This window comes from Ruditapes philippinarum, unplaced genomic scaffold, assembly GCF_026571515.1.
Source record: "Ruditapes philippinarum isolate M1 unplaced genomic scaffold, ASM2657151v2 ctg7774_1_1_1_1, whole genome shotgun sequence".
Taxonomy (NCBI): Eukaryota; Metazoa; Mollusca; class Bivalvia; order Venerida; family Veneridae; genus Ruditapes; species Ruditapes philippinarum.
This window is the reverse complement of record NW_026861090.1, coordinates 45,178-176,692: the sequence shown is the minus strand read 5'-3', so window position 1 is coordinate 176,692 and position 131,515 is coordinate 45,178. Positions and strand designations below refer to the sequence as shown.

General features: G+C 31.7%; 3 protein-coding genes and 2 long non-coding RNA genes across 5 annotated transcripts; 2 read left to right on the top strand and 3 right to left on the bottom strand.

The window, feature by feature from the left end:
- Nucleotides 1-566: 566 nt before the first annotated feature.
- On the top strand, nt 567-8,942 carry LOC132714492 (acyl-protein thioesterase 2-like). The gene is made up of 8 exons (XM_060697384.1): nt 567-612; nt 735-766; nt 2,890-2,955; nt 3,735-3,782; nt 4,960-5,030; nt 5,592-5,767; nt 6,411-6,575; nt 7,192-8,942. The coding sequence occupies exons 1-8, from the start codon at nt 610-612 to the stop codon at nt 7,237-7,239; spliced, it is 609 nt and encodes a 202-aa protein (XP_060553367.1). The 5' UTR covers nt 567-609; the 3' UTR covers nt 7,240-8,942.
- A 19,980-nt stretch (nt 8,943-28,922) lies between these two features.
- On the bottom strand, nt 28,923-31,520 carry LOC132714494 (beta-1,3-galactosyltransferase 1-like). The gene has a single exon (XM_060697386.1). The coding sequence runs from the start codon at nt 30,482-30,484 to the stop codon at nt 29,324-29,326; it is 1,161 nt and encodes a 386-aa protein (XP_060553369.1). The 5' UTR covers nt 30,485-31,520; the 3' UTR covers nt 28,923-29,323.
- A 13,118-nt stretch (nt 31,521-44,638) lies between these two features.
- On the bottom strand, nt 44,639-122,527 carry LOC132714490 (putative leucine-rich repeat-containing protein DDB_G0290503). The gene is made up of 14 exons (XM_060697383.1): nt 122,477-122,527; nt 116,052-116,164; nt 111,080-111,664; nt 110,754-110,894; nt 109,872-110,057; nt 108,333-108,359; nt 98,536-98,577; nt 97,949-97,990; nt 97,345-97,386; nt 96,754-96,795; nt 79,628-79,669; nt 49,852-49,893; nt 49,261-49,302; nt 44,639-48,865 (listed from the first exon to the last, which is right to left on the bottom strand). Exons 2-14 carry the CDS (start codon nt 116,070-116,072, stop codon nt 48,794-48,796), a joined length of 1,326 nt encoding a protein of 441 aa, XP_060553366.1. The 5' UTR covers nt 116,073-116,164; nt 122,477-122,527; the 3' UTR covers nt 44,639-48,793.
- LOC132714489 (uncharacterized) lies at nt 65,153-73,457 on the top strand. Its single transcript, XR_009623560.1, has 3 exons — nt 65,153-66,395; nt 70,739-70,835; nt 73,183-73,457. It is a non-coding gene; the product is annotated as an uncharacterized LOC132714489 (long non-coding RNA).
- Nucleotides 90,911-96,358, bottom strand: LOC132714488 (uncharacterized). The gene is made up of 3 exons (XR_009623559.1): nt 95,712-96,358; nt 94,395-94,507; nt 90,911-91,700 (listed from the first exon to the last, which is right to left on the bottom strand). It is a non-coding gene; the product is annotated as an uncharacterized LOC132714488 (long non-coding RNA).
- Nucleotides 122,528-131,515: the final 8,988 nt, after the last annotated feature.

Below are 131,515 nucleotides of genomic sequence, written 5' to 3'. Positions count from 1 at the left end.
ATTCTATCAAATAATCAATATTAATTATAATATCCAAATATACCCCCTATATACTATAAATTTTTTTATAGTATATAGGGGGTATATTTGGATATTATAATTAATATTGGTTATTTGATAGAATTTCAAGTTCCTGTGTTTGTGTTTTTTTATAGTATATAGGGGGTATATTTGGATATTATAATTAATATTGGTTATTTGATAGAATTTCAAGTTCCTGTTATTTTTGATAAGGAACCGTCAGTTGTAAAAATGTTATTGTTATCTGATAATGAACAGTCGTCATACTTGCTGGTATGTCATTTATTATTGACAGTTTAGGTTTTTCAAAATTTGTATGATTAACAGTCCGAATGTAGACCTTAATGAAATGTTCTGGAATATTAACAAAATGAATAGTCAACCACATTAACCATATATATGAATGGTTGAACACAACAGTAAGGATAAATAGCGCAATGTGCATATCTTTTTATTTTTGTAGCATATTTTAAGCAAAAAGAAAAGACACTATAAGTCTGAAACATTCTCTCATAGCCTCCCCATCAGTACATTCAGTGCTTTGATTGTTATATATTAGTTAACAAATATGTAAAACTATTATAGAAAATGGTTAGAACTGACTGAAATAGTCATATTTTTTAACTGGGTCATGCTATTAAAGCATATGTTAGATAATAGAATTAATATTTTAAACAATATAAAGTAAAATGTATTTACTTTATTTCTTTCAGTTGATCTTCCTTCATGGACTAGGAGATACTGGGTAAGAATTTAAGATCTGGTTTTTCTATGTTGTATTTTACTTGTATGTATGGTTATTATAATGGCTTGTTCTGTATCTCGAAAAATGTAACATGGTTCACACTGCTGTTAACCCTGACATGTTGCTTTAAGTTTGTAACACACAAGGTTAGTCAAAATTCACGGCTTGTTGATGCACCTTTAAACAAAACAAAACAAACAAAACCCTGACATGAAGCATATATTATTTTAGAGACTAGCTTACTAAAGATTGGTTGTTCTACTCAGAATTTTGCCTGCTTGGGCTTCTGATGCATCGGGGAGGGGCCTCTGATGCTGCAGGGAGGGGGCTTCTGATGCTTCAGGGAGGTAATTCTGATGCCTCAGGGAGGGGGCTTCTGATGCCTCAGGGAGGGGCTTCTGGTGCTGCAGGGAGGGGGCTTCTGATGCCTCAGGGAGGGGGCTTCTGATGCTGCAGGGAGGGGCCTTCTAATGCTGCAGGGAGGGGGCTTCTAATGCTTCAGGGGGGTGATTCTGATGCCTCAGGGAGGGGGCTTCTGATGCCTCAGGGAGGGGGCTTCTGATGCTGCAGGGAGGGGGCTTCTGATGCCTCAGGGAGGGGGCATCTGATGCTGCAGGGAGGGGGCTTCTGATGCTTCAGGGAGGTGATTCTGATGCCTCAGGGAGGGGGCTTCTGAGGCTTCAAGGAGGGACATCTGATGCTTAAGGGAATTGCTTCTGATGCTACAGGGGGTGCTTTTGATCCCTTCCTGCTTATAAAGATGGAAAGTCACCATATTACCTCACATTACAGTTTAATGCTGTGTTGTGAATAATGATTTATAAAGTTATAGTAAAACATGATTATAGTATGCCTTACCTTTCCAATTTGGTTTGAACTGTTTTGTTATTTAGGATGTCATACATATGTATTCTGCTCATATACAAGTACTAGCAAATAGCAATGGGATTTAACCTTAACATATACTCATTATCATATGACTCCTTGTTTTAAGTGAGACAAAACATGTAGACTACATGTATAATTTGTATTTAATGGCAGTAACTTAAACCACTGTTAAAATAACACCTTGTAAACACAAGTGTATACGATATGTTTCAAAAATACAAAGGAGAAAGAAGCTTGCATATCTTTTGATATTGCAAGGTTATTATTATTCATGAATTGGGAAGCATGTTTATTTTAAGAAAGTGTCTATAAAGAAAACTAAATACAAGGCAGTCATTACATGGAATAAATAATGTACAGTCCTAAACCAATATTTGATCTGTCCCAGACTGTACTATCAATTACTACAATTCATTGCCTCATTCCGCTGTCTCACTGTGCGACTATTGTCTCTGACTTAAATTCATCTGTTGTTACATAGTTTCAGAATATCTGGTCTTTTTTTGTGGAAAATTGTATCAAATTAGGGGAAAAAAAAGATTGTAGGAAGGTAAATGAATATTGTAGTACAACTTTTGGGAGAAAAAAGATTTTATCTCTGTCTTAGAATTTGACAGAATTATATCCCTTTGTGTAGTTAGTTAATTCCTGGTCAAAGTTTCCCATGCATTGCAATACCGATCTTCAAAACTATTGAAGGTATTCAGTTGAATCTTAAGACATGTCTGTGAAATTATAATTCGAAACCCACAACTCTGACATGGATTTTTACTGAATTATGACCTTTTGTGAACTTTGAAAATTACAAGTTTAAGTTTTGTAACATCAATCTTCAGAACTACTGAAGATTCTAAAGTGATACTTCATTAAGACATATCTGTGGGATCATAATTGGAATTTCCAAGGCCTATAACTCTGGCATAAACTTAGACTGCATTATGGTGTGTAGTGGTATCATGCCTGACCTGTGTTAGTTCCAGTTTTGAATAAATTCCTACATTATCCGGGCTATTGTTTTACTATCAAGTATTGTGAATAGTCATGTGTGCTGTCTGCAGCTGTCATTATCATTGTCATCATCATCATTATTGTTATTATGTACATGTAATTTAAGTAATAAAATTTTGAGAATATGTGGAAGAAGTTTTTATATTTATATAAGATTAAAACAACCATGATTATTTTATGAGATTAACAGTATTATACAGAACTTTATCATTTGGTTTTCTTTTCAGACAAGCCTGGTCAGATGCATTTAAACAGTTGAAATTAAAGAATATAAAATGTGTATGCCCTACAGCGTAAGTAAAATATCTTGTATATTTGATCACACATGAGTTTTATCATTGCTTAAAATTTTGTCATGATACAAAATGTTGAATAAATTAACATAATTAATGTTGAATATATATACAAAAAGTGCATCTGGGATGTAGCAAGTGATTTACTGGTAGTAAAATCATTGATTTCTTATGTTTAAAGTCAAGATTAAGATTTTGTTCACTTCACATATCTCTCTTGAAAAAAAAATATACAGAAGATAATTATGAATGTATTTAATCGTGAAATTGCACTTTAATATGTGGCTTCAAATTATTCATTGAATTCATGAGATAGATTTACAGTTAATGAAAATATTGCATTGTAACAGACTATTCCACTCATTATTCTTTTAAAGCCCAACACAAATATTTTAGACTTCGAATTTGAAAATACAAAATGTTCAATAAAACTGTTATTAAAGGAAACAGACGTAAATTCAGTTAAATTGTTAATTTACTGAATTAAATTGAATTTGTTTACTTTAAAATAAAATGATACCATAGGTTTTTGATTTTGTATAACCTGCCTTCTGAAAGAAAATATAGTTAACTATAGAATAGTTACTCTACTGAATTCATGTGTTAAAATTTAACTGTTTTTGAATTTGGATTAGCTTTTTCTGTTTTCTGTTAACTTGAATTGTTACCAGATTTTTAAAATATTTTGAAAATTGACTATTGTTTAGTTTGAAAGATTTTAGATTTTACATGGTAGATAATGGTTGATTGTACTTATTTGACCATCTTTTCTTCTCTAGACCTGTGATGCCAGTTACTTTGAATGGTGGTTTCATGATGCCCTCATGGTAAGTAAGAATACATGTATGATAAAATTAGGGACTAAATGTGCCCTCTTAATTAAGTTAAAATTTTGAGTTAGCATACAGGTTTGTTTTGCTATGTTGTAATTGGATATATTTTGCTTTGAAACGATTTCAGTTACTATTATGGTGGAAAATGACAAATTCTTTGAAATATTCCATAACTATTTCTCTTTAACTATGTCTTATGTAGTTCATTTTGTATAAATTATATATGATATATTAACCTGGTTGTCATTGAAACTTGAAGCCAATTTGAAGCAGTCTCTCCCGAATTGAGAAGTACTAGTATCATAATATAAGAGAACATGGCTATTATCCCAGTAGGGCTCAAAGTTGTCATCCTTGCGTCATGAGACATAACTAAATTGCTAGGCCACTGCTGCTCCCCTTTTGTTCAGCTTTGAAATGTGCTTTACTATGTGCCAATTTCATGCCTTATTAGATATGCAGCCTTGCATATACTAACCTTTGAAGCCAGAAGTTTTATCAGTCTTCTTTAATTGTATACTACTGAATTAATTTTCAACTAGATTTCAAAGATTGCATAGATAAAATGCTATGCATTTTGAACCTTGCACATTTTGTTGCCCTTAATAAGAAAAAAAAACACACTAAACAACCTGCAGTTAAAATTCATTGCAAAAAATGATTCATCTGTTAATTTTAATGGGAAATGGTTTTTGAGCAATCACATAATTTAGAAAAATTCGGGGGAAATTTTTTTTTTGAAATAAATGTAGTCTCAAGATGGCAATTTTAAATTAGAAAATAAGATAGGACTTTGGTTAATCTTGGTGAATTGACAGTTCTTAACATTTTTATGTAACAGTAATTTGCAACCCAGCTACTCATCCTTACCAATTCCCAGGGCAGTGTTGGGGGTTTTAGCAAAGTTTTAACAATTCATTAAGGGCTTCTGTGTCTTAGTCCTTCCCTACAAACCACTTGCCCCGCATGCAGTGGGTTTGAATCTTGCCACAGAGACCTGGATTCTTTTGTAGAGGAAGCTATCCCGCAAGCTTAAAGCTGTATGTATTTTAATCATTTAAAAAAGAATAAATTCCTTATTAAAAAGGAAATTATGCCAACTTTTTAAAGAATTAATATTTTTGATCACATACTCTATGAATAGTTCATTATATTTGATAATGCTTTGTAGGTTTGACATTGTATCATTGAACCCTGATGGACAACAAGATGTGGCTGGCATAAACAAAGCTGTATCATCCTGTAAGTTTTCCAAATATATGAGATTTAAAAAAACAAAGCTTTTAACCTAGTAATACTGTTGTTTTTTGCCATTGTTAAGTTCTGGTATTTAGTAATTTATAAGTTTTTCACTCAATACTCTTTTCTTAAGGGTTTAAACCTATATGTGGTGATAACAAAGAGTTGAAAGGCCAAATCTGTATCAGAATGAAATCTAAAATCTTATTTAAGATGGCTATATTGTTTACCAGGCCACCAGAGAATATTAATTAGATTTGCAAACCAGTATACATGTTGAGCCTGTGCACATCAATGCATGCTCTATATTGTAGGCTTACTTGCTTTAAAGTTTCATCTTGATATACCAAGAATTGATAATGGACAGTTCCAAAAATGGAAACTAGACAAGTCTAAGAAATTCAGCAGGTGAAGAAGTATAAAAGCTACCATTAGTAAAATATTTTGTAAAAATATGAAAACTGCACTGTCACTATCTGTCATCGGATATTGATATATCATAATATGCTTTGCACTGAATAAATGACAGCTGTACATGACTTGAAATTCTCATGTATATTTCAGTACGTGAATTAATAGAAGAGGAGGAGAAGAAAGGGATATCGTCAGAGAACATAATTTTAGGTGGATTTTCTCAAGGTGGCGCCGTTGCTCTATATACAGCATTTACTCATGATAAACCTTTGGCAGGAATTGTTGGACTTAGTACATGGCTGCCAATACATTCAGAATTTCCAGCAGTATGTATATTGAGTTCTTTTTTAATAACAGGTTCTTTTTTGGCATGACCCTGCAGAATTTCATTTGATGACTGATAAAGTTTACTTGCTTTTACTGCTTTACCGCATAGCAAAGTGAATTTGGATTCTAATTGTAAAGCTGGAAATCTGCCATTTGACCTTTACGGTATTGGTGCGATTTACCCAAACCCGCAAAAAAATCCCCAAACTTTTGTATAGTACATAGTAGGGAACTATTTAGTTTACTTTATTTAATTTTAGTAGACTGATGGTTACGGTCTCTCCTGTATTGTTATATCTTCAGCCATTGAAAACACGGATAATTCCAATAGCTTGAAATCTTGAGTTTGACTTAAAGCCAAAGTTAAATAATTATTTAGATATAAGTATTTAATGAAGATTGAAGGTACCTTTAATTAAGACAGAAATGTTGATCAATTGTTATTGTTCTCTATTTTTTGCATTTTTACCAAAAATCAAACTCAATTCAAGTACATTGTTCACAAGTTATGATTTGAAAAAACATAGCATCTCGAAACCATTTAGTAACTTGTATTTCATTTCAGTTATTGTTTTTGACAAAGCATTTTACGATTATATTTTAGTCTCAATTATTATTATTATGATTTTTTATTACTTCCAGGGCCTTAAAGAAGCAAACAGAAACATTCCAGTGTTTCAAGGTCATGGTCGAATCGATCCTCTTGTGCCATTCAAGTGGGGAGAAATGACCAGAGATGTACTTCAGAAAATGACGACAAAAATTGATTTTAAAGATTATCCCATACAACACTCATCATGTCCTGAGGTTAGGATCTGTTATTGTTTTTGTTTAAATCTTTGTAGGCCATTGTTTTTGTTTGTATCTTTGAAGGCCATGAAACATTTGTAGCTACACTTTAAAAAGAAAAAGGGGAGCTAGTGACGATTGTTGTGACCTGCTCATCGTCAGCGTGTTTGTTAATCTTATCTGTTAAGTTTTATATTTTATGGCCATTTACTTCAATACAACATGTAATAGCCAATCAAATGACGTTGGTACTATGTATGTAGATGCATTTTGTCAAGTCCTACAGTATGACATACCAATAATTGGCCTAAGTCGAACACAAAAAAATTTGATTTTTATTGGACCAGTTTCCTTGTGTCTGATATAGTAGCAATGATTAAGGTGTTAGTTACATAGTGCTTTCTTTATTAAGCCCTTCCTAAAGTGATAGGGGTCAAAATATTGGATATGTGAAGGAGCAAAATTTTTGAGGTTGTCCGCAAAATCATAATCCGAAAAAGTAAAACAGTGGGAGAAATATTGTTGTTTGATTGTTGAATGGAGTAGGCATCAAGTGAATGCTTAAATGCAGTTCCATGCAATGAAAAATTCCTAATAAACTATACCTTAAATTTTTTCTATTTTTACCTTACAGGAGATGGATGACGTGAAAAACTTTCTCACCTCGTTAGCGAAGGATTGACCTTCTGTAAAACTGTAGATTATTTTGAATGTAAACATATTTAAAGCATGAACCAAATGTAATACGCACAGATCATTTTAATTTTTGAACATTGTTTACAGAATGAAGACTTGTTTTGTTTGTAAATAGGTTTAAAACAAAGGTTTTACTTGCTGCAATAGCTAAAGATTGGTTTTTTTCATTGGTTACTACCACATAAGATGGAAAAGATGTAGTTTGTTATTTATAAATGAACAGTAGAATTTGAATATTTTATTTTGTTATTTAGATGATTGTTTTATGGTGTATGATTGCTGATTTTATGAGTGGATTTTTTCAGTTGTTTTAGAGAGACAAAGGCTTTCAGTATGGGAACAGTTATAAGGGTCTTTTTCATATCACTTTGCTCAAAGTATGGTTGGAAAATGTCGACTGTTAGATTTTCAGTTAGACATCTGGACATATTTTGGTTGGTTATTCTCAAATTTACATATGAATACACCATGGACATTCACATGAAATTTCATACATATCTTTATATATATTGAGACAATATGTTAGAAATATTAAAGTTATTGTGGGGAATATTTTGAGTTTTTGATTTTCAGATGTGCTTACATTAAAATTAGTGAAGAAGAAAAAATGTGTATGAATATATGTGTAGTTTCCTTATAAAATTATATTTGTGTCTATAGAAATCTTGTAACAATTATATACATATTTTTATGATGTATATATTTGTGGAGATGTTCAGAAGAGAACCATTTTGATTTTTTTCATTAAGTTATATTTTTATATCTTTTGGTACTCGTCAAGCCACTCTTTATATTTTTTATGAAAACTAGAAGAAGAAAAAAAAGAGTACAATAAAACAGTATTGCTACTAAGTTGTAAAATAAACTTTCATCACCATTCAATATAGATACTTATAATATTAATGTGAAGTGAAACAGTTTAGTTATCGTAGAAAATAGTGTTTTTTCATGCAAGATGTGTGCAGTATGAATGAACATATTCCTTTGGAGTAGCTATCATATATAACACACTAGGATTATTACCAAAATTGATAAAGAGTTATCGACACGTTCTACTTATAATTTATGACTGTTCATTTCTTAAATAGAGGAAAAATGCAGCCCCTAAGTTATTGAACCTGGCCGTACTGAATAAAAGTGACGGCTGACAAAGTTTTACACTGGCTTCATAGATCTGTTATTATCAGGGCTCAAAGGGTTAAGATGTCAATTGCAATAATAGAAAGTGATCTTGTAGATGTAAAAATACACAATTCTCTACCTGCACATAATCTTTCTTACTGAAATATTTGGAATAAGTTGTCTCCCTTTTGTTGAAGCTATTTATGTAATGAAACAGAAAGATGTTATACTATTTTTAAAGTCTTTTTGTATTTTAACATGCTTAGACTGTGCTTATTAAAAAAATGCTTCATTGCTTTAAATGTTTGGTAAAATAAGTTTTAGTCATAAGTTTGTATAGGAATCAAAAAAGTTAATTGATATACTTTGAAAAGATGTTGCAGTAAAGAAATCTTGCAAATTTTACCTGATTTAGATATAAACATTTTTGGTGAAATTTGTCCGAGCAAATGTTTTCACAAAAACTTTTTGTAAGCCACAGATTTCAAACAATTTGGAACGCACAGTGTATCAGAATTTGAACTTTAGTTTTGTTTTGGATGCTGTGAAATTGTTGTTGTTGTTTTTTTTTTTAATAAAAAGAGACATCTTTTTTTAGAATGGATGAAAAGTTACTGGTAATGTTGAGAAAGGTACACCAAGATTAGTTGATTGTTATATTTTGTGATATTTGTTTGATATGTTATGTTGTAAACTGGTAGTTGTTCTATCCACTGAATTATTTTGGTAATTTATTTGTGATGTTAACCAAGGAAGATACCAGTAGGTAAATACATGTTGTTAGTAAGACAAACAAACTTATTCAAGGTATAACTTGTAAACTTATCTTAAGGCTTTGATAATGAAAGTTTGGCCAAAGCATTTTAATTCAGCTACTTTTTTTTTAGTTATATGTATGACCATGTAGATTCTAGGATAGCCTAAGATAGTTTTTCACTTAGAATATCCCAAGATATTTTTGTTCACTTTCCCTACAAGGCAATTTGATGGAAGGGTCATAATGTCAGTTTTCACAAGAACACGGTTAAATTCTTTACAGTGATCAGTATTTATCTTAAAGGCACATTATGCCTCAAAAATCTATGTTTGTTTAATTCTTTAGGAATGTTAAACATTTGTTTAATAATGTTTAAATAATGGGAAATGTGCATGTAAGATGTTTTACAACTGAAAAAGTAATGCCAAACATGCAGTTATGTGTTATTAAGGTAGAAAAATGTAAACAAAGTGGTATTAACACCTCCATACAAACTACTTATTCACTATAATTATACCAATTGCCAAAAATGCAAAAGATAGTTCATGTATATAGCAAATGCTTTATACTTTTGGAAACTGTAACAACATACCAACATTAAACAGTTTTATTTAGAAATAAAAGTGATAGTATTTCTGGGGCAATATGGGCCTTTAAATGTTCTTGTTTGTCATATGGACACAACTTAAAGATATGTCTTAACAATATTAATGTTTTTTGGTAAGTGGGACAGTGAAAGAACAGATATGTTACAGTGCATGACAGTCTCAGAATTTTAGTTCAGTTAAATATATTTATTATTGTAAGAAAAGTGTGAACATTTTGATGATTGACTTTTGATCAGTGTCAAGGAAGTTATTTTATTAATAACGGGCAAGGTATCAACATGTTAGTAAGTGTTTGAATTGTTTACACATTTATGAATATTTATTTTTTTAGCAACAGAACAATAGTAATGAAGAAATTTAAGACTGATGTCATGATTGGTCACAGTTCAAAGTACATGTTTGAATTTGATTGCTCATGATGTTTTTTTATTTGTTTTTTGGTTAAACTTTTATATAAGAAAATTACAATAAAATAATTTGACTTAGGTTTTACTTCAAAAACAGTTTCTAGTTTGTTGTGATTGCTACTTATTGTTGAAAATGAACATGAAATTAACCTATTGAATAATTAAGATGACTATGTAAAACAAATCTTAACATCATGGTAACAACAGAGACATTGCAATAGATATAGGAGCCCGCGTCATGACAAAACCAACATAATGCGTTTGCGACCAGCATGGATCCAGACCAGCCTGCGCATCCGTGCAGTCTGATCAGGATCCATGCTGTTCGCTATCAGTTTCTCTACTTGTAATAGGGTTTGTAAGCGAAAGGCATAGATGCTGATCAGACTGCGCGGATGCCGGGCTGTTCTGGATCCATGCTGGTTGCAAACCCATTATGTTGGTTTTGTCATGATGCGGCTCATAGATTGATTGACCCTTGATACCCTGCTGGAACCTTTGCCACCAGTATAGTGCAGGTTGACTTGACTTGATACTGTTGGGTAGCTCATGTTTTTTTGTATTTTGTTATTGAAATCCATTAAACATTGAGCTGTTTTGAATCCAAAGCAGACCAAAATCCATAACGCAATTTCAATAGGCCAAGGGTTAAAGGGACTCAACTGAGGTTTTTTTGACATGAATGGATAACTGTATGTAGGACACCATTTGCTCACCTCGCTTCCTAAATATTACAAATTTTTTGTGCAAATTGACTCCAAAATGAAAAGCGTTGCCATGCTTTTATACCAAAATTGTATAAAAAATTGAGTATCAATTTAGTATCTACTATCTTGTATGTTTAATATTTACCTATTGCGTAGTTTTTTCCTTTTTAAGTGCACCAGCTGATTAATTTTTTGAAAAAAATTCACACATATTATCTATTTTAGGCTATTAGACCTCAGTGGAGTTCCCCTTTAATTAGTGATTATTTCCAAAATAGAATCTCCAAAGACAGTTTCATAGAAAATTTCAAAAGATAATGCTCCATTGTGAAAGATACAGACGTGACATGTTATAAAGGGCTGTTATTGTTATATTTGGATTTTTTTAACTCTTAAAGAGTTTTAATGAATTTATAAAGAAATAGTATATGCAAATGTATTATCACCTTAATGCAGTAACTGGGTATCTATTATTAAATTTAGAAGACTTAACCCGTTACTGCACTAAGGTGACGGTATATGACAGGCTAACAATATCTAGTCAGGCAAAGTTATATGAATTGTTTATAGATGTAATAACAATTACTGGAAAGTTTTATGTTCTGAACATAAAACTTTCCAGTTATTCATATACATCTTCAGATACTGCAATATACATGTATTCAAGATCCACTGTCATATGTTATAATTGATAATTGCAATTTATGCACCATATTATATAATAATTGACGATTTATTTCCTGTCCTAAAATATATCATCTAGTTGCCCAGTGTAGTCATTATTTAAGTCAAAGGGTTATTTTTGTGATGTATGTTTAAATCCTTTTTTCAAGGGGGACAACCTGTGGCCGAGTGGTTAAGTTTGCCATCTTTTTTTAAAAAACTTTTTCCTTCCCCTCCCGGTTTTTAAATCCCGCAGAACTTAAAAAAATAATGAGGGGAAAACTTTTCAAGCTTGCTTTAAAAAAGGTTTTGGTTAAAAACTTTGGCAACCCCGCCGCCCCAAAAAAATGAAATGGTCCTCCCCTCAAGTAAACAAAAAAAAACCTTTTTCATTTTAAAAAATTTTTGTAAATTAGGCTTTAAATTATAACTTCTTTTTTCGGTTTGGTACAATAAAAATTTTTATCAAGGCTGGGCTTTAAATTGAATTTTTGGGGAAAAAAAAAAAACTTTTATAAATCTTAATTCCCTTTAACTTATTTATGTGAAAAATTAAAAAACTTTGTGTCCCTTATTTCCAATTTACCCCTTTTGTTATTATCAATTATTGTCATTTAAAAAGGGGACCCGTGTATTAGAAATTTTTTAAAAATTAGTTTTTGCTATCACAAGTTTGCTGAAAACAATTGTTACATATATAACATGTATAAGACACTAGTTAATCTAATATGACAAATTTACATCTGTTTTATCTGAGTATATTTACATGTATATCTGATAAGAATGCACTCTCTAGCACATCAGGTTTTGGTAATTTTTACTAGTATTTAGATGCTCAAACTTGCTTATTTGACATAAGCAAAGTGTTGTGTCAAATTAAACAAAACCATAACAAGATTGCTAAGATACTAAGATTTCATGTATTGGATTTCTATTATTATTAGAATATACTTTCAGTATACTTTCAGCACTGTAGTCTGATCATTTGTTTTTGTATATGTTAAAGTAAGTTGCCATGTTTAACAAAAGTTAGTCATTTCTGTTTATATTTAAGGCTGAATGCTATTTGTTTATTGGATTATTACCATTAAGTGTAGATGATCATCTATGAATAATAAATGTGAAAAAAATTCATTGTGTTCTTTATAATTGCTTGATGGTTGACTTTCTTACTTTAAAGCTGAATTATCAATAGAACAAAAAAGATATAATATGTATACATATATGATACATAAAGGATAAAATTAGCAATGAATAGAAAATGGGTAGATCTAGCCATGAATAGATCAAATAAAATCTACCCATGAATATAACAAAATATGAAGCCATTTTGAGCCATGAACAAAGTGGATCTAGCCATCAATTTCGCATTTATTTAAGAAATGATATATCCCAAACTATGATTTTATCGCTCAATAACATCACTGTTTGGAGTTCGGATTGAGGAATTATATAACGAGGGCGTAGCCCGAGTGATATAATGATGCGCATCCGAACGACAAACAGTGATGTTATCCAGCGATAAAATCACCGATTTGGATATATTATTTCGATTCTAACACGACATTAACAAATAAATGCTGCCATACCTGATATTAAGCAAAATTGCGCCTGATTTGTTTCCGTACTTATTGTCAGCGCGTCGGATTTTATAGTGGTTACGTCACATGTATAATGATTATGTCACATGTCTAAATATAGAACGTCAAACAGTGACTTTATAGCCATACATGCCATAACGTCCCGGATGCCCGGGATTGTCCCGGAAATCGGATGTCTGTCCCGGAGATGTCCCGGGCATCGATTTGATCCCGGAAAAAAAAATCATGATATTTTGCAAAATTTTCATAAATTTTCTTAAATCAAATCTCGCACATTTCACCTCTCGATCGTAAAACATATTCTGACCTGGTACACATAATACACAGGAACGTTGACACTTACAAGTTTACAATATACAGCCCCCAATTATTGACTGTCGATTCCCCTCGGCAATAGCTTTCTTCATGCATCGGCAATTAACATTCTCTGTTGAATTTGGCAGCGTTTAATGGTCGGGTTAATTAATGGTTTACGGCCCTTAACAATTATCGTTAATCCCGATTATCATTTATTTTTAGATCAATCGCTAACTTGCCGAAAGTCTAATTATTACAAACAATGTAAATATATCTATCAAATAAAAAATTAAAGGTGTCAAATAAATCACCTGGCTGTGTTTGTTTTTATGACTGGAAGAATTGCATTACGTGACATGCAGTAATTATCACGACTTTAAGATATAACGGGTGAACAACATGGCTGCGCCCATTCACAGTGTTTATAATAAATAATAACTTACAACTTACTTGCTTTATGAAATAAAGAAATAATACTATAAAATGATAATTATGTCGACCTAAAAGGCTACTAATAAAACTAGTAAGTTAACTGTTTATCATTAAAATTCAGGAGAAAGTCGTCCTAATTAATAACGTTATACGATTGACACCCCCCCCCCTTTTCCACAACTGCCTACACATCCATTATTGCCGCGATGAAAAGTGTCCCGGAAAGCTGTCCAAAAATTATGGCATGTATGTTATAGCATAATAACACACACTTTCGGTTCTTCTATGTTCAATAGGGAAAATGCAGGTCGTGTGAGAATTGTACACAATACATGTACATGGAAAAATTGAGACTTCAAATTCTGCAAAACTCATTGAAGTTATACATTCCCTTTTCCAATTTCAGAACTCCTCAATATTTGGCTTAAAGCGATCCCTCAGAAGCATTAAAAACAGCAAAATTACATGAAAATTGCCGACTGTTTGATTTAGTCTGACCATGAGGAATAATGAAACAGTGCAGTATCTCTTACGTCCTTTAGAAACGGTTTGAACGGTACTCAATTCTCAACATCTTAAAGTGCTGGACTCAATAATCCCAAAGGAACAGCAAAATATAACAACACTGATGTGAAGTACGGGGCAACTTTTTACGGCTACCACTAACCTAACGCGCATCATATGCAGTAGTTTTATCTTTTGTACAAACATAAATTTTAGTGTAAAAAATAACATCAGTGTGAATATAACTTACATTTATTATTTATTATGTTATACCCCCTGGCGTCCATCCATCTGTCTGTCTGTCTGTCTGTCTATCCATCCGTCTGACCGTTTGTTAGCAATTTGGTTTCCGGAGCATAACTTAAGTTCCACTTGGCCCACAATATTCAAACTTCATAGGATGATTGTCCATATTGGGTAGAAGACCCCTATTGATTTTGGGGTCACAAGGTCAAAGGTCAAGGTCACTATCACCTTAAAACTGAAAACAGTTTCCGGAGCATAACTTAAGTACCGTTTGGCCCACAGTGTTCAATCTTCATAGTATGATTGTCCATTTTGGGAAGAAGACCCCTATTGATTTTTGGGTTACAAGGTCAAAGGTCAAGGTAATTATTACTTTAAAACTGAAAACAGTTTCCGGAGCATAACTTAAGTCTATGTGACCCACGATATTCAAACTTCATAGGATGATTGTCCATATTAGGTAGAAGACCACTATTGATTTTGAGGTCACAAGGTCAAAGGTCAAGGTCACTATTTCCTTAAAACTGAAAACAGTTTCCAGAACATAACTTAATTTCTATTTGGCCCATAGTGTTGAAACTTCATAGGATGATTGTCCATATTGGGTAGAACACCCCTATTGATTTTGGGGTCACACGGTCAACGTTCAAGGTCGCTATTACCTCAAAATTGAAAACAGTTTCCAGAGCATAACTTAAGTTCCATTTGGCCCACAATATTCAAACTTTATAGGAGGATTGCTATTTGAAGGAGGTAATACTTTATTTAATTTATGCAATGTCTTACAAATGCTTCATCCTTACTAAAAAAAAAAAAACCCCTTTTGGGCATATAATGCTCCGCCTAGCGGTGCTCTTGTTTTTAAATATCTGAGTTTAGGCCTACGCTTTCAGGATAAGTATTAAAACAAACAGTAAATAGAAACGTAAAGTTAATAGGCGGAAAAATGTACATTAAAAAATTTATAAGAACCTTGACCAAGGTATTGTTTTTTGGATATATGTTAGCCGGGTCAAATTGAAGATATGATACGAAGATATGATTCGGGAGTCTAAAAAGAAAAGAATATGTTCTTAATTCATTGCCTTTATTCTTTCTAATTAAAACATGGCGGAGACTGCCGTTGCATAACAACATGTGGCATAATAACATTTAACTAATTGTTCACAACTAAAAATAACAATGTTTTAACTTTACTCATGTCTAGGGGTACATGCAAAGAGTATTAAAATATAAATCATTATTATGATAATACTGCAATGTAAAATGTTTGGAATGAATAATAATAATCTGATTAACGACACAACCTTAATTATTCATATATCTGATTGAAATAAAAACATATTAAACTGATGATTACTAAACTGCTACTATAGATACTTAACTTAAGAATTAAGTATTATGCATAAAACAATAACAATCTAAATCATTGGCACAAATGATAATACTGACAATCAATTTATTTGGCACTTATAACTGTATATACTTAACAAAGATGAAAGATAATAAATGAATTTTTAAATGTTCGGTTAGACAAATAGCATATAAACAACGTTCAAAACAATATTTTATATGTTCGACTTTATGTCGTTTATTTAGTAATGTTCAAACCAATATATTATATGTTCCACCTCTAGTCGTTTATTTAGTAATGTTCAAAACAATATATTATATGTTCGACTTTATGTCGTTTAATCGCTCTTTCCAAATATGGCATAATACATGCTTTTCTAAATAATTGTCTTAACAATTATTAAACTGTATTCTACTTATAAAAAGTTCATAATTATCATGTAAAATGCGTATTAACAATAAACAGTAAAATATGATGATATAAAGATGAATCTCAAAATACGTATGTAAAACGTTTATTCGCGAAAACATATGACTCTACACTTTAAACATGTTTGCAAACAAAACAATACAATGTCATTGATAACAGTTACGATAAACGAAAAATACAATGAATAAACCTATCGAGGAAAGTCTTTTTCTTTCTCTAACTTGTAAATACTTACCTAAAAAGAAAAGAATATGTTCTTAATTCATTGCCAAGATTCAAGATTCAAGATTTATTCAAAACCAAGGCATATAATATGCATAAGGTTATGATATATCAACAATATAATGAACAGTTATTCAAATGTAATTAACAAAACATGTAAACATAAAATTATATAATAAGGAAATCAATTTGACTAACATATTACATATGACTAGACTCTAATTTTGGACATGATTTGTCTTATACAGAAGTTATCTAAATTGTTTCTATGTAAATACATTCATAAAGTTGAAAAATTAATGACTTACGGGAGAATGAGTTATTTTAAAATTTTGAAAATAATTTTTGCAGAATAATGCAAGTTTTAATAAAATTGAATGGTCAAAGCTATTCATTAAAGATTCTAATTTATAAATATTAGGATGATTTGAGAATTTCGAATCAAAAAAACTTTTTACGAAAGAGTTAAAAAAGTGACATTCAAAATAAGTAATGGAATTCATCCCCAAAGAGATTGTTTTGGGACATAAAATGACATATTCTTTGATTTTTCTTTCAATATGTAAATGTCTACCTTTCTCTATAGGTAAAAAGGTGGTTCATAGTTCTGAATTTACAAAGTATTCTAAAAGATTGAAAGTAAATATCAAAGTATTTCTCAAAAACAAAAATCTTTCTTATACACACGATAAATTAAAACATTTAGAAAAGATTCATTTACGGTTCATTTCCAGTTCTGTAAGAACTGGTCTTTCAATCTCTGTTTCACAATAGTTTTAAAAACTATTCAAGTTACCAACATATTGATTCACAAAAATAGTTTGATAAGCCAAGCTCATCAAGAGTATTTTTAACAAATGAGATGCCTAAGGAAAGTCATGACATTATTAACATGTAAAGAAAGAACTGTATTATACAATATTTTTACATATTTTATCAATTTTTTGAGGTTATCAACTTACTCCAATAACACAATATTCTTGTTTTAACCTGCAGTACTAGGGGACAAAGTCCTGTTTCCCCCATATATCATACAATTGGGCGTAGACCTTTTTAAATTAAGTATGAGTTACAGAAGCGTAACTGTAGTTGCTGCAAATAATTTGTACATTCTCTATACCCCAAAACCTCACAACCATATAATAAAATAGTACATAAATGCAATTGAACAGATATGGGTAAAAACAGTTTTCTCGCTTTTTTTAATAACAGAAAACATAGCTCGTCTAGCCTGGTCAACAAGTTTTTTTCTTGGCTTTTACCAAATTTGCCATTGAAATTAAATAATACACCTAAGTATGCGAAAACTTTCTACATTTTCTAACTGTTTACCATTTGTACGTAAAGTTAAGGTTCGAGTTTCTAGGCTTACGTGAACTAAAAACCACTATTTTCGTCTTATCCTCATTCACATTCAGATCCCATAATTTACAATAATCATATATGGCATTAAGACCATTCTGTAGATCTAATTTGTTTTCAGCTAATAAAATGGTATCATCAGCATATAATAGCAGGTATAATTTTAGGTAAACATCAACAGTATCATCACTAAGACAATTAACAGTTGCACTAGATATAGTAGACAACCCTTGCATACTGGAAGACAGAAACTGGGTTAAGTCATTTAAGTATAAAGAAAACAAAATTGGAGACAAATTTTCTCCTTGGCGTACACCAGTGTTACTACTAAAAAAATCTGACAATTCATTATTAACTTTAACACATGACTTTGCTTTATCATACATATTATAGATAATCTTTAAACATTTACCGTCAATATTATGCGACAATAGTTTGTGCCATAGATGTGTTCTATTTATAGAATCAAACGCTTTTTTATAGTCAACAAAAGCACAATACAGTTTTTTTCTTAGAATTCAAGTAATAATCAATCAATAGTTTCAAAGAAAATACATGATCAATAGTTCCATATTGTTTACGAAAGCCTGCTTGTTCCTCATTAAGTAGATCGTGGCTTTCTAAGTAAGCATTGAGTCGCTCATTTAAAATATTAGTAAATAGCTTTCCTAAGCAACTAAGTATAGTAATACCTCTATAGTTTATTGGGATCACATATATCCCTTTATTTTTATATATAGGAAAGATAATACCCTGACTCCAAATATCTGGAAATATACCAGCATCAAGAATAACATTAAACAAATGACACAGCAAAAAGTAGAAAAGATTCGTCTTTAGCATACTTTAAATACTCATTAAGAACACTATCAAAAGACGAGGGCTTTTATTATTTTTTAGTTTCACAATAATCTTTTTAATTTCACTCACAGTAAAGGGTGCATTCAATGCAGTATTATTAACAGTTTAAATTGTCAAAATCTATACTGGTATGCAAATTGTCATCTTCAACAATGTTTGCCTCGTTTAATTTCATAAAATGCTCATAGAAAGTTTCCTTAGATATCTTAGAAACAGCATCTTTGCCATCATTGCTATATTTATTCAAATAGACTCCAATAGGCCCTTGGGATCAGAGGACCTTAGATTACACAATTTTTTATTGATATCATTTTTATAATCTCTAAACTTCTTATTAAGAGTCTTTTTGTAGGATTTACTACTTGCTACCATAGTAACAAAACTATTTTGGGTTCGAACCCGTCTATGATACTTCTTGTTTGACAGATAATTTTTTCTTGCCCTTGAACATTCATCATTAAACCATTTCTTCTTACCATGATTTTTATTATTAACACTCTTTGATTGCTTATTCTTAACTTCCAATAATAAATTGCATTTATCGGCAGCTTTATATAATATTTGTGAGACTTTTTCAGTTACATTATTAATACAAGCATCACTATAGTTTTTAACACTATATATATCAACAAGCTCATTGTTAAGCTCTAATATACTAACAGGATCTAAACTGTCTACAAATTGTTGTCTAACAGAGTTATCCCATACAGGACGTATATAGCAATTATCATTGTTATCAACAACAACATCATTCATAATAATTTTGTTTTCAAGCAAAACTTGACAAACACTAAAATCTACAATTATACAATTGTGAACATCTGAAAATATAGGATCAAAGTCAGAGACCTCAAAGAATTTAATATTTGGAAAATTACATGGTGATAATAGCAAATAGTCATAATTATTGACATTGTTACAATCTTCAGAAAAACGTTCCAATGGAATACCAAAATCACTTAAATTACCTATAGACATACACTGATCTATATTATTATCAAAGTTCTGTTCAGCAACATATTTATCAAATATAACATAATCAGACAATTTGCTAGTCTTAGCATTAAAGTCCCCAAATAAAGTAAAAGGGGGATTATCAAATTGTACATTTAAATCTAAAATATCACTTTCTAATTTATCAAATAATTCTAAAGAGCTATATCTAGAACCCTCGGGAGGTAAGTATATTACAGCAAATATATTATTAGAATCTTTAGTTTGTACCAAAAACAATTTTTCATTACTTAAATCCAAGATTTGTAAATTATTCACAAGAGAATTTTTAACAAAGATACCAACACCACCAGATCTATTTGTATAAATATCTCGGGTCTTTCCCATAAAAGCATACCCATCAACAATAGGGTCATCAAAACAATCTAATTTTGTTTCAGCAAAGTGAACAATATCATACTCATGAATAAAAGAAATAAAGTCTCGATTACGCAACTTTGAAGTAATACCACATACATTTACATAAACTAGTTTTAGTACTGAATTTTCACTAGAAAAATGATAAGCATGATCAAATAATACATTGTGAGGAGAAATACTATCAGAAATACATTCGTGAAGAACACTTGAGGTACAGTTCTGTGAATCGTCATTAAAGTTCGCTTCCTCTACACTATTCTGGTCGAAATTTGACCCATTCCCCACGACATCCTATAGATAGTTCTCCAGGTCGAGTTCTCGGAGCATATCTTCGGATACATTTACCTTTAGCTTATTAAAGATATCATCAGGAGATGTTAAAACAAAGTTATTGTCTTTAAAGCGACAGTGAATATTTCCATCACACGTCTTCTCAACTCCGGGTATTTTAGCAACGACGGACTTCAAACGTAGTCTAAACGGTGTGATGTCATCTGTGATGTATACCCCTTTAATTACAGGATCGGATGATAACTTCAGATTCTTTTTGTACTTGTACACCAATTTAACTGACTGGCGAGATACAAATCCTTTATTCTTTCTAATTAAAACATGGCGGAGACTGCGCCAAATTACCGCAAAGAATAACTAACGCAAAGAATGCTCAACATTTTTTATAGGGGTGCCTTCATCAACCTCACACACTCCCCCCGTAAACCAAATGTCGTCCCGACATTTGCTTTCAAAAGAACCATTATCACTAACAAGTAAACACAAACAATTTACAAAATATATAACTATCATAAAATGAAGACTAGAAACCAAGTAAACAAAAAAATTAAAAAATACCACAAAATTTACTTATTTTAAACATAAGCTTTAAAATATTTCTCCAGATCTTAAATGAGACACTATTGACTAACATTCTTTTCAACCTCTAAGATCACAAGTATTTATACAAAGACACTTCATTCTTTATTGATTCTTATCTTAAGCGCTTCCCCAGGAAACCCAACGCCATTACACTTAACAATTTGACCACGCCAAAAACCCCATGAAATGAACAGATGGCCAGTCTGTTCAAGTCATACCCTTTTGGTTATACATGTAGAAGTTTTGACCCATTGCCAACCTGTTCTCTTTAATGACGAACCCTTTGTTCCTGAGCATCATGCCTTATTTCTATAATCAATAAATGTCTTTAAGTGACTGTATATTCTTAACAAATTGCTTAGAAAAAATTTCCGAATGGTGACAACCAACACAGTGAATTAACCACTTTTTGGTAAGATGGCTGTCCCAATTTATCATATGTTAATAACCTAGGTGCCACTTGCTGCCTTACTGATCGTCTTAGGCCAACTTGCGGTAAACTTACCTCAATCTCGTCATCTGAGGTTACAGGTGTTCCATTACTATCTGCTTCAATTTCAGAATCCGAATCACTAGTTTCTACACATTCTTGATCCTCAACAAAGTAAAAATCTTCAGAACTTACCTCACTAAAATTGTCTTCTCTATTGGTACATTATCGACATCATTGTCTGACTTGCGGTAAGGTCTAGGAACAAAATCTTTAGCCTTTGGATTTAATTTACTCACATTTTGTTGTAGTATCTCGTTGTTTGCAACAAAATCACATGGAAGTAGTAAATTTCTATGAAGTGCGCCCCTTCCCAACTTCAGGTTTAATTTTATAAACAGGCGACTCGTCAGCCATACGTTTCTCAACTACATGAATAGTATCCTCCCAATAGGATCTCAACTTACCTGGTCCACCTTTCTCGTTCAAATTTCTTACTAAAACTCTGTAACCAGGTTGCAACACTGAACACTGTTTTCCCTTATCATAGTTTCTCTTTGCTCCTTCATTTGCTTTTTCCACATTTTTCCTTGCAATCTCGAAAGCTTCTTGTAAACCTTCCTTCCATTTTGCAACATAACCTCTGTGAGAAAGCTGATCATCTGTTTCACCCAATCCAAAAACTAGGTCAACTGGTAATCGTGGTGATCTACCAAATAATAAGTAGAAGGGAGCAAAGCCAGTGGTATCATGCTTGGTGCAATTATAAGCATGGACAACCTTATTTAGGTGATTCTTCCAATCAGATCTTTGGTCTCTGTCTAAGGTTTTTAACATAGCCAGTAAGGTTCGATTGAAGCGTTCCACATGGCCATTTCCTTCAGGGTGGTAAGGAGTTGTGCGAGAATGCTTTATTTTTCGCAAAATTTCTCCAGGTGAAAGAACAACTGATTTTCGAATTCTCTGCCCTGATCATGATGTAAACGATGTGGAAACCCAAACCTCATAAAATACTCATTGAACATCTTTTCTGCAGCTGTCTTCCCAGATTTGTTTCTTGTTGGATAAGCTTGTGCAAAACGTGTGAAATGATCCATTACTACCGGACTCGGGCACCAACCGAAAACATAACACGAAAAACGTGCGTTAACCCTATATTGTATAAAATTTTCAAGAATGTAACACTATACTATCTAAATATTATATCTACATCTTCTTATCTCAAATGCTTTGTATACATATACAGATAAATTTCTTATTACTTTAACATTTTCTGATGAAAACAAATCTATGGTTTTAAACATGCTTGGTCGAACTCTGTAGTATCTATTTATATATTTATCTCTAATTGTGTCATACATTTTACACTAAAAGAGGAAATGAAATTCGTCTTCTATTTTATTACATGATATGCATAGTCTATTTTCTCTTACAGTTCTATTCCATCGGCCACATTCTATATTTAATCGATGTGAGGATACTCTCAATCTACATAATGCATTTCTATATTTATTAACATTAAGTATTTTAAGGTATGGTTGAAAACCAAAACTACATATAGATTTATAAAAAGTAGCTCTTGTTGAGATATCAATCCTACTTTGCCATCCTTGTACAAAGACATCCTTTATTCTTTGCTTAATAATTTGTACAAATATGTTAATATCTCCTACTCCTTGCGCTAGCCAAACATGATAAAAACCTAGTCTGGATAAAATATTCTTAACACATGAAGCCCAATTTGATTTTTGAGGTTGATTTTCAATGTCATTTAACATCATTTTATATATATAATTTATATATTTATTTTCAGGGCTGCTTGTTACTTTCAACCAATATTTTATAATGTACACAATTCTAAGACTATATAGATCCGTTCTTCCAAGATCGCCGTATATAAAATCATTTTGTGTGCTTACTTTTACACCTAATGTTCGTTTGCAAAACATTGTATGCACCCTTTCAATTTGGTTTGCTTGTAAAAAAAACCCACACCTCAGCACCATAAAATAGGACTGGCTTAATTAGTTTATCAAACAGGTCTAAGACATGATCTGAAGACAAATTAACAAACCTAGACATATAACTTTTTAACTTAAAAATTGCCTTTAATGCTTGTCCTGATAACGTGTTACAGGCTTCCTTAAAGGAGCCACCTGACGTAAAAACAATTCCTAGGTACGTATATTTATTAACGATTTCTAAAGTATTTCCATCATAATAAAAAGCCAAGTTATTTGGTAAACGCCCCCCTTTTCGAAATATTATCACTTTTGTTTTATCTTTATTTAAGCTTAATTTCCATCTGGAACAATATTCATGTAAAATATTAAGACTAGTCTATAGTTCTTCAGCAGAGTTTGCTAAAAGAACAATATCATCAGCATACATCAATAAAAATAGTTTCAATGATCCTATATCTACACCCTCTGCACCCTTAATGAACAATTCTTCTTCTAAATCGTTTAAATACATGGCAAACAGAAAAGGACTCAAAGATTCACCTTGTCTTACTCCCAGATAACTATCAAAAATAGAACCTGTCTCACCATATAATTTTACTCTTGAACGTACGTGTGCATACATTGATTGAATAATATTAAATAACTTACCCCTTACACCCAATTTGAATAATTTATACCATATATTCGGTCTTACTAAGTAGTCAAACGCTTTCGAAAAATCAACAAAGACACAAAATAATTTCTTATTTTGATTAAGAACATGATTAATAAGACTGTTAAGAACAAAAATATTATCAACAGTCCCCATTTTCGCTCTAAAACCTGCTTGAGCTTCAACATATATATAGTAATTTTCAGCCCATAAAGTAAGTCGTTTGTTAATAATACTTGTAAATAATTTTCCAACGACACTTAAAAGAGTAATTCCTCTAAAATTTGAGGCATTATCTAGACTACCCTTTTTATGTATAGGGATGATATATCCTTCACTCCATGAGGTTGGAAAATAACCTTTATCAAGAATTTTATTAAATAATTTCAAAATATGTAAAGCTAAGATATCCTTTCCATAGACTAAGAATTCGTTTATAATACCGTCTGGGCCTGCACTACGACCTATAGATTAAGTAGTAAAAGTTATATTTTAGAACTATTGTAGACAAGGAATTAAAAATCATTCCATTGACCTGATGGTTTGGTTTGTTTGTAGAAATATGTCATGTATATGTTCATTTTTTTTCTTCCGTATTTTAACCATTTTTGTTTATTTTACCATAATTGTCTGTTTACAATAAAAGTTGCAGGCTGAGACGGGTTTTGTTGTCTTTAACAAGAAATCATATCAACCGGGTAAACATGTTTATATTACCCAAAAAAAAAAAAAAACCAAAACATTTTCATTTGATACTTCCATGTAACAATATTTTATCTCAACTTATACGAGGGATGGTTTTAATTTCGTGAAAATCGCTGTGAATGAACACACATTTATCTCGAATCAATATATGAGCGCGTAACTGCAGTAGCTTATAAAACATAAATAGGGACTGATCAACCCTTGATCTGAAAATAAGAAATCAAACTTAGCAAAATGATGTCTTCATACCACAAATAATATCAGAAACAAACAGTCCCTTGCCCGCCCTGTAAACATACAACTGCATGTAAAAAAGTTTATTTGACAAGAAGACTTTTGAAACAGCAAAGCTTAAATAGATCTTGTATTGTTCCGCCGGTAAGATGTGAATTTTATAAGTTATTATTTTTTTCATCTACATTGGTTGGGATTAGTACAATAAGTGGTCGTTTAAAATGGCAAAGTTATGATTATATTGATCATTTTTTTATCTTTTCACTCAAATGTACATATTAACTATAACATTCCACAAAACAATGATGTTTATAATATTAAGTACTTACTGCATTTTTATGTAACAACATTATTGTCAGAAAACTGAAACGCACGTTACCAATATTATAAAAGTTTACGACAGTATGGGGTAAAATCTTTAAGTAAAAGGGTGATTCGCACAAAAAAGTTTACTTTTTACGCCAATAAAATACATTTTATCTCTGTGTATGAATACTCTGCGGATGTTGTTATAATCGCTTATTTTAAGTGGAATGGTGATCTGATTTGAAATTTTGAAGAATAGGGTTCTGTTTTCAATTTCTCCTACATTATAAAAACTTCAATACTAAAGTCATAAAGTAGCCTAGCGGATTGTGCCTTGGGTTTGTGATTTATTTAAATCCAACGAGGGCATGGTTTTGTGACAAGATCATGTTACTTGCTATTTGCATAACACTTGTGACAACTTGTCAAGAAAGTAGATCATCTTATACATGTGTACGTGTGTATAAATTAAGATATGAAATAGTTATTACATTATATGCTAGATAGAAACATATTTACACATACATTACATATATTACTAATTTGTAAGTATTATAATTATATTAATTTAATCTTTTCATATATTGTCATACACATACAGTTATGTATTTTAATGAAGAACTTGTCTTCAGATATATCCTAATATAGTGTTTAACGAGGTTGTGTAAATCACTTATACAGTCATATATACAGTCATACACTGTTCCCCTCACAAACCTATTAATATATAATTTATTAAATAGCTTTACGTTATTAGTCCTATAAAAAGCACCTGTCAAGTTCAATAACACGATGGCCTGCCTTATTAAAACATACAGTGCCAATACCTATATCACTTTTTCGGCCCCGGGCCGAAAAGTGATATAGATATAAAGCCCGCATTTGAAGTAATTTGACTGGCTAATAACGCAGGGCCAAAAAATGATATAGATTTCTGCAAGAATCTGGGAAATGGCAGCCATTTGTTTTACCTCGGTCTATGTGTAGACACCGACAGGTTGCATTAAATGAAACAAACTATCCTCAGCGTCTTAACATTCACGTCATGATTTAATTGTGTTTAACCGATTGTGTTATAAATTAACAACGTGTAGATTTCATGAAAACACAAACACACATTTACCAGAGAGTCTGACATTTTGTTATACAAGTACAATATAAGTTACAAAATGTAGGTTTTCCAAACAAACTGATAAAATGTAGTTATTTTTACAGTTGTTCTTTGTTATAATTAAAATATGTTAGAATTAAAATAAGAAGAAATATCCGAGGATCAAATATGAATGATAATTAGTACATGTAGTTAAATTGTCAATAAATAAGTGATTTGATATTGGCCATGTTATTTGTCCGAGGGTCAGTCGTATTGGACCTCGGCCTTCGGTTTTGGGACAATACGACTGCCCTCGGAGAAATAACAGGACCAATATCAAATCACTTATTTAGTTTCATATAAAAATGCTTGAGGATACGTACATTGAAAGCATTATGATATGGTTATATTTCACTTTACAGTATCAAATATGTATGACAGTTCCATCAACCCAATGCCTTTTTGAACTAAACATAATAAAGACAATAATGGTACACTAACTTAACTTTTAAATGTTTCTCGTTCATATGTTTAAAGCCTTAATCTAAAATAACATTTGCTTGCTAGATATTTTATTTATACTATACATGGCTTGTATTGTTCAAAATATCTTAATATAAATATATTTTACCTATTGGCATGAAGTTATGAATTATTAATCATATACATTTATATTGTGTAATGAGGGAGAAAATTACATTAACCTGTTTTAAATTAATAGAATCCCCTTTTATCAAACTACGGATAAATCGTACTGTACAGTTCAACTTAAAATGAAAAAACATGTTATTGCCCTTTAATGACAATGTAAGCTGTTCAATGTGATACTTTTTAGCAATGTAGATTTTTATGGTTTCTCAGACTAAATGTTTAGCATAAATCAATATAAAATATCATGTTCAGTTCAATGAAGTAAACGTTGATGTGTTTTAGTTAAAGCGCTTTGAAATAAAACCGATTGTTACAAAATTGAACGTTAAGAAAAGTAATTAAGTTTAATGTATGTTCTTTGATTGACATTGAATTGCATTGTTGTAGTTAAACTGGTGTAAGACAAGCTATTCGTATGTATGTTGTAAAATATCTACATATGTTTGATGAGTTATTTTAAGTCAGAACGTGCAGACATTTATAAAACAAAGATGTTAGTGTTAATAAGTGCATGCACTGCATATTTTGCGAAATAAAGCTGCCAACTGATCATTTTTACTCTAAAATGAAATAATGTGTCATAACTTTAAAATGACTAAAAAAAAATGATATAACTGTGAGTTGAACATAAAACCTATATACTTTTTCAGAATAATGATCATCGATAAAAATTCCCGCATTAAAACTAAATTTTATTTGTTAGTCGCATATTCATTGTAAACTAACATTGATGGCAGACGGTAAGTTAGTATAATTAATTTATAAAATAAATATAGTTATTGTTACAATGATTCGTATACAAAGATTTTTAACAATCTTTACAAAATCGGACTATAATACTAAATTTGAAATTTATAGATTTAACTCGTATAAATGTTGAACGACATTAGGTTCTGTCAAATGACTAAATATCATTCCAACACATACCATCGAAATTTTCAGGCACTGCTGGAAGATAACTTTAAAATAATTAAGTATTCCACTTAGTGACTACATTGACTGTATTTGTGATCAGACACTGTCATAAGAAGGCAATAAATTGTCATTAATTGTCTAACTACGTATTGTAAATGTAGAAACTGCCCATTAAAGTTAGCATTGTTATCAATTAAGATAACGTTGTGATGTAGTACATGTAATGTAATTTTTAAAGACAAACTTGACAAAGGTTATATGCGTCAAATATTAATATCACAATTAAATATCGAATTTAACAACATGATTGTGTTTTTCTGGTTTTATTTATAATAAAATTGTTATTTTGTTACCTCTATTCTACCTTTGTTTATATATAAGCAATGAATCTCCGGAAACTCGAAAACATTTTTCAAGCGAGAGAAACAACATGTAGAAATCAAATTTATTAACTTATTCAAAATTGATGTATTTTGTCTAGCAATGTCAAAATTATTCATAATTGCCTGAGGTGTTTGTCATCTTCTTTATAAATTATTGTCTGACACATAACTATTGATATTTTGTTATTTGTTCACTTATTTCAGCACAAATTAATCACAACAAAATTACAAGAGAATTGCAGACTCGGTTGATTGAGTCTGTATGTAAGGATAATGAATACGTGCAACATCCCTCACGCCCCCTAGCACCGACTTTAGCGGTACTCATGATCAATTCTCAACACTTTTCATTCTCAAGTTATATAACACTTACAAAACTTGTATTTCTTAAAAAGTTATATACAAATAAAGCTAAGATATTGTCTTTAGAACGATTTAATTATTAAAAGAATGGAATAATTACAACTGAAAATACAAGTTTCATACACGGTACATATTAATATTTTCAATGAACAACAAAAAGTTTCGTCGAATAATTTTGCGTTTGATATGTTCTATAATTATCAACTGTACAACATATTACAAATGTAGTATAATTGATATAATCAAAATTATTGCTATTCAAATGTGTCAATCTTAACTCATTTCTCTTACACTCATAAACATATATAAATAGAACACATTTAGAATTACACCATCATTTATAATAACCAATCATTTTTCTATGGTAAAGAAGGTAATGAATGCCAGCCCGTATAAAAACGTTGTGTTTTTTTTTTTTCATAAAATAAAAATGACATAAACCTGACAGAAAAAACTACAAATGATAAAGGTTTTGTGTTGGGTATAACACTCAACACCTGATTAAACATTTCGTTTTCTTATAATGAATGATATCGAAGACGAATTAAATTCGTTTTACTTTTTGAAATACTTTAGCACTGTAGACCAAGTTTCTGACATTTCATGTATTCCACTCGCTTGCATTATTACCAATTGGCATTTGTCCTTTAATGTTTCGAAGCATTTTATAGCATTTCCATTGTCTTCCTGCATTTCATTCCAAGCAAGAGTTTCGTATTTCAAACTCGGGATGTTATGCATGACATATCCATATAAAAGTACGTCATCCAATTTGAAGAAAGGTGTTTTGGAAGCAGACAGGTATAACGATGGAATAATGTCATTTGTCATACTAACAAACTTGCCCCGACAGAAGTTGAGATAATATTTTACACCTCTAAAATGATTGTCACTTATATACCACTTGATTGACTGTTTTCTAACAACAGGACTGGTGCCGTAGTGACAGTACACGTTAGCGTGCCGAACCTTCGGAGTATTTTGAATATGTTCAAAGTATAGGAACATATTTACAAGAATGTCATCATCAACTTTGAGAATATGCTTTGGATTTCGGCAGTTTTCTTGGATCCATTTGAAGGACATGACTCCTTTATGTGTTAGATTGAAGTATGTATCGACAAAATCTCCTTGTAAAATATCAGCATATGCTTCAGATTCTCTTTTTATCATTTCCTGTATAATGCTGTTCAGAGGTTTACCGAGCAGGAACATAACCTTAATCTTGCCTAAGTGGTGATAATAGGAATCATTAGTCCAAGTAGCTCTTATCGCTTGTCTTCTTTCAAAGTTGTCTGTTGCTGAATTGACGATAACTAGAACTGAAAAGTTAAGGGCACGTTTGCACAAGTTTGGATTCTCTATAAGGTATGAACTATTTATAGTTAATGCATACTTTGGATTAGTTGCATTTATAAGTTTTGATAAGTATGATATCATTTTAAGAGGAAATTTTTCTCTCATGGATTTTATATATGGATCATTATCAATATTTCCCGGATAAACATGCAGCCTATGATTTTGTGACAAAGAATTACTTGTTTTAATATCTTGTATGATACTATCTGAAAACAAGTAATAACCAACATATGACACGGCAATTGTTAATGATCCAATGAGTAAAAAACGCCTAAGACAATTCGTTTTCAGACAAAGTTTTACAAACTTCGTTGACAATGATAACGAGTAGACTTTTATAACAGAGCTGTACGTCATGTTGATATTTTCCGAGGGCACTCTATAATTTTATATCTGAAAAATAAAAAAAACGATAAGAAGAGTGATAAGACATTGTTAATGATACAAAACAATAGTAGTAAATGTTTTGTCAAAAAAGATAGCCCATGCAATAAGACAGAAGAAAATAGTAGTAAATCTATTGTCAAAAAGATAACACATGTAATAAGATAAAAATTGATAACAAATGCAAGTTTACGTCATACTAGACAAAAATATCCTTATGGTATTGATTTAGTCAAACTGTCAATACTTCGTGTCTAAAACATGCATTTTCTTTAGTTTAACCTTTTTATAAAATGCTTCGCTTGATATGAAAAAAAACACCATGAAAATAGACAATACATTGTAACAGTATATGTATATAAATAACGTAATACTATCTATCGCCTGAGGCGCAATAGAAAATTTACATTTTAGTAAGGCTGTGTGAATTTAGGATGTGGATTATGCAGACAGTTCATTTTAAATGAAGATTAACTCTATTTTATTGTTAATTTAACAAAGAGGAATACTTCGTCTATTACTTATTAATATCTTTTTGAAAAGTTTAAGGTCGTTTACAATCATTCAAAAGATTCGAATCAATCAAATGATGTTACACAAATGTACAGTTATTAACTTAATTTTTTTTGACAGGTCAATTTTATCAATTTACGCCTACGTAAACGTTGCTAAATTTAGTGTCCGTAAAATGATATATTATTCTGCGATATTATATACATGTATTACTTTAGGTATTTGACTGTAATTTTTTTAATGAATCATTTAATTAAGATATGTTAAACACAAAATATGTATAAATTGGTTTATACCTTTTGATAAAACTTAATAAAATGAAAACAAAAACATATTTAAAATTACTTGCGTTTATTTGTGTTTTCTTTTTGATTCAAAAACAATTACATTGTAATAATAAACTTTATATCAGTCAAAAGTAAATGATTATAATTAATAAAGAAATGATAAACATACCAATTATAATTAATCCATTTATCATTGTAGGTTTTAACTTGAACGTAATAATTACGATCTACATTTTGCAGCGAACCTTATTATAGCGTTGCAATAGTGCATAAATTACTCTTTCGATTAACATGCATGCATAATTATATTCTAAAATATACGCGAAATGTAATGTTTAATGTATGCGTTTACAATGAAAATAGTTGATTATAATCGGAATTAATGCGAATTTATATGTTTGATCCAGTACCTAGCGAACAACTGGGAAAGAAATCAAAGCACAGAAGACGCTGAATTTGTTTGCGTCTCAGAATGTCAGAAAGGTGAAGGTTGCGAGATTATAAACCAATTTTTTTTGTATAGTGCCACCAACCACCAATGAGTAAACTGGCTAAAAGACTAATTACAACACTGATATTTAATTCAATGTTTATTTGGCTTAAACAATTAAAAAAAAACAAAAAAACAAACAAAAAACAACAACAACAACAAAAAACACAACAACATGAGTTGCCTTAACTGGCATTTGAATTCCAGACCCCTCGCTTCCTAAGCGAGCGTGTAAAGCCCTCCAACAACGGGGAAGTTATCAGATAACAGACTGGAGAAAACTAAATGATTATAAATTAGGGTTTGAAACCATAATTTATAATTTCGTTATATTCTGTTCACGGTAAACTTGTTGTTAACTTGTTAACGCTGATGTAAATAACCATGGAGCTTATGAATCAGCACATAGTCTATATAAACTAGCAGTGACATTTCTGCAATACAATTTTCTTATTTTGTTTCGTACATATTCACGAAACAAAGACACAATTTTTTGCCAATTTTCCTCTTTTCTTTTTTGTATATACTATTGTTGGAAATTTCACCGGTTTTTTTCCTCATACATTGTTTATCGTACAAAATACATTTCAAACATTACAAAATGTTCACTTTTAAGGTTACGATCAACAACCGAAGGCTAGGTCTAGGTAAACTGCATAATCTTTGTATAAATTCGGTTTTCAGCCATTCCAATTACAACTTTCTTGTATTACAAATGAAAAAAGTTTAACAAACATAAAACAAAACTAAGAATGGTTTCATGCTTCCTTTCTAGCACTTTTTTTAATCAAGCTATGTTTTATTTGGTTATTTGATTCCCGTATGACAAATGATTAAATGTTTTTTCAAATGTTTGCAGCTGCATCGTGTACATCGATACTTTTTATCAAATGTTAAAGATTTCATAGTTTGTCTTAGGCGTCAGAAAGTTAGTTTGCTATATTAGCATGAGTGTCGATTATGTTACAAACGTGAATTAACTTAATTACAACAGACTGGAATTATGTTACATGCACACAAGCTCGTAAGCATGCAAATGACGAACATTTTGTTATCAGTTTTGAAGTAATTATCATTTGGATAGTTGCATTTAACATGTTTCTTTTTTATCATCTTAAAGTACTATATTCGCCTTTTAATTAGAGGAAAATATGACATAATTATTTAAAGAGATAGCAATATTGCTCGTTCCATTAATTTTGAATTCAGAAATAGAAAAAATGCCATAAAATAAAATAATAATTAATTTTCTAAATGTTTTGTACATTATGTTCAGCTTGTGCAACAATGAATATAAATTTTTATAAGTAAGTTTTCGCAGCAGAATCATACTGTTACCTGTGAAAGCCAAATGAATATCGTTCCCCACAATTTAATTCTAACGGTATTTGAAACGATTCGGTAATAACCAAAATGTTTTTTTGAATGCTTCAAAATACTGCAAAGTTAGGCATTGTTCGCGCAAAGTCTTAATGCTGACAAAACAACGTTAGGCATTTAACATAGTTAAATGTATTTACCGCGAGGAGTATTCAGTGATAAAATAAAGACTTTATCTTAGCACTTTGATGACAAACCTGTGTACAGTTCGCAGACAATCTTTTGATGCATCAATTTTACCATGTGTTGTTAGTTATGAAAAGCAGTATGATTAAATATTTGCATGAAAGATTTAATATTTTCCATTGTCGTAACATAAATTCTGAGTTATTATTATTGACATCGATTGGCGAGAACCAAATATATTTTACGGTATCGGGAGGTGGGTAATGATTATGCATTCATGTAAAAAATACACTCGGAATAACAAGAAAAAGAAGTAGAAGTACATTTGAGTTATTTCGAATTGTTTTATACCAAAGTCTCTGGTGGAATCCTAACACTCAATAGTGAGGGGCACGTGGTTTGAATTCAAATACCGTAACCACTCGGACAGCGACACCCCTGTCATGTATGTTTACATCCGAGAGTTGACAAAAAAGGTCAGATATTATCAAAATTATTTACAATTAGATGATCTTAGGTCCATGAGTAAAACTAGAATTGAGAGATAATTTGGTTAACCCTTATGATTTTAAATAAATATCACAGATATTACTATTCACCATGATATATCAATAGTGTTAAAACCATATTATGCTAGACATACAATTTCTTCAAAACGAGTATCATCAACTGATGAAAATTAGAAACTAGAAGATGGTTGATTTACAAAACAATTTATGTAGAGACATTGAAGACGAATATCATTTTTAAAATGTCGTTCTAAATTCAATGCTTCCTTCTGTTACATTATTATATAAGAAATCTCAGAATGTAGCCATCACTTAAGGTGTAAGCATATGATAGTAGTTTAGTAGTTTAGTAGTTTATTCTTTTATTCCATAAGGCAATATGCCCATGATGGCATTACAAGCATGTTATAAATGGCGAACAATGACAAGTAAAATAAACATCAATAATTGGAGAAGTTCGAACATGAATATTACAAACATAAGAACATACACACACACGCGCGCACGCATTCACGCTCGCACACACACACACACACACACACACACACACACACACACACACACACACACACACACACACACACACACACACACACACACACACACACACTCACGCGCATATATATATATATATATATATATATATATATATATATATATATATATATATATATATATATATATATATATATATATATATATTATATATATATATATATATATATATATATATATATATATATATATATATATATATATATATATATATATATACATGTACATACATATAAGTCTTACGGATGTAATGCGCAGATCATATTGATATACATGTATTCATAAATTATATTTGATACATTAAACCGATCTCAGTCATTATGTCTAGAACGACCTCCATATCGAGCTATTGGTCTTGACGAGACGAAATTCAAGACCAATATTAAGGAGATATCGTAAGTATTTCATAAGTATTTCACTTTAATATTTTCATTAAAGTAATAATACTTAACATTTAATAAGGATGTAATCTTAAAATGCATCGAGAGTTGGAGAAAAAAAAAATAATAATAATAATTGTATCTACGCATTACTTCCGTACAACACATTATTTCAATAATAATAATAATAATTGTATTATGTATTACTTCCGTACAACACATTATTTCGTTTTTCAAAAGCTTTAGATACATAAATTCCAAGTTTCCTAACAATTTTTACATTTTCTATTGTTAACAATTCAATAAATTTAATCATGTTTGGATGCTTCCAATATCTTTTATGTATATATATTTTCCTTAAATCAGTGTACAATGAACATTCAAGAATAAAATGATATTCGTCTTCTAACATATTACATATAGTACATTTTCTTTCATCAATTGGTGTTCTTAATGGTCTAGTCCATCTACCTGCCTCTATTTGCAATCTGTGAGAAGACACTCTTAATCTTATCAATGAAAAACAAAACTTATTAACTGTAATGTGATCTAGATATTCTTGAAACTTGAAAACTGCTATATTTCTATAAAATAATGCTCGTGGTGAACTTTGTATCCTATCATGCCAGTTTTGAACAAAATTATCTTTCAATCTTTGTTTTACTAATTCTAGAAATATGTCTGCATTTCCTACATTTTGCTGTAACCAAACTTCATAAAAACCTAAAACACATAATACATTTTTCAATCGTGAACACCAATTAACTTTAGTTGGATTATTTTCAAAATCGTTCTTAAGCAATTGATATATCTTATAAATGTACCTATTCTCGTTACTTCTTAAAATTTTTATCCAGTATTTAATGATATTAAACAAATGTCTACACTGAAAATATATTCTTCCAAGTTCACCGTAAATAAAGTCATTTTGGGTTGTTTTCTTAACACCTAAAATTTGTTTACAAAACTGCAAATGTGTTCTTTCAATTGACTGGCTTAAACTAAAACCCATAACTTCACTACCATAATTTAATATAGGTGCAATTAAAACATCAAATAACACTAACTTATGTCTAGGTTTAATGTATGTAAACTTATATAAATATTTATTTAATTTAAAAATGGCTTTCTGGGCCTGATCGGATAATTTAGTTTGTGCAGTAGTAAAAGAACCGCCACACGTAAAAACAATACCTAGATATGTAAACTTATTCACAACTTCAATTAAATTTTCATTATAATAAAACATAAGGTTATCAGGAAGTTTTCCACCTTTCTTGAAAATCATTATTTTTGTTTTCTCTACATTAACTTTTAACTTCCAAGTGTCACAATAATCACTTAATAAATTGATACAAGTCTGTAATTCAACTGCTGAGTTAGCAAAAATAACAATATCATCAGCATATAAGAGCAAAAATAATTTAAACATGCTTATATCAAGGCCTTCAACATCACTATGTATAAAACTATCTTCAATGTCATTTAACAACATAGAAAAAAGGAAAGGTGATAAACATTCTTCTTGTCTTACACCAAGAGCACATGTGAATTCAACACTTAATTTGTTTAAATATTTAACCCTTGATTTCACATTTTCATACATTGACTGAATAATATTCAAAATGTTACCACGTAATCCTAGTTTTATAAGCTTATACCACATATTTTCTCTGACTACATAATCGAATGCTTTGCTAAAATCAACAAATAAACAGAATAATTGTTTTCCTTGATTAATGAAATGCGAAATTAAACCATTTAATACAAAAACATTATCTATAGTGCTCATTTCAGACCTAAAACCAGCTTGCGCTTCAAATATATACATTATAATATTCAGCCCAACATTTCAGCCTATTATTTATTACACTTGTAAATAATTTTCCCAAGTTACTTAATAATGTTATCCCCTGTAGTTTTCAACATCATCTAATTTGCCCTTTTTATGTAAAGGAATTACGTAACCTTCGGACCAGCGCTCCGGAAAATATCTTAAATCAAAACTTTTATTAAATAACAAACAAATATATGGTGCGAGCACGTCTCTGCCAGCAATAAAAAATTCATTAAGTAATAAATCCGGTCCGGCTGAGCGATTATATTTTAATTTTCTTAATTGCTGCTATTACCTCGTCCGAAGAAAGTTCAATATTTAGCTCCTCAAACATGACCTTAAACTCATTGTTTTTATATTTTGTTATTAAAGTCTAAAATATCCTCGTCTGGTACAAAAAATCTATTTTCCGGATTATTTACAGCTTTAAAATATCTCTCAAAAACTGACAGCGGAATATTTGCATTTCTTATACCGGAAGCTTCCTTAAGCATGTTCCAATAAAGTCGTGCATTTTTTAGCCTGCAATTTTCGAATTCATTTGTTTTCTGCTTATCATAATCATACCTACATTTTCTCAATAAAAGTTTATAATCTGATCTTGCTTTTACCATATTTATTCTATTAACATCACATGGATTATTACGGAAATTATTCAAACAACTTAAAAACACATTTCTTTTGTCGTGACATTCCTCTGTATACCAGGGATTATCACTTTTAGTTGTAACATTACATTTTGTATTTACAATCGGTTTAACACTCTTTTTAAACAACGGTGACGCAACACTATCTATTATACTTTCAAAATCACACAAGCACGCGTCAATATTGCTATTATCAGTGCATAACACTATATTTTTCAGCTATGCTAATTAATTCATTATGTACATCGTCACTGTTTAAACGACTTACAAATTCTTCACTTAATTCATGATTCCAAGTATATTTAGCATTTAAACTCTCAAAACTATCATTTTCACAAATATCAGCTTCTGTGGGTAACATTTTATCAAACAATAACGAAAATTCAATTAAACAATGGTCAGATAAGATATTTGGTTCATTTACATGAAAATAATCTACATGCTCAAAAAGTTCAGGCTTACATAAAACGTAATCTTATCACGCTCGAGCCTCGATTATTAACAAAAGTATACTGACCAACATTCGAGTCATTCCCTAATCTTCCATTCATTATCCTGTAACCGGTTTGTTTACAAAAATCAATCAAGTGTAGACCGTTATTGTTAACATGACCTTGATCTTTTGACCTTCTAGGTAAATCAATATCACAAAAATAATCATCTGGTAACATTTCAAGATGCGAGATATCATCATCAGAGACAAAATCTTTCAAAATAGATGTGCGTGCATTATAGTCACCACAAAGAATAAAATGTGCATTACCATTACAATGATTTTCTACATTAATACAAGAATCTAATAAACGATCAAAAATATTATCTTCAACCAACGACTGCCTACTGCTATCATCGGGTAAAACATAGCAAAGTCCCACATAAATATCTTTTGAAATGTTCAATACTTCTGAGCTTAATTTCACCCATAATATGTCATCCTTACTTTTAAAAAACAAAGTATCTGTACCAACCAAATGACTTTTAATATAGATAATCATACCTCCCGAATTTCGTTTACACGTCTTTTCACAGAAGTTCTATTTAAAACAAAATATCCATAGCCATTCTCATCTATATCAGAATAATTGTCTGTCCATGTTTCAGTTAATAATATAATATCGTGTTCATCAAATATCTGTTTTAGATCTTTTAATTTCAATTTATTTGTTCTTATTGAAACTTCTCCGTGTTGTCCTAGTTGTTGAAATGTGCACAAGCACGTGGGTCATTGCAACTCTGTTTACCTGTTGTGCTATTTTTAGTACTGGGTGAAATCCCATTACATTTCTACTGCACGGATAAGCCGACTGACCGTGAAATGTGTGTCACACCTTTGTTGATGGATTTTTCGCTAGATACATGTTTTTTTGGTAAAGTTTTCGATTTGGAATTATTTTCAGGAATAAGTTCACTTGGATTTTTTACAAGTATCATTAACGGTATGTTGATTTTCTTTGTTTATACCAATTTGTATCATATTTGCTTCTGTTTTGTCATGCACGTGCGATTGCTCGATCGTTTGACTTAAACACGCCTCCTCATTCGACACGTTACGTATGAAATTTGTAGGTTGTGATGGCGATGGAATTTTAATATTTTGTGGGAACAAAAGCGTCATTGTAGCATTTGTGATTGGGTATTGCTCGACGGGCATGTGGGCGGGGGCATTGTCGACTGTGGGTTTATTGCCTGCTGTTGTAATTGGTTCATTAGCTTATTGTTTGTGACTATATTAGGTGTCAAACTTGGGAAGTGATCACTGGACATCGTGTCAATATGAGTCGGCTGGCATTGGGTAGGAGGCTGTGATGTGAACATTTCTGCAGGTGAAATACCGTTACAACCGTTGTTTACTCCATAACTATGCATTGCATTGGTTTTAATCGATCCATGATCGGGCTTTTGCATTTGGGAAACTGAATGCAAAGCTTCGGAGTACTTTGGTAACTGTGGTATGCGCCTATCTACTGACCTGTAGTTTTCGAAATGTTCTTCTTGAGGTGGTGTTTGCTTGAAACATGATTGTACACCAGGCACCGAGGTATTCTGTTCGGGTTGGTTTAATTGTTCAATATTTTCCAGGCGATTCCTCTGAATAAACTGGTTCCATTCTGGTAGTTCATCATAAATAACTTTTCCATCGACAATCAATTTAGCTGGATATATTATTTTTACTTTTGATCTTGGATTTAACCCTTTTTGTACGTTGTATTTTGGCCATAGTCGAGAGCGTGCCATTTGTATCTCTTTCGGAAAATCGTAATCGACAGAAATGCCATGTACTCCTTTCAGCATGTAGGCTCTACTCATGATAAGTTCGACATGTTATATGTTATATGATATATAATATAAGATATATTTAGATAAACTATTTATAAAGAGTTAAAAATAAGATATATTTCTTTGTATCACAGTTATTCTTCATATATATTGTTTATTTTCATATAGTTTGATTTTCAATAAACTTTCTGATATCTCTAGACCTGTTTATCAGTTACTTTGAAAATAAGACAATATGTTTATTGTAAATTTTGCATCCAAATCAGAAGAACATCTATTCTAACATATATTTGGTCATGGTTTTCAGCCTGATGCAGTCAAGCAACGGATTGGATATCCCAATGACATTTTAATACCAGAGAAAATAAACAAACTCTATGTAAACGTAACGTATTTGTATTCCATTTGTCTGTTCCAGATTTTTGGTGCTGTATGTACAGTTTTCTAACGCTGAGCTAAACGTTCTTAAAAAAGATTTGTAAGACATCAATCAGTGAAAATTTACTACCACGTTATGCAAATTAACCTGGACATGTTGTATTGCATTGGATATGTATTATCCTATCTCGTCAAAATATGTCTTGTCTAGTATATTGATAATAAAGTTTCAGTTAGTGTTACGGATCTATAGCGGCAGTATAAAAATGTTTTTAAAATTCAAAATTTCACTATTTTCACTGTTGAATTCTGCTTCAACCGGTGCTGGGAGCGTAGGCGGTAACTTGCACTCTCCAGCACCGTCCTTGCACAGACTCAAACAAAACCCGGAGAAAGAGTGCCAGCAATATTTTTCAATTTTGTCGTTTTTGGGCGTTCTTTAAGGATTACGTTTTTTCTTTTCTGTGTAAATGTGATTTACAAGTTTGGATGAATGTAATGTTTCTACTGCCTTTTCAAAATAACTATAAAAATTGGTTATGACCCTACTTTTAAAGACAAGTTGCATGCTTACTGGTCGACCCTTTTACAATTGAACACTACGCTTTCCTGTTTTTGATTACATCCAACGGACCAAGTGGTAGACTCTGTGTCCTGTCCTTTATTTGTTTGGTGTCCTGCTGAGTACATTACCGCTTGTCCTGTGTTGCTGGAAGTGTCTGGTGAGACGATTATTGAACGTCAGGACAGGGCACAAGGAAAAAGCACTGAGGTGGTGTTAATTTAGATAATTCAGAATATGAAATCATAGAAACCGACAAGGAAATTAAAGTATACGGAAAATCAATAAAAAAAGCGAAAAACGGAATCATTTAAGAACGCTCAAAACGACAAAATTGAAAATGTTGCAGGCTCGATTTATTCAGGAAAAGGCGCAATGAAACAGAGCCTGAAACATTTTCAATTTTGTCGTTTTGGGCGTGCTTCAGAGACTCTGTCTTGATTTGATTTATTGTCACATAAGTGTTATTTGTGTCGTTTGGAGGCTGTAAAATGTCGATTCGTATATCTAATCAAATATGTTATAACTTTGATTCTTGGTAATTGTTCAGCATGCACTATTGCTGTGTGTACATATTTGTGGTATTTTTAGTTTCTTCTATTCGCTTCCGAACATGTTATTCTGTTTACGTACATAAGTCATGTATATATAATGATATTCTATGTTTGAAATATTTCACAAAATGATATTATGAAAACAAATTATTTTTACCTTTTTAAAAGTTTTACAAAAAAAATAGCCATAAAAAAATTTTAAAAAACACAGTTTAAATGGTTAAAACTAAAAATTTACCCATTGGCCAAAATTCAAAAATAAAAATATAATGTTTCAGAGATTCCCTTGGGTTTGAGGGTGCTACATTTTGTAATGTGTGTGCACATTGTGTCGATTTTGCATAACTTTGATGGCCGGCGTTATTTTAACACAAAATGAAAAATATAATTCTTGCAACCAGTATTGGTAATAGATGAATTCTTAGCGTATAATCAGGTCAATCCTGACAGAAATATCACAAAATTCACCATCAAGCTAGATATAAGTCTTTATTCGAAGCGTATTATACAGCAGGTTACAAAAAGAAAACTTAATTTTCATCATTTTGTCAGATACATAGTAAATATATACAAATATATACTCAATACAATAATAATTGAAAAGGGCAAATTTGAATATCCATACATAGAACGTATAAACACAAATGCACGCACGTGCGGGAATGCACGTGCGCAAGCGTATCACTTCTCTAAGCAAAATATTCCAATAGATATGTGAAATGCCAAATTTATTTTTTTTCGTTTTTCGTGACCTCCTCCGACAACTTTCGCGAACAGACTCACAGAAGTCACCCGAGGGCGTTCCTTGTGTTAAAGCTAACAATTTATAATTTAAAATTTTAGTATAATTTTTAAGACATGAGTAAAGTCACTTGCATGTGTCAAAAATTACTAATTCTGCCTAAGAATACCGCATAATGGCTACTTAAAAATGTACGTGATAACTTGGATTGAATGAAAAAATCAAAATGCATTGCCATGAGAAGATATACATCAAGCTTTGGCGTCACTACTGAAGAACAATAACAAAAGTCACATGTAGTAATAAAAATTAAAAACCCAATGCTATGACATTAGCTAATTAATTCATACAAAGCTTAAACTATAATAAATTAAACCTTTTTTCGTGTATTTTTGCCTGAATAGTTTTTAAAAATTGTCTTCTTATGATCTAAACCACAACACTTTTTGCTAGGCTATTCCAATGATAGGTACATTTATAAATTTGAACTTTCTTTGCTCATTCGTGTAGCACACATGTTCCAGTATTTTGTCCATGAGTACAATATGACTGTGTTCAATATCTAAAGATATGGTTACGTTATAGATGCGTTGTTTAAATGATTCTCTCAAGCAATCACTCGGTATTGTACTGTGATCTTCATTTAAAATTATTTGTTTCAAAATGACAATAATAACGTCATAGATTTAAAACATCATGCGAACGATCATACAGCCACCTACACTCGCAAACAGACTTACAAAACCAAAATTATTTATATATAATCAACATTAAATTAAAGTTTTTCCACCTTAAGCTAACAGAAGACAATGAAAATCTGAAAATGTTACAAACATTATAGCATTAATAATTTAGTAATTTAACATCAGTAAAAATAAAAAAAACAACCCCAAACCATCAAAGAAAAACATCATTCATATTGTTTAAAATAAAACAGAACAACGTAAAAATAAACAAATAGATAGATAGGAATGAAAAGAAAGTACACATTTACTTTATTGGTATATCAATCCTGTTAATTTATTATCAAGTTAACGTTAAAAATGATGCTGATACACGAAAACAAGTATATACATATATAAACAATAGCTCAGAATTACACATTTTTTTAGAGCATGGATTTTTTTTCAAAAACAAGAAAAGCAACAGCAAAAAAAAAACACAAAAAACAACAAAAAAAAACACAACAACAACAAAACAATCCATCCGAAACAATAACAACAACAAAAAAAAAATTACAGGATTCAAAATCAATTTCATTTATTATATTATTAATTTACATGATGAATGAAGGAAAACAAAATTGAAGTTGCATTATGCCCATCCATAGTGTAAATATTGAGAGTACACTCAGGTAAAAGTAAAAATAAATATGTTTGTCTCCTAATTCCATTTTATGGTTTCAATGAATGTTCAGTAACCTACATGACACGACGATAATTCTGTAAATATGCTTTAGAAAGTATCGTTAACGTTCAGTTCATACAGAGTTTGGGAATCTTTTTAAATTTAATGTAGTTTTATTTTTTATTCTTAATTGTATTATTATTGGTAAATCTTCACTAAAATTGCCAATCTTTTTAAATATTTATATAATTTAGCTCAACATGACAATGATAAAACATGAGCATGGTGTCACTTAAGCAATGACAATCCCTGTGATAAAACAGTCTGTTACCAACATGCTGCCTTTTATTATAGTCCGAGAGAAATTGGTCCTAATAAAAATTAATTGTCATACAACACACAAATAATAAGAATATTCATTTCATCCTCAAAATGTTACACTGATATTAATATTATATGTTATTTTGGTTTTGGAGTGATATATGTGGATATATTACCTGTTAAGATTTTATATCACCCGAGCCGTTAGGCGAGCACAAATATCACTCCAAAACCAAAATGATAATTTTATTGCCCTTCCCCTGCCGAGTTTAGACGATTTTTCAAAAAAAAACATTGCTGTTTCAAATGAAACGTCGAAATAAGATTCCCTTTAGGATACCTCTTCGTCACAACATGACGTCACATAAATACATGACGTATTTTCCCCGTACCTAACGAATGTAAACAAGAGAAAAGGAGTAGTCTATTGAACGCACTTTTTTGTAATTAATATCAAGCTTCCACAAGGTCATATTTCTTTTCGATACTGATGGTAATATGTATCATTACTCTACTTTGGTAAATATTTATCATTTGACAGTTAAAAAGTGCTTTTAAATCGGAATTTACACCGCGTAAAATCGAACCGTACGCGCATCACCTTAGCGCATGTTGTTTACAACGTTGGGTACCCAACGGGGAAATTTAGTGCGTATATTACCCGTCTGGCTCGGTTATATCAATTTCTTTCGGGTGATCAATATCCAATCAAAAAGGCGGAAAAAAATCTGGAAGGGTAATATATATATATATATATATATATATATATATATATATATATATATATATATATATATATATATATATATATATTATATATATATATATATATATATATATATATATATATATAGTTAAAGTAGCTCCACTGATATTTAAAAACCTTAAGAATTAAAAATTGAATTTCTTACTAAAACGACAAGTTATGCAAAAATATTCAATACACTTTTCCATTGAACAAAATGAAAGTGTATCCAAGTTTCATTTTGATATCGAGCACATAGTCATAAAACCTTTCTACTTACTAGATCAACTGTAAACAAGTAAACCTGATGAACACATTTATTTATTAATTTATTTATTTGTTTATTTATTTATTTATTTATTTATTCATTTATTTATTTATTTATTTATTTATTTATTTATTAAATAAAACAATTTTAAATTGAAAATGGAGAACTTAAATTTTTCATAGACAAAAGTTCTATGTAAAAAGGGGCAATACCCCGAAAATGTAAAGCTTTCAGATAATGCTGTTCCTTGTCTTAATTACAACTGTTTCGTGTAGTTATAAGTAAATAATCCAGGTTTCGTGTTGAATTATGATTACATCAACATTTTTGCACAACGACAACAACAAAGAGGACAACAGTGACGACGCAGCAATTTGAAATTTTGCACAAAAGCTATTGGTCTTGATTTACAGCAAATGGTTCGCAAGGACTCGTTTTTAGAAGTACCGGAGGCATTTTCCATCTGGAAGAAATTGCACCTACAATGCCGTAAATGTATTTTGGAATGTTTCTAGCAATACCGTACGTTTTTCTTCCAGGTTAATACGACGAAACGAAAGTACAATATACATGTAGCTATAAAATAACTAACAATGTGTGTTTGTTTTTGTTTTGTTTTTTATTCATAATAAGTTCACTCAAAGGTTGTTTTTATTTGTCATTTTCTATAGTACCAATATATATTATCTATAATATAATTATCAGAAAGTAAGTCGTAAAATTTTAAATGATAATTTGGCCTTTTTTTCACGGTTAAATTTTGTAGATAATGTAAATTACGTATATAGCATTGTTTCAACATCATACAAAAATGAAACATCTTGTCTTTAAAAAAAAGTCATGTTTCACACGAAGTATAAGGAGAGCATCAGATTTGTAATACATTTGTAATACATCTGGTTAAATCCTTGGTAAATGCGAAATTTCTCCGTGTCTGTAGAATCGAAGCGTTGAAAATTCGCGTGTGTTTGAAATGATATGTAAAAGTCAGTGATTATCACTAAAATCTTGGGAAAAAACACATATTAACCCTTGCGCCGTATAACTATGGAGGCTATTCGCTGCCAAAAATCCGGTTTTGTTGATCTGAGTTGAACAGTTTGTTAACGGACAAAATACAATTGTATTTCTTTGTATGTAAACTCCAATGTTACATTATTGGATTGAGTTTGCCGATTTAACATTGTAAACATGAATTTCAAGAAAACACATTTTGTTAAACGACAAAACATTAACTGTTTTGCTGATAGTAGCAATACCAAGTGTTCGAATACTCATTGTTCGTGTATACGCCGACAAAACAGAAGTTACATTCTTAGCTTTACATTGTCGAATCATCATGATTCGGATCAGCATTATCCAGCTTTACACGTTTTTCAAAAGGAGATCAAATAAGCTCCGCCCATTTTCCCGCCCATTACATCGTCGTAAATAAACGTATCTATCCGCTCATTAACCAGCCCGCATAGCTCAATCGGTTAGAGCGCGAGACTTGTAATCTCGACATTGTGGGTTCGATTCCCGGGCTGGCCAACTAAAATCACTAATCAGTCTTTCGGATGAGACTTTAAATCGAGGTCCCGTGTATGGGTGCTTAAACACTTGGCACGCTAAAGAACCAGGAGAAGCTTCTGGAATTGGGGCATCTGTCTGTATCTGCACTATCCTCCAAAAATCTAAAATGACTAATACTCTTCTGGGGGACTCGCCCATATGGGCAACCGGTGGCGAGTATAAATAAACGCAAATAAACACAAACTCATTTTCGGTATTCACCGTCGGCGACAAGAAGCGGCGCAGTTTCCGTTTACCGCACCTTTTAGGTGTTTAGTTATTCACCAAACATAATTCACTTGCATGATTGCCATTCTATGCCTTCATACAATCAACATCAGCGGACTTTAAAGGATTATAGGCATATAAGTTTTAAAACGTTGTATATACCACATTTCCTAGAAAAAGAAACTAAACTAATAATATAAAAAATCTCACCAGGCTTACTTACTGCCTGAGGTTAAATATTTTTCAGGAGTAAAAATAATTGATAAGACCATGGAGCTAAAATTATTTATATATTTGTGACAAGACTATATTCAACGACAAATCAATTTTACTGAGGGTGGTCCAATTTGCATAGGAATGAGTAACATTTACAGTTAAGCTGCTACGTTACCACTTTCAAATTTTCAAGTCAACATCTGATAGAGATTTTGATACGACTAATTACTAATACAGACCAAATTCTAGCTGCTGTCTTTCCTAGTAGTAGCATTTACTATTACATTAGTAACCTTAATTCTAGCGTATGACTTGACAAGAAAAAACTTTTAACAATAGTAAAATTAAAACCAAAGTTGTATGTACCCTTTCGTACATAACTTTTTATTTTTACCATACTGTATAGATATATTTTCCCATTTTTACCATTTTTTTTTCAATAATAATATTTAAATGAGTCCAAAGGTATGTATGTTGATTATCAATTTATGTATACCTTGTTTATTTTATCTCTAAGAAAGCCATCACTTACAAAACTTAATAAATATTCTGTGTAGTATTTCATGTACATAAAAATAGTTCTCTGCTTTTGATCAGATAGACAGCAAGTCTAGGTAACAGCTATTGACAGCATGTATACACAGATTTTAGAGTTGCTATTGATTCAGTACAATGCATGAAAGACCTTAACCTACGCCAGCTTACAAATCACATCCTATGACTCAAAATACCTCCCAATGGAGGTAAACACAGATATGCTAAGATACACTTAATATTGATTTGGGACAAATTCACAAGATTTTGGTTATACAACGGAATTATCGATAGTAAACTTTGAATTGTTTCGTGGTTTAATATACACTTGGTCAAAAATATGGGTTTTTCTACAACCCAACATAGTCCTTTAAAGAAAGAAGGCACAGGCTTACTGTTCAGTTCTCTTTATTCGTGTTGTCAAAAGTGACTTCCGTGTATCGCATTCTAGTACTATTTGCTGAAAGTGTAACGATTGAAGGCACACAAACCCTATCGTTCTTATCAATATGTAGTGGTGTGTGTCATTATATATGGAAAGCATTCCCTTATGTTAATTCACCAACTTGAGTTTTTGCATATTATTATGCTCATTATCAGTATAAACATTGTTACATCATATCTTAACCAATTTTGCATTACTTGAATATTTTGTACTAGAAGACGTTTTAACAAAATCAGAGTATGTTCAAAGTGATGATGTATGTGAAATTTATAATAGTTTCTATATTATTTAAAATATTTTTGTACCAGCAAGAGTTACCTCTCTTTATATTCTGCTTTCGTGAGAATTGGCTCCGCCTATTAATTTTCGTCTATTTCCGTGATAATTCCATATATGGAAGTTGCAAAATCGTTTATAAATGTTAATCGCGTTAGAATGTAACAGGAAAGTGTAGTGTTGTAAACCTGAGTGTGTCAAGTTGATGCAGTTACATTCTCAACGTCATGATGCACAGCATTAAACGTATTGTGTAAGTTCTATCCTTTACATTTCGCAAATTTGAAGTTATACATTTATAGATACAGTTTGCAATTTATCTAAGTTGCATGTTTACAGCTTCCATTTTATCAAATCAAGATAATCAAAATGCTTAATACCAGTGCAGTATGTAATTCTCGGATCGACAATTAGATTTTTACTAATCTGTTTAGTAGAACCGAAGTATGCATTGTTAAGTTTCAAAGGCTGGATTTTTGGCAACGTATAGCCTCCATATATAACACTGTGCCGGTAATGGGGTGGGTGGTGAAGGTATTTTCCCCCCCAATAGACCGTTATTTTTTTTATCTTAGTTAATTAATTTGGTTATTTCCTTATGACTTTCTAATGCATGCGATATCTCATTTAATAGACATTTTTATGCCATGCACGGTAAGTGTATTTTTTTATTATTGTTGTTTTATGTTTGTTTGTTTTCTCGTTTTCAAATTTTAATTTTATAGTTTTTCCAAACAATCGTACGTGAGTTCGTTTGTGTACCTAGGCACGCATAAAGTACATTTAACTCGTAAAACTATTTGAATTTTCAAAGGTCATCATGTAAAAAAAATCAGAGGAGTCCCTTTCAAAACTGCACATTTACGATATTTTGTTATATTTCCTTCTGTTGTGATTACTAAAAGCAAACAATTAATGAGGTTATACAATTGTTAAGGATTAAACATAAATGCGATGGGCAATGGTATTAAAGTTTGTAGTCGTTTTAACTCTTTATAATTAATAAGAATAAGGTCCATTTTCTTACTATTTCAATGGATTATCTGTGCATTGCCCATATATCAAGAACAAGGAAAATGGTTCCCTACTAGTTGTTTGTGTTACTATTTTGTTAATTATTTCTTGTCCGCAACCAGTTGTCGAAACTTCTTCCAACACCTTGCCAGCCACCTACTTGACGATCCTTTAAGAATAGATAAACATTAATAAAGTGATATATATATAAATATATATAGTAAAGTAAAAGAACGAAATATTAAAAAATAAAAATTAAAATAAAATATGTAAAACGCATGTAAAATATAATATCAAGGCAATATTTGATCTAAGTGCAGCAAAAATCAAACAAAACATTATGTAATCTTTATTTTATCAATACAATTTTGTTTTACTTGATATAAATATAATATATATATTTAATATTTGATTTTAACATGAAAAGCCATTATGGACAATATTTAATGTTGTTGGTTTAAATGACATTTATCGTAGTACCACGGAAAGTGTCTGTTGTCGCCTAAAAAAGGATATATCAGTTATAAGTATTATATTTTTAATCTAAGCTGTTTAAGAATATACCTCATGTTCCGACGCCCGTAGTTGTCTCACTAAGTCATTAATCTACAAAACATGATTTAGTCAAACTTAAATCATCGACATAGGTTTTGATAGTGAAGCGAATAGAAGGCATTACAAAAATTCACTTGCCCGCCGGGCAATTTGCTCACAAATGTTACTTCCTAGCGGCGAGTTCTACCCGATGCGGGCAAGCGGGGTTCGCTTAAATAAACCCCTGTATAAAATACTTGAATAAAATTTTAATGCGTCTTGTGGATTTGGAACTTACAAATCGAGTTGCGAATGTTTAAAATTCATCAAAAATTCCTGAATAGTTTCGTACAATTTACAAAAAGAGATAATTTGATATTCTATGTGGTCAAACAAAAGTGTATAACATTGTCATATATGGTGCATGAGTTACCAAGGACTTGTTAAGTTCATTCTCTCATTTAAATCACTACTTGTTTGTTTCAACGAATTATCATCTTATTAGATAATAATCATGACAAGTCTAAAGCCAAACCTTTTGTAGCATTTGCACAAATGATGCAGAAAAGATATATCAGTTATAAGAATTATAATTTTAATCCAAGCTGTTTAAGAATATACCTTAGATTCTGACGCCCAGAGTTGTCTCGTTAGTTCATCCACCTACAAAAATGATTTAGTAAAACTGGAATATTCGACATAGGTTTTGACTAAAAATTGAATAAATTGTAAAATTTTACACTAGACCTTCAGAAACAAGATTCAATAGATTTATACGCCCAACGTATGAAAAAGATTACTTAATAAATGTTTCATAGCATATTTAACAAAATACCCTCAGAATATGATCATAATGATACAAAACCCAAACGCTGAGGAATGTCAAGAAAAAGATCTTCAACTACAGGTCGGGTGTAGTGAAAAGATGCATATCTATGTCCAAAATAGTAAAGATTACTTCCCAACTTCATTTTCCCGTCACAGCGTCATATGCATATTGCATTAAGGTATGACCATCCTTATGCATTACCTCCGCGTTGAACGGAGGAAGGTAGTCTAGTACTGGTGTAACTCTCCAGGAACGATGGTTAGGAAACTACCCGCCTATATGATCGAAATACTGTTTGGAAAAGGCGTAAAATGAAACAAACAAACAAACCTCAGCGTTGAAGAGTATTCAAAAAGGCTAGAACTGCAGTAAAATGCATACAAATTTAGAGCCGTGGGTCCAAACCAAAGGCGGTTCAGCTATTTTTCTTTCTTTTTTTTCCTTTTAACATTATTTATGTATGTCCCATATCCCTTCACGGAAGAAAAAAGTGTTTAATTTTAATTATTAAATTAATATATGTTTTATTGGCTAAATATGCCAAACCTAATAACAAATATGGTACCTGATATTTTCAAAGTGCAATGAAATGAAAACTGGACACTAAAAGATTTTAAAATTTTACAAGATCAACCAATATACTTTTGAAAAAATTAAGAGAAACTTTGAAAACAGACACTCATTTCAGTAAATTTTAGGGATTTTTTAAAACTAGGCTCTGTAAGTAAGAAATTGGTCAAAAACGTGTTAAAATGAGTGGGTAGGATGATATATTATACATAATTCATATATTTTGAGTAGAAACAACCATTCTGCTTATGTGGATTGTTAGTTCAATGTAACATTTTGTTTCTAACCAAAGATTAATGGGAAAACATTTTTCATAAGGATGATATTGTACAATATAAAAAACTCCTTAATTCTGAATAAAGGGCCCTGAAACATTTAAGATTAAATTCAGAAAAGAGGCAATAACTCGACTTCCGTAAAGTAAAGTTTGTTTAAATTTTGCGTACAGGTGTCCTTTAAGGTATATATATCTGACCAATGTTGTTAATTTTTCAGTTCCTTATAGTGCCCGTAAGGATGGTCATACCTTAAGGCAAATTGTTATATCAATAAGTACTATTTCTGAATTTGATTCAAACCCCTCACTCACCACCTTAACTATTTTAAGTAGATGAAAATGATTTGTCCACATTTGTGGTCGACCTACCGATATATGTTATCATGTTTTGTCTGTCTTCTAAATTATTACAATTAATTGCCTTGTTGAAACATTAACAATTATCATATTACTTTTCGTGACCCTGTTGAAGAGCATTAGTCAGGACCCCCTCCAAACATACACACGCATGCACGCACACACGCAAAGCATCCCCATGCGAGTTCCAACTTTCGAAATACGAAGTTAAATTACAATATATGTAACATATGCTGGTTTTTTACAAGAAACATTTTTTAAGTAGCAGTTTTCTTGACCTTGATTCTAGGGGTCTCAAAAACAATCCCTACCCCGATCATCAAAAGAATGATGTATACCGAAATTGATAACAACATCTAATTCTTAACTCTAGTTTTTGACCAGAAACTATTTTTCTATTTTTGAAACAGTGACCTTGACCTTAAGTAGTCGAAACGCATTCCAATTCGACGAGGTCGCTGCATAAGGTGGCTATATACCAAGTTTTTTAACAATATCGTATTCCTAACTTTTATCTATTAAAACGTGTGGTCTTCACATAACCATCGAACCGACAACCTCACTCCAATAAACCCCTGCCTCTCAACTTCTTTTGTGGGGTTATTATTATAAATTCATTGAATTCAATTAGGAATTAACATATTCAAATATTGCCAACACATCAATTACAAGTATATTTACATCATGTGCATCAGTCTTTACTGTTAAGTAATTCGGATTTGTTTACGTTTTAAATGGCGTCAATATGTTACGCAACTTAACGCTACGTAAGATGTTTAGGTCGACGTCATTATTTTTTTTTGTTCTTTGTTCTGTTATTGAGAATCTCGTCAAATTTAATCTGGAATAGATGTATTGAGACAGATCGTATTGAAGTAATTCACTATAACTTAGATTCATGACAACTTTTATTGCAATCTTATCAGCGACTCCTAAAATATGATTTTCCTCTTCCTTAAATTTTAACACTTGCTTCCTTCAGCTGAAATCTTAAAGTAACATACTTAACTTGTATACGAGGGACATTCAATAAGTTATGTCACTAACAGGTTTCCGTAATTTTATCCTCATAGTATTTTAAACCAATTAATTATTTTTGGGAGACATACTGTTTTTGTCATCACCGTCTTTCTGTCCGTATGGTTGGTCGTCCGTCCGTCCGCATAATTGTCGCCGGCACGTTCAGCTTCGCCGCACAAAACGTCCGTGAGAGCTATCAATAGAAAAAAATCTTATCCGGATTTCTCAGGTTAAACTGCTAATAGGATTCCAATGGAATCTGAGTGAACAGTAACATCTTTAGTTGTACATATCGCCAGCATATTTGGTTTGCAGCACACAATGAACGCCATAGCTATAAATAGGAAAAACGTCTCCGGCTTTCACAGGTCAAGATAAACACTCACCAATTTAGTATTTGAAATTACTTTTATGAAAAACTGTCGATTTACTAGACTTATTTAATTCAGCCAATTTACCAAAGTAAATGTGTTATGATTCATTTGAAATACTACAATTCTATTGGACAAACACTAAATGAAAGTAAGTCTTTATCAACTTTTGCAATTGTGCCTATTAATTGAACTGCCAATTATCAACGGAATTGACACTAATCAAATGTGTTGACTCCATCACATTTGTAAGAGCTCTTCAGCATCACCGATGGCGCCAGCACCTTGCTCATATTTAAATAAATGTAAGTATTATCACCGTAGGGAACGTGTTACAGTATCGCCTTTTTCGGTTACAGTATAGAATTTTCAAGATTGAGGATTATTTATGGGAAGAGATGTAGGTGATTTTTATTCAGGTCCATACTACTAGTAGTTTAGTTTCTAAAAGACGTTTTTTGTGCTTTGCTTGTAAGGAACAGAATCCGGTATCTAGTAATATATTTCTTCAGACCCTGCACCGCAGATTTATCTCTATATTGTCTCATAAATGTGCAGATTTGAAGGTTTAAAAATTTGAATCGGGAGACCAACGCATTTTTTCCCCATTCCGACATTATTTAAGTATGCCTAGATAAAGTAAATCTACAAAACGTTAGTCCTTTGTGTTTAGAAACGTTTAGAAAAGTAAATGACCAGTTGAACCTATTTTCCTTTTGGTAAAATGCGTTTGAAAAAAATAAACAATGTTACAGTATAGAGCGAGGTTAATTTTGAAGGGTTACAGCATAGACCTAGCGACTTTGATACAATTTTGTTACAGTTTATACCCAGATTTCGGTTACAGTTTAGATACTTGCCAAATTTCAAACAAAGTTTGTGTATCCATTATTTTTATGAAATAACTCATTCCTTTCTATTTAATACATTCTTGAAAGGTTGTATTACTTTTTTTCTTCAGCAGAACAGTTATAGTTTGCTATTTTTTTTACTTTAAGTTTCAGATTGAGACTTTTTGCGGAATAAGTAATGACCTAAGTAAGGACTGTTTTCACGACAACAACAGTAACTTTTATCGAATTGTATTGAGGGAAGAAAGATTATTGCTTGATTTTATTACACATTATAATAGTGCCTATTAGTAATAAAATAGAGAAAAAAGATTCCTTAACAGAAGTCCAACACGGAAAACATGAAAATGTTGCAGGATCAGTTTTGATTAAACCTGTTCATGGACGGTAGTGGTAACGGCAAGCTACCGCCCAAGCCGCCTAGCACCGGCTTCAGCAGAATTTACATTAAACATGAACTGATACACTTTAGATTTTTTAACATCTGTGGATGTGTTCATATGGCGGTTATCATGAAATCTTCAATGTGACACGTTATTGCCATTCTATGAAAAGCGGCATATTAGGTTAAAAATTTCGTGTGCCCTAAAGAATACAATGAGTGAAACTAAATAAAATGAAATTTTGAGAGGGGATTGCAGGTTATGAAGCCTGCATACCAAAGATAAGCTGTCAAAAGACACAATTAACAAGAGGCACTACCCTACGAATGATTAAACAGTATTTAAGTGAGCAATGTTTCAACCTTAATTTTTATTTTAAGTTGGAATTTCCATCTACCATAATGTATTTTGTAAGTGTTTAAAAGGGTTTGTTACGTTTGGCTTTCTTGGATTTTAAGTTTCAACGACACTGAGGTCATGTGAAAACATTCCTGCTATAGTGTAAAGAAAGACCCCAGAATCCCTTTGTGAAACATTTCAGACACGAGTGGGCACTTGACTAGATCCACCGACCTTCCGTAAATTAGCTTGATAGATTCCTCACATACAAAGAATCCAAAGTCATGACTGGATTTCAACTACAGCAGTAAATGAAAGATAATTTGAAGGCGACGGCCTTATTCCGACTCTGCCACTTTTATGTACCTCCATCAGGCTCACTATAGAGAAGATATTGTAATTGTCTGACCTTAATTTATACTCTAAAACTTTCAATATTATTTTCTTTTTCAGAAACATGAAAACTGCTATACAGAATGTCTGAAATAAGAAAAAACGACTTTTAATTTAATAATGACAAAATAACCGTACATTCAACAAAGAAGCATTCGAAATGACGCCATGATCATGATTTGATTTGAATGCTTTTAGTTCGAGACGAGAAGGGTCTTTAAACATTGCCTTTTTTTCAAAATCTATAATGTGGGTTTTCGTATCCCCGATTGCAACCGAAACCATTTGAACAACTAATTGGTAGAAAGTCATGTAAATTTCATCACATTTAGTCAAGTAGTTACTGAGCGGATGAGATTGAACACACATGTGTACGACAGAAGGACGAATAGCCATCGGGCCAATAAGCTCACAGAGATTTAAAAGTCTATGTAACATTCATACATTTTACCTAGTACATGTATATATAAACTGTAACCGAAATCTGAGTATAAACTGTAACAAAATCGGATAAAAATCGCTAGGTCTATGCTGTAACCCTGCACAAATCACCCCGTTCTATACTGTAACATTGTTTATTTTTTCAAATGCATTTAACGAACAGGAAAATAGGTTCAACAGGTCATTTACTTTTATAAACGTTTCCTAACATAAAGGACTAACGTTTTGCAGATTTACTTTTTCTAGGCATGCATAAATAATGTCGAAATTGGAGAAAAATGCGCTGGGCAAATTTTCAAACTGTCAAATCTGCATATTTATTAGACAATATAACGATAAATCTGTGGTGCAGAGCCTGAAGATATATATTACTAGGTACCGGATTCTGTTCCTTACAAGCAAAGCACAAAAACATCTTTTAGAAACTAAACTACTTGTAGTATGGACCGGAATAAAAATCACCTACCTGTCCTCCCAACAAATTATCCTCCATCTTTAAAATTCTATACTGTAACCGAAAAAGGCGATACTGTAACACGTTCCCTACGGTGATTATATTTCTTACCAAGCTCTTTTTGTGTTTAACCTAAGCTAAGGCATACATACTATCACATGCAAGATTATGTGGGTTAATTAGAAAAAAATCACAAAAGATGTGGCTGTGCTTGGAAGAAAACACACGGGTTGATGTTTGGTAAAAGCTCAAGCTACGTCATTTGGAATTTCATATGGAAAATGCATCCTTTTAAATGTATGTATATAGTAAAAAAATCTTTAACAAAAACAAAGAGCTGGAGCTTAGATATTCAATACGAATCATCATCTAGTGAGTGTCTAGCAAGTTTCTTTAAATAAAAACCCTTGAGTTAAAATTGGCTCCGCCCTTGGGGGTCTGATTTATTTTCCTTATTATGTCTATATTAAAAACTTAAAAAATATAAGTTTGTTCAAATCAGTGATTTTCCTTATATGTACATAATAAAATCTTAAAAAATCTTCATAAAAAACAATGAGCTAGAGGTTAAATATAAAGCATAAAAATCTGATATATGTCTACCAATGTTGTTTAAATAAAATGTGTGGGGGGCAAAAGGGGGGTCATTGAGTTTTGTTATATATACACCTCTATTGGATCTGTTGTTTTCCCTAAGCAATAGCAACCAGTGATGTTTTTACACATGTACTATTTGAGAAACAAATAAGGACACTGTGCTATCAGTTTGAGATTTATATTCTATATCTGCTTTTGTTTTAACAATATTACCTGTTCCTTGTCATTGGGAGTTTTATATTCAGTGTAAAAGAGCCACTGTTGAGCAGTGGAGGTTCAATAGCTAACTATAGTGTCTGTTCTCCTTCATGACATTTGCGTGTCTAATGAATGGGATAATTCGAAATACATATATTTACTGCATATATTGTTCAATAGAAAATAAAACTGAAATTCGAGGCAACATTAAATGTCCCATTAAGCTCAATGCAAATTTATAATATATTTAGGGATATATAGACCTCGGGTCATTCAAAGCTTGAAATCTTAAGGTGGGTCAAAGGTTAAAGTAGAGCAGGATGCAAGCTTTTCCTGCATGAAAATTGCTTGTTGTATTGGTGCATATCAGAAGACAGAATTTATTAACCTCTGATCAACCGATTGAGTCTTACAGCAAGAATCCTCACTAAGGAGCAACCGATGCAGCGTTTAAATGTGCCCAAGAACTTCTAAACCATACAAAGACTGCGGTAGTCGTGCTATTTCGAATTTGTTGACAGGTGATGAAACTTAGATACTTTATGTTTGAACCTCTAAGAACGGTTGATAAAAACATTGGTTATGAATGATAAAAGGGCATGTATTGCCAAAAAGAGCATCAGTACAAGGAGATGTTGTATTCATTTTTAATCCACGTGAACTAGTCGATCAAATGCTTTGTCTAGCTGGTCACATAGCCACTAGACAGTTCTACTAGAATTCTGTACTGAAAAGTGAAAGCGTTTTTCAATAAGAAGGGTCAAAGTAAAGGATCGTCAGGAGTCTATTTTATATATGACAAATGACTACCCTCACAAAAGAAAGATTGTTAACTCAGATTCAATACGTAAGTAAAAACTGTAATGCGTTTTGTGGCTTTTTAACAGCGTCGAGTTGCGAGTGTTTAAAAATCATCAAAGATTCCCACAGAGTTTCCTAAAATTTACAAAAAGAGATAATTTGATATTCTATGTGACCGAAAAAAGTGTATAACTGTTGTGATATCAATCTCCTTCGCAGTGATCTCCCCTTATCAGTACAAAGATCTCTGCTAATTTTAATAATGTTTTGATCAACTATAACGAACGTAGGTACGAAAAGTTTAAAAATAAAACAGAAAGAGAAAAAAGACGTTAGATTTTCTATGTAACGTTCGATATTACATTTGAATTAAGACGCGACTTTCTTCATCATGTGACGTCTGTGAAGGCAGTGATTATAATTTGTGAGGAGTTTGTTGTGATATTGTCAGGTATGGATCATCACTTACAAAAGAAATGTAACAGTACAAGAAGTGAGAGTACAATGCCTTTATAAGTAAGATTACCCGTTCTTCTGCTAACTCCCTTTCCAATGATTGTACCTTTAAAGAACATTTTATTTCAAAATGACTTAGTTTTCAAAGAAAGGTTTTACATTTTATACATGTACTTGTATAACATATGATTAGATAAATAAATGAAAATTTTTTTTGACCATTTATTATCACATTTCCTTCATCTTATCTTTACAAAGATACATTATAGCAAATTAAGTTAGATTATTATAAATACTAATCCATTTTTTCTTGGCAGGAATACACATTTAGCCTGAAACTGACAAAACGTAGTATTCTATAATAAGGATAGAACATTTTTGTATGTGAGAAAATGACTATGTGATATGTTCGGCAACTGAGTAATAGATAAAACGCCACACTATTCGATTACAAAGTAAGACTGTAGGATGGAAATGAAAGAAAATGAGAAAAAAGATGAACAAAGTTTCAAATCGTATTCAATAAAGTTTGGAGAATGGTTAAATGTTGATGTTTGTATCATAACTAAGGAGCAAATAATAACAAAACTTAATTTAACCGGGCACATTAATGTCAATTGCAAACAGAATGTTGTTTCGAGGATATAATGTTCAACAAATAGGCCGTGATGCCCTCAATCTCTCACCAGAGGATATGTTCTACTTTGAGGACTTTTACAAACTACAAAATGATTATTGTTGTAAATATTCATCAAATTTTCCAAATGGTTAAGTGGGAGATGTCGCTTTGATTGCTGTAGCTCTGGTGGCCATTTAGTTTATCAAACCTCATCAATTTTAGGCAGTCTTGTTAAGTGCTACCTTAGAATCACTTCTGTATAGTTTCATTAAAATTTAATAAGTGACTGAGGAGACAAGTTTGAACCATTTAAGAATTTTTTGTAAGGTTTACTTACATGTAACGAGCATTTTTAAACAGTTTCGTCAAAATCTAACAAGCAGCTAACAAATATATATCACTTTATCCTCATTTTCAGCTCTAGCGGCAATCTTGATCATCAGACAAAGGAATTTACATTTTTTTAAAATGGTGACTAAATGTTCAGCGGACCGGTATTAATTGACCAATTCAGTGAAAAAATCTTTAAAACATTTCTTTAGATTTTCAGCAAAATCTCTCACGTTGTTAAGTAAGAAATGTCGTTAAGAAGATTTCTTATTTTCATCTCTGGCATGCATCTTGTTCAGCGAACCAGATCTACTGATTGTTTTTGTAAAGGACCATCTAAAATCGTTTCAAAACAGTTGCATTACTATTGGCTATTTGACTTTTAAAGCATATTTCTAGTTTTAGCTCTTGCAATTATCTTGTTCACCAGACTGGAACCATTTGGGGATTATTTGTTATGAACTACTTGACGCTCATTGCTGCACAGTTTCATCAAAATATGCAAATGGTTGAGGAAGATATATCTTCTAAAGGCTTTATTTTTCTACACCCACCACAAAATGTGGGGGAGGGGCTATAAAACGGATTCGCATCGTCGCTTCCGTCAGTCTCCATTATCGTGTCCGCTCTATAAATCCTATACCAACTGAAGGATTTTCTTCAAACTTGGCTCAAACGTTCACCTTAACAAGGGGATGTGCAGAGCCCATGTTGCCCCTGTGTCAGCTAAAGGTCAAGGTCACAATTGAAGGTCAAATATCAAACAATTAAATATTAGACAGTATGTCGTGTCCGCTTTGTAAGTCCTACACTAATTGAAAGATTTTCTTCAATCTTGGCTCAAATGTTCACCTCAACAGGGTAATGTGCAGAACCCATGTTACCTTTGTGCCGGCTTAAGGTCAAAGTCCACTTGAAGGTCAACAATTGACTTAGACAATTTTCTTAAATTTTAACATGTATTTAAATATTTCTGAAACTATGAAACGTATTTGCTTGAAACTTAAAATATATATGCAGTGTCAAGTTTCATAACTCTGTATTGCATTTTGACAAAGTTATGCTCCTTTTTAAGTCTTCAAATTTACATACAATCAAATATTAGACAATATGTCGTGTCCGCTCTATATATCCTATACTAATCCAAACTTTACTCAAATATTCATCTCAAAAAGGTTATGTGCAGAACCCATGTTACCTGTGTGCCGGCTTAAGGTCAAGGTCACACTTGAAGGTCAAAAATGTTCTTAAATTTTAACATGTACTTGAATATTTCTGAAATTAGCACAAGTATTTGCTTGAAACATAAAAGTTATATGAGGTATTACAAGTAAGATATGCAGGTCAAGTTTAATAACTCTGTATTGGAATTTGACAAAATGATGCCCCTTTTTAAGTCTTTAAATTTACATACAATCAATACTAGACAATATGTCGTGTCCGCTCTATAAATTCTATACTTTCTATACTAATGGAAGGATTTTCTTCAAACTTGACTCAAATGTTCTAACCAACTGGGCAATGTGCAGAACCCGTCTTACCCTTGTGCCAGCTTAAGGTCAAGGCCACACTTGAAGGTCAAAAATTGACTTAGAAAATGTTCTGAAATTTTAACATGTATTTAAATATTTCTAAAACTAGGACAGATAATCATTTGAAACTTCAAATATATACGAAGTGCCGCAAGTAAAATATGCAGGTCAAGTTTCATAACTAAAGACAGTGGGGGGCGGGGCGTATTTTTGTATTGTATTTTGACAAAGGTAAGTCCATTTTCAAATTTATTTACTATAATATTTTTAAACCAGAACAGATATTTACTTGAAACTTAAAATTTATATGAATGGTTACAAGCAAGCTCAGATGACGAAAATTCTACAATTCCATTGAATTATGACACAAGTTATGCCCCTTTTAGGCTTAGAAAATGTTCTGATATAACCATTATTACTTAAATGTTTCTGAAACTAGAACAGATATTCACTTAAAACTATATAATATATGAAGGGTCACAAGTAAGCTTAGTATGCAAAGTTTTTCCACTTTTAATTACATTTTGACATAATTATGCTATTTTCTTAGATTCACTGCTTTTGTTTGTTTTCATACATTGGGAAATTGAAAGGTTATTTGTAGCTGTTTCGAACATGATTTGACAATATCTATTTATACTATTTCCTGTAAAATTTGTCTTTTTTTCTCTAGAGATAATTTCTGTTTATGTATATGTATTTGTGCCACTAAAGTTATTCCCTTAACCACCTTTCCAAGTCGTATTCTGTCAAGGACATTGGTGGGGGTATGAATCGCATTCAGCGATAGTTTTAGTTAGATCTGATGGCAATTTCGTTCAGCGGACCGAAAAATGAGCAAAAGTAGAATACCACTTAAGAATCACGTCACTTTTACGCAAGGGGTATAGGACGGGTGTGGTTTAAGTAAAAGTGTTAACGACGGACATCTTCGGGACGCATTGATGTACTTTAATGTATTTCTAATGAAAATAAAAGGTCACCCAAAAGTTAATAATACAAATAATTTACATATCTATGAATAATGATGTCTATTTCATTTGTCCAAACATGCTATTAAGTATTCTTATTTATATATTTATATTTATAATGTATACTTAATAAATGTATCTATAACAACAGAGCTTGTTGACGACAAAAGATAGATGCTAATTTCTATACAGCAATGGTTTTCTCTCGTGTCAATAGCATTGCTAAATGATTTAAGCAGAAGCATCATATTTTGTTCAGGAACATTTTATCATGTTTTACCCATGTGTGTTAAATGACAGATACATTACATGCAAGCACTTTTCCAGTTTTTAATTTTATTTAATGTTTCATTAGATATTGTCCTAAAGTTACAAACTAACATTAACTTATTATTAATTTATTGTGTCAGTGATTCAAACATGTTTTACAAGCAGTGTATAATACAGAGATAATAATGCAGGTGAATAATATATTTATCACTTTCTATGCAAAGAATACAACGAAATATATTACAAGGATTTTAGAAATTACATTTCTGTCAACAGTATGGTAACATGCTACAGTTTTGCTGGGGACTTCAACCTTACCATCCATTCGTCTCTTTGCCTGTCCCTGTCCACAAAACTAGAACCCGTGATTAAAGAATGTACAGAAAACATTTCAACTTTGGTGAACATGCACATCTCTTTGGGTTTTTTCTTTGTTGAAAAATTCGGTTTGCGGAGACAACAAATATACTTAAAATATGGCAAATATTTATGATAACTCTAAAGTACCGAAAATATCTTTCATGAATTTGAAATAATGATAGATGACAGTATGGAGATTTTGCACGTCAAGGTTCACAACTCTGTCACCAATATATTTAGATCAACACCACTTGAAACAAGAGCCATATTAACATGACCATCTCCCGCCGAATGTGTTTGCTCATTGGCAAAATTTATATGTAGTAGTGCAAAATAATTCGATTTTAAATGCAAAGTCATGTTTGAAGTGATTACAGATTAAAAACCTATGTAAATACTGATGGCAGAAAATATCAAATGACAATAACTGCAAAAATAATGCAGTGAAGGTTTTCATTCTTGTGTGCTGCACTCTTCCTCAATGAGATCTATCCATCTATTAAGTTTCAAGTTGATACCTCTAACACTTTTTGAGATAAGCTCCAGACAAAAAGTATGAACAATAACAAAGGGCAATAACTAAAAAAATATGAAGGGAAATGTTATTATTCTTGCGCACAGCATTCCTCCTCAATAAGATAAATCCACATATGAACACTGCGAAAAAGATATGGATATACGGAAGTGTACGGAATTCCGTATATCATTGATATACGTGTAAGAATACGGGAAACCTGAAATACGGAGATGTACGGGACCGTATATTATATCAGTCCGTATATGACTAGTATACGAACTCCGTACACTCGTAATATACGGGAATTTTGATGTACAAAGTCCGTATTTTACTAATATACGGAATTTTTATGACAAGTCCGTATATTACTAAAATACGAAATTCCGTATTCGTGCAAATACGGATTCTGTATATAGAAATAGCGAATGATAGCGTCAGTGCACAGAACGTGTAAGACATCCACCTGTAGCATGCAGAAGCGGTATTCTAGCTCAATACCGCTGTGTTATAGCGAATACTTGACAATTACGATTGACGATTAGATAGTACTTTTTTGTATTTTGCATCTATGGTGAATCATGTTATTTTGTAATTTTTTCTTTTTCATTATCATTATAATATTTTATGATGATGAGCCAAACATGAGAAAATGATAAATTTGAAATTGTGATGTTCAAAACATGAATTAATTATATTAAAATCGTGAATCTGTGAAGCTGAAATCGTGAAAGTTAAAATAGTTGTGAAATCACCAAGATAAATTCGGGATTGTCCACACAGCATTTAAATTTTACTTTAATATATCTCCTACAAAAAATAGGCTATACATAATATAATACATGTACTTGCATATGTAAATAAAAATCAACAATGATATCTCATTCATTCATTTATTCATTCATTCATTCATTCATATTCATTCATTCATTCATTCATTCATTCATCATTCATTCATTCATTCATTCAATCATCCATGCATCATTCATTCACTGAATCAATCAATCAACCAATCATTCATTCATCTATTTATTCATTCATTTATTCATTCATCATTCATTCATTCATTCATTCATTCATTCATTCATCCATCCATCCATCCATCATTCATTCATTCATTCATTCATTCACTCACTGAATCAATCAACCAATCATTCATTCATTTATTCATACATTCATTCATCACTCATTTATTCTTATATTTATTTATTTATTTATTTATTTATTTATTTATTTATTTATTTATGATTTATTTAATCTCTTTTTTCAGGAAACATAAAGATTTGCGTTTTTGTACACAAGTTTTGCATAAAAATCTTATGAAGTTCCGAATTCCCCAATTTTGATTCTTTCCGCGCGGTCTCATTTATGACATAATATTGTGTAATAGCCACGTGCTGTATTGCGATAATCGAAGCCAATACTGATATAGCCGGATATTGATCCGGATATTGATCATAAACGCAGCAGGGTGTAACGAGTGTCGCTTTTCTCTGATTACGTAAGTTAGCGCAATTGGTGTTGAATGTCTTAACGGTAATTTTTACTGTTTATTTCTAATATAATTCATGTACGAAATAAAGGAATTAAATTGTGATCTCATAATCGAGTCTCTATGTGATTTTGTTCCAGATATTATAAAGACTCGAACCTGACATGTTAAAATGAAACAGACATAGCTGCTGTATTCTTTCAAATGGTTTTGCAGCGTCGTGTTGTTATTATCCTTTTATCTGGCGGAATTCGTCATTTAAACAAGACACAATTAAGATTTATCTTAAAGTAAATTTTGAAGTACACTGCTGCCAGGTACAATTATATTTAAGTTAACAAGCTAGAATCAGATGGATGTCACTGGGGAGTATGTACATGCATTGTTGATAGATGATGTCAAATTATTCGAAATAGCATTTCTTGAAAAATATCATCATCATCTCCCGAGTTTTCTCGTCTCCCATCAGCCGTGTTTCTGCATAAACGGTGACTTGAACAGGACAGGGGAACATGGCCGTGCTATGTAAATTAACATTTGTACCCTGGTTAAAATAAAATTATGTATCTTTGAAACAGTTTTTGTATGAGTAAATTTCTGTTTAAAAAAAAAATATCGTAGTTTGTTTTAAAAAATCATGTTAAGAACATACTAAATTATATATTGATAGTAAAATCACTTGTAAGTAAGTAAGTAATTTATTTTAATGACATGTGTAAACTTATTTTACAAATCTAATTTTACAACATATCAAATATACCCGGCCCAATGGGCCTATAAATCACCTCCAATAAACATAAAATATTTACATAAAGTCATAAGTGATTATATGAGCCATGTCATGACAAAACCAACATAATGGGTTTGCGACTAGCATGGATCCAGACCAGCCTGCGCCTCCGCGCAGTCTGATCAGGATCCATGCTGTTCGCTGTCAGTTTCTCTACTTGTAATAGGGTTGGTAAGATCACAGCCTGGATCCTGATCAGACTGCGCGGATGCGCAGGCTGGTCTGGATCCATGCTGGTCGCAAACCCATTATGTTGGTTTTGTCATGACGCGGCTCATTATAAACAAACTCATTTGTAAAAATCGTAGATATAACGTAAAAGAAGTATTGTATATAATCATTGTGTAATAAATAGTTCATAAGATATGTGATTTATCCTATAACTGTATCTATAAATGCTTTGTCGTATTTCACAGTGTGAGAGAAATGTGCAGTCTGACCGAAACTTGAACCGGGGACTCCGATTGAGCTATTCGGCCGCTTACAAATCTTTTCCTGAACAGTGGCATAATCTCCTGCTTTATTCAAATTCACAGATTTACAGCAATATGCGAACTAAAACTCTTAAGCTATATGCAGCCATGGTGCTATCCGACCATTTTCTCCTCTTAATAGTGAACAGTTCTGAACCGTGACACATATGTCAATATTGTTCATGTACTAAAGTCAATAATAATTACAATTTTCAATGAGTATTTCATGTAATGTATATATGTATATATCAATTATGATAACAGTTGCAGAATTACATGTGAATATGTATATATTATTTTGTAAGTTTTAAGATAATACATAATACATGTGAATATGTGAATGTTATTTTGTAAGTGTTAAGATTGTTATTACTATACGTCAACATTCTTTGGCAGTGTGTAAATCATATCAGTCAAAATTGTGATACTGAAGAGTTTTTTTTTGTTTTTAAGAGAAATAACTTTGAGTGTAATGTACCTGGTAAGAGACTTGTAAGTTAAATATTAATTTTGATATTATATGTGTACCTACGTGAAAAATTGGCAGGTAGTTTCTTTATCAATCAAATCGATCATCTCCAAACATTTGATGATTGTTGATATAATGTATATATGTTGAAGTCATACACTGTTGGTTATTTTGTATGTTTTGTGTCCTCATTGGCTTTAAAGCCTATTTGAATGAAATAACGTGTCTTCTGCATAATAGAAACTGGGACATAATATGAATAAAGTCCCAAACAGAACAGTTATTCCATTAGAGCAGATAATGAATAAAAAGTTATTTTTAATATAAGTACTGAGCTTTCAACACACAAACATTTACTTAATTACAGTTGTCAAACTAAAATATATGATAAATTTTACTATTAATTATCAATCCTTTATTAAAGCAATTTAATATTTTAGAATTTTGGCAATTCGACTCAAAAAGAAAAGAAATATAAAAAATACATTCTCTTGATAAGTTATTTCTTATTATTATTAAAACACACATACATTTATTTAATTATAGTTGTCTAACTAAAATATATGATAAATTTTACTATTATTATTATTATTATTATTATTATTATTAAAAAATAAATAACTGATTAAGCATTAGAATTAAAGTTTTGCCTATGAAAAAGTATCAATGCTTATGTTATACATGTATGAAAAGCGTTTATGGATACATGATATTTCCTATTTAATATTTATTAAATTTAAATTTATTTTGACTTAATATGCTGGTTTCTTCCGGATTATCAAGGACCTTAATATAAATCCGTGGCATTATTAATGCTAAATGCTTTATTGTACAAACGGTATCTAGGCATATCACGCGTTTTCAAAACAGCCAATGAGTTTAAAGCGTTGGTTTTGTATCACGTGAATCCTATCAACCAATCAGAAATAGCGCGGGCGAAATGAAAAAAAGAAAAAAAAAGCGATTGGAAATGGATGGTTAATAAAATTCAGAATATTGCAAAACAAGGTAGGTTAAAAGTTATTTTTTATCGTTGTAATATCAATATGCGATCAATAAAATAGTTGCATTTTGTGAACAACAGCTTATTTCAGGGTTAAACTGATTTGTTTTTAGAAAACTTTAACACTTTTTAAGCTGTTTCGCTATTCAATATGGCCGCCGGATTAGATAATTACATCTACATCTACATCTACATCATACTGCTTAACAATCAATTATGATTATGACTAGCAGGCGCGTTGTCAGGGAACAGTTAATAAAAGAATTTATTTATGTGCAAATTAAAAAGTTAAAAGAATAAAAGTTCTACAAGACTATTAATTTAAAAACATAGTGTGCAGTTTAGAATTTATAGAATGGGTCAAGCCTCTCAGTAAAGATGTTTAAACTGGGGCTAGACTGAACTGTTAGGGGAAGGCTATTCCAAAGACGTATGCTCCTAGGAAAGAAAGAATTTTGATGATATTGTGTCCTCGAGTAGGGTATCAGGTAGTTCAGATTTCTTGTTTGAGTAAGGTGTTGGTGGTCTACAAAAACAATGTTGTTTTGGATTTTATACAAGTAGGTTACAGCACTGATGTTTCGACGCTGTTTCAAGGGTTTGCCAATTAAGATCATTTATCATTTTTGAGACACTACTTGTATAGTCATAATCATTAAAATGTATCTAGCAGCTGATCTTTGTACTTGCTCTATCTTATAAATTAAGTATTTCTGCCAAGGATGCCAAACTATGGAGCAATATTCAACCTGAGGTCTAACATAGGTCTTATATGCAGTTTCTTTTATCTTTTTATTTGGAGTTTTAACATTTCTTCTAATGAATCTGAGGGAGTTATTAGCTTTAGATGTGATGTTGTTTATGTGTTTGGTCCATGAAAGGTCTTGACTAATAGAGACTCCTAGGTATTTCGCTTCTTGAGTTGAGTTTAGTTGGATGTTATGGAGGGTATAAGGAAATATTACAGGGTTTCTTTTTCTTGTTATCCTGAGAACTTCACATTTGTCAGGGTTTAATTCCATGGACCAGTCTTTTTCCCATTTTTCTAAAGCATGAAGGTCATCTTGGAGGGTTTAGGCATCTTGTTTGGATCTGATGGTTAGGTAGACAACAGTATCATCTGCAAAAAGTCTAACCTTACCTTTGACACTATCTGGGAGGTCATCTATGTAAGAAAGGAAAAGACAGGGACCTAATACCGAGCCTTGGGGGACACCTGAGAGAACTGGTAGAATTCCTGATTTTTGACCTTCAACTACAACTTGCTGGGAGCGTGACTTAAGGAAGGAATGGACCCAATTTGTAACCTCATAACTTATACCCAATCTTTCTAGTTTACTCACAAGTTTGTGATGGTCCACCTTATCAAATGCCTTACTGAAATCCATGACTATGACATCAGTTTGTTGGCCACTTTCAAGATTGTCATGAATTTCCTGGGAGAAGCTTACTAGCTGGGACTCACAACTCCGTTTTGACCTGAAGCCATGTTGATAGGGGCTAAGGATGTTGTGTTTATCATAAAAGGACATAATATTGGACACTAAGATGTGCTCCATCAATTTGGACGCTATGCATGTGAGGGAGATTGGTCTATAATTGCTGGGTTTGCATTTTGGGCCTTTTTTTGTAAACTGGGCAATTATTGCATGCTTCCAGTCTTCTGGGACAATACCTGTTTTAAGTGAGATCTGGAAGATGTGGGTCAGTATGGGAGTTACCTCTTGATGGAGCTCTTTTAATAACCTAGGGGATATTTGGTCAGGACCAGAAGCTTTATTTGGGTTTAGGTCTTTTAAAAGTTTCTTCACACCATCTTCCGATATAGATACTTCTGGCATAGATTGGTGGTATTTTGGAATAAGCTTCTGTTTGCAAGCCTGGGATAAGCTAAGGGGCTGAGGCCGAGAGAAGACAGACTCAAACTGGGAGTTAAGGATATCTGCTTTTGCGACTGGATCAGTAAATGTTTGACCTTCTGATTTGAGGGGTGCCACACCATAGCTTTCAGTTTTATTACTTTTAACATATTGGTAGAATTTTTTATTTTTCACATTTTGGGAGTCTTGGCTAAAAATGACAGAGTCTAGGTATTGCCAGTATGCTTTCCTAGTTTCTCTTTGGATTTCACTTTTAAGTACTTTGAGCTTTTTGACCAGATCATTTGATGGGGACTTTGACCTTTTAATGTTTGAATAAGTTCTATACGTTTCCTAAATTTTTCGGAATAATGGACTGGTTTAAACCATGTAAATCTCACGTTTGTAGTGATTTTTGTATTGTAATAGAAACAAAGTCGTTAGTTCGTCCTTGAAGGAAATCCAGCTTTGTGGACGCTTGGTGTTGTTCACTCATAGACCTTGCATATTACTTCTCATTTTTTAAACCAATTCCAGTTTGCCCTTATTCTACATGGAGTCGGCCTCTTTGATATGAGGTGTACGCCTCTTTAATTTGATTTCATGAAAGATCTATTCATACATCTGAGAGCCTAAGGTACGTAGGTTTTTGTCTCATGTAGGGAGGCATTTCTTTGAAAACATGTCAAGACATTACCTTGTAGGGATGTTACCATTGCTGGCTAGGTCTTAATTAAGAGCATTTTCAAGGAAAAAAGTGTATTGTTTGGAACTTACAACCTTCTGTCAGGGATTCTGTTGACCAGTCGATGCTTGGCATATTGAAGTCCCCAAGCACCCAGACAATACTATTTTTGGCAGGATTATATCCCCAAATTAAGACTCTGAGGTTACGAGTTTGATTTTGATTTCTAAACTGTATCTTGTTTAATAAATAATTTTTTTGAAAAATGCAAAAACCAAAAAAAGAAAAGGTTATTTCTAAAATACGTTAATCATAACTTCCCTTTAGGGTAAACAAGACACCACGTTAAAAATTACGACATTTAAACATCGAAAATGTCAAGGTATTACAGCCCCTGGACATGGTGGTACAAAAGGATTAATCAGTGTGTGTGACACGACCTATGTATGCTTGATTGGTCAACTGATTGGACTTTATAATAATCTTGAGCGATCTCAATTATCACCTAAAATCAGGGGTGCGAGTCAATGCGCAATCAAGCAAGCTAAAAAGACACACTCAGATTCTATTTGTTTTAATAGTACTTTATGAAATAGATAGCCGAAAAATAGGTTATTTTTTATCTATTCAATCAGGGTCTTTCAAATAGAATTTGAAAGACCCTGATTCAAAATAATAACAACAATTATGAGATTTAACAGATTAACATATTTTAAAAGAAAATTGCTTAGTACTTCTAAAAAATATGTTTATAGATTTTTAGATAAAGTCGTCTTTCTCAGTCTTGAGTATTCAACGAGCAGAATACTTGTTTTATATTCACAGTTTTTATGTTTATACAAATCACCATTATTTGATGCAAATATAAGTCACTTTAAAGACTCCGCTCTTTTCATTTTTATTTACTTTTTTTTAAGTTTCTGTACACATGTTTCTATATATTTCTTATTTATATTAACTATATATAAATTTATACAAATCTGAAACAAAAATAGCAAACAAATATTTCTTTTTTCATTTATATCATAATACATTTAGATGAATAAAAAAAATATGTGTCAGAATTTTTTATTTACATTAATACAAAGAATGACAGATAAATACCCTTGATGTCAAAAGATATGATTATATTTACATTGATACGAAGCTTAGTGTCGGTGTAAGAATTTTAAAACTCGTGCATATAAAATATAGCAACGAACCAGAAGTTTTAAAACGGTTTTGTTTGTATTGTTTTAGCATAATTAGTAATTAGCAAGATCGAGTTTACTCGCAATTCAGGACAGACAACTCTTTTTTCATTCGATATTCTTGGTTATTTATCTACGTTGTTCAGGATAGCACAGATTTTAAATTGTATATAAATGAACTGAGTTTTCAACATTTATATTGGATTTTTATTGGACAAATAATTAAAAATTTAATATTTGTTTCTTGTTATAATCAAAACATTTTATTTAGTTTTTAAGATAAACATTACGCATAAGGTGATATCGCATGGGTCAGTCACAAACACGCGCCTGTTTGAGGAAACAGTTATTTAATATTTCGTTATACATAAATTAACTGTATAGAGCCTTTGTACATCACAATTTTTTTCGACATTCCACATTTTGACTTATATTTCACATAAAGCGATATGGTAACACACGCACGCACGAACACACAAACATACATAACTACACATGCACATAAAAGTGAACACTTTCCTAGAGTATTAACACTCGCACATGTGATCACTTATGAAATATTTTCAATGTGCTCTTTATCAGTTTATGATGAAGTTATATTATGATTTTTTCAGGACAGTGTACAGCGTGTTTAAATCTTCCAGAAATGCAGCTGTGCCCTCTTAACAGCAATTATAGATGAAGCAAAGTATGGTAGCAAGTAATATAGATGTAAGTTAACGTATATAAATTGTTGTATTTTGTGAATAAAATAAGACAATTACACGGACGTACTGTCTGTAAAGAAGAGTTACACAGACTCATATATTCCCATCCGTACTGACATCATGTATTTTAATCTTTCTCAAGGAAAAGTCAAATTTCCTTAATTACACGCATTTATTTTGACATGAATAAATGTGGTCAGTTATAAATACATTGGTTCTCTTTTATATCTTGTTGGCGGAATGATGTCATAAAATGATGTCAATTAAGGCATATAAGCATTTTGCTGCGCATTTGAAAATGCTAAAACATCCTTGCTTTTAATATGCAAAAATCAAATATATACAACTCCAACACACACAATTGTTTGATATCGATTCGCTGTGCATGCGACTTTATTATATTAAATTAGTTTTCTTTTCTTAAACATATTACTGTATCAAAAATATGTATTTCTTCACAGTTTAATCACTTTTATATATGTTAATGATAGTAATTTTTTATTTACTACGTGCGTAAGCGATAAGTACGCCGCTTTGATAATGTGAGAGTGACTTAACATTTTCTTTTCTGCATGTACACTAAAGTTAACAACCTTTGTCTGACTAGGTAAAACAGGGTTTTCAGAAGCGAATATAATGTAAGATAAGAAACAGAATTTGAAATGTCTTGATGGCAAAGTTATTAAAGTCATTCGAATGTCATACACATTAAATTTTATCACGAGTTCGAGCCTCACAAGTTGTCTCACTTTTTTTTTGCGTTTTTCTTACCATATATTTTTTTTAATTTTACATTAGAAAAATGAATTGGAATAGAAAGGTAGTTTTGTTATGATATTAATAATTTAGATATACATGCACGGATGATAGTGATTTTTATCCTGTATAGTGTGTGTAGTATGTAGAAGTCATAGTACTTTTGCAGTGCAGGAGTATTTCGTGCAAACGTAACTATAGTTGAAACAGTCTGTGTACAGTATCATGCATTCCGTATAAATTTGCCCAACTTGCTAAAATAGGGCTAAAATACAGCTACATTTAAAACAAAATGAGAAGTTAATAGAAAATAGCACAGCAATTTATAATCTTTGCAATAAATAATACAAAACTTTTTTACTTGATTGACAATTATAAAGCAATACTTTTGGGAAAAAAGGTGCATTTCGAGCCTAGCTGTATTGCATTGATATTTACCACAACTTTACCTACTGCATTACGCTGAGAGTTGGTAAATTTTGTTTGATAATTTAATTTATATAGCTAGCCTGTTTGAAGATAATAAACACAATATGATAGCTGTTTTAAACCTGGATGGTGGACTTAACCACCTCGTCAATTAATTATTATACTAAACGCACAGTACTTGTGCGCACGTGAAACATATCAATGATATGGCGTTGATACGTAAATGTTTCACGTGCGCACGTAATACTGTCGCATTCGCATGTATTAACTAAAATATTTCCTATGTTATTTTATGCAATTGTCACATATGATACGTATATTTTCTGAAAATTGGATTTCATACAATCAGATTAATGCTATAGGCAAGGGAGGATATTTTGATTTATAATTTTTGTGAGAATTATCACTTTATTTTAGTGATGGCACACTGTAAAGAGATTCTATTGTCAACTTACCTAGTTAAACAGTCTTAACAATAAAAAAATATTAATATACACTATTGTATATTAATAGGTATTCATTCGTTGCTGTGAAGTTGTGATGAGATAGTTTTGAAAAAATTGAAACTGAAACAAACAATAATCCAAATTGTTAAATTTACGTTTTTATATAAATGAGAAGTATAGCTGGGTATCCCGCCTTTTACTTAACTGGATATCATTTGTGCAAACACGGATCTACATCTGAGTAGCAAATATCTGTACATTTTAAACCATTTTTTCAAACGAATTGACTCCTACTAACGATACTAAATATACATCGTAAAACGATCAAAAAGATTATGTCAGCACTTTTCCCAATGCAATGTTATTTTGTTTACATATATTTTTAATCAATAAAATACTCTTTACATAGAACAAAGATACCCATTATAATTTATATTACAAGTGTGAAATAATATATTCGTAAAAAGTTTCATAACAAAAACATATAACTTATCATCCGTCAAAGATTAATCATTTTTCATTTAAATCCTGTGTTAATGGTTGCTTATAATTGACATCTTTATTCGAATGATATAAGATAATTTTGAAAATTTGCGTAAGAAAAAAAATGGTATATATGTATACGCTTAAAAAAATGCTTGTGTATAGACTTTTTGAAAGTTGTTGATAACTATTTCATGACACTTTTTAAACAGGATTTTAAACTCTCTTTTTTTTCAGATACACACGAGTATACACACATGCCGAAGAAGAATGTAATATCTGGAGAAAACATTTCCTACGTCACGAAATAGACACCGTCACACTGGCCTATAGATGATTGATATATTTAAGTGCTTTTAAGAACAGTGTTTGAATGACGAATTTCTTAAAAATACGGATTTTTAATTTTAATGCTTATTATTAAAACTTTCTGTAATTATCAATTTGTGCCATGGACTCATTATCTTAAAATAACATGTGAATGTTAACACGAGCAAATGATATGAATATCTTTAAAATGTTTTATGGTGTAATATAAGTGGCTCATATGAATCATTGTTAAGATAAAATCGAAAAGAACTTCAATTTAGTATAGTTTTCTAGATTTAAACAACATGCAATTCATAAAGGCTACGGCTTGAAAATATCGAAAAATGTTACATGTATAATTCGATCTCTAAAGAAAATATCGCGGTGCGGATGTTCTACACCGTGATACGTATTTCATGACTCTGTATTGCAACATACCGGTATATCGCCGTTCCGTTGCAACGCTACATTAATGTGTCCCTCTGGAATAAGTATGACTATTGTAGCGAAGACATGTTTATTTGTTATATATATGTATACATATTGAATATATGTTTATGAAATAAAAAATATTTAATAGTGACTCGATTTGGTTTTTACTTTATTATTTGAAATACTCCAATTGTGAAGATAATGTTCTTAAGCATAAGACTTTACAGTTCCAATTCACAATGTGTAATCAAACATGTTCTATTGTACAAGCCTGCATTTCGGTCATGTATACGCGTTACTTATATGTAAATGCATGCTTTTGATAGTATCTGTACCTTCTTTTATCTCGATAATACAGTTCTGTATACCCTGTGTACAACTAAAAAATGCAATTCCGTATATCCCCTGTATATATTGAAAATACGATTCCGTATATCACCTGTATATGTAGAAAATACGATTCGTATATCTTCTGTATATGTAGAAAATACGATTCCGTATATCATCTGTATATGTGGAAAATACGAGTCCGTATATCATCTGTATATGTAGAATATACGGTTCCGTATATCCTCTGTATACGTAGAAAATACGAGTCCGTATATCCTCTTTATATGTAGAAAATACGGTCTCGTATATCCTTGCTATTTTATAGTATACTAGGGATAACAACCTTGATAAAGTCCGTATACGGGATTTATTCTCCGTATACTTCAACATGACGAACAAATATACGTACATTATATAGGTGCAAAATACGGAATTCCGTATATGCCTGATGCATATAACGGACTTCCCGTATATTCGATGTTCCCTATACGGACTCGTATACTTGGTCCGTATATTCGACAAATACATCCCGTACACGCCCGTATATGTCAAAAATACGGGACCGTATATTCCCGTATATCATTATATTTTTCGCAGTGGAAGTTTTATGTTGACATCTCAACGACTTTTTGAGTTATGCTCCACCTAGGTGAAAAATAGCTATGGAAAATAACAAAGAGCAATAACTTAAAGATTATGAAGGGTAGAGTTGTCACTCTTGAGCACTGCACACCTCCTTTTTTAGTTATGATCTGTACAAAAATTAAGTTTGAAAAATAACAAAGGGCAATAATTGAAAAATTATGCAAGGTAGAGTTATCATTCTGTGCACTCGTCAATATGATATATCCACCTCTGAAGTTTCAAGTTGATATCTCAAATACTTTTAGAGATATGCACCGGACAAAAATGACAGACGGAAGGACGGACGGACGCAGACTAAGTTATATTTTGAGTTTCAAGTGAATATCTTATTAAATACTAAATGAGTTAACTTTCTGGAAAAAAAAACATGAAAACCTACAGGGCAATAACCGAAAAACTATACACGGTAGCGTTATCATTCTTGTGCGCTGCATTTCTCCTCAATGAGATCTATCCACCTATGAATTTTCAAGTTGATTCCTGTAATACTTTTTGAGATAAGCTCCGGACAAAAAGTATGAAAAAAACAAAGGGCAATAACTAAAAAATTATAATGGGTAGAGTAATCATTCTTAAACATAGCATTCCTCCTCAATAAGATCTATCGACATCTGAAGTTTTATTTTGACATCTCAAAGATTTCTTTAGTTATGATCCACTCGAGAAAAAATAAGTATGAACAATAACAAAAGGCAATAACTCAAAAATTATGAAGGGAAGAGTTATCATTCTTGTGCACCACTGCACACCACCTGTGTGCGATCTATCCACCTATGAAGTTTTATGTTGATATCTCAAAGGCTTTATTAGTTATGCTCTGGACAAAAGTTAAGCATGAAAAATACCAAAGGGCAAAAACTGAAAAATAATGCAGGGTAGGTTTTCATACTTGTGTGCTGCTCTTCCTCAGTGAGATCTATCTACCTATGAAGTTTCATGTTGACATCTCAAAGACTTTTTGAGTTATGCTCCACTGAAGAATGTATATTTAGTAGAGCAAAATAATTCCATTTTAAGAGGTCTTTTGGTAATGAAAACTCATGGCTGAAGTGATTACAGATTTGAAACCTATGTGAATACTGTAGAGTTATCATTCTTGTGCATTGCACACCTCCTGAGTGAGATCTACCCACCTATGAAGTAAATAATTATAAAGGGAAGGGTTTCAATTCTTGCGCACATCATTCCTCCTTAATAAGATCTATCCACCTATGAAGTTTCATGTTGACATCTCAAAGACTGTTTGAGTTATGCCCAACTCAGGTGAATAAATGAAAAATTTATGCAGGTCAGATTTATCATTCTTGTGCACTGAACTCCCCATAAATATGCTCTATCCACCTATAAAGTTTCAAGTTGATACTTTAAATACTTTTGAGATATGCTCCGGACAAAAAAGTCAGATTGAAGGACGGACGGAAGCATGAACGGACGATCGGACGGAGATTATGTCTATATTTCCCGCTGCCTTTCGGCGGGGGATAATTAGAATTCATATGAAAAAAATATTTTTCGTAAATTTTTTAAAATTTATTATTGTATTTACTTCAAACTTTAAATATTAAGAGGATATTTTTTCGTTTGCGTGAAATATGGAATATATTTTCACGAAACATGATAAAATGCCACATATTTTCACGAGCCGGTACGGCGAGTGAAAATATGTGCCATTTTATCATGTTGAGTGAAAATATATACCATATTATACGAAAAAACGAAAAAATAACCTTTTTATTTAATTTCATTATCAAAGAAAATGGTAACGAATCCCCTTGCTTGTTACCAACTGCGATTGTACAGCGCGCAGTAATTTATGCGTAAGCACGCGCTGTTTGGCGCTACATTGTGACGTCATGTAAACAACTCTTTAAACGTCTGTAAAGCGTTAAATACTGAATTAAAGATATTGGTGTTCGGATTAATTTTCTTAGTTAGACCATTTTCTATCATGCTAGATAGTTTTCAAAACAAAATTCAAGAAAAAGTTGTTTTGTATTTATCAGATTTTTCAAACAATACGGCGAAAGAAGTCCCTTAAAATAAATATGAGTTTTGACTCCGCCCACTTTCATATTTATATTTCATATTTATTTTTAAAAAATATGAAATTTATTTGACTGATATAGCACCATATTTCATGGGTAAAATTAAATAAATGAATCTAATCATCACCCACTTGCAATGTAGCAAGGTTCATAATTCTAGCACCTATATTATTAAAATTATCACCTTGACTAAGAATTTTCATCATAAATTGTTTCTTTTTTTTATTTCTTTAAACTTCTAATATATCTTCTTCATTATCATTCAAATCATGAATTAGAGGATTCAATACTATGAGCTTGAGTTTTTTCAGAATTATGTCCCTCTTGAACTTAGATTTTTTTCCTATACAATGCTTTTTTTTCTTCATATTTGACAGGATTTATTTCAAACATCATCTTCCCACATCCTAATAAAATGACAAGAATTAAAAATCTACCGTCCATATTTCAAGAATAATCTCCGCTGTTAACTTTAAATTTCCCTTTTCTTATTCTATAACTTTCTTATTTTTTCGCGAAATTACTTCAAATAAACTTTCATTATTAATACCTACATTATATGTGATTTGATTTATTAGTCTAGCGCCTGTCTTTACATGATTATTTTCATTTCGAACATTTGAATTTATTTGATTTTTTATATATTAAATTCATCTATTTTTCTTCTTTGTTACTATAAATGGTGTATACGAGGGGTGTTCCAAAATTAATGTTTCTTTGTGTTTTCTGCTTATTCAAGTCGTTAAGACCATTTTAACTTGCCCTGCCCTTCAAAGTATTCCCCCTCTACCCTAATGCACGTTTTCAGCCGATCAATCCACTTTATAAAACAGTTTTCGTACTTTTCAATGGGTATACTCATAAGATACTGGTAAAAGGCAGAGCCAAAAGCATTGCTTAATTTGTATTTTTTGCCAGACAGATGAAATTTTAGTGTGGGGAACAAGATATAGTCACATGGGGCTAAGTCTGGTGAAAAGGCGGGGTGGGGGAGGACAGTGACCTTTTTCGCCTTCAAAAACTCCGTTACAATTCGTGCCTTGTGAGCTTGCGCATTGTCATGCCAGTCTTAGGTATTTCAAACATGTTTTTGGGGGGCGGCGTTTATAGTGTTTCTTAACTTTGCGAAGTACAACGTCTCTATAGAAATCTTGAAACAAAGTGATCCCTCGGAAGCTTTTAATCACAACAAAATTACAAAAGAATTGCAGAAGTACTTGTCTATGACAGATCTACCCCTGTGACAGACAGACCCCTCGGCACAGGAATTTGCACGACTTGGCCCTTGTTATCAAAGAATATTACATAGAAAACCTTTCTCACGGTTCGTATTGTTTTAGCAATGCTAGGGCGCCTTGCGTTTTTGGTAGTCCAGATTTGATTAGAGCATTTTCGTTTGGGTTCGAAAAAATACACCCATGTTTCGTCACCTGTGACCAAATTGCCGAAAGCCATTTTGCTGTATTTCGGGTATTGTTTCAACAAAAGTTTGGCCTTTTCGACTCGGAACCTCTTTGGTCGTCAGTTAGTAAATGTGGTATCAACCTTAAATTAATCTTACTAAGCCCAAGATGTTCTTTAAAATGCAATTAACACGTGCTAAAGGCAAGTTTGTCATTCTAGCAGAGACCAAGCAGCGACCTACCTGTGATATAGGCCCTTATTTCAATCACATTTTCGGCTCTATTTCCAACCATAGTTGTGTGAGTGTAACGAGCACGCTGCAAAACAATGTACACAGTACCAAGGTCAGTGTAATTGCGAGGGAGATATTGGCCAATACTACTCTCCAGGTATCACGCTATTGACATGTAATAGATTTGAGTTCATATAGCACGATTTCCACAAGGAACAACCCGAGTAACATTTTTTTGGAACACCCTTGGTATATTGTATTTGAAATAATTGTTGTTTTTCACCACTCACATCATGTATGATTCTGTTCATAAGTTTAGCATCATTATTTCAAGAGTTATCTCCTCCTTAGTTTAAGAATGTTATATACTGGATATATACAGGGAAGTTAAAAAATTTGCGCTATGTCTGTCTGGCCCTCCCAGTAAACTGTTTCATTGGATAACATCTAAAAGAAATAGGATTTTTTCCAACCACTTTACTGAAGAAAAGTTAAAGTATTAGTTATGCATGTTCATCCCGAGAAAATTAGGCCTTTATCATATGTTAAATAAACACAAAAGATAAACTAAAAACTCAAAAGATTAAAGTTCATTCATCTTTTCCACAATTGCATAATTGAATGACCATGGTCCTTCAGAATGTTGACCGGGTTCTAACCGGTAGGGTACTTTTGTATTGCTTGCAATTGCTTGATAATTGCTTGTTTAATTGGGTCTTAATTTATTCTTTCTTTCATGGAACAATTCATCTTAGCGTTACTTTTGGTTTTCGTGTATATTATAAGTAATCTTTTTTAGCCTTTTCGCGAACGTTATCGGATCCCGATGCCCGTTCCTCACCATGAAGAAGTGTGAGTGACCAGTATGCAACTAGTTTAAAACCTTATCTAATGATATTTAATTTCTTTTTTCTTGGTATTGTATCGCCTGATTCAAAATAAGTTAAGAAACGTTTAACAAGTATTGATCAGTGTACTATGTTAAAATGTTGTGAGGATATCACAATAAAGACCAATACACAGTAGTCTCAAAATTTACGCAACATTGACTCATTTAAATTACCACTCAATCTTCTATCACAAAATAATTTGCAAATAAAATTTATTTAATTCAATTAACTCTTAAACTTTCTTATATTCTTTTTTTTATGAATTATCATCTTGTTAGATATAATATTAAAAAGTCTAGCCATTCTTTTTGTAGCATCTGTTCTGTTAAAATCATACTGAAAGAATTTATCACTTATCCAATTATCGTTTTAATCTAAGCTGTTTAAGATTATACCTTTGCTTCTGAATTCCGGAGTTGTCTCGATAGTCCATCCACCTACAAAAACGATTTTTAAATTAGACTTGAATCATTGAAATAAGTTTTGACAAAAGATTGAATAAATTTTAAATTTTTGCGCTTTAGAAACACACAATTCATTTGGATTTCATGCCCGACGTATGATTAAGATTACTTAATTAATGTCTCTTAGAATATTGTTCACATGACTCTCAGAACAAAACCCAAACATTTAGTCAAGAAAAAGGATTTTTTGAGATATAGTGACATGAAAACCTTAAAATCTTGAACTTTAGTGCTCGGGTGTAGTGAAAAGATACACATCTATGCTCAAATAGTAAATCTTAAACCCAACTTCATTTTCCCGTCACAACGGCATGTGCAAATTTCGTAAAGGCTTATTGTTAAATGAATACTGAATATGAATCAAACCCTCACTCGCCACCTTACTTATTTTAAGTATTTTGAAAATGAGTGGTCTTATACAAAATTAGAAATCGACCTCTCGCTATATTTTATGATGTTTTGTCTGTGTTCTAAATAATTGCAATTTATTGATTACCATAACACAAGAAAAAAGATTTAAAGAAAGCATATCTATGTGTAAAATTAGTGGGTTGAAGCTAAATTTGAACTTGACTCTTAATTTATTATGCTTAACCTGTGTTCTAAAGTAAAAAATATTGTCTGTGGCCTTGCTAGTCTATAACAATGAATTCCCCCCACACACACGCGCACGTACGCACGCACGCACAAACATTATTCCGAGTATGATTTTAATATCTCAATTTTGAAACCATTCCTTAATTTAACAACAGAACTTTAATCGTGTCTTTATGAGGTCCAAAACAATCCCAAGCGAGGTCTCAAATTAACTTTTGAAACACAAAATTTTATTTCTATAAATGTTTCCCCTAATGCGTGTTCTAAGTAGCCATATTTCACGAAAATAAAAATAGATAACTTTTTATTTAATTTTTATTATTACGAATCCCTCGATTGCTTCACAACTGCAATTGTACAGCGGGCGCGCAGTAATAAATTAATAATTTTAGATGCATGACGTGATCCAGACCATTTATTATTTTTATTATTAGAAATAACATCGGCCTGAGAGGTGTATATTGGCTATTTAACACCAGTTTTGTCGTTTTGATGCGAGAAAATTAACCACTCAGGCCTGCGGCCTTCGTGGTCAATTCCTACGCATCAAAACTCCAAACCGGTGTTTAATAGCCGATATACACCTCTCAGGCCAATGTTTTTTCTTAAATAATTATAGAGTCGATTATTGTATATATATAGTTACTTGGGACCTAAAGGAATGTCCGGATCTGCTGACTCAAGACAAAATACTTGTATGCTTTTTAAATGTTCTTTTTGAATGAAATTAAACTGCCAAAGTGATTGATTAAGTTACAGTATGCAAGTACGCTAAATGTTATGTGCATAATCATCTGTTAAGTATATTGCTTTACTGACGTGTGTCCATCTACTTGCCCCTCACCGTTGTTGGTTCGAATCCTGCAAAATACTTAGTATTCCTTTAATTGTGGAAGATGCCCTTGCTAGTTTAAGGAACGTCGGTGGTTTTATTCAGGCTCCCGTTCGTGCCTGAAATAATATACGGAGGGACACCTCAGGTCTTTCTTCACCAGTAAGACTGAAAAGTCACAGCATGTCCCTGACGTAAAATCCGACAAAATCTATTTGTATTAGACTGCTTATTTTGTATATATTGCTGCAAGTAAGAGCATTCTACAATCTGAATATCAACTACGCCCTCGTGATATAATTTCTTGCATCCGAACTCCAAACAGTGATGTTTTTGAGCGATAAAATCACTGTTTGGGATATATTATTTCTTAAGTTTACTTACGTCCGACATAGAACAAGAGCTGTCACAGAAGACAGCGAAGCTCGACTTAATAAATACTGGACGCAGTAAGGGAGACAAAAATATGGAAAAAAATAATTATGATATAAATATATTTCTTCTTATGAAAAGAAGTTATAGTTGTTAACATCAATTCCAAGTTCAATGGGGAATAATTATAAAAATAGTCACAAAAATAGTCACGCTAAAGTTATATCGTAGATCTTGTTCCGCAACATGTGTGTAATGATAAGAAATATATATTTGAAGTTTGAAGAAAATACCTTAAAAAATAAAGAAGTTATAACATTTCTTAAAAAAATCTAAGTTCAAAGGGAGATATAACTAATAATAAAAAATATTGCTTCAAGAGTTATGAACCTTGTCACATAAGATCTGGTTAATGATAATGAATATGTATTTGAAGTTTGAGGTAGATACTTTTAAAACTAAAGAAGTTAGAGTTAAAAATAACATTTTTCAAGTAAAAAACATCTATGTTAATGGGGAGACAATTCTTGAAATATTGGTTTAAGAGTAAGAACCTTGTCACATAAGATGTGGTTAATGATAAGGAACATATACTTGAAGTATGAAGTTGATCGTTTAGGAAATAAAAAAGTAACAGTAAAAATAATATTTTTTTAAGGAAAATTCTATGTTCATGGGGAAATAAATCTGAAAATATTGGTGCTAGAGTTATGAACCTTGTCACATAAGAATTGACTGATGATAAGAAACATTTATTTGAAGTTTGAAGTTGATACCTTAAGAAATGAAAACGTTATAATAAAACATAACAGTTTTTAAGGAAAATTCTAAGTTCAAGAAGAATTAAATCTGAAAATATTAGTGCTAGAGTTAAAAACCTTGTCACATAAGATGTGACTGAAGATAAGGAACATATATTTGAAGTTTGAAGTTGTTACCTTAAGGAATGAAAAAGTTATAGTAAAAAAATAATATTTTTTAAGGAAAATTCTAAGTTCAAGGGGAGATAAATCTGAAAATATTGGTGCTAGAGTTATGAACCTTGTAACATAAGATGTGGTTGATAATAAGGAACATATATTTGAAGTTTGAAGTTGATACTCTAAGACATGAAAAAGTTATAGTGAAAAATATTTTACTGCACCAAAACTTTAATCTAAAATCTGGCCGCGGACTCCGACGCCGGGACGAATAGGACAGCTCTCCATATACTCCGCATAGTCGAGCTAAAATGACCTACCATTTTACTTACTGGCGATAAATTATGTACCTTTACATACCACGATACTAGGCGATACCTTGAGCTTTTTTTCTAAAATACAATCATCCTTTGAGACTACATATCGTCAAAGTCTTGCATTTATTCCAACGGCATCAAACTATCAGAAATGTGATACTTAGCGGCAATGGTGCGACATTTAGCGTCAAGTGCGACATTTAGCGGCGTTGCGACATATAACGGCGCCACAAAGTCTATCGTTTGCAGAAACATTTTTTTGAATAATGAATTTTGAACGTTGTTTAAATTTTTGTGTTTGTTTTATTTCACTCTAAGTGCAAAGTATTTAACTGAAATAAATGTGAAATGTAATTAGTTTGCGGCGTTGAAACAGCGTTCTTGATCTGATTGATTTTGCCAAAGTCTTACACGAAGGATGGAGTTCTTATGATAACTTGTTTGGAGTTCTGTGGAAAACTTTTCTATATACTTGGAGAACTCGCCTAAAAAATGGTTATTTTCAACTTTAAATGGGGAGTTTGAGGTGCTAAATTAAACTTTGATAATTTTTTAGGCAAGTTCTCCAAGTATATAGAAAAGTTTTCCACAGAAATCCGTAACGTTTTCCAGGAATTCCGTGGCTGTTATCATAAGAACTCCAAACAAGTTATCATAAGAACTCCATCATTCGTGTAACACTTCCTCCTCCGTGGTTTGGATTTATTTTCTTAGTTAGCCCATTTTCTATGATTCTAAATAGTTTTTTGTAAAAAAAATCAACAAAAGTTGTTTGTATTTCTATCAGATTTTCTAACCAAATCGCGCCGTCATAGTGCCGGTTTGAAAATTCAAAGGGAGGAAATATAAACGGCAAGTGCATTGTTAAAGAAATAATATCGGTCTTATTGGTGTTTATCGGCTATTTAACAACGGTTTTGAGTTTTGATGCGTAGGAATTGACCATGAAGGCCGTAGGTTAATTCTTTCCAATCAAAACGTCAAGACCGGTGTTAAATAACCGATAAACACCACTCAGCCGATATAATATCGATCCTAACAAGATAAAATAAGAAAGATCACTAATTTATTTCATCAAGCGGAAATAACTTTCGGTGCCGATTTGCTTATATCGCTGTTTGATTTCGCACCCTACAGTTGCTAAGATATAGAAATTAAAGGGGAAAAAAAGAAAAATAATTATTTTATCATTTCAACAATAAAAACTTATGTCTTACAATGGGTTGTTCACATCAGTACCCAATTTATCATAATTTCTTTGAATGTTTGAAATGAAAAGCGTTTATGAATGAGTTGTATACTTAAGAGGACGTCATTTCGCTGCTTACGGATTGGCGCCGAATTGTCAAAATAATTATTAACTGATATGGATCAAACCTGTGGCGTTAGTGTATGTGAGAAATTATCTCGGTATTGTTTGAAAAGAAAACATTATAAGAACGGAAAATATCAATAAAAATGCCCTTTTATTGATGCTTTAAAAAGCTTTGTAAACTATATAATCGAGGGAGAAAACATAACAGCCGTATATACAAGTAGTCCCTAACCAATGTTTAATGACAGTTTAACACCGTTTTTCTTCTTCTTTGTCTATAGTGACAAAATCACGAGGATTGTTAGAATGAGAAATATATCACGCTTCCGGCCTAATTTCTTTATAAAAGAGTAATCTCCGAAAGTGTTAGAATATTATTTAATCTACAGCTTTTATCATAAATAGCGATTTGAAATACTAACTGTCAGAAATGGAGCTGAAAGAAACACGAGAAAGAAGTCCCTTAAAATAAATATGAGTTTTGACTCCGTCCAATTTCACATTTATATTTCGTATTTTATAGTTTTAACAAGTATGAAATATATTTGACTGAAAGAGCACCATTTTATTTTGGTAAAATTAAATAAATCTCAATAATTTATTGTTTGTTTGTCACTGCTCAATATTTGGGCTTTGTATCATAAAAAAACTGAGTTACATGTGAACAATATATTAAGAAACCTGTATCATATGAATTAAATAAATTCATATAAATTCAATAAATTTGCTTTGTTTCTATAGGGCCGTGATTTAATATCACAAATGTTTAGTTCATATAGTGGTATAAATCTGCCTTTTCACATATATGACAAACATATCATAGGACAAAAACTCGGACAGAGGCACGGACTGGCGTAGTACGCCATTCCCATTTCGTTTGCGATGATCATATTTTGACTAAGCGTAAATCAACTTTGATTAGTATATTTGACACATGAATCAAATCGCATACAATACTTAAGTAAAAGTTTTACTGCGTCTTGTGGATTCTGAACTTACAAATCGAGTTTAGAGAGTTTAAAATCACCAAAGAGTCCCACATAAATTCGTACAATTTACAAAAAAGAGATAATTTGATATTCTACTATGGTCAAACAAAAGTGTACAAATAGTTGTGCATTGTCATATATCGTGCATGAGTTACAAAAGGCATGTTAAGGATATTCACTCATTAAAGGTGACAACGTAGTCAATTATCACTAAAAATACCTCAATGAGATTCTTTGCTTAGTAGATGTATCAAAGTTTTCTGAACACATTCGTAATTTAATTTAGGAAGCAGTTAGTCCAGAAAGTATGCTTTAAACGTTTTAAAACGGTACATATACCATTTGTATCTCTGTAAATTTTCGATAACGCTGCAACGCCTGTTGAGGCATCAATGTGGGAAATCGGTAGTTCCATATATCCGTGAATTATCTGTATATGTGTTATTAGTAGGTACAACTCGGAATACATGTATCATACAAATACTGTACTTTTGTTATGAATATTTTAACATTATATCGTCTGAATTTTATTAAGCCTTTTTTTTTATTGATTAAGAAATTGTCGGCCAAGTTGTAACATAAATAATTTAGCATAGCGGCAAATCGATGCTAAAATATCCAAAATGTGTGAAATAAGTAATAGAAAGAGCACCGAAACACGAGGCTATCTGATTTGTACGAGGGGGCGTAGCCCCCGAGTATTAATCAGATTGCCGATTGTTTTGGTGTTCTTTCTCTTTTGTATCATAGTCAAACATAAAAGCACGTTCCCTGTTGTCACAATATGAAACCCCGGTAAAAATGAACCAATGAACGAACATCTGAATATGACATTTCTGTCGATTTCCCTTTCCCTGCCGTCACAATATGTAAACCCCAGCAAAAATGAGCCAATCAATGAGCATGCTCTGGAGTGCGGGTAACAAATACCCGCACTCCAGTTAACGCACTGTGCATGTATATGTATACGATTTAACCCAGACACATTTTCAACAGAAAGGTCTCCAAACTATGATACAATAATGTATTTGTCCCTTTATCTGATGACATTACATTGAGTTTATGGACTTTTGTACAATTCAAGAGCTTGCTGTAAATTCAACCTCGTTTTCTAACAATGTCAACATTTTTATGTGAACGCCTATATGAGTGGTGATTAGGCGTCCTTGACAAATTTCTAAAATAGTTTAATGATAGTCTGCAGATGATTTTTTCTTTATGTATCAATAAAAAAGATATGAAAATATATTTTCAGTGACTGCTTTGAATATATTATTGGCCAGTAAATTGAACACAGTACTAATAAACCTATGACAAAGTATAAAATGTATAGTATTTCCCAGAAGAAACTGAATCTCTATGCCTTGCATAGATGAATATTCATGATAATAGAAGTCAAGAAAGTCAGATTATATTGATCGAGTAATGCCTTTTATTTCTATTAAATTGGTTGGACAAAAATATATAATATCCACTTCTTATTTGTACATCGTAACGTCTGTCAGGAGCTCAGTTTTTCGTTATTTTAATTTATTTTTAACGGAAATCCGTACGTGAGTACACAGGCAGAGTGACACTGGTATAGTATAATAAAAATCATTATGATGATGCTAATAATAATAAACTTCAAAAGTGAAACAATTAGATAACCCCGCTAACGGTTTGCGTTCCATCCCCCCACCGAGTGCTTCAAATTTTACCGATAGTCGCGTGACATGTGATGTGCGACAGATACCAGACGGACAGTCAATCACGTTAAGTTTTGAAGAAATTTCATGATATCAATGATATCAATCAGCAGCCTTTTAATTGATCAGATGTCACTGGGTCATAAAAAGTTGTAAGAGTATATAACCGCAACCTGTGACACCCTTTAGTGCGATCTTTTTCTGTTATGCAATAATTTAGCATAAAACGTAGGGGTCTGAGAGAGAGCAGCCAATTTTTTTTTGGAATCGGCATAACTGCTTTAACAATCAAGCAATTTACATGCGGTTTAAGCACATGAAAGCGAATTCATTAACTGAGGGAACCGTGTTAGGGATTTCGATTGCTCTATCGGCGACTTAATCATCTTTAATTACGTTATATGTATGGTGAAAAAAGTCGCATTAAATGTTTGAGGTTGAGAAAAGGTAGTAAAAATCATGACATGGTTCCCCAAGATATTACATTTATGTTTGTTTGATGACAAATAAATAAATCAAAGTGCTGAAGGCACTGCAGTTGGGACGTATGAAGGATCAAATAACTATTTTTTCTATTTCGGGGCAGATAATTCAATGAGTGAAGGGTGTTGCCGGTTGATAAATATAAAGTGCACAATTCAGTAAATGAACAGTAGATGATACAATTATTCTATGACACACATGTTAAATATAATATTTAGGTTACATGTACGTGTAGGTCCATCATAAACCGTTATTGGCCTTTTTTGACAAGAGCAACAAGTGAAATTAGAGCTACCAGAGGAAACTGCAAGCTTGACTATTTTAACACATGACATTATAAAGGGAGACAAAGCTATGAAAAAAATAATCAATTGTGATATATATCAAATTTTCTGTATCAGTATCAAGTAAACACTCAAATGGTCAATATTTTTTGCATCACATTATATGAATGTGAGCATGTCATTAGAACTTATAATGGCCTTTGTTTACTGCAATTCTCATGCTAATCTCTTTCACTGTATAACGTTTATTAAGTTTCAATCAAATTCCTTCAATATTTTAATCCTCTCTCTGAACAGTATCATGAAATATATACGGAGATAATTCAAAAAACTAAGTAATGAAGAATTTTGGTTATTTGACAAAAGACTTCTGCTCACTATATAGTCTCTACAACTGTATTTAGTTTGAGTGTGATATCATTGAAAAGATTTACTCCAGACAACCATTATTTTAAAAGTTGTTGTACATGTATTTTAAGAGATGATAATTGTAAAATTAAGCTAGAAACTAGAACTCCGCGAATCGGATGTGTCGCCCTTGTGAACAATGTAGTTTAGGAGAAATGGCCAGGACAAAAATGAAATATGAAAAATAACAAAGGGCAATAACTAAAAAAATAATAAGTGCAGAGCAGCAGTTTCTGAACACTGCACTTCTTATCAATAAGATCTATCATTCTATGATGGTTCAAGTCCATAGCTTTCATACTTGAGGAGAAATGACCAGGACAAAAATAAAGAAAGAAAATCAACAAAGGGCAATAACTCAAAAAATAAGAAATGCAGAGTACCAGTTCTTGTGCACTGCACTTCTTCTTAATGAGATCTATCATCCTATGAAGTTTCAAGTCCATAGCTTTTATACTTAAGGAGAAATGGCCCGGACAAAATTAAAGTATGAAAATAAACAAAGGGCAATAACTCAAAAAATAAGGTGTGCAGAGTAACAGTTCTTATGCACTGCACTTCTTCTTAATGAGACCTATCATCCTATGAAGTTTCAAGTCCATGGCTTTTATTCATTAGAAGAAATGGCCTGGACAAAAATAAAGTATGAAAATTAACAAAGGGCAATAACTCAAAAATTAGGAAGTACAGAGTACTGGTTCTTGTGCACTGCACTTCTTCTTAATGAGATCTATCATCCTATGAAGTATCAAGTCCATAGCTTTTTTAGTTGAAGAGAAATGGCACGGACAAAATTAAAGTATGAAAATTTACAAAGGGCAATAACTCAAAAAATAAGAACTGCAGAGTACCGGTCCTTGTGCACTGCACTTCGGGTTATTAAAAGAAGCATGCATACCAAGTTTGAAGTCAATCAGACTTTTAGTGACTGAGTTATGCTCCGGGACGCTGACAACGACACAGACGCCGCCGACAAAAGTAACCCCTATATGTCACCTTTTCAAGGCGACACAAAAATTAGGGTTATTTGAAAAAACACTTTCTTTCACTTGATTATTTTCGCTGTGTAAAAGTTTAATCAAATTTCATCAACTCTTTTCCAGTATTTCTCTGGACAAGCATAATTAAGTACATGTATAATAAAGGTAAATAATTAAATAAGAGGGCCATGATGGCTCTGAGGTTGCTCACCTGTATATACCCCCCCACCCTGCAGGGCCAGTTTTAACCCAAGGGCTTTTATTTGAACAAACTTGGAAGACATCCATAAGAAGATGATTCATGCTAAACATCAAAGCTCTAGCTTATTGGGTTTTTTTAAAGAAGATTTTTTAAGTATTTACTAACACATACTGTTAAAAACAATGACAACCCTGGAGCAGGGCCAGTTTTGACCCCAGGGCTTTTATTTGAACAAACTTTGTAGACACTCACTAGAAGATGTTTCAACTTATAATATAAACTCTAGCTATTTGGGTTCTTTAAAAAAGATTTTTGAAGTTTTTACTATATGCATATAGGGAAAATCAATGATCCCCTTGGGCAGGGCCAATTTTGACCTCGGGGCTTTTATTTGAACAAACTTGGTAGACACTCATTAGAAGATGTTCATGCTAAATATCTTAGCTCTAGCTCTTTGGGTTCTTTAAAAGAAGATTTTTTAAGTTTTTACTATTTGCATTTAAAGAAAATTAATGACCCCCCTGGGGCAGGACCAATTTTGACCCCAGGGCTTTTATTTTCACAATCTTTGTAAACACTCACTAGAAGATATTTCATGCTAAAATATCTTAGCTCTAGCTCTTTTAGTTCCTTAAAAGAAGATTTTTTTAAGTTTTTACTATATGAATTTAAAGAAAATTAATGACCCCCTGGGGCAGGACCAATTTTGACCCCACGATTTTTATTTGAACAAACTTGTTAAACACTCATTAGATGATGTTTCATGCTTAATATCTTAGCTCTAGCTCTTTGGGTTCTTTAAAAGAAGATTTTATAAAGTTTTTACTATATGCACATAGGGAAAATCAATGACCCCTGGGGCGGGGCCAATTTTGACCCAAGGGCTTTTATTTAAACAAACTTGGTAGACACTCACTAAAGGATGTTTCAAGCCAAATATCTAAGCTCTAGCTCTTAGGGTTTTTTTAAAGATGATATTTAAAGTTTTTTTCTTTCGGTTCCCATGGCAACCAGAGTTCAGCATGGAATTAAATTCTTTGCACAATTTTTAAAGGTGACAGCCAAAGGAACATTCTTGTGAAGTTTGGATGAAATTAGCTTAGTGGTTTATGAGGAGATGTCATTTAAAGTAAAAGTTTACGGCCGGACGAAAAGGGATCACAAAAGCTCGACCTGTCACTTTGTGACAGGTGAGCTATAAACTAAGGAATGGAGTTATGGTTCTTTGACACATTGGAAAATTTGAGTCGTTCAAGTTGATGTAGATTCAGTGATAGTTTGGAATAAGCATTTTTAACTTAAGGGATATAATTAAAACATGAAGCAAGGTAGAGTTATGTTTCTTGAACATTGCACTTCCTCTTAAAAGTCTCTATCACTTTGTGAAGTTTACATAAAATCCCTTCAATACATATCTAGTTATATTCATATTTCGGACAAGAGTGTGAAGGACAAATGTCTTCCTAAGTTCAGACTATGTTTTTTTTCCTTTATCAACTAAAATCTCAAAATCACCATTAAAAACATATTTTCCTCCCATGAGCAACCTTTTTCCCCAAAAGTACAAGTCTGTATGGAATGAACACAGATATTTATCCATAATATTACTTGAATCCATACCGACAGATGGTTAAGACCGCAACTTTATTCTCTCCCTTTCAGGAGCATAAATTATAATAACATGCTAAATCTCTGTATAGTTCTATATCAGATACCAGTATGATGAACCTTACTTTTGTACCATTTAAGTTATAGCAAAATTCAGCTTTCATTGACATACAGAAATGGGTCAGCCTTTAGACCCTCTTAATGAAAATATAAGGGGACTAATAACAACAATTTATTCTCATAGTTTCAATTCTCAGGTTTATTACTTATCATTACACCAGGCAAGCTAAGATACATGATAAAACCACAGGCACTATATACCACATTTACCCATATACGCTCATAATACTATATATAAAGAATAAAGGTCCCTAACGAGAGAAAAATATCATGCAAAACAAACAAGAACTGTTCAGTAAAAATACATCAGATCACTATTTTATTTTTGTGGTTGTCTCTAGGAATAATGTATCCTATCATAAACACTTTTTACTTCATCGAAATCCTACAAAATGCTCCAAAATACGAGCAAGTTTCCAAATTTCACTGAAATGTCATTGCATGTCGTTTTCGACGTCCAAGCGATGCGTGTAAACAAAGGTGAATTCTGGTCAATTTATACAAAATCAACGAATAACTGTTAAGATTTCGACATACTTTCTTTAAGGCAACTTGTATACAGTCAAACTGCGATGTCTTTACTTCACAACTGTCCGACGATAACGCTAACAAGCTAAAAAACTAAAAATAATTGACAGCTCCGTTCCATAAAGTAACCATTTCCTACATTACCGCACTGAATATAAGGTAAAGTAATGATTGGTTAAGCGGGAAATCCGAGTTTTAACATTTTCCTTCAACACAATGTTCAGACTAGCCCTCTAAATTACTCCAACTAGTCCAAAGTGTTAATGGTGCCTATACAGTTATGATCACTACATCTGGAAACTTGAGATTCCCACCGAGTGTGATGCTTATCTTCATTCGCTTGACAGTGACACATGTCCACCTTAAAAAAAAGCAATAAAAATTATATGAAGTGCAATAATTTGCAAAAAAATGCTTATCTTATTTGTCTCTTCTTACATTTATAATGCAGAGCACTAGATTTGTGTGTCTGTCATACAAAATGACTTTCAATAATACTATTTAAATATATTTGAAATACAATTTCTTTAATAAATACTCATAGTAATACTAAATTCCTTTTTTGTGATATTTTTTCTGACACATATGTGCAGACAGTACATTGTGTACACCGGTCTTACTGACCTGTGTGAAACCACTCTAAGCATGATGGAACGCACTACTTTTACATGGCGGCTTTAACACCGAAGTGATAGAACAAAACGGAAATCGGGTCACTTGAAAAATTAAACTTTTTCCATACTCTGTTGGTGTAATAGCCTTTACATCATTTTTACTCAAAACATGTGCAAAAACACTCCTTCTGACAATCCTTTATTGGTATTCGTTCAACACTCGTATTTCGTCAATTGTTAGTCTAAATTAAAACCGAAAGTGAAAGTAGTTTTGAATATTTGAATACATAGTAACACAGTGGAACTATCAAATTTGCACTTGCAATATTAAACTCTGAAAAACAATGAGCCCTTGAAAGCAATGAACAATATATTGTGTTTTATTAATAAAATTGTCATCCCTACGCAGACTTCTTTATGTCAGAGTTATTTTTACCCTCATTTGGGGTGAGTAATGCGTTGTGAGAGACTGGTGTGTATACAATTCAGACAGTATACAATTAATTTGTTTCGACGGCATACAATTTAAAGGTATAATTACTTATTGGCTACAAATAAAGTAAATAATGGTTAGTTTAATAACCAATCTGAATGTTTCAAAGATTATCCCTTCAAACTTTAAAAACAGTCTGTCAATTAAATAGATCTTAGCAATAAAGGCACACTAAGAAGAAAACTAGAAATGTGTCCATAGGACACGGGGATGCCCCCACAAGCCACTGTTCTATCAATCTTATGACTCTAGGTCAAATATTTTTTGGACTATACATGTGCCACAAGTTGAAAACTAAAATCAAACTAGAAATGTGTCCATAGGACACGGATGCCCCCACACGCCACTGTTCTGTCAATCTTATGACTGTAGGTCAAATATTGTTTGGACTACATGTGCCACAAGTTGAAAACTAAAAATCAACAAAGGGCCATAATTCTGTTAAATTTGGTCGCAACAAAAATTCCTTCCTTTACTACCATCTACACATTAAGGTTGTTAATCCCTGGAAGTTTAAGCAAAATCTGCCATCTGGTTTAAGAGGAGTTGCGTTCACAAAATTTCTACATAGTATATAATGAAAAAATCAACAAAGGGCCATAATTCTGTTAAATTTGGTTGCAGCAAAAATTCCTTCCTTTACTGCCATCTACACATTAAGGTTGTTCATCCCTGGAAGTTTAAGCAAAATCTGCCATCCGGTTTAAGAGGAGTTGCATTCACAAAATTTCTACATAGTATATAGTGAAAAAATCAACAAAGGGCCATAATTCCGTAAAATTTGGTCGCAGCAAAAATTCCTTCCTTTACTGCCATCTACACATTAAGGTTGTTCATCCCTGTAAGTTTAAGCAAAATCTGCCATCCGGTTTAAGCGGAGTTGCGTTCACAAAATTTCTACATAGTATATAGTGAAAAAATCAACAAAGGGCCATAATTCTGTTAAATTTGGTCGCAGCAAAAATTCCTTCCTTTACTACCATCTACACATTAAGGTTGTTCATCCCTGTAAGTTTAAGCAAAATCTGCCATCCGGTTTAAGAGGAGTTGCGTTCACAAAATTTCTACATAGTATATAGTGAAAAAATCAACAAAGGGCCATAATTCTGTTAAATTTGGTCGCAGCGAAAATTCCTTCCTTTACTACCATCTACACATTAAGGTTGTTCATCCCTGTAAGTTTAAGCAAAATCTGCCATCCGGTTTAAGAGGAGTTGCGTTCACAAGATTTCGGGACGTACGGACGGACGGACTGACGGACGGACGGACAAGTGCAACGCTATATGCTCCCACATTGTGGGGGCATAAAAAGGGCCATAATTCTCTATAATTTGGTCGCAGCAAAAAAATTCCTTCCTTTACTACCATCTACACATTAAGGTTGTTCATCCCTGGAAGTTTTAAGCAAAATCTGCCATCCGGTTTAAGAGGAGTTGCGTTCACAAAATTTCTACATAGTATATAATGAAAAAATCAAAAAAGGGCCATAATTCTGTTAAATTTGGTTGCAGTGAAAATTTCTTTCTTTACTACCATCTACACATTAAGGTTGTTCATCCCTGGAAGTTTAAGCAAAATCTGCCATCCGGTTTAAGAGGAGTTGCATTCACAAAATTTCTACATAGTATATAGTGAAAAAATCGACAAAGGGCCAAAATTCTGTAAAATTTGGTCGCAGCAAAAATTCTTTCCTTTACTACCATCTACACCTGAAGGTTGTTCATCCCTGTAAGTTTAAGCAAAATCTGCCATCCGGTTTAAGAGGAGTTGCGTCCACAAAATTTCTACATAGTATATAAGTGGAACTAGAAATGTGTCCATAGGACACGGATGCCCCCACACGCCACTGTTCTGTCAATCTTATGACTCTAGGTCAAATATTGTTTTCATTAATTTTTTTGGAAAACAGCTTGGTTTGTGAAATATACATTAAATATTATATAAGTACCTGTTGTTTGTAATAATCTTCTAGTCTTTCTTTAATCTTATACTGTACTTTTTTTCTAGCTACATGTACCAGCCTTTCCAAGTGAATATTAAAGTAAATGATCTTTTATTTCCCTGAAAATATGAATTTAGAGATTTCATTTTCAAATTCATCTAATACTACTCTCTTAGTGTGTGTATATACAATGTATATATGTGTCTATACAATGTATATATATGTTCACACAATAATATGATTGTGTACAGCATGTAATGACATAATTAAAATTTGAAAAATTTATGATAATAAAATATTAATAATATTTCTTCATATTACTCCACAGTATTACCACTAAAATAGAAAATGTTCTATCATTTTATTATGATATTTATTTTTTACATGTAGATTTGTGAAAAAAATGTGAATATCAGTAGTGTCAAAAATTGTTAAATCATATAAAAATAAAATGTCTAATTAACACTGATAAATTACTTCAACCATGTATTGAGAACAAGTATAGATCATTTCCAACAGTCTTGCTGTTGTGTTGACATTTTCGCGACATGGTTGTGTGTCTGCCTTGTAATCAAGAGGTCTGGGGTTCAAATCCCTTTAATTGCCTGAAGATTTTTCAGGTTAACAATTATCAAGGTGGCAGTGATTTTTTTTCAACTTTCAAAACAACCTGTGGCTGTATAAATGGGAAACTATAGCTTGATTAATGAGAAAAGAGGAAAAATTTCAACCACTGAAAATGGAATTTACCCATACATTTAAAAAAAGTGTAATTCAATTTAAAGGGGTTCCATTGAGGTATTTTGTCATGATGGGACTGAAATATTTTTTCCAGATAAATGTACCATTTGATGAATGTTTAGAACACTAATCTTTGTACAAACCTTTAGATCATTTGCGCACTTCGTTTTTCCAGAATAATTATTCAAATTGTAAAAAGATGACCCAAAATGAAATGGCTAGACTTTAAATAGATATATATTATAATTTATAAAGGTCAAAATAAAATTATTCTGAAATATTTAAGAATGTGCCCCATTTGGTAGAGACGTAACGGCCGTGACAATTAAGACAAAAAAAAATTGTAGGCGTATATGCCGGTTTTCCTGTAAAGGCAGACATCTGTGTAATATCAATTTGTAAAATCTGTCGATTTGCAGTCTAAGTATGGTCGAAATGTCTTGGGTACGAAAGACTCGAGATCTCCAAATTACTTCGAAATTCTTTACGAAAGTTTTAGTCCTCGGAAACAAATTGGCATCAATAAATAAACTTAATATTATTATTCATCAAATTCATAACATATTTTGCTTTATAACTTACCTTATGAGCTTAACAGGCTGATAATTATGCTCGTGAAGTAGGTCAAAAAATATACCGGAAGTTGTTGGATTCATTTAACCTAATTATCGGCTAATTCAGAGACGAATAGATTATCTACATCTCTGGCTAATTCTATTTCAATATCCACTTTGCAATTATAAACTACAAAATTTATCCGATAAATAATGTCTTTTTCAAAAATTTCTGGAATATAATACAAAAAAATGTGATGATAAGGCGGATGAGTAAGTTAAATATTGCAAGCCGTCAAGCACTATGACCCAATTAATTTACTATCCCATTCATAGAATTATGTGACCTTTCAAATTATATCCGCTACGTTTCTAATACCGTAATTCAAGCTCAATTGCACATTATTTTCAAAAAATAAATTTCTTGTCTCCTCTTCTGTTCGCAATAAATCGAAGTTTTCAGAAATTCAGAGCACTATTTTTCACTCGCGGCAGTTATGCGTCGGTCATGGTCGGGTGATCACTATGAATTCAGCTTACGTTGATATGTTAGAATACAATATAGCATATAGAGTGGCGATGAAACGTCACAGCAGTGGGCGTTACCCTGTATGGTTGGAAATTTCGGGTTTGTAAGTGCACTAGTTGGGACTACGTCCCAACTAAAAATGACTTTGATATGACGATTTAAAATTATAGATTTTTTTTGTTCAAAATCAGTTATTAAGAAAGGCATTTTTTTCAAATGTGTTATTTTTTTATAAAGATTAAAGACATTTTATGCATAAAATTTAAATAAATAACAATTATTAATTAAATAAGTTAAATAACCACTTTGAGATCTTTCACAAAATATAAAAATAATTTGTAAATAAAAGTTCAATATTTTAATTCAATAAACTCTAGAACTTTCTTGATATTCTTTTTTGTTTCAACGAAATATCATTTTGTTCGATATAATCTTGACAAGTCTAAAGACAATTCTTTTGTACCATTTGTTAAAAATGATACAGAAAGGATATATCAGTTATAAGAATTATCTTTTTAATCTAAGCTGTTTAAGAATATACCTTAGATTCGGACGCCCGGAGTTGTCCTGATAGTTCAATCACCTGCAAAAAATGATTAAGTAAAACTTGAATTATCGACATAGGTTTTGATATTAAAGCAAATAGAAGGCATTACAAAAATTCACTAGCCCGCAGGGCAATTTGCTCACAAATTTTACTTCCCAGCGGCGAGTTCTACCCGATGCGGGCAAGCGGTGTTCGCTTAAATAAACGCTAACCTTGTATAAATTACTTAAATAAAATTTTAATACGTTTTGTGCATTCTGAACTTACAAATCGAGTTAAGAATGTTTAAAATTCATCAAAGATTCCCAAATAGTTTCGTACAATTTACAAAAAGAGATAATTTAATATTCTTTGTGGTCAAACAAAAGTGTATAACAGTTTTGACATTGTCATATATGGTGCATGAGTTACAAAGGACTTGTTAATTTCAATCACTACTTGTTTGTTTCAACGAATTATCATCTTGTTAGATATAATCATGTCAAGTCTAAAGCCAAAATTTTTAAAGCATTTGCTAAAATGATACAGAAAGGATATATCAGTTATAAGAATTATAATTTAAATCTAAGCTGTTTAAGAATATACCTTAGATTCGGACGCCCGGAGTTGTCCTGATAGTTCAATCACCTGCAAAAAATGATAAATTAATTCTTGAATCATCGACATAGGTTTTGATATTGAAGTAAATAGAAGGCATTACAAAAATTCACTTCCCCGCCGGGCAATTTGCTCACAAATTTTACATGCCAGCGGCGATTTCTACCCGATGCGGGCAAGCGGGGTTCGCTTAAATAAACGCTAGCCTTGTATAAATTACTTCAATAAAATTTTAATGCGTTTTGTGCATTCTGAACTTACAAATCGAGTTGCGAATGTTTAAAATTCATCAAAGATTCCCAAATAGTTTCGTACAATTTACAAAAAGAGATAATTTAATATTCTTTGTGGTCAAACAAAAGTGTATAACAGTTTTGTCATTGTCATATATGGTGCATGAGTTACCAAGGACTTGTTAAGTTCATTCTCTCATTTAAATCACTACTTGTTTGTTTCAACGAATTATCATCTTGTTAGATATAATCATGTCAAGTCTAAAGTCAAAATTTTTGTAGCATTTGCTAAAATGAAACAGAAAGGATATATCAGTTATAAGAATCATTATTTAAATCTAAGCTGTTTAAGAAAATACCTGATTTTTGGATTCCTGGAGTTCTCTCGATAGGATTTCCATCTACAAAAATGATTCAGTAAAACTTAAATCATCGACATAGGTTTTGATATTAAAGCAAATAGAAGGCATTACAAAAATTCACTTTCCCGCCGGGCAATTTGCTCGCCAGCGGCGATTTCTACCCGATGCGGACAAGCGGGGTTCGCTTAAATAAACTCTAGCTTGTATAAATTACTTCAATAAAATTTTAATGCGTTTGTGCATTCTGAACTTACAAATCGAGTTGCAAATGTTTAAAATTAATCAAAGATTCCCAAATTGTTTCGTACAATTTACAAAAAGAGATAATTTAATATTTTTTGTGGTCAAACAAAAGTGTATAACAGTTTTGACATTGTCATATATGGTGCATGAGTTACAAAGGACTTGTTAAGTTCATTCTCTCATTTAAATCACTACTTGTTTGTTTCAACGAATTATCATTTGTATGATATAATCTTGACAAGTCTAAAGTCAAAATTTTTGTAGCATTTGCTAAAATGATACAGAAAGGATATATCAGTGATAAGAATTATAATTTAAATCTAAGCTGTTTAAGAAAATACCTGATTTTTGGATTCCTGGAGTTCTCTCGATAGGTTTTCCATCTACAAAAATGATTCAGTAAAACTTAAATCATCGACCTAGGTTTTGAAAGATTGAATATATTGTAACTAGACTACACTAGATCTTGAGAAACAAGATTCAATAGAATTATATGCCCGACGTATGATAAAGAACACTTTTATATATAAGTATTTATGTATAAGTTGATAAAACTGGGACTACGTGGAAACATTCTAAATATTATAAAATCTATGTACACAACAGTTAAAGCAAGGGTAAAATATTGTAATAGATTAAGTGACCCATACGAATGTTTACTTGGTGTAAAACAAGGAGAGTGTTTATCTCCCTTTCTCTTTTCCATGTTTCTGAATGACCTTGAAGATGAATTTATAAAAAGTGATATTGAAGGTATTGATGTTGATATGTTTAAAATGTTCTTAATCTTATATGCTGATGATATTGTAATTCTTGCAAATAGTAAAGACGAACTACAAAAAGGTTTAAATGTTTTAGCAGATTATTGTGATAGATGGAAACTTTCAGTGAACACATCTAAGACGAAAATAATGATATTTAGAAAGGGGGGATACTGCCTAGAAATTTGAATTTTTATTACAAAGAAAATTGTATTGATATAGTTAGCAAATTTACGTATTTAGGGATTGTTTTCACATCAGGGTCCTTTGCAGAAGCTCAAAATACCATTGCTGGACAAGCGTTGAAAGCAATATTTAAAATGAACAAATACCTATATAAATGTGTTAATATTTCTACTTTACACAGATTTGATCTTTTCGATAAACTAGTTAGTCCTATACTCAATTATAGCAGCGAAGTCTGGGGTTTTATACATGGTAATGCAATTGAAAGAGTGCATATGCAATTTTGTAAACGTACGTTAGGTGTTAAAAAAACTCAGAATGATTTTATATATGGTGAACTCGGTAGAATATCTTTCAAGACAATACGATACTATAACATTATTAGATACTGGGTTAAAATATTACATACAAATGAGAATAAATTTGTCAACAAAGTTTATAATTTATTAAAAAATGATTGTAGAAATTACCCAAATAAAACAAATTGGTGTTCATTAGTGAAAAATCTTTTATGTACATTAGGTTTTTATGATGCTTGGTTAATGCAAAGTGTTGGTAATACTGACCTGTTTTTATATTATGTGAAACAACGTTTGAAAGACCAATTTGTACAAAACTGGTCAAGTAGATTAAATAACTCTAGTAGAGCTCTATATTATAGACATATTTCTGTTTTTAAGTTTCAACCATATCTAAATATTATCAATGTTGAACGGTTTTGTAAAGATCTCACTAGGCTAAGAGTATCATCTCATAGATTGCATATAGAAGCGGGTAGATGGACTAAACCAAATAGTACCCCTTTAAATGATAGAAAATGTTTTTCATGTAATGTCTTAGAAGACGAATACCATTTCATATTAGAATGTAATGTATATAATGATTTAAAATACTGGCATATTACTGGAGACGTCTTTATATGCCAAAATCGAATTGTTAAATTCTGAAAACGTATGTACATTACGTAAATTAGTAAAATTTGTAAACAATGCTTTTACACTAAGAAAAAAAAGATTATACACAAATAATTAGTAGTCATTATTGTTAAGTTAATTATATTTTATTTTGTTTTGAATAAGTGAAATTTTTGTGAAATGGGGATAATAATGTCAATAATATATATGTAAATGCATAGTTAAATTATTATGCTTAATAATTTTGAATTAGTGAATGCTTTAGTTTAGAAGATATACATGTCAAGGATATATATTTGTAAATGTATAGCTAAATGATCCTTAAGATTTTGCGTCCTTTTTAAATCGAACCACTCTCTATAGCTAAATTTACTGACTAATAGTTATGTTGTTCTTGTGTTTTGTTTCGGCAAGAACAACATACACGTACTCGAACAAGTATAATATAATTTTATATGATACAGTATATACATCCGAGTTTTTGTCAAATTCATTTAATTTTTAAATTGATTCACGTTCTATACCTAAATTTACCGACAAATGGTTATGTTGTTCTTGTATTTTGATTCGACAAGAACAGCATATACATACTCAAGCAAATATGAATATAAATTTATATGATGCATTATATTATATACATGTATCTTTTCAAATTAATTCAAAACAATGTATGAAGTTCACTTCTCTGTAAGTTTTGCTAGACAGTAGTAATTTATTTAACATTAGGTAAATTTGAATGTCCTTTTGTTCTGATGTTCATTTTAATTGATGATATACAATTTTGTGTATACCTTCTCCATTTACACATGTTATTGTATGTATATGCTTTACACTGTCTTGTCATGTATCATGTATCTGTTTATCCTCATGGACCATTTGGTCTAATGGAATATTGAAAAAAAACTTATATGTTTCATGGCATATTAAACAAAATACCCTCAGAATATAATTATAGTGATACAAAACCCAAACACTGAGCAATGTCAAGTAAAAGATCTACAACTACAGTAGTGAAAAGACGCATATCTATGCCCAAAATAGTAAAGATTACTTCCAAACTTCATTTTCCCGTCACGGCGTCATATGCATATTGCATTAAGGTATGACTATCCTAATGCATTACCTCAACGTTGAAGAGTATTCAAAAAAGCTAGAACTACAGTAAAATACGTTGAAATTTAGGGCTGTGGGTTCAACCCAAAGGCGGGTTAACTTTTTTCTCTTTTTTTCTTTTACATTATGTATGTATATCTCATATCTCTTAACGGAAAAAAGTGTTTAATTTTAATGATTGAATTAATATATGTATTAATTGGCTAAATTATGCCAAATCTAATAACAAATATGGTATCTGATATTGTCAAAGTGATATAAAATTGAAAATTTGACAGTAAAAGTATTTAGTATTTTACAAGATCAACCAATATACTTTTAAAAAAAGAATTAGAGAAACTTTGAAAACAGACACTCATTTCAGTAAATTTTAGGGATTTTTTAATTAGGCTCTAAGTAGGGAAATTGGTCAAACACGTGTTAAAAATGGGTGGGGTAGGGTAATATTTTTTATACATAATTCATATTTTTTGAGAAGAAACAATCTTTCTGCTTATATGGATTGTTAGCTGAATGTAACATTTTGTTTCTTACCAAAGATTAATGGGAAAACATTTTTCAGTTCCTTATAGTTCTCTTTAGGATGGTCATACCTTAAGGCAAATTGTTATATCAATAGGTACTATTTCTGAATATGATTCAAAGCCCCACTCATCACCAAAACTATTCTAAGTAGATAAATAATGATTGCTCCACATTTGTGGTCGACCTACCGATATATGTTATCATATTTTGTCTGTCTTCTAAATTATTGCAATTAATTGATTAACCATTATCATATTACTTTTCGTGACCCTGTTGAAGAGCATTAGTCAGGACCCCTCCACACATACTAGTACACACGCATGCACGCACGCACACACACACATACACACACACGTGACCTTGGGATAGGGGTTCACATAAGATTTCTTTACAGAGAAACCATTCCTTGATCTTAACAACAGCAACTTTAAAATTGACTTTATGGGAAGCAAAGCAATCTCAAGCGAGTTCTCTACATAAACTTTCGAATTACAATATATGTACCATATGCTGGTTTTTGACAAGAAACATTTTTTAAGTAGCAGTTATCTTGACCTTGATTCTAGGGGTCTCAAAAACAATCTCTACCAAGATCATCTCAAAAGTTTGATGTATACCAATTTTGATAACAACATATAATTCATAACTCTAGTTTTCATAACATTTGGAAGTTCTCAATAACTCGAAAAGTGTCACCTAAAATCCATTTGTATTAACGGAGATAAGATCAACTCCGAGGAGTCTATTAGATATTTAGGCGCATTTTTAGAACAAACACTAAATTTCAAGGAACATGTCAAACGAAAGTGCCGTACTGCAATGTTAAAATATCTTAGAATAAAACGTATCCGAAAATACCTCACCAAAGAAGCAGCTGAAATACTAGTTATAGCAATCGTAATGTCACACTTGGATTATTGCAATGTCATTCTTTATGGTGTATCCGATTTTGAATTGAAAAAAATGCAACGTATTCAAAACATGTGCGCTAAGTTAGTTCTGCAACGAAAGAAATTTGACAGTTCAAGGCAAGCACTGTTCGACCTTCACTGGCTGCTCATCAAATCTAGAATCGAATATTAAATTTTGACTTTTGTATACAATTGTTCAATCGGTCATGCTCCAAAATACATTTCTGAACTCCTAACCAAACAAGTACCAAATACCCGACTACGTTCAGCTAAAACCTCTGAGAACTGCTACGTTATTCCATTCAATAAAAGAAAAACATTTAGTGACAGAAGTTTCGGAACTATTGGTCCAAAATTGTGGAATCCGCTGCCATTAGAGTTGAAACAATCTAAGAATATTGATGTATTTAAGAGAAATCTTAAAACACATTTTTTCAGGAAGTTTGAATCACTATTTTAAAATCTGAAATGAGATAAACATGAGTAACGTATAACTGATGACTGACAGTGTGATGAATGTGAAAAATAAATGAATGTTTTATTCTTTTTAATCTATTTGTAATCAAGTTACATGTATGTACATAATCTTATCTCATGCTACATGTATATCAATCAGTTTTATCATTTTATGGTCTCTGCAATTTTTTAAAAATATGTTAATTGGAATTGTATGTAAAAGCTTTTATTTCACTTGATGTTGATCCACATATTCTTATGCATTCACAATTTTATTCTTATTATTTATATGTACTGTACAACGCCGTTGAATATTATTAAATAGAAACAGGCGTTTAATTAAATAAAAAGTTTCAAGTTTCAAGTTTTTGACCAGAAACCCTTTTCCTATTTTTGAAACAGTGACCTTGACCTTAGGGAGGCAAAACGCATTCCAATTTGGCGAGGTCGCTGCATAAGCTGGCTATATACCAAGTTTTATAACAATATCTCATTTCTAACTTTTATCTATTTTTAGTAACAGTGAGGTTGACTAAAACGATCTGTGTGGTCTTTACATAACCAACGAACCGACAACCTCACTCCAATAAACCCCACCATCTCAACTTCTTTTGTGGGATGACTATTATAAATTCCTTGAATTAATTTAGTAATAAACATATTCAAATATTGCCAACACATCAATTACAAGTTTATTTACATCATGTGCATCAGTCTTTACTGTTAAGTAATTCGGATTTGTTAACGTTTTAAATGGCGTCAATATGTTATGCAACTTTACACTAATCATTTTTTCGTTCTTTGCTCTGTTATTGAGATTCTCGTCAAATTAAATCTGGAATTGATATATTGAGACAAATTACAACAATGAAGTAATTTACTATAACTTAGATTTATGACGAGTTTCATTGCAATCTTATCAGCGACTCGTAAAATATGATTTTCCTTTTCATTTAATTTGAACACTTGCCTTCTTAACTGGAAATCTTAAAGTAACATACTTAATTTATATACGAGGAACATTTAATAAGTTATGTTACTAACAGATTTCCGTAGTTTTATCCTCATAGTATTTTAAATCGATTCATTATTTTCGGGAGACATACTGTTTTTGTGTTGATCATCTTTCTGTCCGTCTGGTTGGTCGATCGTCCGAATTAACATTTTCAGGCTTTCACAGGTGGAACTACTGGTAGGATTTCTATAAAACTTCCCAGGAGTGATCGAAATCGTCCCTAGTCGTCGCGCATTACACCGGCACGTTCAGCTTCGCTGCTCAAAACGTCCGTCAGAATTATTAACAGAAAAATCTTATCCAGATTTCTCAGGTCAAACTGCTAGAAGGATTTCAATGGAACTTGAGTGAACAGTAACATCTTTAGTTGTGCATATCACCGGCATATTCGGTTTGCAGCACAAAATGAACGCCATAACTATAAAAAGGAAAAACTTCTTCGGCTTTCACAGGTCGAACTGCTGGCTGGATTTAGAAAATGTTGTCTTGCTATCACTGGTCAAACTGCTGGCGGGATTCCAATAAAAGTTCACAGGAGTGATCGGTTCCATCTTTAGTTGTGTATATTGCCGGCACGGTTGCTTTGCTGTACAAAATGGCCGCCAGAGTTATAAATAGGAACATATTGTCAAGCTTTCATATGTTAAACTGCTGGTGGGATTGAGACAAAACTTCACAGGAGTAATCAGTACCATTCAATGTTTAAGAAAACATATGTTTTTGTGACTAAAACCCCGTTTTTGTTATACTTGAATGAGGCGTTCACGCCCCACTAAACAATGGCTCTTTCAAATTTATGTGATATGTTTATTAAATGAGAGCCCTCGATACTATGCTGGCGTTATCGGCAATGTAAAAGAGCCCTCACAATTGTGATTGAAAAACACAACAATTCATTAAATGTTGTTTTTTATTGTTTATCTAGTTGTTAAATGTTTAATTTGCAGAACATAGTGTCTTTGATTTAGATTTCTATACGTGCGCTCTCTTTTATTAGTTTTCGGCGGTGTTGTGCTTCGAAGATTCATATTTTGATTCAATGTTCATTTTTTACCATGACTATATAGCGTTGCTTTGATTTGGCGCAATTAACTTCGTGCTAAACACCACACTTAAATACTTTAGATACTATAAATGCTTATTAATAAACACTCACCATTTAGTATTTGAAATTACTTTTATAAAAAAAACTGTCGATTTACTAGACTGATTAAATTTAGCCGATTTATCAAAGTAAATGTGTTATGATTTATTTGAAAAAAAAATGCAATTCTATTGGATAAATGGCGGACTATTTGCCGCTGGCGCCAGCACCTTTTCGATGGCTCGCTCTCATTTAAATAAATGTTAGTATTTTATTTCTAACTAGGCTCTTTTTGTGTTTAACCTAAGCTAAGGCACAATATTACATGCAAGATTATGTGGGTCAACTTGAAAAATCACAAGAGATGTGACTCTGCTTGAAAGAAAACACACGGGTTGATGTTTGGTAAAAGCTCAAGCAACCATATTTGGAATTTCATATGGAAAATGCATCCCAAATGATGAGAAAAATATTCTACGTGGCAACGCATTCTTTTTGATTTCAGAAAAACGAGCATGTTCGTCTAAGTCGAAAACTTTTTAGCTCACCTGTCACAAAGTGACATGGTAAGCTTTTGTAATCGCTTTACGTTCGGCGTCCGTCCGTCCGTAGTCCGTCAATAAACCTTTACTTCAAACGACATCTCCTCATAAACCGCTAAGCCAATTTCGTCCAAACTTCACAGGAATGTTTCTTTGGTGGTCATCTTGAAAATATATTTTAATTCCATTCAAAACTCTGGTTGCCATGGCAAGAGAAATCTTAAAATATCTTCTATAAAAAAAAGAGTTAGAGCTTAGATATTTAGAATGAAACATCTTTTAGTGAGTGTCTACTAATTTTGTTCAAATAAAAGTCCCGGGGTCTAAATTGTCCCTACCCTAGGCTGTCATTGATTTTCCTTTTACATGTATTTATATAGTAAAAATAATTCTTTAAGAAAAAAAACAAAGACCTGGCCCTTAGATGTTCACCAGGACAATTTCCTAATGAGTGTCTACCAAGTTTGTTCAAATAAAAACCTAAGAGTTAAAACTGGCCCCGCCCTTGGGGGTCTTTGATTTTCATTATATGTTTATATCAAAAATTTAAAAAATCTTCTTTTAAAAAACCCAAAGTGCAAAAGCTGAGATATTAAGCAAGAAACATCTTCTAGTGAGTGTCTACCAACCTTGTTCAAATAAAAGCCCTTGGGTCAAAATTGGCCCGACCTGGGGGTCTGATTTTCCTTATATATACAGACATTGCTTATACATACAGCATTGTAATAAGAGATCACTCAAGGGACTGCCAAAAAGTGGTCTTTTAATAAAGTGGTATCTTAATAGAATTATGGAAAATTTGAGACTAAATATATAGGTTTTACCTTTTATATACTACAAGTCATAGATATAACATCATCGTTTACAATAACAAAAACTGTACAATATTATGTATGTATTACAGTCTCATAATTAAATATATGCCTTTTTAAAAAAAGTCATCATTATGAGTTTATTTGTTATTTATTTATTATTATTTATTTGTTTGGTTGTTGTTTTTTGGTAGAAATTTGTGTAAAAAATGTGATCTACGGTCAAAATACTATCGATAAAAACATAGGTTATGAAAGGATAAAAATGCCTGTAATGCCAAAAGGCATCAGTACAAGAAGATGTTGTATCTATTTTTTAATCCCCGTGAACTAGTCGATCAAATGCTTTGTCCAGCTAGTCACATAGTCACTAGACAGTTCTACTAGAATTCTTTACTGATAAGTGAATGCGTTTTTCAATAAGAAGCACCCAAGTAAAGGATCGTCAGGAGTCTATTTTATATATTACAATATCTACTCTCACAAAAGAGAGATTGTTAATTCTTTCTTGGTGTCTGAAAATGTTTAAGTTGTAAACCATCCGCCAACTTATCCTGACTTATGTCTCTGCGACTTTTTTTCTGTTTCTGTTAACAGGCTTAAGAAAACACTTTCTTGTAAAAATAAATTCAGGAGTTTTTTTCTCTTGGCAGCTCAATTTACATGTATCAGTGTCTGTGAAAGATTCAAAATAAGATTATTTTTCAACTTTTCGAAATTTTACAGGGAGATAACAAAAATGCATCTTTGTAGTGGGGAATACTTTGGAGGTTTGAAATTGAAAACGCGTTTTATAAATCTTTACAAAATATGAACTCAGTTTTACAGAAACATCGTTAATTCATAATGTCTAACTGCCTAGTTTCATACTAAATTGTATTAAACGTTAATATATCTCAATAATAATTTGTTTGCTTGACACTGCTCAATGTTTGGGCTTTGTATCATTAAATTATTCTGAGGTGCATGTGAACAATATATTAAGAAACCTGTGTCATAATGTGGAAATATTAATCAAATAAATTTGTTTTGTTACTATATGAATTTAATATTGCAGATTTTGACGGCACTTATGATGTAAATTTTCCTATCCACTTATATTTTAAACATATACCAAAATAAGGGTTTGGACAGAAGTTCAGACTTCGGTATTTCATCATTTCCCCCTTACTATTTCGTTTACGTTGATAATATTTGGGCTTAATACAATCTTGAATAGTATATTTGTTATTATGTACAAACACATGAATAATATCAGATACAATATGTAAGTAAAAATTGTAATGCGTTTTGTGGCTTTTGAACAACGTCGAGTTTCGACTGTTTAAAAATCATCAAAAATTCCAACAGAATTTCCTAAAATTTACAAAAAGAAATACATGTAATTCGTTATTCTATGTGGCCAAGAAAAATGTATAACTGTTATTATATCAATCTCCTACGCAGTGATCTCTCCTTATCAATGCAATGATCTCTGACATCACAAACAATTTTATCAATATTTTATATTTTTTAGCTTTTGAATTAATGTTTTCATTATTTTGTATATTTTTGATAATGTTTTGATAAGCTATAACGAACATAGTTACGAAAAGTTAAAAAATAAAACAGAAAGAGAAAAATAACGTTAGATTTTCTATGTAATGTTCGATATTACATTGGAATTAAAAAGTGACTTTCATCATCTTGTGACGTCTGTGAAGGCAATGATTACAATTTGTGAGGAGTTTGTTGTGATATTGCCAGGTGTGGATCATCACTTACAAAAGAAATGTATTAGTACAAGAAGTGAGAGTACAATGCCTGTACATATACATACCTCGTCGCTTGACGCTCTGTCAGCCGTCTAAAAAAGATAGATTATTAAATGAATTATTTAAAAAAATTTAATCGTAATAAACAATGCTAAATAAGTTTAAGTAATAATAATTTAATGCTAAAAATTTTAAGTCAAATAAAGAAACTGAAAAGCAAATACTAGTTGTACTCGCTTAATGCGACATTATAGACTACTAAATTTTTTGCTAAGCACCATAAGTGTCTAACTATATTATGAAATATATAAAAAGGATTCACTTAGTACCTTTGCATAGATTTTTGGCAATGTGTTGAGATGGCATCAAACCTATATGCGCAATAATTCATTAGATGGGCTCGCCATGTGGTCACAGAAACAAAGTACCCTTTATAACCTTATTTACCTTATTTACGAAGGGATGTAAGAAAAATGTAAATTCTTAAGACATGGCCCGTCCTGAATTGAACTTTTGTAGATGCTATAACATAAGGTTTTGGATGCCTAATGCTGTATCTTCTTTCTGAAGAGTATTCATTATTCATTTTCAGTGAAGAGACAGACTTTCGAGATAGGCGTGGGTTCAAACCCAAGAAGATGCAATATTTTTTTCCAATTTTTGTCTTTTTTTCCTTTTAATTTTGTCAGAGTATTATTTTCTTTCTTAATTTATATCTAAAATTTGTATTTAAAAGCAAATTGAAGTTTAATTATATTTTCACATTGAAACGTGTGAAATTGGATAGCATAACGAATTAAATTGATTATAATTGAAAATCAGCATGGTAAACTTTTTTTTATATTTTGCTCAAATGTTAATCTTGAATAGTTTCTAGATAATTATTGTTGAAAATATTTTTGATGCCCCGATTACGCTTGACAAAATCAGACTGTTTTCTTACCCAACCCTGTTCTTATTTGATGTATAATGCTGACAGGTACGAAAGAAGTGAAACTTTTTCTACAGCTATGAAAACACAATTGTTGTTGTTGTTGTTGTTGTTGTTGTTGTTGTTGTTGCGTTGTTATTGTTTTTGTTGTTTAAAACCAATACAAAAGTTGAACATAAATTGTCAATATTTTTAAACAAGATAGTAAACTTTTTATTTTTTGTATCTATGTCTAGAATATAGTGAAGTTTAATAATATAACGTTTTTGAAAAAAGTATCAATTAATAATCTAATACTTAGTAACTTAAGTGAATCATTCGATTAGGTGTTTTTCAAGTGTCTTTAGAGTATTCTATTGGATGTCGATGATAAACAATAGATTTATAAATTAAGGCCTTGTGTATTGGGCAAAACGAAAAGACTTTATCATTGATAAAGTAAATGATTTGTTGTAAGTTGTCAAGAAGAAGTTTAGTAAGTCATCAATTCATGAACATCCATTGTATATGTAAGAGTTGAAAAGGGAGAAAAACTGAAATATCTAGAAGCAAAAAATCTCAAAACCTTTTGTTTAACCTAATGGGGTCTTATAATAAAATCGTAATATTTTGTTTGCGAATTGAAATTTCCATTTGTCATTGTCTTTCTCTGATAATGAAATGAAAATCTTACTTTAAATTGTTGAAATTGGTTGTTGCTTTCCCAATATACTTTTCTTAGTCTGTTTAGCTCTTGCTGGTCTACGCATGTATTCATATCAAACTCAACAGCCTCAATTCTTGATCTTAGAGCGTTCCTTATAACTAGTCCCAACTCATCTTGTTTCCTCGCAAGCTTAAAGAGTTCTCGTTTTTCCAACTGAATAATAGAGACAACATGAAAAATAAAGTCAATGTCTTCAAAAAAGACATCTTAGGTGTTCTCAATCACTAGATGAATGCATTAAAAGCAGATTAAAACTTTGTGATGAACGATTTTTGTTGCAAGGTACATCATCATTATGTTATCAATTACATTCCTTTTAACTTTAACATTAACGTTTATTTTGGTGATGCATTATGAACTAAAATTATGCTCCCGCCATAAAATGGGGCATATAATGTTACCCTGTTCCGTCATTCCGGCCTTCCGTATTCCGTCCTTCCGTCATCATCGGATTCCGTTAATTATATTAGTAACAGTTATACACATTGAACTCAAATTTGACATATGGATATATCATGAGAAAATACAGGTCAAGTTTGAATTTCGTAATGGTTCGATGATTTTTGGCAAAATATGAAATTTTCAGTTTCCATTCATTATGTCCCTAACGGTATTACACATTTAACTCAAATTTGACTTATGGGTACGTCAAAAAATGAGCAGGTCATGTTCAAATTTGGTCATGGTTCGATTATTTTTGGCAGAGTTTGGCCCTTTACTTTGCAAAAAAGGAAATTTTCAGTTTCCGTTCATTATCTCATTTTGAAAACAATCAATCTGAAATAGATTTTTAAATCATATGAACATATCATACAATACAACACGATACCATGGTAAACTAATACTTACATCTGCCAATATGGCAATCGCATTTTGACATTCACTGAATATACTCAGTGTAACAGTCATACGCTGAAATAATTTAGCAAGGTCGTTGTCACTAAATGAGCAATCTCCAGAATGCATCACAACGTTTCTCGCTTTTGTCATCTTTGGAAAAGAATGGTACATATTTTATTATTAAAATACAATTTATCATTTTAATAAATTCATGTGAAAATTAAATCCGCCAAATATTTAAAAGAAAGTCATAATGATTCCATATTGTACATATAACGACGTGTAATACATTTAAGATAAATTGAAGATATAAATTTTAATAGCAACGCCCTTACTTCTTTTTCATGCTCTTCCTCAAATCCACTGAACTGCGGAAATGTACAGTTACGTAGTATCTGAAGTAACAGCACTAGCTCAATCTTGTCAATTTCGTACTCGTTGGCGCTGCCTTTCACTGTTTCATTGTAAGTGTATAGCTTCATAATATCCCAGAAATATTCGTCACAGATTTCATCCACATTCTTTCCCTCCTCGCTGGGAACCTTCATTGTATTAGATGTATTAGGCTCTGGTATCATTGGTAATACCCATTTACGTTTTATTTTTTCATTTTGAGCATGAAACTTTAATAACTTCTTAATTATCTTCTGACATAGTTCATGGTCACAAGTCCATGGAATCATTTCTTTTTTATTTTTCGGAGACCCTGATAAGTGGTATACATTGTCTTTCTTTAAACAGTCCGAAAATGTTTTAAAATGATATATTTCTTCCTTGGGGAATTCGAGCAAATGCTGCTTTGCACCTAACTCAATCGGTTTTCTTAGAGCTTTTCTTGTAATATTTAAACCCATTACGCACTTCGTCCAGTTTTCAAATGTATGTGGATCGGTGATGCCTGGGAGTGGCATATGTACATCCTGAAATTTCAATGTAACTGTTTGACTATAAAAATTAGAATGTGAGACAATAATAGTGGTAAACACATGTTCTTTCAAACAAATATTATGCGATAGTAATATCGCCGCAACTACATACCCAATGAATGTCATGATTGTAATCAGTAATTGCAATTTTTGAAAACGTTTGATGTTTTCGCGTGAAAATTTCGTGGAAACATATAATTTTCAAAGATGTCAACAAAGATAAAAAGAATTACCTGAGGACATGATTATCGACGTTCCCTATATTCTTATTTTAAGTGGCTCTGTCCTCTATGACCCCAATATTAATAGGAGTAATCTACTGGTCATGGATATTCTCCTCCACTAAAATAATATTCGGACTGTAGACCCATGGTGTTTATGAGCAAAAAGTTTTTAAACTATTTATACATAAGGGGAACCCATAACCACTCTCAACCATCTTAGTAGAGACTAACTAGGCAATGTTAAATGCTACTTTTTAAGCTTGGCCTTAATAGGAAAGGATTTTTGAAAGTTTCACTGTATACAAATCAACAAAATTAATTCAGTAACCTTTTAAGAGTTCCACTCTACAACTCACTGCCCCCCCCCCAACCCCCTTAGGTAAGGCCAATGTGGACAATATGGTAGTTTTCAACATGGCAGATACAGGCATGGTCTAGAAGCAGAACATTGCTAAACTTAATTGTGCGAGATATAGACAAACTTGAATATGTACGGAACAACGGTTTTTAACTTAAAATCGCATTCATTTTTGATAAACAAATATTAATTAATGCGATTCAAAAATTTTGTTGTTTATGCTTCAATAAATTGTTGAATGTAATGTTTGTTCATGGTTTTTATCTGTTTGTGTTTAAAGGTTTAGGGTGTGTATGTTCAATAATACAGTACAATGGAGATCCTTTCAGTTCAGTGGATTTAATTTCAGCGAATTTCAGTAAAGTCTATTTCAATGTGACGGAATTCACTTCAATGGAATTATTATCAAAGTCTCAGCTGATTTATATAAGTAAATGTACAATTCAGTTGTTCACCATTCTCCAAATGACTTACATTCTGTATACGTCTCTTAAATAAAATAATAATCAACAATTTTTTTCCGGATGCGGGGCCATTTTTGACCCAAAGACAAGCACATCAATAGTGTCGTACTTATCGATCGGAAAAATATGATCTGTGAGTATGCTAGGCGACTTTTTATGGCCTTTATGGAGTAGATGTTACACTGATAAAGCGATAATAATAGAAAAAAGAATCACTGAAAAACTTTCAAAACGACGAAGGTTCGGTTAGATCTAGCCTGTTCATGGATGAGACTCGAAAATGCAATCTCCCGCCCACGTCCCTAGCAACGTCATAATTCAAAATTTTACATGGAATTCGCAGAATGTGACAAGTTGGTGCCATTCCATGAAAAGCGACTTTCGTTCCCAAGTAAAAGAAAGTGTGTAAACCTTTCATAAACGCAAAGAAAATCCATGAACTCCTTTGCAAGTTCAATTTCATCCTATAGATGTCGTTTGAACAACTTGGTGGAGGACCTCAAGATAATAAAACATACCAATAACCAAAGTCTTGCATCTTATACCTTAAGAGAAGCTATTTAGTCATGTCCCGCAAGGTATTCAAAGCTAACAGGATAGTAACACTTAAACAGGAGTAAATTCTTACAAACGAAAAATAATTATCTTAGACTCAATATACTCATTTTATTACATTAAGATGTATGCTAGCATATCATTACACGTAACAATTAATAAGCATTTATATATTAAAGATATGCTTTGCTAACATTCGATATTAGAAAATATTGATTATTGCTGCACAGTATCTTTGTAAAAATTAAATTAACTTCAGACAAAGTAGATATGTCATGTTAAAAATTTCACACATTATAGCTGGTCACAATCTCATTTCAAAAACTTTTTAAAGAAAAGATCAACTTAACTCGACCTGTAATTGGGAATACAGCTTCCTATACATATTTTATTCATTCTTTTATTCAAATTATACATATTCAATAAGAATTACATAGATTTCAAAGAATTTCTGTGATTCAAGGATGACCAAAGCATATCTTTAACATTAAAAGAGTTCAAATGTGAAAGAAAAGTTTTATCGTTATAATACCACCTGATAATTACACACAAATCTGTCCATATTTTACAGTTCATTTAGTCATCTCTTTTTAAGACGTTTTAACAGTCATATAGACATGTACGCAAAATCAAAACTGACCAATAGAATTTCTTAAAACTTGGTGTGTTTGATAGAATATCACAGAAATGTTTAAAGCAAAACTATTAGGGTTGCCATTTTAGTTTTTTAGTGATCTGTCCCTGAATTTGACTTCTGATAAATTCAATTGGGAATATTAATTATGTGTCATTTTCTTATTTTGATGTAGCCTACTTAGGTTTTTGTCATTGTTCAAATTTTCAAGAACGATTAAATGGCAAATTGTTAGGGTTTTCTCTTTCTTCCTGAAATCTATACCTTTGTTTTGTAAACTTCGCCTATCTTTAAACAACTTTAAGCCCCCCTTTATTGAAAATAATAAATTGTAACAGAAATGATTAATGAAATTGCATGTACAATGTAATTATGTGTTGTGGGTATGTATCAACAATAGAAAGAAGGGCATAATCTAGAAGTACAGACATATGTATAAATTATCTGCCCTTGAAATGACCTCAAATAAGTAAATGATTCTGATTCAATGGCAACTCGGTGACATATTTTTTTCCGCTTGAAATATTTATGTCATCATATTCATACAACATGCCAAGTTTTAAGAAATTCTTTAGAACGTTTTTTTTCTGCCTATATGAAAACTCCCGAAAACGTCCTTGAGCGAAAAGGTCCATGCATTCGACACTTATGTAATACTGACTAAATTATTACAAAGATATAATTCAATTGAAGGGGTCAGTGCAACAAGGTACCTAACTACAATTTTGGGTGAAATTGAGTTAGGACCTTTGTGATTTAAAGAACGTTATTTGGAATTAGAATAACCTCCCTTTGTTACTCATTTCTTTGTTTTTAAGGTGAAAATGGTTCTTGGAGGAACTTTACAAAGGTCCTAACTCCAGAGGTGGAGTTGGTACCTTTGTTACATTAAATCTATCCAATTTTTCCTGTTTTGAGGCGAAAAAAATATATGAAAATGTGATTATATTTTGATTTTATGTCAAAATGTGCATGGAAATTTACAACAACAATGTTTTCTTCTATGTTTTGTCCAATTAATTTGCATAAATGTTCATTTGTGTGAAAATTATTACAAATATTATTATGTGAATTTTGTGTTCATGGAAATAGAACCTTTGTTGCACATATACCATATCATCCCTTTTTAAAATTTTGCATGAAGACATTTAGGTCTTAAAGAAATTGTTTAGAGATTTTCTATACATGTATATCACCATGAAATTTATTGTTTAAGAGGAAATGTTTAAATCTGAGCATTTAGGATGCTTTAGGTACTTGATGTTAATTGTATAAATATTTTACATTTTAGCGACAAAGGCATGTTCTGGTAGCTTTTGTTTTATTTTTCGAGACCATATTCTGAGATATTGAAACTATACAGCTAAAGCTGATGTATTTTATAATATTTGTAACTTGGGTTATTTAAATGTAGTCGTCTAGTGAAAAAACGTTTGATACAGTTCCTTCACACAATATTTTTGAAATACATGTAATTATATTCTGAATTATTGAAAACAAAACTTTTATTCGTAGGAAAGGTTCTTTTATATTTGAAATGGCTTGAAAGTTAAAGTTTTGTTTCTTTCTATGAAGAATATAAGTTTAAAACTAATTTCTTTTTGTTTCCTGTAGTCAGTCAATAAATAAATTAGTTAATTAATCAAATATTCATCAATTTATTATCTAAAGGATGTGTAACAAATACAAAGTATACAATTGATGATTTGTTTGATACGCCTTAAGTTTTTTTAAGCTTAATATAATGTGCAATTAGGGGTTACATGATAACCTTTAAGTTGACTGAAAAGTTGAAAGATATGTAAATTTTAAGCTCAAATACTTTATGCAATTGTTTTAAAAGTTACAAAGTAACTCCATAGGATTTAGAACCGTTTTTGCATAAGTACATTTGATAAAAATAACTTTTCTTTCAATAAAATGGTTAAAAATGGTGTAAAACATATAACTTTGGTTTCAAATGTTCTTTTTATTAATAACATTACTTATTAGTGAATTAATTTTAAAATATTTCAATTAAAACTAAAATTTCATAAAATGACCTTTTTCTCAAAATAATGTTAAATAACGTTAGGTACCATCTTGCACTGACCCCTTCAATTTTAAACATAATTGCTTTGTATTCTAGAATAAAACGTTGTTTTACCTGTTCAAAAGCCGATTCCATTTTAGATTTCTGCAAGTATATGATATTATATGATATTCCGGACACGTAAGTCTTATTTCACTTCGAGACAGTTGGTTATACTGCAAGTAATCCTGAAATTTAATTAAATATCAAAGTAAGTTGCTATCATTATTTGAGACAAAATACACATTGTATGAATAAATGACATTTTACATTATCAAAATTTGTTTAATAGATCATAAAGCTATAAAAATACATTTGATCATGGTCGACTTATAATGACTATAACTTTCTATATAATTTCATGATACACTCCGTAAATTTATCTTATCTTATTGATTTCTGTTCTTTTTTCACTGTTTATGAGTTGAGAGAATTTTGAAATATAAGAGCCAGGCAAATAGTAATTGAACTGTCCGTCCGGATGTCTGTCCATAATCTATGAGCTTCATTCCGTCCAGAACTTTAGTTAAAAAAGGAGAAAATCTCATTCCGCCTTTATTTCTAAAAAGATTGTTAAAACTGTCATGTCTACACCTTTACAGTTGTAACCTTATTCTATTTACATATGTCTTTTATATTTGCTGGGAACATAACAAAGTCTTCTACCAATTAATCGAATTAGGAGTTAGCTTGGTAAAGGACACCCGTACACTTTTGCCCTCACAGCCTTTATTCACTGACAGATGTCTTTCGTGTTTGATAAGGAAGATAAATTGCATGGAATTCTTCCTTTTGATTGCGTCAAAGGGTCAAGGTCAAGAGTGTCAATAATTAATTTCTAGGAATTTGCTTTCACAGCCTTTATCTTTTGACTGATATTTTAACCAGGTTTTCCAAAGAAGAAGAGTAGATAGGCGGGGGCGTGGGCTGTCTGACGTAAACAATATCTCCCGTATCACAGACTCTTGGGGTGTGGAGCTTAAAACGCCATTAAAAACCAAATAAAATGTATATGTGTCAATCCCAGCACATGTACTGATCATATAAATAAACAAGAACGTGTTTGTTAAACACATATGCCCCCCGGTCCGATTCTCAGTTATGGACAGAAAAATTGCCAAAAAATTGTAAACACAAGTTATATAGCTTGACAAAGTCATGGCATTTTGTAACTGTGAAAAATATACGTTGCCAAGTCATTGCTTTGACTTGTGAAGTTGAAAAATATTCAACTTCATGCAAGTTATCTTCCTACCAAATATGAAAATCATCTGTCATTAAATAAAGGCTTTTTGGGCAAAAGTGTAAAAAACTATTTTGAGCACTGGTGACCTTTACCAAACTGACCCCTAACTCTATCCAAAAGAAGAATACCATGTAAGTTATCTTCCTACCAAATATGAAATACATCTGTCAATAAATAAAAGCTGTATCCTTACCCCAATCAAAAGGATGAATACCATGCAAGTTATCTTCCTCCAAAATATAAAATATACCTGTCACTTAATAAAGGCTGAATGAGCAAATGTGTAAAAATCTAATTTTAGCACTGGTGACCTTGACCCAACTGACAACTAACTCCATCAAAGTTTATGTTTCTATCAATTATAAATAACATCTGTCTATAGAATAAGGTCAATACACCTGTGAAAATGTAATAATCTATTTTTAATATTGGTGACCTTGACATTGGTAACATTGACCTTGAACCAAATGACCCCTTACTACACCCAAAAAAGGAGGACCTCCCTTGGCATGTTTGTTTTAAACTAAGACATCAACTAAATATAAAGGCTGTATGAGCAAAATGTTTATTATCTATTTTTTAACCCAGTGACATTGACCTTGACCCTAGAGACCGCTTACTCAACAAAAAATTAGAGGACCGTCAAAGGTATACACCTACAAAATGTGAAAGATATCATTAAAAAAATATGCAATTGGGAGAAATTTAAGATAAATCAAACTTGCCTAAATAGGTTAACCAGACAAGGCCCTATTTCAAAGTGAAAAAGGGAAATAACTGGGAAATAGGAAATATGGATGACACAGTTATTTAACTTGGCAATATCATGTATTGATAAGTAATTGTGGAATTTATAAAGCCATTAGTATAGATAGAACTTAATATATTTCCAGCTTACCGTTTTAGGTTAACCATTATTCAAGTAATGTAACTTGCTCAGATCATGTATTTTGTATTGATTAGTAAGTGTGTAAACTTAGAAGCCATTGGTACAGATAGAACTTAAGAAAAATCCAACTTGCCGTTCTAGGATAACCTCGTACGGACAGACGGACGGACGGACAGACGGACGGACGGTTCAATTACTATATGCCCGGGGGCATAAAAACTCAATATAAGCCGTTTTTAAAAAATTCATATTTCAACGTCTATAATAACATACAAGATAAAATGTTCGCCCGAAAAAAATCCGCACACCTACCGTCGACATCACCATGTATTTTATTCCATTTATAATCCTTTAGTCCATCGACACAGAAGATAGAATTCTTCACAATGATGGTCAATTTTAAACTTCAACGGTAATATAAACAACGCAACAGCCGAAATAAACATCAATATTATCGCCATTTACAAAATTTTTCCATAAATTCAAACGTGGCCCCAGATTTGACGTGTGCAAAATGCGCTGCGATTTGAAGATGGGAACCAGTCGACTACGGGCGGAGCAATTCGGTAATAACTTGGTTCCCATACTTCAAAGCGGGCGTTTTTGTACACGGCAAAGCTGGGGACACGTTTGAATTTATTGAAAGATTTGGCAAATGGAGTTAAACGGCGATGATATTGATGTTTATTTCGGCTGTTGTGTTGTTTATATTACCGTTGAAGTTTAAAATTGACCATCATCGTGAAGAATTATAGCGTGAACGTGAAACGTAGGGGTCTGAGAGAGAACAGCTGATTTATAAAACATCGTTTGGAACTAACTATCAATCGGCAACTTTTTTGATAATCATACAGCATGCAATTTAAAGCACTTGAAAGTGAATTCATTTACGGAGGGAGCCGTGTCAGAGACTTTTGTTTGCTCTGCGACTTAATTATTGAAATTATGTAATATGTATGGTGAAAAAGATGCATAAAATATTTGTCGTTACGTATCACGCAGAGTGTCTATTGGTGGGGCATTTACAATTTAAAATTACAATTAGATGAAAACATTACTCATACTGATAAATTTTCTATCTTGAATGTAAATAAGTTTATGGGTCTGAGTGATTCAAATACAAAGTTTACTAAGTTATTGCCAAGGTATCAATACATGAAAAGTGTGCAGAGGGTACATGCTTGTAGTGATATCAAACACATGATATGGTACAAAACATTAGTTTTCAAAACTCCTAGGCAGCCACAAGAGGCATACCTCGGCTTATTTTGAGTATACGCCAAGTTGGCCGAAGGGTCGCAATATACTTATACCAAATATCACACTAGCCATAGCTTTCGCAAAAGCGGTAGGTCCTTAATTGAATAGCCTGCGCATCGGTAAAAATTTCATTTCGTAGGTGCATCAAGGTCAGATTTCATGACTTCTAGTTTCCGCCGGGAATTGGTTCTTCTTCAGTCCGGGTTTTCAAAGGAAATATAAATATAACGATAATGCACTATGTATGTTCTTACTTCACTGTGCTTTTCAACTCGACACTACAAGAATTAACTTACAATCGGCCATTTTTTATCCAATGCTCCTGCGACAAATAAGTATACTCAACGCCGCTGCGACGCGAAAGCAATGGCCAGTTTGAATATAGCTATGTGCTATAACCAGGGATTTAGGGGATATTTAAGCGACGAAATGTCATTTCAATGTACAACTGTTGTTTTTATACTCATTAAATTAACATGAAGTACATGTATTGAATGTAAGCGAAGTAAGTACAAAGACTTACGTGGACATTGTTTTAAATACTTCAAATGTTATTTACTTTTACAAAAAAAAAAACATTGCCAGATGTCTCTACTGTAATCAAGATGGGTTTATTTTCCATTTTAAACAAACATATTTTTTCTTTGTTATTTTCTTTTGTTTCATCATAACTTAACATGAGATATAATCAACGAAAATTCTATATGTTAATAATACAAACACAATAGCTTAAATGTTTCAGTCTGACAATAAGTTTTTGTACTAACAGCTGAATGTAGTATCGCGCGATCATTTAGGTCCCTCCAAATATTTTTCAATGCGTATGATGTCAATGTTTAAGAAAATATTACTGCCTTTTTTCTCAACTTTACTCTTTCAATTCAATTTTCATTCGAAATAGTTAAGCTATTTCATCAGTCGTTAAATACTTATGCACATAAAAGTGTGTTGGTATTAAAAGACTCGCCAACTCGTTATCTAAAGTCGGCGAAAATAAAAGAATTTGGACATTACCATTTCGTTGTATATTTATCTATGTTTAATATGTTTAGATGAGACTATGTATTATAAATAATATAGGCCATTGTTTGCAGAAGTATGCAACTAATATCTTTAGTCATAAAATCAGACAGCAGAATCACCTTCCTATAGTAAGGAGCCTCTAAAGTGGTATTTTCTACACTTGTTCCGGGACTTAATTCGTTTTAACGAAATATAAATTTGTGAATACGAAATATGAATTCGTAATTACGAAATATTAATTTGTAATGGCGAAATAATAATTCGTTTTTACGAAATATTGTTTTGTAATTGCGAAATATTAATTCGTTTTTACGAAATATTATTTTGTAATTACGAAATATAAATTTGTAAAAACGAACGGTGCCCATACATAAATTGTAAGGACATATACTTTAAGTGAAAATCTGCAGACCAGCCCCTTTAAGGTTTACTTATATGTATGATTAAAGAAAGTAATTATATCCTTTTAAACAGAAACATGTCAGAAAAGATTAATTGTCTCAAAAAAAAAAAAAAAAAAAAAAAGGTTTTTGCCAGTTGTTGGAAAAATGTATTTGAAAATGGGGAAAAAGGATATATTGGATTGGGAATGACTTCTCACTCAAAAACTATGTTCACTCAAATATAATAACTTGAGAACTATTAGGCCTATAATAGTTATACTTTGTTGCAAGGTTGTAAATGATCCCTTTTGGTTGTGAGGTTAGTAGGTTCCTTTGTTAAGCTCACAATGACTTTCAATCATATTTCGTAAAAACGAATAAGTATTTCGTAAAGACGAATAAACATTTCGTAATAATGAATTAATATTTCGTTATTACGAATTACTATTTATTTATTACGAATTAATATTTCGTGAAAACGAATTAATATTTCCTGATAAATATTATATTTTGTAAATATTCTTTTTTTTAATTTTAACGGTCAAATAAACAATACTCGAGTTCGATTGAAATGATTCGCTGAAAATATCTGAGTCATAGGGCCCAAACTATTCTACACAATTTGAAATGAAAAATAAGATGAATAAATGTTTCTAACTTAGAAATAATAAAATGACTTTTAACTCCATGTACAAGGTAAAATATAATCAAAGGGCTGCAAGCTCTGTGGAATTTTCTGATCTTTGCAATCTAAATCGTACAGTTTCTGTATGTATTTTCTTGTATAAGTATATTTTGGTAAAGTATAATTCATCTTGCAGGGCACCGAGTTGCAGCGAATGCGTTTAAATTTTTGCTATAATAGTTTGAGTTTGATACATATGGATTTTTGCATTATGATATCATTTATGTACATTTTTATGACAGCCACAGTTTATCCTTGTATATCGTGGCTTATTCCTTAAAAATGATGTTAAAATCGCTAAAAACACTTTAAAAAGAAAAAAAGATAAATTTTCAAATAAATTGTTTATATCATATTGTTACATTGTCACTCCATGGCTCTGTAGAAAGGCCGACCATTTGATTTTCTGAGTTTAACCTTTTACCTCATAAAGACGTTTTTGACGGCTTTTTGCTCCCTCACCCCCACCTTTTTGGGGTCTCAATCAGTGAAAAATGCCCTATTTAGGCCACAAACACTGTTTTTCGTTTGAAAAGTGTATCACATATTATGAAACACCCTGTACATGAGACTTGTATTACAAACAAACAAATGCGGAAGAAAAATGGGACAATTAAATACGCAGTTTGTAAGGGTATTTGTTTATACGAAACTTGTTCGATAAACAGCTTAAACAATTAAAAATTGACAATCACTAAATAAATGATATATAAATACATAAATTAATTAACTTATGAAATTAGTTTTATAAATAGGTAAAAATTAAAGCGTAATAAACTGTTGCTGCATCAATCGGAAACAGCAGGACATTCTCCACACATAAGTATGGGAAAGAGATAGTAATATAGTACAGATGTTTGCCCAAGGCATTTGTAATTATTGATGCATACTTTCTCATTTAAACTTCTTAACATGTTATATTATGCCACTACGCACTCAAAGGCTAGATATAGTTCTTAAATGGTATCTAAACGAAGACAAAAGACAGAAAAAAAAATCAAAATTTCAACTTACATGAAAATGGCGTCTGATCTGTATCGTATACGTTTCCGTGAAGTATCATGCATGCGCAATAGTTCGGCCATTTTCGTTATACTTCGGCTTCGTAGGCAGCCAATGATCATCCAGTCGTATCTTTTTTTCGAAAGTTTAAAATTACATATAAAGAATAAAAGTCACGGTATATTCTCACGTATGCACAATGACGATGTGCAAAATAACACACAATCTACACGGTGTATATTGATATCGATACCCTTGTACCAGGCTCTACTTTGTGTAATTCGTACGTTTTGTTTTCACATAGAAAAGTTTTCTAAATAATTTTACCGTATAGTGGAATTAAGAATATACAAGTCAAATGAACAACAACAAGTTGTTTAGTTCAAACTATAGATTTAATTGTGTGAATGAATAAATAATATTTATAGAACGTATGTTATCTAATTAGGATTACGTCAAATTAATATTACTTAAGTTTATTGCGATATCTAAATAATTACTAGATCTGATATTAATTTTGCAATAAGCATTAATAAAATGATGAGAAATAAATTCTTAAATAATAATGAAGCACTAAGGCTTCGAAGGAGTACCGGTAGGCCGATACAAAATTGAATATATAGAAATACAACGTGTAAACATCACGTGACCAAATAAACAATTAAACATTGGATTAATATAGAATGAAATAACCATTGAATGAAGCCGTAAAGATTAACTTAGGCATGGACGACAAAAGGGCTGCGCACATGAAATAACAATAATTGAATGCAGCGTAAATAAAAACAAAAAATAATTTAATTTAAGGTGACAACGTAGTCAATTATCACTGAAAATACCTAAAATGAGATTTTTTGCTTAGTAGATTCACGGATTTAAATTACAGGGATCGGACACTCCTAGTAAACCTATATAAAACGTTAAAATATCTTGTCGCGCGTGTTCCTGTACACTCGATATCGGGAAACCGATCAATAATTTTTAGTTTATCGGAGTTAAGCGTAAAATACCTTCGCTAAACTGATACCTTCTCTACAAAAAGTCTTGTTGTCGTTCCATTTATTATCCGATTTTGAAAATTAAAAGACACATTTTAAGAAAATTGATTTTATATTGCAAATATCTATTTTTATTGAAAAAAATATATACTCTCTGTCCATACCGACGATTAAGAAATTGAAAACGACGAAAACTCGGAGTAATTTACCGTTAACTTTTCGGGGTGCGCAATTGATACTTACAGTACAAAAAGTCTTGCTGCTTTACCATTTATTATCCGATTTTGAAAATAAAAAGACACATTTTCAGAAAATCGGCCCCTTATTGCAAATATCTATTTCTATTGAAAAAAATATATACTCTCTGTCCATACCGACGATTAAGAAATTGAAAACGACGAAAACCCGGAGTAATTTACCGTTAACTTTTCGGGGTGCGAAATTGATACTTACAGTACAAAAAGTCTTGCTGCTTTAACATTTATTATCCGATTTTGAAAATTAAAAGGAACATTTTGAGAAAATCGGCCCCTAATTGCAATCATCTATTTTTATCTTAAAAAATATATATGTTCTGTCCATACCAACGATTAAGAAATTAAATACGACGAAAACTCGGAGTAGTTAACCGTTAACTTTCCGGGGTGCGAAATTGATACCTACAGTACAAAAAGTATTGTTGGCGTATCATTTATTATCCAATTTTGGAAATTTGTTGATTATATTTTGAGAAAATTTATTTTTTATTACAAATATAGGTGTCAATTAGATAATAATAATATATATATATGTATATATATAATTAGCCCGTCTCCGTTCATACCGACGATTAAGACAAAGCCGTGTACAAACGGTTAAAATCTTCTTTTTTTTTCAAACACAACATTAAACTTGATTTACGGATATTTAAAAAATACCATTTCAGACTATTCCACGGCTTCTATTATTTAATGAGCGAAGTTGAAGTTGCTTTTATTAAGGGATGTACGAGTAATAGTTGGATTTGTACTTTCCAGATGCAGTTATTTTCTGTAATATCGTAGAACAATTCAACTATACATGTATTGTTTTTTTTTTTGGTAAGCACGGGCGTTTACTTGACTTTTTTTCAATAATATTTTAAATACAAAAACAGGCCCTATTATTTTTTTTGGAAGTCATTATAACATTTTTGGGATAATTGATATTGATACAGACATTCACAGTTTGAATCGGTATTAAGCGGTCGTTTTTTATCTGGTAAGTGTAAATTATTCATAAACACCTCATTAAAATTAACGTGCCTAAAACTTTTTAATTAAAGAATAAATTTCTTTGAAGTTTCTTGATTAAAGAAGGAACGTTAAAATTCAGGTAGTAAGTGTTAATAACAGTACTTAAGTATCAATGCTATTACCAGCACAATTTTGTGTTCTATATTTATATATTCATTGGGAGGACATACATACAATATGAAACAGTAGATTTTTTTAATACATTTATTTACATACTTGAACACATTTTTAATTTCTTTCAATTATATATGTAATTATTCATACAAATGTATGAATTTCAAGTCATTTGAAGATTTCATGTATGTGAAATTGTCATTTGTTATATGCCTTTTTACAGTTCTCACGGAATTCACTAAAATATCCTTAATGATTCATTTTCCACAAACTCATTCAAGATCAGTATCTGGACAATTTCTGTAAGGCTTGTCAAGAATAACAAAAAACTCGTCAGCATGACATCCATCACTGTCAAAGCACTCAACTCTTTCTAGAGGTGTTTCATAACTTTTTGTAGTACCATCCTTAACGAAGAATGTGTCACCAAGCGATTTTGATAAGGTCTTCCGCCAGAACATCTGCTGACAAATGTTGCTTATGTTGCTTCCGTGGTTTCTTGCTTTATTCTTCTACCAATTTGTCCTTTTTTTCTTGTCATGATTGTATGTTGATATATCACCAAATGACTGTACCAGGATCAATAATCTGAAAATATATATAAAATACCCATAAAATTTAATACATACAAATCAAATATTGAGAAATATTGATGAAGTAAAATTAGTTTTTTCACTTTTAAAAATATTTTTTTCCGCAGTGAAACATATTTTCACTTGTGTCTTGCAGGAATGTTTTCTTCTAAATTCAGTCGATATTTATTTGCTTTGCTGCAGCCCATTTATTTCAAGATTTTGAACACAACTTCTGAGTCAGACAATAACACAAATGAGTTTGTTTGACAACCCTGTTGACAACTGATTTTGCTGTCCCTGATTGTGTTTCAGATTTATATGCAAAATACATGTACAGCAACCAAAGCATCACTCATGCAATCTGTAATATTTATATCCCAGCTCAAATTAATTTAATGCTGGTCATATACTTATCATTTAAATGAAAAATTCAAGACTTCACTCCTATTTTTTCAAGTAAATTTTGTCCAGGATTTCTACATGAATTTTGAGTGTTATTGAATCCTCCATGACCTTCAGGAAAAGGGTAAAACTTAAGTTATATGAACAGAATATTAACAATTAACTTAGATGAAATAAATTAAAAATAGACAAATTTCAAACTAAAATTACCAAGGAAGTTTGTAAGTAATTCCCTAATTTTTACTTCTGTTGCACTAATCACACAATGGTGATAATAATAAGAACGAATTTTTGAACAACAACAGTTTTCCCTTCTATGAAATGGGAAGCAAATTTCGAAGATTTTTTTTTTTATTTATGGCGGCCATCTTTGAACGAGGGGTGATTTAAACTAATTGTTGCGGTATTCTACAGCCATATTCTAAGAAAACCATTTATCTGACTGCACAAATCAATACTATGTTAGTAATAAACATTACAATTTAAACATAAAATAATTCGTTGTTTCGTCATATTTTGGGCAGCAAAATCAGCTTATTTTCGTTCGTGTTCATCGCCATCTTGAATAATTTTACCGTTCCGATAAGCAAATCACAATACTGAGTTTCACGCAGTTTGATTGTTTTAGGAGCTAAATAAAATAAATACTTAATGTAAACATATTCAATAATACTTACTTGACAAATAGTGTGTACCAAAGTTGTATAAACAACGCAATCAACAGCAAAAACCGAGTTTTTTTATCAAATGTTTACACATGACATCCACGGTCTACGCCATTATTTCATCTTCTTCCGGTGAGAAGATCTCGCGCATGCGCGCGGCCCGATTTAAAGCCCCATCGGAAGTGTCCGATCCTTGTAATTTAAATCCGTGGTAGATTTATCAACCTTTTCTGAACACATTCGTGATTTAATTTTGGAAGCAGCTAGTCCAAAAAATGTGTTTTTAAACGTTTTAAAACGGTACCTGTACCATTTTTATCTGCTATTGGCGTAACCTGTCAATTATCGATAACGCTCCGCCCCCTGTTTAGGCATCAATGAGGGAAATCGGTAGTTCCACATATGCGTGAATTACCGATCCATACTGGTCCATACTTCTCGTAATTCATGTATCGTACATCTTTTATGAATATCGTCTACCTTTTATTTAGCCTTTTTTATAAAATAGGAAATTATCGGCCAATGTACGTAACATAATGTATGAAACATAAATAATTAAGCATAGCCGCAAATCGCACGACCACGGGGTTGATTAGAAATATAGTTGCTAAAATATCCATAATGTGTGAAAATAATTTGTCTGTTTCGTTAATCTGATAGATATTACATTGAGTTTATGGATTTTTTTTACGGATTCAAGGACTTGCTTTACATTCAACCTCGTTTTCTAACATTGTCAAGTAAAACAACAACAAAAAACAGACAACATTTTTATGTGAACGCCTATATGACTTGTGGTAAGTGTCCCTGACAAATTTCTAAACCATTTTAGGTTGTCTAAGGATGATTATTTCTCTACGAATCAATAAAAAAAGATAATAAAATATATTATCAGTGAATGCTTTGAATAAATTGTTCGCCAGTAAATCGAACACAGTACTAATAAACCTAAGACAAAGTATGGAATTTATTGTATATCCCAGTAGAAACTGGATCTCTATGTAGTGCATAGATGATACGTGTATTCATGATAATAGAAGCCAAGAAGGCCAGATCATAATGATCGAGTGATACCTTTTATTTCTATTAAAATATGTGAAGCATTTATATCAATTTGGAGGAAAAAATATATAATATCCCGTTCTTATCTACCATAGACTTTAAAAGACCGACAGAAGCTCAGTTTTTTGTTATTTTGATTTATATTTTAACGGAAATTTATACACGAATACACAGACAGATTGACACTTGTATAATTTAAAAATAATGCTGATGATAATAATAATAAACTTCAAAAGTGAAACAATTAGATACCCCGCTAGCGGTGCGCAAATGCGTTCCATCCCCCCCCCCCCACCGAGTGCCTCAAATTTTACCGAAAGTCACGTGGCATGTGCGACCGATACCAGACGGACAGTAAATCAGGTTAAGATTTGAAGAAATTTCCGTTATAAACTGATATTAATCAGCAACTTTTAAATTGGTCAGATGTCACTGGGTCATAAAATGTTGTTAGAGTATGTTACCGCAACTTGTGACCCTCTCTGGTGCGATATTTGTGTATTATGCAATTATTTAGCGTGAAACGTAGGGGTCCGAGAGAGAACAGCCGATTTATGACACTTCGTTTAATGCGGGTCGGACTAACTTTGAATCGGCATAACTTTTTTTAATAATCAAGCAATTAACATGCGATTTAAAGCACATGAAAGGGAATTCATTTACAGGGGGAACCGTGTCAGGGATATTTGTTTGCTCAATCAGCGACTTAATTATCTTTAATTACGTAATATGTATGGTGAAAAAAGTCGCATAAAATTTTTGACGTTACGTAATATTTTTTTGAGAAAAGATAGAAAAAAATTGAGACACGGTTCCCCAGATATTATAAGTATGTTTATTTTCCAAAAGTTTGATGACAAAAAGATATAAAAAAAAATGACTTTGATACGACGATTTAAAATTTTAGGATTTTTATTAAAAATCAATCATTTTCAAAGGCATTTTTTCAAATATGTTATTTTTTATGATGATCAACGACATTTAAAGCACAACGATTAAATAAATAACAATTATTACTTAAATAAGTTGGTTTAAATGACATTTATGTGAGTACCAAATTGTCACCTTAAATACGCATTTAAGATGCAAACTGTTACACTCCTTTCTCCTAGAATTTTAAACATTGAAAATATTTAATATTATAATAACAAAAAAAAACCAACCAAACAACACTTATATAGAAGGAGAAATACTCATCTTGATTAAGGTTAACCAAACATTTTTTTTTATTTTTACTTAAGTTGTGACAAAAATTTACTTATCAGAGAAACAAAGTACTTTCATTTTCTTAATAAAACCCTATTTTCAGATAAAAAAGAAAATCACTTCTATTTTAAATAACTTTTAAAAACTCAAAAATTTACTATCAGTTTTATAATAAAACATTATACAAATAAACCTTAAGAAAAGACAATAAATACATAATGCATTATACATAGTTTTAATGACCAATGATCTTATCAGTTGAATTCAATGCAGTCGAAGTAATTTAACACCTTAGGAGTGAAACTTAAAATACCACCAAGAAAATCCGTCCTGCCTTTCCTTCTCTCCTCCTGATCTCTAACTTTCCTCACTTCCTTTTCTCTTTCTTTCTTATCCTTCTCCTTTTGCTGGTACTCACTCCTCTCCTCAGCTGTAGGATATATTTCCCGTCCTTCTGAAATTCACATTGACTACTCTTTTTAGTTCACAAGAGTGTCTTTAGCCAAACTGACGGGAATGTTGCCTTCCGTCAGTTGCCCTCTGGAAAGTTCTGTTACAGTTTATACATTGGAAAGTGGTGATGATAGGGTGGTGGAATCTTGCCAAGTGCTCAGAGAATCTATCATATCTGCTAAAAATTCTGTTCGGCTCACAGCCTGGAACTGGGCACGCCCTATCCTCCGTCGGCCACAGTGGTCTAATGGACTTAGTCTCATTAAGCATAGCTTAATTGTTACTATGTTATTAAGTATTGTTACTACTTCCCTTTATCTAAATATTTACAATTTACATACTTATGATTTCATTATCGCTTACGAGTTTAAACTATAATTCAAACAAATATTATTTTAATCATTACATATTTTAACATGACATGTGCATGGTTAGTTACTTAAAACTTTATTTCATATCAAAATTATTTTAAACTTTATATTTTATAAAGTATTTAAAAAACATATTTTCACACTGTATAAGGTCACTTAAATTAACAAATTAAATTTAACAAATTTTCAACATTGAAATTTTATTTTATATTCAATAATTAGGTATTTTATATTTGTTCATTACAACATCTGAACTTTTAACTAGGACTATATATTTGCCTAGGTTTTACAATTCGTTCCCTTCTAGTTCTGGGGACAAAAGGTACAGTAACTGTCGTGTCATCATTTATGACATCACCCTTATCATAATTTACATTATGTGCCAAATCAGTGGCATCGTTACATATGTTTATATTGGTATCAATGGTAGGGCGGTTACTCAACCAGTTCCTTGTCACTTAACTACCTTCATATGACTTAGGGTGATCAATATGTACAACGATGTGATTTGAGTCTTTGGATTATTGAATCCTCTAAGTTAAGTAGATTAATTTTTCTATGGACCTTTCCATCCCAAAGCTAATTTCTTATTTGTAATGGAAGGGTACCACCTCCAGACCCAGTCACCAGAACTAAATTCTCTAGGTTTAAGGCCCCTATCATAATAACGCCTTTGTCTTGTTGCTGATATGCATCCCAATTGATCATTTGCAAACAAAAATGCTTTTCTTGTTGAAGATTTAAACCATTCAACATATTATATAGGACATTAGTTGGCATTTTGACCTGGGGGAGGACCTACCATTAAGTCAATATTTATTCAATATTTCTACCCAGCATATGTAAGTTTGGTGTACAACATATACTTTAGTGTTCAGTAGCCCTATAAGCTGCCATAACAAATTGAAGATGTTCACCCCAATCCCTATAATTTTCTTCAGATGAAACAAAATTAGTCAGCATCTGTATCAATGTTTTATTACATCTTTCCACCATCCTATCCGATTTTGGGTTATGTGGTATGTGGACATGTGCGTGACCTCAATTTGTAAGATTTTGTACAAAGCCGAAAATAACTGGGACTCAAAATTTGTCCATTGGTCAGTGTGTAATTGGGAACGAAATCCAAACTGTAGAAAAATGTTGTATTAAAGGATATCTGCAACTGGGTATGAAGTTTGATTAGGTACTGCAAAGGCCATCTTCCACTTGGTGAAAAAGCAACCACAGACTATTATATATTCATTACTATTCTTTGTCAGTGGCAATGGACCTAAAATATCTACTGCTAATATCTCCATCGGTCTATGAGCTCGAATCTGACTACGTTCTGGTTTACCCTTTCCGGGACCAGGTTTGCATGGTGCACAAAGGTCACATTGACGCACCCATAATGCAAAATAGATAAATACAGAATCCCTAAAGAAAGCCCAACACGACAAAATTGAAAATGTTGCAGGCTCGGTTTGATTGAGCCTGTTCATGGACGGTACTGGAAAGTGCAATTTACCGTCCACGCCCCCTAGCACCGGCTTAAGCAGAATTCAACATTTAAACATGAAATGGTAAAATTTTGAATTTAGAAACATCCGCAGATGTGTTCATACGGCGGTTATCATGGAACTACCGTGCCATTCCATGAAAAGCGGCGTATGGTCCCCAAGTAATAAAAAGCGTGTGCCCTAAACGAGAAAACAATGGGCGGAACTAAATAAAATGGAATTTTGAAAGGGGATCAGAGGTTATGAAGCCTGCATATCACAGATAAGACGTCAAAAGACAAATTTAAAAAGCAGGCAACATATCCTAAGGGTGATTCAACATTATTCAAGTAGGAATATTGGAACCACCCAACTAGAAAATGCCGAAAAGTTGAAACTAAAAATACCACAAGCACAACAATAATGTCGTGCTGAACAATGTCATTATTC

What these genes read in the sequence shown, in the direction of transcription:
- LOC132714492 (XM_060697384.1), top strand. An exon ending in CATGGACTAGGAGATACTGG is followed by an intron (nt 767 to 2,889) that starts GTAAGAATTTAA and finishes TTTTCTTTTCAG; the next exon opens with ACAAGCCTGGTCAGATGCAT. An exon ending in AAATGTGTATGCCCTACAGC is followed by an intron (nt 2,956 to 3,734) that starts GTAAGTAAAATA and finishes TTTCTTCTCTAG; the next exon opens with ACCTGTGATGCCAGTTACTT.
- LOC132714494 (XM_060697386.1), bottom strand. Translation starts at nt 30,484, where the DNA reads ATGACGTACAGCTCTGTTATAAAAGTCTACTCGTTATCATTGTCAACG.
- LOC132714490 (XM_060697383.1), bottom strand. Translation starts at nt 116,072, where the DNA reads ATGGAATCGGCTTTTGAACAG. An exon ending in AGGAAGAGCATGAAAAAGAA is followed by an intron (nt 110,895 to 111,079) that starts GTAAGGGCGTTG and finishes TCTTTTCCAAAG; the next exon opens with ATGACAAAAGCGAGAAACGT. An exon ending in ACCAATTTCAACAATTTAAA is followed by an intron (nt 108,360 to 109,871) that starts GTAAGATTTTCA and finishes TATCTTTTTTAG; the next exon opens with ACGGCTGACAGAGCGTCAAG.